At 38.4% G+C, this 144,179-nt stretch overlaps 3 protein-coding genes across 7 annotated transcripts in view; 2 read left to right on the top strand and 1 right to left on the bottom strand.

The window, feature by feature from the left end:
- Positions 1-14,014, top strand: part of LOC118822542 (cadherin-like protein 26) — a 22,429-nt gene extending 8,415 nt beyond the window's left edge. The window contains exons 6-14 of the mRNA XM_036591658.1: positions 4,699-4,886; positions 6,261-6,389; positions 7,106-7,291; positions 7,683-7,963; positions 8,157-8,299; positions 9,609-9,818; positions 11,447-11,659; positions 12,770-12,891; positions 13,782-14,014. Of these exons, the coding sequence (XP_036447551.1) occupies positions 4,699-4,886; positions 6,261-6,389; positions 7,106-7,291; positions 7,683-7,963; positions 8,157-8,299; positions 9,609-9,818; positions 11,447-11,659; positions 12,770-12,891; positions 13,782-13,871 (1,562 nt within the window). The 3' untranslated portion in view covers positions 13,872-14,014. The remainder of the gene's footprint in view (positions 1-4,698; positions 4,887-6,260; positions 6,390-7,105; positions 7,292-7,682; positions 7,964-8,156; positions 8,300-9,608; positions 9,819-11,446; positions 11,660-12,769; positions 12,892-13,781) is intronic.
- Positions 14,015-67,529: 53,515 nt separating this feature from the next.
- Positions 67,530-119,888, top strand: zmp:0000000926 (lysine-specific demethylase 6B). 2 transcript variants are annotated; one of them, XM_036591995.1, is made up of 3 exons: positions 67,530-68,211; positions 108,371-109,901; positions 118,105-119,888. In XM_036591995.1, exons 2-3 carry the CDS (start codon positions 108,522-108,524, stop codon positions 118,534-118,536), a joined length of 1,812 nt encoding a protein of 603 aa, XP_036447888.1. In that variant the 5' UTR covers positions 67,530-68,211; positions 108,371-108,521; the 3' UTR covers positions 118,537-119,888. The 2 variants fall into 2 exon arrangements, with proteins under 2 accessions (XP_036447888.1, XP_036447889.1); XM_036591996.1 differs by lacking the exon at positions 67,530-68,211 and adding an exon at positions 92,454-92,711.
- A 2,027-nt stretch (positions 119,889-121,915) lies between these two features.
- On the bottom strand, positions 121,916-137,818 carry irf10 (interferon regulatory factor 10). 4 transcript variants are annotated; one of them, XM_036590752.1, is made up of 9 exons: positions 136,026-137,818; positions 132,935-133,142; positions 131,613-131,802; positions 130,761-130,834; positions 130,227-130,284; positions 129,735-129,854; positions 128,341-128,727; positions 126,548-126,666; positions 121,916-123,785 (listed from the first exon to the last, which is right to left on the bottom strand). In XM_036590752.1, the coding sequence occupies exons 2-9, from the start codon at positions 133,109-133,111 to the stop codon at positions 123,633-123,635; spliced, it is 1,278 nt and encodes a 425-aa protein (XP_036446645.1). In that variant the 5' UTR covers positions 133,112-133,142; positions 136,026-137,818; the 3' UTR covers positions 121,916-123,632. The 4 variants fall into 4 exon arrangements, with proteins under 4 accessions (XP_036446645.1, XP_036446643.1, XP_036446642.1 ...); XM_036590750.1 differs by lacking the exon at positions 136,026-137,818 and adding an exon at positions 133,352-133,730; XM_036590749.1 differs by lacking the exon at positions 136,026-137,818 and adding an exon at positions 133,352-133,728 and having other exon boundaries at positions 121,917-123,785; positions 132,935-133,181.
- Between the last annotated feature and the right edge of the window lie 6,361 nt (positions 137,819-144,179).

Raw genomic sequence — 144,179 nt, 5'->3', positions numbered from 1 at the left:
AAAATACTCAAATACTCATATTTCCTAGGAACAGGAAATGAAGTATGAAGGTAAACATCATTATATAATTCTAGTAAATTGATCATTGACACAAATAATTTGAAAGAAATGTGACCTACATCTCATAGTGAATAAACTAAATGCCAAATATCAGTATTACACCAATCGTAAGTTTCTCCTTTAGAGTTTTTCTTAACCAAATCATTGCTCCTTTTTTGCCCATCCATAACTGTTATGCACCTTTTTCTTTCATTTGTTCCCTTCCCATCCCTCCATTCTTTCATAAACCGCTATTACTCTTCCATAAAATGATTTGACTCCAGTTGCCCTGATTATTTAATCATTTAACTATTTGTTTATGTTTATTTTTAGCTAAAAACATGTTGAAACATACACTAAACCAAGTAGTTTCAAACTGATTTTATTTCATTTATTTTTCTCTCTCTCTTTCTCTGCTTGTTCCTTTTGTATCTCTGTCCTCACTGATTACTGAAAAAACACACATTAAACATATATGTGATAAAGGGCTGTCTGTACCAAACCCAGCTAATGGGAAAGGCAGCTGAAACAAAATACAGCCTAACGTACCTGATGATTCCTTAATAACATGATGCTATTCTATCAACATGCTAGTTCACAGTAAACTTTGTCATGCTGGTTGCAGAATGTTATGAGTAGGCAACTTTAACATCTAATTTAATCACTAATATAGCAAACAGTAGGCTAAACTGAGCAGCTACTGGAGCTAGACTAAAGCATGATAATTTAGCCAGCAACATTACGAGCAGTCCAAACAAAAAATGAAAAATAGGGTTTGCATTTTACAATCTTAATTGGTTATTTGCGCACATAAACTCTTAGCTAGCTACAATCTTCCCCCAATACAGTCTGGCTGCAGACATGCACTCTCAGCCAGATGCACTCTCAGCCCCAGTGATGTCACGTGCGCATGCACTCTCTGCCACAATGGCAGAAGTGGCCCAATGGCATGGTAACTTTTGGCTGCTTCTGTTTAGCGACATCATCACCTAATCCATTTTTCATCCATAACACAGCTAGAGAATTACATTTAATGTACTTCCCTGTTGAAAAAAGTCATAGAACCCATTAAAATTGTCTGTTGGTTCCTGTTGGTTTTCAGTAGTCACTGTATTCTGTGTTTTCCTGATGGGTTGATATCAATGTGTAAAGGATTCTGATCATTTCATCAGATGTTTCCAGATACATTTGTTCGTTTCCTAATGGCCTCTAATGGCAACCACCATCAAGCCAATTCCCGTTAGGAAGCAAAACTATCAGGTTTTATTCCTAACGGCCCTGAAAACACAGTTGTGACGACGTACTGTTTTGGTGCCCACAACATTGTCTGCTTGGTGCTTTTCTACATTATCACAACTTTGAAATGTAATTCCTCACGTTGTCTGACAACTTTCGAGGAGGTTGTGACAATGTTGACGACACAGCCGTCAACAAATTAATCTGTACCACATTGACTGTATGTTGTCACAACCTCCTAGAATCCTTAATGAGTTCTATTTTAATCAATATTACAGTTTTTGATAACCGGCTCTAAGCGTCTTCAGCATGGCTTTCATGAGTTTCAGCAGAAGCCTTTTTGTTTTTTCTGCGACATTCATGTCTTATCATTGTAGTAAATCTTATTTTGAAAGTTTTCTTATTAAATCATCTTATTATCAGTATGCCATATGGCATATTCAGTGTAACTCTTGTTGCACAGCAGTACGTGGTTTGCTGTTTTTCCTCATAAATCTGACAAAAACACTGTTGTGTCCCAACGCCTGTCACGAACATGATGCTAACATACTGAAGCAATAGTGGATAGCCGCGGTTGCTTAGCAGTGATTGGAGAGTTGGAGAAAATAAGGCGGAAATTGACAGATTTTAATTGGTCATAATACAGTGACAGTGCTCACAGAACAAAAATCCATTTTCATTATCATAAAAATGATGCATAGTAAATATTCTGTCCTCACTCTGGTAGATCCGTGACACGGTGGCCCTGAGTAGACTATTGTATTATCATAACGGCGCTGTTTTTATGGTTAATTTCATGAATGGAGAGAAGTGAAAAAAAATCCTTCTGAAACGACTGAGGTTCGGACCTCAGTGTCCTCATAGCTGGTTATGGCCATGTAAGTAAGTAAGTTCAGGGGCAGCTTTATAACTGGAATGCAGCATATTAACCATTGAATGATGATTAGCTAAGAATGAACTAAAAGTGTGTGCATCATAAAATTGCAAGATAATAAATAACTGCTTAATGACTTTCAACAGGATACAGACAACTGCGTACACACTATTCATAGCTATTAACAAAATATTATTAATAATTAAATATTGATTAGTTTTCTGTTAACAAATAATCCAAAGCTTTTGGCTCATAAATGTAAATAACAGCCCCTTAATTTAACCCCAAGAAAAAGCTCTGAATATGGACAATTGCTGTGAAGTGAAGAAAACACTTAATTTGCTTCAGTTTAAAAGTGAAACAAGTCTTTAGACCTTACACAATCATCATTACTCATAGAGGTAGGTAGCTATTTATGTTGTCTTTCTATGAAATTTAAATGTGATTAGCGGGGCTGTCAACTAAATGAATTAATTCAGTGTGATTCATCACTTTATTCTGTGTAGTTAATGACACTAACATCATCAATCATATACAATTATATGTAAGCACTTTCTGTGAATTCTGTGAAAGCAATGCTTCCTGTGAATCCCATTTTCATTCAAAAACGCTTTCATAAAGCATTATATGGCATACAGTATTGCATAATGACTGTTGAAAGCTTGTGTAGTTGCTTTTAAGAAGCTGTCGTTACATGCATAATACGTTATAAAGCAAGAACAAATTACTCTATAAAGTCAGGTTCTATAATGCATTATAATATTTGTTCATAAGAACAAGAAGGACACTAATGTTGTAATGCAACACAACACTTTACAGAGCTTTATGCTTTATTACAGACTTTAAGTGAAGTGAGCGTGTTTCAAACATCTTTTAAATGTTAAGGACATTTTATTTCAGTACCTAAAATATTCAGTAGCACATAGTTCATTGTTAAAAAAGAAACTGCACAAGCAACATGTCACATTCTGTGTTTAACACTTTGAGACAAACTGTACCAGAATATACCACAACATCATTATACACTTTAAAAAAAGATGGTTTCTTCAAGGGTTCTTTAGCAAAGACAGTAGTTCTACACACAGAAATAAAGGTAGTAAACTGTCACTAGGGCGGTACCCCTCTTGTCACTGGGGTGGCACCCTCAAGGGTATATCTCAGTACCTTTAATCAGGGAACATTATTGTACCATAACCCATTTAAATCATATTTTTTGTTGTATTGACTCCACACACCCCGTCTCGTCTCCAGGCTTTCTATTGTATTGTTCTGTTTTAAAACATTAGGTTATGAAAAGGTACAAATACATACTTTTCACCTGGAAAAACTTATTTAAGGTTCACAGTTGGACCTTAAAATCACTGTTGTACTTTTGAGAAACATTTACATTGTTTGTACCTTGATGAATAAAAAATCTACCTCAAAAAACCTTTATTTGTTATGCATTTAATTATACAGTAGCTAATAATAAGCAATTAGGCAAGCTTATGACATGTAAGCTTATATAAGGTACTATGTATGTCATATAATGCCTTATGAATGCATTTATAAAGTAATGTAAAAATGTTTTCCTAGAATTCAACACATGATGCTGCATAAAACTGTAAAACACATTTTAAGTGTCATACTGGCTTTAACACAATAAAAAAAAAATCTTTACAGAAAGGCCATGCCTGAAGAACTTTATTCTACTTTGAGGTTATTTTGTAATGTTTTGCAAAACAAATCTTTCTTTGCTTGTTTGTTTGTTCCCTCTATATAGTGCCTTTCTCATGTCCAAGGTCACTTTACATAGAACAGTACTGAATGAGATTCAGAGACCATCATTTAATTTCATTCATTTAATTTCCAGTCAAAATGGCCATTAAGTAAAAAATATGCATATTTCAGGAGATATTTCTAAAGAGATTAAATATCTTTAAGAGAATACACTTGCATAATGAAGGAGAAAGTCAAAGTAAAAGAAGTGAAAACACAGGAGTTTCAAAAAAAGCTACAGAAAAAAACGGTACTCTTAACAACCATCTGAAAGATGTGGTAGACACCAAAACTGCCCCCATCATATAAACAGCACTTAAGGCTTTCATCTTTTCAAATCAAACAAAGAAGGCTGGTGTTCAGAGAGCAATGGAATGACCACCCCAGAGCCCAGACCTCAACATCCCTGAATGTGTTTGATTACTTCAGAAAATGATCAACCAGCTTTTAAGACTGAACTTTGGAGGAGTGTCTGCAGATTTCTTTGAGAAACTGAAAGTGTGTCTCCTGAAAAGAATGGAAGCTATAATAAAGGTAAAGAGTGACACACTGAACACTCAAACAGCTGAGATTAGATTTAGTTGTAGAAACTTCTGTTTAATTTTCTTCTAAATATGTTTTCTGGTTTTTTCCCCGACACTGAAAAATGAACCTAAAAACTGGAAATCAAATAAATGAAAGATGCTCTCTGATGTCTCTGACTTTCTATATGAATAAAATATATTACATTGAAATGTTGCTTTTTATCTGCATTCAGTCAAAGTAATATCATTCTGTTCCTGCTGTAATAGGAGTGCTCCCAGTTTCACTGCAGGCTAAAGACAAAGACGAGAAAGGCAATGAGAATTCTCGCATCACCATGAGGGTGGTGTCTCAGGAGCCGGCATCACCAGTTATCACCCTCAAGCCTCTTAGTGCACGCGCTTCAGACGACAACATCATCGCACAGCTCGCCTTCACTGGGTGCTTTGATTACGAAGTGAGAGTCATCATTAACGCATGAATAATACACAAAAACAGAGCGTCACTTTTGAGTCCTCTCCAGATAAGGCTGCAACCAAAAGCTACAGTTATAGGCCTTGATGTAACACTGGATGCTAAATCATTTTGCTAATATCAGTAATAAAGACAGTATTTTATTACTTGAGAAACATCCAAATAAAACACATGCTAGCCTGCCAAAAACTGAGAAATAAATTTATGCTTTCTTTCTGTATGCAGAATTTCGGGCTCTCCTGGTCAAATTACATTTTCTAAGTAGAAATTACATTAACATGTCATCTACAGAGAACACACTTTAATGCACCATTACTGTTTATTTGCTGAATGTAACTAATTAAGAAAGCAAAATAAAATAAAAATGTGTCAAACATCTACCAGATTTTACATTTTACAATCCCAGTTGTGATAAAAACAAAAAGTGGTGAGTAGTAAATTCTTTTTGACCTGTATTGTTCTTCTGTCATACAAGTGTAACTATATGGAGCCTTCATTGTCGTATTTTGAGTTTAATAAAGCAGGCCAGTCTCGCACTCACACTCACTGATTACACAGCCATGTTGTTGTAACATGTTGTTGAGTGTTTCTTGATGTCATGTTGAAATAATCATGGACATCCCTGAAAAAGACACTGTCTGAAAGGTAGTTTATCGGTGCTTTTGGAGCAAAACGTTGTATCTCTATTTGTGTTGTTTTGAAGTTTTTGGCATAATTTGAAAGTATCCAGTATTACATTGTATGTAAATTCCATGATGAATGGACCAAAAAAATTACCTAAAATTACTTGGAAAAAAGTCTGGTTCCATTGACTTATGTCAAAAGGAAAGTGTATTTTTTTCTTTCTCCTGTAAAGTTATCATTATGGAGATACAAGGTTTTGTTCTGTCAACAGCGATATGTTGCTCCAAAATGTGCTCAGTGTTAATGGTGCTTTCATAGATGTGCAGGTAACCCACTAATACACCCCCACCCCACCCCACACACACACACACACACAATGACAGATGCTGGATTTTGCACTTTAAGCTGGTAACAATCTGGATGGTCTGTTTTTTTCCTTGGCTCAGAGATCACGACGGCCATCATTTCCATAAACAATCGGAAAGATTGATTCATCAACTACAAAACACATTTGCACTGAGCTTAGACAAGGTTGAGCCCAGAGAAAGTGGCAGCGTTTCTGGATGTTGTTGATATGTGACTTCCAATGTGTATAGTACACATAACCTGCATTTATGGATTCTATTGCTTTGTATAACATATTGAGATTTTGTAAATAAAATGACATAAAGATAAATGTATCCATACACATATACACAAATTTGCTAACACCTACTTGTTTCATTTGCTTTAGAAAGCAAAGACTTATAAACTGCTTGTTGAAGCCCAAGATCATGGAAACCCAGCGCTCTCCTCTACTGCCACTGTTAATATAGCCATCATTGACTCCAACACACATCTACCTGTGTTCACTGCCACAAAGGTGAGTCTGTTTAAACTGCTCATGTATTCACTCTGATTAGAGGAATAGCTAACATGGCTAACAGTTAATGGAACCAGTGGCCACCAAAGAGTATGAAGTCCTGTGTGTAGTGCGTCCTGATGGCTTTTCTTTTTCATTTATTGTTAGCATTTTTTTTAATGAATGGTAGCATGATAGCTTTTAAGCTGCTTTATTAAGGTGCACATTTGTTTGTAACATAAGGCAATTAAACAAGAAAACAAATACATATGAAAAAAAAAACCTCAAAATTAATCCTTGAAAATAGAATATGAAGGATAATGAGTCATCAAAAAATCCTAAAGATTCACATTTTGCAGGTCCAACTTGGCCTGTTTAACGGTATGAATATTTTGTTATCACTACAAGCTGTGTATTATTTGCTAAAAATTAAATCATTATCTGCTATTATTAAATGTTTATATTATGATCTATCATTAATTGCACTAAAATGTATAAGCACTGCATCTCTGTATTGGAAACTAGTTCAGTGAACTTGCTCTTGCACTACTACTGCTCCTATAATTGTTTACAGCTAAGATATTTTTTTATACCCCCTTACATATTTTTCGGTATATATATATATATATATATATATATAAATACATGGATCAATCAATGCATTTTATCTATCTATCTACACAAGAATTTTCTATATTAGAATTTTTTAACAACTATTTTGACATCTCTTGGTGTAGTACAATACTCAGGTTATGGAGATGGAAACCAACAAAGAGATTTTAAGGCTGTCCGTAGAAGACAAGGATACCCCCAACACTACAGCATCTAAAGCCGTGTACAAGATCCTGAAGGGCAATGAGGAGGGCAACTACAAGATTGAGACAGACCTGAAAACAAACGAAGGAGTGTTAACAGTCATCAAGGTTTATTTATTCACTTTATTCATAATTCACATTAGATTATATTACTTCTTATAGAAATCTTGAATGTTCGGTAACACTTTATTAGAAGGCTACCTAAATAGGGGCTTCATAACACATGTACAAAATAAACCATTTTAAAAGTAATACTTGGGTATTTATGAACAGTGTGTGTCAATATTCATAAGATGTTTATGAAGTTAATGGCATTGTATTGACATGAAAAATCTTAACCTTTTAAAATCCCAGGCTTATTCCATATAAGATACATACAGGATAATAGAGATTTTAATGAACAGTTTTAATAGCATTAGGATGTCTTGGTTGATGAAGTTGCTCAGAGTTCATAGCATTTTACTAGTTTTTTGTGGAAATCAATGTCCATTCTTTACAGGGGAAGGATTATGAGAGGACAACTCTCACTCAGCTGGAAATATCAGTGGAGAATGAGGAGCCTTTGTTTTTATGCATCGACGGAAAGCCAGCATCTCCTGCCATGCGCGCTGCGAGAAAACCCAACACTACTACAGTTGAAGTCAAAGTCATTGATGTGAATGACCCGCCAGTGTTTCAGCAGAAGATTCAGACAGTGTACAAGAAAGAGGAAGGGAACCCGGGAGAGGTGCTGTACGAACCCATCGTCAAAGACGTGGATTCAGACGTTGATAAAATCAGGTACGTATAAAAAGTAGTTGGACTCCAGCCAGCAGTACAGCAGTGCTTGCAGTTGAATTCACCTCTGGGTGTGGCTCTGCAGTATCGTTTTTAGCCTCAGACTGTCTAGCCACAAGAATCTTAAAGAGCTTCAGAGCTTGCAGAGTTTAACGTTATGAGTCATCAAGATTATTTGTTTGTTTGTGGTTTCAAGGTATGAATTAGCAGACGATCCAGCCAAGTGGGTGAAGGTGGACCCCAAAACAGGCAAGGTCACCACAGTGATGAAGATGGACTGCGAGTCTCCATACGTAGTCAACAGCACCTACACGGTTCTGATCCGAGCAATAGACAATGGTACAACAAACACATTTCAGACATCATTCATTCTGTTGTAGTTATTTTGTGTGTGTTATGTGGTGCAAATATGTCATAAAGAATCCTTTCTGTAGTTCCTGCACTGAAGACCCATCTGCTAATTTGGCTGATCCCAAACTAAACAAAATATCAAAAGCAGATAAGATTCTGAATGAGTTTTGCTAGGCTAGTAACCATTGAAATGATTGTTAAAAAAAATATTTTTACAAAATCAAGAGATCAAGAGTCCTTAGTTACGAATGATGTTTTTGTAAGTTAATTTAATTCTCAAATTAACGTCTCCATTCATGGGTGCAGTGTTTGGTACATATCCAAATACATTGTAAACATGTAATTATCATGACTTCACATTTGTCTGCAAACTAATAATTTGGATAAAGATTTGGATAAAAATAAAAATACTGGATAAACTTGGGCTGCCAAGCGATTAAAAGAATGAATCTTGATGAAATGCTTTATTTTGTTAAATTAATTGTGATTAATTGCAACTGTAATCTGTAAATTTTGTTTCTATTTTAAGAGCAGTGCATTTTGTTATAACTACATGAGTGGACAAAATAAGCATTGTCAGAATGTTACTTTTAATAATTCAATAACCATATTTTGATCATGTGATCACAGAACCTGAACATGAAAATGTCTGATTTCCACAATTATCAAATTTTATGATCCAATTTTCATGACTGGCATCCAGTGTGAACAACAGTGTCTGCATGTTCCGACCATTGACTGTATATATCAAATATATCATACATACAGTTAATAAGTGTGTATATCATATATATCATATATACAGTCAATGAGTGTACATATCATACTGTAAATCATATATACAGTCAGAGAGTGTATATCATATATGTCACATATACAGTCAGTGGTTCAGCTCCACTATGATTGCATCGCTCACTCTCGTTCATACAGCTTGTGGGTTCCTGTTACAGTGGAGGATCTCGAGGGGAGCTCCACCAAGCCGCTGCTATTGTTACTTTGCTGCTTGTTGATTTATCCATAGTTCTCCTGCGAGTGTCTGTCCAGTGTATTCTGCTGAAGGTGCCAAAGGCTGCACTCTAAAAGACATTTAAAAGCTGTATTTGAACAGGAAGCTACATTCACAGATTCTATCAGAGCAACATAGCGTGCTATAGCTAGGCTGCTGCTTGCACTGCTATGAACGGGTCGAAGAGTCAAACTAGGAAAATGCATCATTTAAAAATATCACTTATACTTGGGCGTTCAGTCTTTGCATATAAAACTTCGGCCAATTACTTTCTCCATCTTCGTTCTGTAGGGGAGCCTCCTGCCACAGGCACAGGAACTTTGGTGATCCAACTAGGAGATCTAAATGATAATGCACCCTACTTGACCTCCAACATCTCGGTCATGTGTGGGAATAAGACTGACCGGGTGATGGTGAAGCCTGATGATGGACCCTTTTCCTTTTCTATCGCAAGTGAAGATAAGGAGCTGTTGAGCATGTGGAAGTTAAACCCAAGCACAGGTGAACAATGTTTTAGTAGTTTTTCAAACCGTCACTGTTTTTTCCCCAACAACCCCGTCCTAATTTGGCAGTTGGCATAAATGCCTTCATTAGAGATCATTACTCATCACAAGATGAGAGCTTTGTTGTTAACATCTTCTCTTTTCTGATCATAGTTAAGATTAAGGGTTTTAAAGTAGTCATGATGCATTGAAGAATATTAAAACCCCTGTCTACTCATCTGACTATAAACTATCTATTTTTATTTGTGGTGTTTTTACTCTGAACTGGCAGAGAATGTTTGTCTGTTCTTGGGAGAATTTTTTTTTTAATGACTTTTTCTACAGTTGGGTCAGACTAAATTTGGCACAGGTGATCTGCCAAGTTAGCAGTGTGTATATGTCAGCTACTTGTGTTCCTCCTCATACATTGACTGATCTCCCACTGCTCTGAGTCCCAGGCAAACTCTCAGACTCTCAGCAAGTGGCTTATTTAAGCTTTTCTAAATGTGTTAACAGTGCTTGTTGTGAAATTTTATTACAGTGGTGTTTGTAGTTTAGGTAGACACTGCTTCCTACTTGTGTTAGCCACCTGTAGCAGGACCTTGCTTTAAAAGAATGACTTAATTTGTAACAGCGGTCCATCTTAACCGTAAGAATGAAATTATAGTAGTTAGTTTAGTGCGACATTAGCTACCCCTTCAACATCAAGGCATCACATTGTTTCCCTGTAAAATTACTTTAGTTACAGCAGGATATACAGTTATAAGCAGGTGCAGCTTGGAATTTTTGGAGCATTCATCCACTATTAAATTGTATTCAGCTATATAAATGTATTGCACATAACATTGTCATATGCTTTTGAACATATTTGTTTACTATCAAAACAAGAACTTAAACATTTGAAACCAGGTTGATAGGGGCTTTAATGGCTGTGCTTAGAGTTGTAGAGAGGGGAATGATCCTCCTCTAACAAGGATCAGTATGATCAAATGGAGCCACTGAATGGATTTTACTGGAAGAAGTGCAGTTCAAATTCCTTCTTGCCCAACAATTTAAGAGAGACTCCTAAGAACCTAAGAAACTGAAAAACCTTTCAGAAATTCAGATGAAAAAAAGGCCTTACATTATTGTTTGCCCAAAGCAGAGCTCCCATATCCATTCACTCTAAAGCAAAAACAGTTATCGAGTCTGGCCTTTATCAGTTACAAGAGGAAGATAGTTTGTGTGCCTGGATTTATCCATTTCTAAAATTTGACAGAAGTGACATATCTCATCAGCTGAGATTAAATCACTGTAGATCTGGAAATATAGCAGTAATACAGCGGTCACCAGCTCTGGGCCTTATGATCTACCTTTCTATTGAGTACCACACCTTCTCTGGCTACTTAACTTCTTCAAAGGTCCTTGAATAGCTGGATCAGATTCTTTTGGTTAGGCAAGGTCGGTGAGGGCAGGGGGAGTCAGCATGTTAGACGTAGGTTGGAACTAAACTCTGCAGGGCAGTAGATCTCCAATAGCATGGTTGGTAACTACTGTCATGGTGCTTGCTGTTATGTGTAAAAATGCCAATATCAATACAGAAAGGTATGCACATACAGAAAGACCATAAAAGTTTAATGTGGTTTGTCTGCTGTGCTTCTGCTGCAGGGTCTGAATCTTCATTGATAAGTCTTAAGAGATTGCCATACGGGAACTACTTGGTTCCACTGCGGATCGAGGACCAGCAGGGGAAAGTAGGACTAGACACTCTGAATGTCGTGGTGTGTGACTGTGGGGATAAAGATGTGTGTCTGCCTCATTTTTCCAACCTGCATGGAGCATCTTTAGGAATCCTACTGGGATCGATGGTGTTATTGGCTTGTAAGGGTCTCTAGGAAAAAGTCAAGACAGATTCTATAGCTTTCTCATTTATACTAGTTGTAATATTTCACATGAACGTAGGCCTCTTCTTTGTATCTGCTGGGATAAAATCAAATCACTTTCTTTAAAATGACTCTCGTTAAAATTGTAGCTCCTAACTTTACTTAAACTATATGGACAAAAGTATTTGGACATCTACACATTGCACCTACAGGAGCTTTTATGAATCCCATTCTAAATTCATAGGCATTAATACAGAGTTGGTCCCCACAGCTTCCACTCAAAAGTGTTTGATGAAAACAACCCCATAGCATTATCCCTCCTCCACTAAACTTTACAGTTGGCACAACGCAGTCAGGCAGGTAACGTTCTCCTGGCATTCGCCAAACTCAGACTCCTCCATCAGACTGTCAGATAGAGAAGCATGATTTGTCACTCCACAAAATTCCATTCCATCTGACGCTTGGCATTGTGCATTTTGATCTTAGGCTTGTGTTCAGCTGCTCAGCCATGGAAACCCTTTTCGTGAAGCTCCTGATCCATAGGTCTTTTGATGATGTTGCTTCCAGAATTCCAATTTGGAACTCTTTAGTGAGTGATTCAACAGAGGATAGGCACTGTGTGCTTCAGTACTCGGCGGCCCCACTCTGTGAGTTTGCGTGGTTTACCGCTTCATGGCTGAGCTGTTGTCACTCCTAGATACTTCCATTTCACAATACTAGCACTTAGAGTTGACAGGGGCAGATCTAGCAGGCAACTTTCACAAACTGACTTGTGGCAGAGGTGGCATCCTATGACAGTGCCAAGTTTAAAGTCAATGAGCTCTTCAGTATGATCCATTCTACTGTCAGTGTTTGTCTATCAAGACTGCAAGGCTGTGAGCTTAACTTTATCCACCTGTCAGCAATGGGTGTGGCTGAAACACCTGAACTTAATAAGTAAGGGGTGTGTCCTGATACTTCTGTCAATATAGTGTATATTTGCAGTTGGTGTTTTGTCAGCCTGACAAATATAAAAGAAAACAAAGAGTAATACAGCCACATTCCAGGCCAGTGCTGCAGATAAAACACATCATTTTCTGAAATGTAACACTTGTCAATGTCTTTTCAGTGCTGCTCTGCTGTTGTTTCTATTGGGAACACAAAGCGAAGCAATTTACACAATACCTCCAAGACGAAGGAACCCAAACCCTCATCATCTATAATGAGGTCGGAGGGGGCTCACTCGCCAAGGTTTGTTTGGACTGACTGACATATTAAAACAATGTGAAATTGCATGTATGTGAACTGACCTATTTGTGCACTTCTCACAAAGGCTGTAATTTTGTTCTGTCCCATTTATGTAGATTATTTGTCCAGAAAATAAATTTCCATTCTCCGTTTTCCAGTATAAACACATACCATATTTTTTATATTAAATTGTGTTTATGCTTTCAACCAAAATGCTTACATTTGTTTTTATTTCCTACCTTACCTTAGTCTATTGTGCCTTACCCTACTCTATACTACCTTAACTTACACTATACTACTCTGTCTTACCATACCATTGCTTACCCTGTCCTGCCGTGTCTTTCTGTACCCTGCCTTATTTTACCCTATTCTTCCATGTCTACCCTGAACCTACTTTGTCCTAACTTACCATACACTGTCCTATTCTATCTTACAATACCTTACCCTACTTTACTATCCCATCATACCCTACACTACTGTGTCTTAACCCCACTCTAAAATATCTTGCCATATCCTTTTCTTACCTTATCTCACCCTATCCTTTCTTACCCTATGCTGTCATTTGACCCTACATTGCCTTACCCCACCCTACTATTTCTTATCTTACCCTATCCTACCATATCTTACCCTACCATGCCTTCTCTTACCTACTTTGTCTGATCTTATCTTACATTGTTGTACTCTAACCTACAGCACCTTGCCCTACTCTACATACCTTACCTTATCTTACCCTACCGTGACCTTTCTTGCCTTACCCAATCATACCCTACACTACTGTGTCTTAACCCTACTCTAAACTGTCACCTAACCCTACCTTTCTCAGCCCACCCCACTATTTCTTACCTTGCCCTGATGTGCTCTATCTTACCCTATATTACTCTCTTTCGCTCTAGAGCCTAGATGAATGTACAGACACTGTGACGTCATACATCAGTTTCTGTGAGGACAGCTGCATTTCCACTATGACCGGTGGAATACAGTAACACTGGTTTTCCGCTGAACTCAGACAGCTTCAGAGGGAAAAAGTGGCAGCAGTCAGGAGTGGGGACAGAATTCTCTATAAGGAGGCCAAACACAAGCTGGAGAAAAGGATTAAAGCAGACAGAATGTGAGAAAAGACCCAGGACCTGATCTAGTCACTCCATTCACCCTAAAGCACTGCTGTGCCAGTTTTTACCAACAATTTCAATAAATCACTGGAACTCTGTTCTGTTTCCACATGCCTTAAATCATCCACCACCATTCCAGTCCCCAACAAAAAGAACATCAATGGAGTAAATGACTATAGGCCAGTAGCGATGAGCTCTGTAGTTACAAAGATCTTCGAATGCCTGGTCCTACCCCATCTGAAGACCATTACCAACCCTCTGCTGGATCAGAGCTAATAGGTCTGTCCACAACATGGTAAAATTGGCCCTGCACTTCATTCTGCATTCTGCATCTCGACACTCATGGAACCTACACTAGAGTTTGTGGACCTCTGCTCGGCGTTCAACATCATAGTGCCAGAGCTGCTGCAGGTCAAATTGTCCCATCTGTCTATGCCAGATCCCACCTGCTGGTGAATCATAGATTTCCTGACAAACAGGAAACAGCAGGTGTGGCTTGAAAACCACATGTCAGTCCCCCGAGTACTGGAGTACTACAAGGTTTCATGCTCTCGCCCCTGCCCACAGAAAGGAAGTCAAGCAGCTGGTCTCCTGCTGCAGCAGCAACCACCTGTTGCTGAACATGGAAAAGACGATAGAGATGGTGGTGGACGTCAGGAGCAACACCCCCTCCCTACCCCCACACACCATCAGCGACTCTGTGGTTTCCACTGTCACTCAAGTTATGGGCTCCACCATATGCAGGAATCTGAAGTGGGAGAGGAAAATGGTGTCCATCACCAAGAAAGCACAGCAGAGAATCCTGAGTTCTTCCTGAGACAGCTGAAGAAATTCAACCTGCCACAGAGTCTGATGATCCAGCTCTACACAGCGATCATCAAGTCCATCCTTACATCATCTGGTTTGGTTCCTTCACCTCACAAGAACAAGCCAAACTCCACGTTTGGTTTGGTTGGTTTGGTTCCTTCATCTGGTTTGGTTCCTTCACCTCACAAGTACAAGCCAAACTCCAGGTTTGGTTTGGTTGGTTTGGTTCCTTCATCTGGTTTGGTTCCTCTACCTCACAAGAACAAGCCAAACTCCAATGCATAATCAGAACAGTGGAGAGGATCACACGATGTAGCCTGTCAATGCTTAGGACATCTAAAACAGCAGAGTGATAAAGTGCAACAGCAAAAACTACAGCTAACCGCTCTAATCCTGGACATTACCTCTTCCAGACACGCCCATCTGGTAAAAGATTCAGGATCATCAAAACCAGCACAGCCAGACATGCTAACAGCTCTTCCCAAGAACTGTAGCTCATTAACCACAGTGGACACCTCACACTTTAAAATTAAACCAAACCAAACCAGATAGACCTTCTTACAGTATTACAGTAACTCCTCTGTAACAGAATCCTTATTTACACAGCTGTACAGATATTTGCAGATTTTGCAGGTTTTCATGTCATTCTGTAATATTCTGTATGTAGTAGTTTTTATACTATGCTTTATAGTATATCTACTGGACCTGCATAAATACAGACATTCTTATTTGTACAGATATCCACAAATCTCACAAAAAAGTTGTACATCTCCTGAGCTCCTTTCACATTGGCTGTTTTTTTTATTATTATTCTTAATTCTGTAGTCTATTTATTGCATTTTATTTGATTTTTCCCTTGGTTTAATACTTATTACCAGCCTGTGTGCTTGTCTGGTCTGTTCAATATGTTACATGTCATGCATGTGTGCACTCACCAAGACAAATTCCTTGCATATGTAACATATTGCTGAAATAAAGTGATTTTGATTCTGATTCTGAAGAACACTCAGAGCATGCATGCTGAAATGGTTCTTTGCCTGGTGAAATGTTTCTTCAGATTGGTGGAGAATGTGTTGCATATGGTTCTATATAGCGCCAAAAACAATAGAAGAATCCTTTTTGGTGCTACATAGAACACTTTTCAAAAAGGTTCTAAACAAAATTATTGTCTTTACCAAAGAATCATTATATTGACGACTGTCTGCTTTTTCTTTAACTGTTTTTATTTTCTTTATTTTTCATGCTTATTTGGTTTAGTGACATTAAATGCCTAGTGTTGATTTTTTCTTTTCCTCAGTTACTGTCATGTTATTTTCAGTGTTGTAAATTGAGCTGTTTCAGTTCTAAGACACTTTTGTTTTATTATGTTTTTATTATTTTTCAGTGCACATATCCACATGTTATCTTTTGGTTTTGTACGGATTTGAATATGAACAAATTGTTTGTATCAAAAAGTTCAAAGTATAAACAAAGATAAGTTAAAAAAAAATATTTTAAAATATTAGACACCAGAAATATATAACATCAATGCTTTGTTGCAAAGCCGTTGTTGGCAATTACAGTTTTGACATGACTGCAGTAAGAACTACTTCATAAACTAGTTCAATTTCGTAATGTTGTGCTGGTGTGAGTAGATCAGACGCAGCAGTGTTGCTGGAGTTTTTAAACACCACAGTGTTTAAAGCTGGACTGAGAACCAAAAACTGTCCTGTGGGCAGCATCTTCTGACCACTGATGAAGGACTAGAGGATGACCAACACAAACTGTGCAGCAGCAGATGAGCTGTCGTCTCTGACTTTATATCTACAAGGTGGACCAACAAGGTAGGTGTGTCTAATAGAGTGGACAGTCAGTTTAAAAACTCCAGCAGCACTGCTGTGTCTGATATACTCTCACCAGCGCAACACACACTAACCACCTGGGTGTCCTGACCATTAAAGAACAGGGTAACAAAGATGGACTACAGTCTGTAGCTGTACAACTGCAAAGTGCTCCTTTATGGTCAGAGGAGCTGATAAAATGGACAACGATTGTAGATACAAAGAGGGGGACTTATTAAAGTGCTCAGTGAGTGTATATAGGAAACATACAGGCATAAAACACTGAAAATGTGAGACTTGCTAATTGACCTTTTCTATATTTACAAATCAAAAGAATTAAGCGGGATAATCATAATCATAACATGCATGACATCTTGCAGTTGCGCTCCTTCTGCTAATATCTCTTTGATCAGAAGCTTTCTGATATGGCATGAAGTGTTATCTTTAATCTGTGGGGTTAAAAGCAAACTAGACTTTTTTTTATCTAATCTAAGAGGAAATTGAAAGAAGATAAAAATACATGCAGTGTTTTTTGTTAGATTGGGTCACATTATTTCTGATGCATTGCAATAAAGTACACGTATTTAAAAAGGGTAAATCGTATTGACTGTTTATAAGTCTATGAGCATAAGAACTAAAGTGTGTACGGCTCTGTTTTTCTCTTTTTGGCCTGCAAAAAACACTAAACCTCCAAAGTGAGAGGTGAAATCAAGATTTAACCCTTTGGAGTCCATGAACTTGTCTGTGCATCAAATTCGATGTTTCTGTATGTGTTTCTGTATCTTTACAATAATACAGCACAGAAATACAGTCACCCTTTCCATTCCATCTTATCACAAGATCATACATGACTCACATTCAATGTTATGAGGCTATGAAGAGGGGCTTAGATACACGTCATCTGCCTGTGTGGAACTGGTGGATTCATGTGTCCATCTACATTCTGTGTGACACTGATCAATGGACACTCGGGTCACAAATCACTAAGGACTGACCCATCATGCCTGAAACCCTTCATTCTTTATTCAGTCCACATTGGAGACACATGTGAAATGGTGTGCAGAGAGTTGCACCACCTGTTAGAAAAGCGGGGATCATTTTTGCACTGCTCCTGCCGTAAATCTTGATCAAACAGCATTTTCCTTGCTAGGGTGAATAGAACAGACACACCAGTGCTGCTGGAGTTTTTAAACCCTGTGTCCAATCACTGTCCACGATATTAGACTCTCCTACCTTGTTGTTCCACCTTGTAGATGTAAAGTAAGAGACGACAGCTCATCTGCTGCTGCACAGTTTGTGTTGGTCATGCTCTTGTCCTTCATCAGTGTCACAGGATGCTACCCATGGGATGCTGTTGGCTGGATGTTTTTGGTTCTCAGTCCAGCAGCAACAGTGGTGTGTTTAAAAACTCCAGCAGCACTGCTGTGTCTGATCCACTCGCACCAGTGCAATGGTACAAAATTGAACAGGTTTATGAAGTTCTAACTGCAGTCATTTCAAAGCTGTAATTGCCAATAATAGCTTTGCAACAAAGTACTGATGTGATATATTTCTGGTGTTTGAATTTTTTTTAAATATTTTTGTTTTAACTTAACTTTGTTTATGCTTATGAATACATATAATCTGTCCATATTTATATAAGTACAAAACCAAAAGAAATTATGCGGATATGTGCTCTGGAAGTATCACTGTCTGTGCTAAAGAACTCTTGTATGATACTGACATTTAAATTAATATTTTAGATAGCATCTTTTAATGCCAGTGGCAAAACAGTGACCACCTACCTTTTTTGTCATGACTCTCCCATGAGTCTCTCTTTCTCTCTCGCTCTCTCTCTTTCTCTCGATCTCTCGCTCTCTCTCTCACACACACACACTCACACACACACACACACACACACACACACACACACACACACCTCTTACTGGGAAAATCAATCTAAACACACTCCGTGGCTTTGATTAGATTTAGCCTTAACAGTGTTTTTACTTCCAGACCCTGCTTTAGTTGTTTTGTTCAGTATTTTGAACATTGTGGAAAGGTGCCTCCCTCTGCTGGCCACTCACAGCTACTGCCCGCTCACTGCATCACTTTCTGCAGCAGGATATAACAGGCGGTTAGACAGCCAATTGGAAAACTCTTCATTATTGATAAGATTTCACAAAATTTATCACAGTAAAATACAGTATTCATCATCTTTTGTGAAATCAACTCATCTTAACATATTTTCTATAATTACATAGCAAATGACTGTTATTATATCAGTATTATGGGATATGATAGTAGCTGAGAGTTAAAAAGTTGTAAGTGATTTTGTTCTGACAATTCAAGTTTTAGTGTTGTGAACACCATTAATGTTTATTGATTTTTGGTTCTGATGTGAGAGTTTTTGCTTATGTTTGTGCAATTATAAGCAAAGTTAACACCTTTTTAACTCTCAGTTGCTGTCCCATAATGCTGTGTGGCACAGCTCAGTGTCAACCTCATAGCACTTTGCTGTGTTATTACAGAAAAAAAAACTTAATATTTGTTGATTTCACAATAAATTGATGTTTTGTTTTTTTTTTCTGCAATCCACCTCCTCCAGTAAGAGACCTCTGGTTTGATCATTCAAAAATTTAGTTGTTAAGTTTAGTAACATTCCCAGTGCTCAGCACAAATATAAAAGATGAATATAAAAGGTGAGTGTTACCTGTGGTGTCCCCAAGGGTTCAATTCTTGGCCCACTCTTATTTAATTCATATATGCTTATTTAATTCATATATATCCTACAACACTATGAAATATCTTACCACAGCTATGCAGATGATACTCAGATCTACTTGGCTCTCTCCCCAAACAACTATGGTCCCCTTGACTCACTTTGTAAGTCGTTTGAGTTCATCACTAACTGGATGGGACAAAACTTTCTGCAGCTGAATAAAGATTTTATTTATTTACTTTATTTATTATTTTATCTAGTAAAAGCCATGAGAGGCTCAGACTAGCTGCCTATCTGGCTTCAAGAGCCCTAAAATTTAAAGGACTAGCAAGTAACCTTGATGTACACTCCTATGCAGAAAAAAGTCCAAAATATAATGTTTTGTACTGATGGTTTTGGCTGGTCAGAGTCCAGACCTAAACCATGTACAGAACATTTAGTCTCTCATTAAATACAAACTATGCAAATTAAATACTACAGAATAGACTTTAAGGTGCTGTTACTGCTCTATAAATGTCTTAATGGTGCAGGGGCAGCGTATTTATCTGATCTGCTGCAGCGATATGAGCCGAGCAGAACCCCCAGATTGTTAGGAACTAGTCAGATAGTCTGGCTGAAGGATTTAGACCAAACATGTGAGAAGCAGCGTTTAGCTACTATGCTGCTCTTAAATGGACCCAGTTGACAGAGAGCATTAGAAGAGCCCCGACACTGGACACTTTTAAATCTGGCCTGAAAACGTTCCTGTTTGAGCAGCTTTCAACTCAGTTCAAACACTGTTAGCTCTACTGCACTTCTCTCCTCTAAAACCACTCTATTATCCTCATTTCCTTTTTAAATTTGATTTTTAATTTAATGTTTAATTTTTTCTCTTTTAAAATCTCTGACATCTGAATTATCTTTGTATTTTCTCATTTGTAAAGCACTTTGAATGACCGCAGTGTATGAAAAGTGCTAAATAAATAAACTTGCCTTGCATTTAGTAGTAGAGGCTGGGCTACATTAGTAGTGCCCAATCCTGGTCCTGGAGATTTTCCACCCAAGAGAGTTCAGATCCAACACACTTGGCTCTAATGTTCAGACGTCCATGAAGGCCCTCATTACCTGGCTCAGGTGTGTTAGATTAGGGCTGCAGCTAAACGCTGCAAGGTGGTAGATCTCCAGAACCAGGATTGGGCTACAGCCTCTCACTGTACACCACCAAGGTGAAGCTACAAGAGAGAAGCCTCTGATAAAGTTGCTAGTAAGATTAGCAGATATAGCAGTGTAATGTCAATTTAAATTCATTTTTATAATATTAGCAGGTCCAAACTAAGGTGTGTGCAACAGCCGCTCTTTACACAGTCTATTTGAGGCACGTTAGTGAGCATAAGTGAGCAGAATAAATCAAGACTGGAGCATATTCTAAAACTGTAGGGGGTTTTACACTGATCTTAATTAAGACAGTTGGTGACAGAGTGATATCAGCACTGAAGCTCCAGCCAATCTGTTTCCTCTCACTGTTAAAGATCCTAGCCGTGCTCTGAGCCAGGGGACTATATTTATCTCGCTTAACTCTGTACTTCACAACCCAGATGTTTAGAAGGACATTAATGCTAAAGAAAAGAAAGCACTGCCTTCAGGTAACGTACATTATATATGTTATATTTATATGTGTGTACATGTTATACTAACAGAAATGCTAGCAGCTTCGGGATTTAACTGGTTTGGACTGCTCTATCAAGCCTGTCTGTATTTTACATTACAGTGACTAATTTACAAAACCCAATGGCTGTGGCTCAATTCGCTCATCGTTTCATATGTAGTGCATCAGTACGCATTCGGGCACTTGCTTGGTCCCTGGACGTGGAACATTGGGACACTGATGACACAAACATGTGTGACATGGGCGCAAAAAGTGTACACAATGACAAAGTATCAACAGCATTGACTGGGAAGCTCATCTACTGCGCTGTGATTAGCCATACTGTCATTTTTAGGATGGAATATTTATGTAATTTCTAAAACATTCTCATTTTCTTCACATTGAGAAACACATATAGCCACATGTCAGTGACTCACAGCTGTTTTTAATAAAATTAAGCCTTTTCTCAGGCGATAAACACCACTGGCATTAATGCTAATTCCATTTGCATAGCTAGTGCTAAGCTAACTGTGGATCACATAAGCAGTTCATGGCTGCTGTAGCTAAAACACAGATATTCACTTAACATTTTAGTAACGTTACATCTGATCTCTTCAGTAAAGATATAAAATTGTAACTGAATATTTCCAAAGGGGCCTAGTTAGCCTGTTAGCTGTAGCCTGTTAGCAGGTCTGGCTACTTGAATGTCATGCTTTGTTCATAAAATGAAGAAAAAACTTGTAAAATACAGCATGTTCGATTGTATTATTATTCTAAACATACCATGTGATATTACGTTTGTAGCATTAACAAGCATTAACATCAGTAATGTATAAGTAAAGTTAAATCAGGAACAAATGCAACTGGTTAGCTAAGAGGCTAGGTTGCTATGAATGTTTCGGTTAACATTTAGTAGAAAAGTGATAATGAATGATAAACTGTGTTAAAGTCTCTTGCTAGACGAAAACTCTCATTGTTTGTAGGCTTTTTCATTCAAAGTGTGAAAAATACACATGTGATACTTTGTTCCAGGTGAAGAGGTGGGTGAGATTTCATACACTGCTCATCCTCCATTTTAAAACCTTCTGAACGTCGAGCTTGAGGCGTGACGCTATTTCCGGTCAGGGAGCAGTGAACAGTCGATGCTCACTGGTTTTTATGGTTCACTGTGGGACCTTTTAGGAAATGAAAGATCCAGAGCACTAAGATGATTCTTACAATGAGACACCCTAGAAAATGTACGATTCCCTGAGCAGTTCACTGACTAGGGGAACTGGCGAGCTCTTTGAGACACACCCAAATATTTTGTCACTGTCAGAACAAAACCTTGTCTGTCCAAAATGATACCTTTACAGAGGAAGAAAAAACATTAACTTGTAATGGAGGTTTATTGTTTCCAAGTAATTTTGGTCCATTCCTAATGGTCCATTTGTCAAATTTTGACGCAGTGCTAAAAGTAACTGGAGTTTTCAGATCATGCAGAAAAGTAAAAATCAACAAAAATAGAGTTTTGCATCAGAATTAATAACAAATCAATGCCAATACAATGTTGATTTGTCAATATTGAATTTTAAAAGATAATATTGAATAATATTGAATTTTAAAAGACATTCCTTTTATCGTAACACATGCTCTTAAGCATTGATATACAGATATACATATATAGATATGTAATTGATAGTTGATAAAATGGTTGTAAATTTCTTTTCATTGGTTTAAAACTTATGAATTGCACAATTTCCAGCTTACTAGCTGTTGTTGTCTGAACATTAAGTCATGTCTATAAATTTGAAGTTTGGAATATTTCTATTATTACTTTCAAATTTATGTCAAAGCACATGTACAGATGTGTAGAATATGTTAATCTTTCAAAGAAGATTTAAAAAAATGTAAAATAAAATTACACCTGTCATTTTTAACTAATTTTTATTTTCATGTTTGTCGTGTTTTAAAACTGTAAGAATTGTAGTAGGTGGTTAGGACTTTAGGGCCTCAAACTAAAAACATAATTAGGAACTAACAGGGGAATCAACTGTCGTGTTTTGATTTACAATGGGACCAAATTTCACGAGAAAAATTGCTCCTCTAGGCCTTCTGAAAGTTCTAGATACATCACTAGCTGTGAATACAAGCCGTAATCTAACCAGGTTCCAGGTAGTTGTTAGGAATGGAAAACAGCGGCAGCTCTATGCCAGGACTCTTTACTGACAGAGTCACTGTAAGCTTTTACAAACTTCAAGTGTTCATGTTTAATGTAGAACAGGCTAATTTGTTCACGTGAATTGCCATAAGCTTAGTGCTAACATACCACTACTATCCGAATTGGGGCACTAGCTGAAATTAGCATTATTTTAGAGGTTTATTTGATCAAGTTTTGATATTTTTTGCACAAACTGAAGGCCTTGCTCTAATAGTCACTGTTCAACAGTGCTGCTATGTTATTCTAAACTCACAGGGCTGATGTTGTGAGCTGTGGAATCATGACTGTTATATTTATTCTAACATTATTATGTAGCTTCTTAATTATATACGTCATAAATATAATCTGTTTGATCTCACTTTTAAAGATCCTAGCTGTGTGCCAACCCAGTGAACTGTATTTAGAACTGGCCTAGCTTAGCTGTACACTTTAGCATGCAGATATTTATGAAGGACATAAATACACTCTTAAAAATAAAACTTTCTAAATGGTTCCTGGCTTGGACGAACAGTTCTAGGAAAAACCTGCAACTAATATAGAACTTTTACATTTTATTTCATTTTATCTTAATCATTGTTAATGTAAGATTATTAAATAACAACAATCTATTATACTGTGCATTATTATGAAAGTATAAAATAAAAGCATTTTTTGTGCTTATAACCTCAAAAGGGTGAAGTGTGGACTTGAAACAGAGTCTTGAAACTTGAAGCTTATTACTTTTCATGAATTGAATAATACTGGGCCTCATTCACCAACCGTTCTTAAGATGAAATTTCTTCTTAAAGCCCACTTACGCAGTTTTGACGAAGATTCTAACATTCACCAATGTTTGTTGTCAGGTAAGAACAGAATCTACACACACTCAAGAGCACAAAGTTGTGAACAGTTCTGCGCTTTAAGAATATGAATCTGATGTAGACTTTTTCTTAGGATCTTTATCAAGAACATACTTAGGAACAAACTTAGGAAAACAATGATGAATGAGGTGCAATGAACACTATTCATCTGTTTAGCACCTTTGGTATATAAAAATCTGATGTATCACAGTAGAAGAGAAATATCGCCATCTAGTGTCTAGTACACACTGTCAACAAAAAAGTGCTGTGCAGGTACATTTTACGCTGCAATTGTGCACCCTATGTTTTTCCCAGAGCAAAGGAACATATTTGTACTCTATCATAACCTAATGTTTAAACACAACAATGAAATAAAGAGGCTAGAGTCAAAACAGGGTGTGTGGAGTTAATACAACTTAAAAAAATACCATTTCATTGGAATATAGTACAATTATTTTCCCTAACTTAAAGTACTGAAGTTGTATCCTTGAGGGTTTCACCCCAGTGACAGTTTAGTACCTTTTTTCCGAGAGTGTAGGTGTTAATTGCCAAAAGGGTCTGGGAAGACGAGGCGTTGCACAACTTAGAGTTTTCCTGCTGCAGCACACACATGAATAACCTGAGAACTGGCAGGTTGGTTGAAACAGTCATGAGTGTGAAAAACACTGAATACACTTGCAACAAAATCTGCTTTATAATTGATCACAGATCCGAATAAGTTCCATAGTGACTATTAAAAGATAATAAAGATGTATTGAGTCTTAACTACAAGCTACTATGCACTACTACTCACTACAATCATTTACTAAGCACAGCAACTCTCTACCACACACTACAACACATCAGAGGTATGAACAAGTCACTAAGTTGCAAGTAACAAGTAAGTCTCAAGTCTTGACACTCAAGTCTCGAGTCAAGTCTCAAGTCAAGATAGTCGAGTCTTGATTCAAGTCCCAAGTCAGTACAGGTGAGTCTCAAGTCGAGTCCCAAGTCAATAGTCTGTAGTCTTCGAGTCCTAAAGAAGTCAGTATGCAGAACCAAAGAGTTCTTCTTTTGTTACGATCTCAAGCTAGTAAAATAGGAGATCCCTTTTGGGTGCTCTATAGAGCCCTTTCAAAAACGTTCTATAAAGAACCATCTACAGAACATTCTCCATTAATCTGAAGAACGATTTCATAATGCAAAGAACACTTTAATAATACAAAGTGTTCTTTGAATGTTCATGGTTCATGATTCTTTTTAGATGTTCTTTACTAAAGAACCATTTAGGAACCATCCTTTTTAAGAGTGAGTGACACACATACTGGTATACACAAAGAGTAGTGCAATAAAAAGAATTTTCTAAATACTGTAGAACTGAATTAAAAAAAACAACTTTATATTTGAAGATAATTTTTGATTTTGAGAACACTGGACACATAGAATTAAAATAAAAACTAGCTCAGCACTAAAACTACCTCGGCCAACTAAAAACAACGCCGTTTGAATTGAATTTAAACAACAACAGAAACCAAAATGACAGAGCTGAACAAAGTTGACAGAAAAGACTGAAAAATTATAGTAAATGTACAAAGCTGGAATTGACTTTTTTTGCCAGCAGCTTCTTAGTCAAATTTTTGGTTCCACCTTAAATGGTGAAGCAGTTACATCCCGGTGGCATCTGCACCATTTAAGGTGAAACAACAAATTCCAACACAAAGCTGGCGAAGAAGAAGTCAGCTTCAGCCTCATGGTGAATGTTAGGCTTGTTTTACCTGCAGAAGCTGTTAAAATCATTAAAATAGAGAGAGTTGTGTTTCTCTTGTTCTTTTGTTTTGCCACCATGAGGAAAATGGTCAGTTCGTCTGGTGAGTTCCTCCAGTAAGAGTTTAAGTGCTAAGTGAGGGTGCATTGATGCTGTGGATGCTTCTCTTGTTTCCAGCTCATGGAGGTGAACTTGAACTCTAAACACTTCGCTGGTCTTCCGAAATAAAATAAACCGAGCATAAGCACAGCAACAGACATCTGAGGATGCTACTGTTTATTCAGCTTATGGTAGGAAGTGAATCCATTCACAAGAAAAATGATCTACTGTGTAGCCGTCTGCAGTCAGACTCTCTCCACGTTATTTCTACTTTCTCGAGTCTTACCGAGTCCTAACACTGACTAAGTCTGAGTCAAAGTCCGAGTCTTTGATGTTGAAGTCGAAGTCGAGTTGCAAGTCTTTCTTGATTTTCTTGAGTCAAGTCTAAAGTCATGAAATTTGTGACTCGGGTCAGATTCAACACCTCTGCAACTCACAAGTACACAATTTTACTTGAACACATGATACTGAGCAAATTACACTAGTTACTGCGCTTCTGTGAATACTACTCTGCACACACTGCAACACTATTATGCACTATTAATACACACTTTAACTCACCACTACACATTATTGTGCACTACTAGTGTACATGCTACTAAACCCCCAGGTCCTTACTACACACTATAACACACTACTACTCACTACTATAAAATACATCTCACTTTACACACTACAACTTACAACCTCACTCTACACCTCACATTTCCACACACTACAACACATTACTACACATGTCTCACTGCTGCTCACTACTACACATCACCACACACTTTAACACATCATTACTCAGTACTATACAATGCAATTCACACTACAACTTACTACCTCACACTACAATTATACACACTACAACACATTACTACACACTTGTGCTCACTACTACACATCACTACACACTTTGACTCATCACTACACACTCCTATTCACTACAATAGTCTACTACACTACTACTCTCTAGTACACCCTACAATCACTATTAAATACTTCATAAAACTACTTCATATTATTACTACACTTTAACTCACTACTACACACTGCTATACACTACTACTCTACATGCTACTACACCCTAAACTCATTACTACACACTATAACACCACTACTCACTACTATACAATACAACTCACATTACAACTTACTGCCTCACACTACACTACACAATTCTACATTCTACAATTCTACAAACTACACACATCTCACTATTACATGCCACTACACACTTTGGCTCACTACTACACACTACAACACTACTATTCTCTGGTGCACACTGCAACACTATTACACACTCCATCTCACTACTACACACTACAACTCACTACTACACACTCCTAAACACCACAACCCACTCCTACACAGTACTAAACACAACTCACTACTACACAGTAAAATGCACTACTATATTCTTTTACACTATCATCTTAATACTACACACTATAACACACCACTACTTACTACTATACAAGACAACTTAAAATGACATACTAAAATGTTCCCCTACATTATACTACACACTACTACTCACTACTGCACATATTTACACACAACACATTACTAAACACTACTCCTAACTACTACACACTGCTGGCAACTAAAACACATTACTACAACACACTACAACTCATTACTATGCATTATGCACTTTCACTTATTACAAAACAATACTTCTCACTGTAATCATTACAAAAAACACAAAACACTACAATGCGGTGCAACACATCATACCTCTACACACTCAACTCATTTCTACACACTATAGCACACCACAACTCACTACTATACAAATCTCACTATTGCACCTTACAACTTAATACTACACTATACTACATGTAATTACACACTACAACTCACTGTTATGCACTGTAACACATTAGTGCTAACTATTACTGACTGCGACAACACACTACTACACACTTCAACTCATTAGAGCACTCTACAACTCACTACTACATACTCCTAAACACCACAACTCACTACTACACACTACTTAACCCCTATAGTAACTAATACTCACTGCCACAACACACTACAACTCACTACTATGCATTAAATACATGCTGTTACGCACTTCAACTCAAAACACAATACTAATCACTCTAATCACTACTAAAAATCACAAAACACAACTAAATGATGTAACACATCATACTTCTACATACTCAACTCATTACTACACACTATAGAGCATCACAAATCTTATTGTTGCACACTACAACTTACTACTACACAATATTACATGCAATTACACATCACTACTCACTATTACACACTACTTTTATCTACTACTGACTTCAACACACTACTACACACCACTATTCACTATTGCAAACAACAACTCACTACTACACACTACTTCACACTTACAGAAACTAATACTCATTGCTACAACACACTACAACTCACTACCATGCATTTAATACCTGCTGCTATGCACTTCAACTCACTAAAACACAATACTAATCACTGTAATCACAACTAAAAACCACAAAGCACAACAAAATGGCCTAACACATCACTTCTAAACACTCAACTCATTACTGCACTCTATAGCACACCACAAATCTCACTATTGCACACTACAACTTATTACTACACCACACTACATGCAATTACACACCACTACTACACACTACTGCTATCTACTACTGACTACTACAACACACTGCTACACACTTCAACTCACTATTGCACACAACAACTCACTACTACACACTCCTAAACACCACAACCCACTACTACACACTACTTCACACTTATAGTAACTAATACCCATCGCTACAACACACTACAACTCACTACTATGCATTAAATACCTGCTGCTATGCACTTCAACTCAATAAAACACAATGCTAATCACTGTAATCACTACTAAAACCACAACAAAATGGTGTAACAAATCACACTTTTACACACTCAACTCAACACACTATAGCACACCACAAATCTCACTATTGCACACTACCTTTTACTACTACACAATACTACATGCAATTACACATCGCTACTCACTATAGCACACAACACACTACTGCTATCTATCACTGACTACTACATCACACTACTGCACACTTCTGCTCACTACTACACACCACCTACATATTACTACACACTATAAACACCATAACACTATATTGATCACTATTACAAACCACAAAACACTTTTACCCAGTGCTATAGATATCACTGCTGATCACTATTACTCAGTTGTACACACAACTTAGACATGTTACACAGTAGTAAATGATAGTATAGTGATATAGTGATAAAGTAGACTACAGTAGTGTCTTAGATGCAGTACTTTGCTCTGGTTTTCCTCATTACAAAATCATTTCACCATGTTTCCTGCTCTTACATGACTGTTTTAATGGAAATTCCCTCTGCTGGATAAGTGTGTGTGTCTATGCACGTGTGTGTGTGTATATGTGCCTGTGTGCGTGCGTGTGTGTAAAGTTCTTATCATACTGACTTCCTGACTGAAACTCTCAAATTTTTGTAGAGTGGTCTAATGACTCATTCCTGTAGTAAACACACACACACTCACAAACAAGTGCATGTGGTTGTGTTTTCAGCAGTGTTTCACCATCATCGTAACTGAAAGGCGTATGTGTATGTGTTCTAAACGCTTTAAGCCCAAACCGACTCTCTCTTTTTCTTTTAAAGTTCATCACGATTTATCTCTCACTAGATCAGTGGGTTCCTCTCTTCTTACAGACCATAATTTCACTTCAAAAGATCAGTATGATTATGTGTAACAGGAAATCATTTGTGTTAGGTTTAGTTAAAGCAAAATGTAACAAATAAGTGAATATTTTTATCAATTGTTGCTATTTGACAATTTGATTTTTTTTTTAAATATTTAAAAAAAAAACTAAATTTTGAGATTTTAGTGAGTTTATGCTTTCTCTTCATTTCATATCTGTAGCTAATAAGAACTATAGAACAAGAAGAAACATAGTACCAAGACATATAGGGGACACAGGTGCACAAACTTTTTGTCTTCGGGGGCCAAACTGCAGTGTTTGTGGTGCCAAAAAGACAAAACAGTATACAAATAAAAATGGTAAGTGGGGTTGTAAGTTTTAAAGATTGTGTTTATCATTACAGTATATTTAAATACTTAAATACTTTATGAACACATTTCAAAATGAAAAACAAGAATATAATAAATAAATATATGTTTTTGCTCACTGGGTGACAGTATCTTTCTGGTAGGACAAAGCAAACGTCCTCACAGAGTCAACTTTGGCCCTTAGGCCTCATGTTGGGCATCACTGATATCAGAGCATAAGATGATCTTATGTGGTCATATTTTTCTCGCTGTAAAACTGATACATGCAAGCTCAAATATATGCTAATGTCACGAGGCTCACTGTTAGCTTAGTGCTAACATAATATTAGAGTCGCATGGGGTGCTAGCTGAAATAAGCATTATTGTAGAGGTGTTTTTTTTGTCCTTGTTTTTGACACATCAGGATCAAATTGGTTTAGTGCTAATAGCCCTGATGCTGTTGCTGTCAGAGCAAGACCTTGAGAAGTAAAACAGCATTTTCAGTGTAAATAAATGTAGCAAGATTTAAAACTTTTAAGAGCTCACTTACAATTGGGGCAACAAAATTTAAGTAGCTAACTTTATTGAGGTAACAACTTAAGTAGCTTATTTTAGCTATAAATGTTAGCTTACTATTGGAGCAACAAAAATTGAGTAGCTATCTTCAGCTACAGGAGCTAGCTTTTTGCTGGGGAAACAAAATTTAAGTAAAAGAAAAGTAAGTTTTAGTGTCGAAACAGATAATGCTAATGCTAACACCTGAAAACATTAGCTTTGGCTGTCTTCCTTTTCACTATTTATCTGGAAATGCGTAGATAGAAACGCCTTGCATCAAAATGTATTTTATATGTTTGTTAATATATTCATGTGTTATATATATGTTGTGCACAGCCTTTAGCCCATCTGAGTAAATGATCTGTAAGCCTATTAGAGTTATCGTAACATTGGAATAAATATAAGTAAACAAATAAACATTGTGATCCATTATAATTGCTCTGTGAGTAAGTGTATTAGCTTAACCATGTCCAAATATCTCTGCAAGGAAGTCCTGTATTTACAGTCACCATGTGATACCAAGTTTATGTAATCAATATTTTATTAAATTAAATCTGCTGATGGAACTGAACAAATTCTGGAGTGTGGCAAGAAGTCAGAAACCAAACATGCTTTCGTCTAACCAACACAGTCATATCTGTACTGTATACAATGGCTTTTCCCGTTTTATTGTTTTAATATTCATGTGAATATTATGTAGTGTTTTTACTGGCAAACACACTCTACACACTCTCTTACCACCAAGATAAGTGTTCCTCAGCAGTTTTCTTTGCTGCCTAAGGCATTTAAACATAGATGTATGTCTATATAGAGCCACGCAAGACTGTATCATCAACATGCAAAAGTGGCTTTTGGCATTTGGATCGCTGACTGTGAAGTTTCGATCCTTTCATTAATGGAACAAATTTCATCACCATTTTCCACTCCGTCCGTGCCAGATCGGTGAGTTGTGACCCTTGGGTTTGTGCACATGCATATGTGTGCGTTGTTTTTCTCCGTAGTGTAGGCTATGATTCAGACAGAGAGATCGAAGATAGGCAGAGTGAAGTATCGGTTTGACTGGATACTGACCTTGATATTCTCAGTCTGTTGATGCATGCATGTGTGTGTGTGCGTGAGACTACAACTCAAAGCCTTTTTTTCTTTCCCGCCCTCTCTGTTCTTCCCCCGTTCTCTTTTCTTTCTGTCTGTCTCGTGTGCCCCTTCCTCCTCCTTTTCTTTCAGCCTTTCTTTCTAGCTCTCCCATTGTTCGCCAAATAAAAGAACTGGATTAAAACAAAGAAAAAACAAAACAAAAAGGAACAAACAGCCTGAGACTGCAGCTTTTATTTAGCCAAGGACTCGCGTGCTGCTTGTTTGTCTACACTGAAAGGAGAGAAAAGAAGTGGAGAGAAGTAAGAGAAAGAGGAACCGAACCGTTGTCTGATCACAAAAACACAAACAGCCACTCCGACGCTGAAGTGAAGATTACATTACACTCTGAGTCACTCTGAGCAAAACAGGAGGAATATTGGGCCGGCTGAGAGAAAACTAGAAAAAACTAGTCCTGTTCTGATGCTGCAAATTCTGTAATATCAGGTTATGAGTGTGTTTGGGGCCTTTCATCAATAGAGGCTTCTGTTCTGCTTTATTCTCCCAACTTCCACATGTAAAGGATGTAGTTTTGGTTTCAGAGGATGGGGGGACATTACTGAAAATCCATTGACTTGACTTCTTTCAAATGTGTACATCATTTCCACATTTTGGTACTGTGGGGGGAACTAAATTTGAGTATCTAACTTTATTGAGGCAATGAAATTATGTGGCTAACTTCAGCTACAGAGGTAACTGTTGCGGTAAAAACATTTAGCTACTTTTATCTAGAAGAGCTCACTTATTTAGGGCAACAAAGTTAAAGTAGAAACTTTAGCTACAGGTGTTATCTTACTATTGAGGTAACTAAATTTAAATAGTTCACTGTAGCTATAAGAGCTAGCTTACTATTGGAGCAACAAAAATCGAGTAGCTAACCTTAGCTACAGGAGCTAGCTTAGTAATGGGGCAACAACATCTAAGATGCTACTTTGAACTATAAAAGCTACCTACTACTGGGGTGTCACACTTCCCGGTTCTCTGTCGGACTCTCATTCCATTGCAGACTCCGCTTCCCAGAATCCTTCAGTTTGTCATGTGACTAAACTAACCAATATGCCAACTAGCTGATGTCAGTCACCTGAGTATTCATTATCAACACCTGTGTTCCTGTGTATATAAACCTGTCTGTTTGCATCCACATACGATCCGGACACAAAACACATGTTAATGCAATGAGTAAACAGGCTCTGTGGCCTTGTTCAGACTTCCAGCCCAAATCTGATTTCTGGCATATCCTGACTGTATCCAGATTGATTTTTGATAGTCTGGACATCAAAAAACATGAAATCTGATTTTTGCAAAGCAGATACAAACCACATTTGGAGGTGGTTTGAAATGCAACTCTAATTGGATTTTTACAGATGCATCTCAGTCTGGATGCTCTGGACACTCAAATCAGATATCAAAGTGTCTTTTGCATCACTTGCAATGCAACAAACAACGACGATGTCAAATCTAGAGTGATGAAGTGCTGGAGTTCAAGAAGAGCCAAAGATTCATAATTATGAAGAGAATTCTGAAGAGTTTGGAGGGCGAGACGATGCATCTCCATCTCACCTGCATCCGCATTTGAAATCCGAGCTACATAGTTACTGATGCCTACGTCATTACCAACCCATGCAGATAGTATGGTGATGTCTGGACAAACAAATCCGATCTGATCCCTTGCAGATAACAATGCCGACAGTCGCATCAAAAGATCTGATTTGAGAAACAAATCTGATTTGCCTGCAGTCTTAACACAAAATGAGCACCCACTTCGGCTCTGTATGCCACAGGAGCCGGTTTATGTCTTTCGGATTCGGCCACCAGAGGTAATGTTGCTAGTCAGCTAGGTTTGCTAATGCTAACGTTAGCAGTGTGCCATTAGTTGTTTATGTTGGAGTGGGAATTTAATGGCTGAAGATAGATTACAACACTGCCATGTAGCAGTCAGGAGTTTAAACACAGCACAAAATGAACCACTGTCTGCCACAAATCTTTGCATGTAAAATATTAATTAAAATCGATACTCTATTACAAAACATAATATTGTGATACTAAATTGTGTGGATATTATCTTACACCCCTAATTCAGGATGTCCCGTCCTGTACACTGTCATCATTTAATCTGCTAAAACACCCTGAGAAATGAACGATGAGCATCTCTCACCACTGTAACTTGGTGAGTTTTACTTTAACATATGTGTCTCTTTGCTGGTTGTGGTGTTCAGGCCCTTGCTAACATTTGATAATGTTATGTGGGCTGATTAGAAAGATCTGGTGGAAGCGCATTAAGTGTTACTTTCTTTAGTCAGTCCATACAGTGTGGTGTGGTGTTGAACTTCCCATCCACAACATCGCCCATTAAGATCTGCTGCCGTCTGCGCTCTGAGGAGGGCCTGGCCATTTCCTATTTCCCCCATTACATCAAAACATAACTGCCAAAAGGCACCTGCAAAAAAGATCTAAACAGTTAATCACAAAGAAATAAACATGTTTCTAGACATTTTTCCTTTAATTTAGTAGGAAAGTAGTAGGATGGATTACATTAAAAAAGTCAAACAGAACATCAGTATATTTCCATTTTTTTCCATCCTTTACTGCTGCTGAGTGCTGATTGGTTAGCATTACTGCTACTAAGTGCTGGTTGGTTAGCATTACTGCTACTGAGTGCTAAATGGATGGCATTACTGCTACTAAGTACTGATTGGTTAGCATTACTGCTACTGAATGTTGACTGCTTGGCAGTACTGCTACTGAGTGCTGATTGGTTAGCATTACTGCTATTGAGCACTGATTGGTTAGCATTACTGCTACTGAGTGCTGATTAGTTAGCATTAACTGCTACTGAGAGCTGATTGCTTAGCATTACTGCTACTGAATGTTGACTGCTTGGCAGTACTGCTACTGAGTGCTGATTGGTTAGCATTACTGCTATTGAGCACTGATTGGTTAGCATTGCTGCTACTGAGTGCTGATTGTTTAGCATTACTGCTACTGAGCACTGATTGGTTAGCAGTACTTCAACTGAGTGCTGATTGGTTAGCATTATTGCTACTGAATGTTGTCTGGTTGGCAGTACTGCTACTGAGTGCTGATTGGTTAGCATTACTGCCACAAAGTGTTGATGGGTTGGCATTACTGCTACTGAGGCCTGATTGGTTGGCATTACTGCTGCTGAGTGCTGATTGGTTAGCATTACCGCTACTGAGGCCTGATTAGTTGGCATTAACTGCTACTGAGTGCTGATAGGTTGGCCTTACTGCTACTGAGAGCTGATTGCTTAGCATTACTACTACTGAGTGCTGATTGGTTGACATTATTGCTACTGAGTGCTGATTGGTTGATATTCCTGCTACTGAATGCTAAGTGTTAGCACTGCTGCTACTTAGCCCTGAATAATTAACAATACTGCTACTGAGCACTGGTTGGTTGACATTACTGTTTCTGAGGGCTGATACTTAGTGCTGATTGGTTAGCATTGCTGACGGCTAATCGGTTGATGAGCTAATCAGCTCATTGAGCAAAGCAGTTTGCTATCACTGACATCATGGACGTAGAGGCACTGTCAGAAAGTCCCATAACTGGAATTCAAAGTCTTCAAAAATATAGATTATAATATTATATTTATAATGTGCAATTGTGAAATTGTCCGTAAAATACAAATGTGCACATTTGCAAACTATAGTTTTTTACAAAAGCTCTATTTTGGATGCACTTGGGAGCACCCTCTAGTGTCCAACAAGCTCAGAAGACATTATTAAGGAATTGTGGGTAGTGTAGTTTAAAACAGAGCTGTATAAATGGGAGGATGATGTGTGTATGTATTTTCAGCTGTATTATTTCAGGTTGGCAAAGTGAACTCAGTGAACTCTTGGATCTCCCCTGGCACGCCTGACTCCCCTTCCTCTAACCCCCCACTCCCACCCCATGGTAATTTTCAGACTTATTGTGAGTGCTGTGAGTCTGCCGCTGGCACTCAGAGGTTTATTAGTCTGTCTGTCTGTGAACTGAAGTAGATGCCCTTGAGACTCAGACTACCGTTATTGTCAAAATAAAGTGTGACACCAGTGAATTGTTTTATAGTGTATTTGTTTGTATCTGTATGTGCTCAAATGACGAACATGGAGCAACAAAATAATTAACAACATCGCAGTTTCACAAAAATTTATTATGTACATACATCATCTAAACCGCTTATCCTTCTGGGTCGCTGGAGCCTGTCATTGGGCGAAAGGCAGGATACACCCTGGACAGGTTGCCAGTCCATTGCAGGGCAGACAAACAGACATACATACACATTCACCCCTAGGGGCAATTTTAGCACATCCAATCGGCCTGACTGCATGTCTTTGGACTGTGGGAGGAAACCGGAGTACCCGGAGGAAACCCACACAGACACGGGGAGAACATGCAAACTCCACACAGAAATGACCCTGGTTGCCCGGCCGGGAATTAAACCCAGGCCATTCTTGCTGTGAGGCGACAGCGCTACCCACTCCACCACCGTGCCACCCTTTATTATGTACAATTTTTAAAAAATTATTTTAAAAAAACTCCAGTTACTCTTTACAATGTCCTTAAATTTCGTGATGAAAATAATCTAAAATCGCTTAGAAAAAAAATCTTGCTACATTGACTTCCATTACAAGTTGAGTAAGTTTTGACCTTTGACCTATACTCTTAACAAAGATTTTTTAAGGGTTCTTTATCACAGACAATGGTTTATGTAGAACCATGAACACTCTAAGAACCTTTTGCATGCTTAAATGGTTCTTTGCATGGTGAAATAGTTCTTGAGTTTTATGGAGAATGTGTTGTAAATGGTTCTATATACAGCCTTTTTGAAAAGTGTTCTATATAGCACCAAAAAGGGTTCTGCTATTGTGATGACGTCAAACTTGTAACACTAGAAAAATCCTTTTTGGTGCTATATAAAACCATTTTTTAAAAGGTTCTATATAGAACCATAAAGAACCAATCTCTTAAATTTGTTATTGAATTTCTGAACTAGGGGGCGCTGTTTTTCAAAATCTCACAGCACCTTCAAAGAAGAGAGGAAGAGAAAAAAGAAAGGAGGAGAAAGGGTAAGAAAGCATGCGCCAGACAAAAAAAGAGAGAGAAAGAAAGAAAGAAAGAAAATAAATAGAATGAAAGAAAGAGGGGGAAGTGAAAGAAAGACGAGAAAGAGAGAGGAGATTGTGTAAGGAAAGAATGAGGGGAAAAAGACAAAGAAAGAAATAAGGGAGTGAAAAAGGAATAATAATGTAAAAGTGAGAAAGCAGGAAAAGGATGAAGGAAGACAAAGGGAGAGAGAGAGATAAGAAAAAAAGAATGACGGGGAAGAAAAAAGAGAAGGAAAGAGACAGTAGAGAAAGAGAAAGGAGAACACAGAAAGAAAGAGTGGGGGAAAGATAGCAAGAAAGAATAAAAGAAACAGAAAAATGGGAAAGAAAAAGAGAAACAGATAAAGAGAGAAAGAGAAGCAAAGAAGGAAACAGAGTCACAGATAATCATGTAATTGTGAAATGAGTTGTGCAGATGTTCTACTGTGAACTATCAAGCACATAAATCACTCAGAGCTGATGATGATGGTCCAGCAGGTCTGAAGGGTCAGTGATCAGCGTGGGAGTGAAGTTTCTATCTGAATTAATCTCTCCATAAAGCTCTCTCTCTCTCTCTCTCTCTCTCTCTCTCTCTCTCTGTGCTTTCACTCTGCTTCTTCTTGGTATTAACGGGTGGTTTCTGGAGTTAAAGGGTGAATTCCTGGTATTAAAGGGTAAATTCCTGCTCCTGCTTTGCGTAACTTTACCCGCTTTACAGTAACGTCATCTTTACCCCCCCCCACCAACAACCTCCAAACTGCTGCGCTAGCACTTCTCAGCAGCACGGTGGAACTGAAACAGGCTATTTAAAGCGGCCAGTGTGTGTGTGTGTGTATGTGTCTCGCACAGCTTGAAAGCCCATCGAGGACCAGCGTGGTAAAACAAGGAACATGCATCACATGGTAGATCACTGCTGCATGCTGGGAGACAGAGCTGGATGTGCATGTATGAGTGTATATTACGCTCCACAGCTTGAAGTCACAGTGCATAGAAATATATGTATGTGTCTTTGTTCTGCACGTCCTGTGTGTTATATATGTATATAATATGTATATAAGTGCCTATATGAAATAATAATTTTATACTGTATGTATTTATGTAGGTACCTATGTGTAAAATAAGCACATAATTATGTGCTTTATATATTTATGGGACATGTTAAGGGATGTATATATATGTATATGTGTGTGTGTGTTGTGTGTGTGTGTGTGTGTGTGTATATATGGATTGATGGCAAAGGTATTGTCTATGGTTCTATACAGCACCAAAACGCGTTCTGCTATTGTTACCTAATAAAGTATACATATGCATGTAAACACCTATATGTATCATATGTTCCATATTTATTGTAGAGCACTCTACAATGTTGTGAGGATTTTGTTGGTTCCTGTATTACCCAGTGGTTTTCCTTGTTTTTTAGAAAATTTTTGTCCTGGAAATATATGAACATTTCACTACACTATCACCAATCACACCATCCAGCCAGAGAGCCCTCTAAACCTGAGTGTGTGTGTGTGTGTGTGTGTCCAGTCCAGCGTGAGAACACTCGTCACGGAACGCACGCTTAAACGGATAACAGTCCATCCTACCAGCACAGAGGAACAGCACAGAGTGTGTGTGTGAATGTGTGTGTGTGTGTTCTGTGTCTCATTCATTATTCAGAGAGTCAAATGAAGTCTGTACAGAAAGAGCTCTCAATTATAGATGAGCTCAAACAAAGAGAGAGAGCGAGTAAAAAAGAGCGAGAGAGAGACAGCACGAAGGAGTACATGGACAGCGAGAGAAAAGATAACACGAAAGAGTACAGAGAGAGAACGAAAGAGTACCGAGAGACAGAGTATAGAAAGAGACAACAGAGAGAAGGAAAAGATTTAGAGAGAGAAACAATGCAGAGAGTAAGCAGAGAGAGAATAAAGAGAGAGAATGATAGTGAGAGAGAAGTAAGAAAGAGAAGAAGACAAATAGACAGAGGACAAAAGATGAAGAGAGCGTGAGTGAAAGAGAAAGGGACAAAAAGAAAAAGAGAAAAGAAAGACAGAGAGAAAGAGGGACAGAGGAGGGGAATGAAAAGAGAAAGAAAAGATTGAAAAGAGAAAGAGAAAAAGTGCGAGAGAGAGAGACAGAGACACGGAGAGAGAGAAAGAGAGAGAGAGAGAGAGAGAGAGAGAGAGAGAGAGAGACAGACAGAGTCCAGTTTATCTGCTATGCACTGCATCCTTCTGTAATGCACACACACACCCACACACACGGGCCCAGAGATTCAGCAACATATGACTGCACACAAACACACACACACACACACACACGATATATATACACACTATGTACTCAGTCACCCCACAAACACACACTCTCTCTCTTCCATACCCACACTCACTCTCTCTCACATATTCACACATTACTCACTTTCCTATAAACTCTCTCTCTCTCTCTCTCTCTCTCTCTCTCTCTCTCCCTCCCTCCCATAAACACACACTCTTTCTCTCTCCCATAAACACACTCTCTCTCATACAGACACAGTTGGTGTGAGCAGTGCAATATTAGCACAGTCATAACTTTACACTGCATCATAGTCATTACACTGTTTAACCTGCAGGAATATTATTCACTTATTAATCTAAAGACGTATTATTTAGCTGGAATACCAAACTCTCAACCCAGCATATCATCAGCTCACCAGTTCGCTTTTAAAAAACTAAATTATTCAGAAAAAATTCAGAACATTCAGAACATTTAAATATAAAATATACTATTAAATATTCAGTCTACTTTGATTTTTTTATATATCTACTATTTACGATTCACCATCTACTATGAATTATTTAGTATTGTCTATAAATTTTTCAGTTTACTATGAATTTTACTAAGTAGATACAACACAGAGATATGTATCTCATATGGATATAATGGATATAATATTGGATAATATATATACGAATACTATATATATAATTCTGAGATTGAGATATATATTTGATTGGGCTTCATTTGCTTTAATATGATATTAAAGACATTTTTGTCATATGTATGGACAGAGTAAGCTTCAGTAAAATATTTATTATTGTAAATAATTCAATAACATCATGTTTACTGTAAAAACGCAAAACTTGAACATGAAAATCACATGGTTTCCACAGGTTACAATTTTCATCATTATTTTCAAGTAAGTTCAAGTTCAAGACCTACAGTGTGTCAACAGTGACTCAGATTAGCATGGCGATAAAACAGCCGCAGACCAGACCACCTTAACCATTTAAACATCCAGAAGGGGTTGGGGTCGGGGTTACCAGGTTGCATGCATACATACAAACCTCCCTCGTGTGTGTTTGCCTGCATTCTTCTCTGTTTGTGTGTAACTGAGCTGCTTCATAAAACGCTGATAAATATCTCATCAACCTAATGAGAAACTGTGGAACAGACTTAGTTTATATCACAATACCTACATTTAGAGCCAGTTATTCATTCAACCATTTCTAATAATATTTATTTTGTTTCAAAAAGTCCCACTGTTATGATAGATCAGGTGTTGTTTTGTTTTCTTTGCCTGATAATCTAGTATTTCCCATTTTGAGATGGTTGTAGGAATATTATTAGAATATTTGAAGGAGCAATATATAAGGTGATGCAACCTGTTGAATTCATATTCCACACAGCCACTCCTCTTCCCTCTCCACTCCTCCCCCTGTTTACTTACCAGTCTAGAAGAAATGTTGCGAGTTCAGCATCAAACTTCATCCCTTTACTCACCAAGAGCTCCAGCAGTGGAAAGCAGTGCCAATGCTAACTCTCCTTTTGCTTCTTTTTGTGTGACTTCTATTTGTTGTGGCTTCTTCCCGGAAATGGTCAGCGCCACATCTTCATCCTCTCATGTTGGACTGATGACAGACTTGACACTACGGTGACTCACTATTGCCTTGTGAGTACAAAGTAGTATTATGAGACAGGACAGCTAACTTCAGTAGATACACTATATGAACAAAAGTATTGGGACACCTACACATTACACCTACAGAAGCTTTTATGAATCCTACTCTAAATCCATAGGCATTAATATAGAGTTATTTGCAGCTACAACAGCTTCCACTCTTCTGGGAAGCTTCAAGATTTTGGAGTGTGTCTGTGGGAAATGTTTGCCCATTCATCCAGAAGAGCATTTGTGAGGTCAGACACTGATGTTGGACGAGAGGGCCTGGCTTGCAATCTCCATTCTAGTTCATCCCAAAGGTGTTTGACAGGATTGAGGTCAGGGCTCTGTGAGGGCCAGTCCAAGTTATTCCACACCAAACTCACCCAGTCATGACTTCATGGATCTTGCTTTATGCACTGGGGCTCAATCATGCTGGGACAGTTAAGGTTCTTCCCCAAACTGTCCCACGAAGTTGGAAGCATACAATTGTCCAAAATGTTTTGGTCTACTGAAACATTAAGATTTCCCTTCACTGAAACTAAGGGGCCTAGGCCAACCTCTCCCTCCTCCACCACAACTTGCCACAATGTGGTCAGCCATATAATGTTCTCCTGACATTCACCAAACCCAGACTTGTCCATCAGTCTGCCAGATAGAGAAGCGTGATTCGTCACTCCACAGAATGTATTTCCACTGCTCCAGAGTCCAGTGGCGTATATCAGCAGATAATTTTGCTTGATTTAAAAATATGCTTGAAACAAGCTAAATATCCTGCCAGTAGAGTCAAATAATTTCACATAATTAAATTACTTAAAAACTAGACAATTAAGTACAATAAGTACAATATTATTAACCATATCAAAATGAGAAATATCAGATATTTAGGCTACTTTTAATATGATTTCACTTGCTAAGATCTCATTTGTTGCAGGCAAGGTCCCATTTACAGTTCCTAATTAGGTTGAGTGTGATATTTACCAGCGTTTTGTGAAGCTTGTCCCACATTTGCTATGAAACAACACATTTGTGGGCGGAGCCTGGATGGGTCAATAGTCTTATCAGGTTTAAAATCGTTTCATGGTTTAAGAAGAGTTCCTCTAAAATCCCCAGCAGTCTGGCACTGTCTGGTGCCCCTTCAACAAACCTCCTCCTCTTCATCACCTCAAAAAAGATCACAGTTGAGTAAGATCAGAAGCTGAAAAAGCCAAAACAGTTAACCAAATCAGCTTTAAAGGGTTTAAAGGGACAGCCCCCGCTGGAGGAGCTCCCTCTTATTGTTCAGAGGCTGTTAAAACACTAGAGGCCAAAATTAACACCGACTTTGTAGAAACAAACATGAGTTTTTTTACTCTGTTCACAGATATCAAACAGTATTGTGTTTGTAAAGTGTTTAGATAAAAATCTTGTTCTTTTAACTTACATTCTTAGTTTTTACATGTTTTTTATCCGCCTGTTTTGGAGCTCATTCAGTTGAACTGTGCTTGATAGAATATATTTTAGAATATTAGAATCAAAATATATATTTTGATTGAAATATAAATTGTATAGACGATTCTATCGAATTAGTTTAAACTGCACTCCCATAGTAAAAATACTATTAAAAAAACAATGAAATATTCAGAGCTTACATATTTACAAGGATTATATTCAGATTTTTTTCTGCTGACTGCATTAATGCAGACAGTATTAAACTAAATAAAAACAAAATTATAATTCATAGGGTACTTTCTATTGGGAAGTGTCTGTCCCAAACCCAAACCTCTAAATTTACACTTGAGAAAATAATATTTTTTGTTTTTTGTTTTATTTTTTAAATTGTTTTTAAATGTATTTTAAAATGAGGCTGAAATATTTAGATTTAATAAGGATCATTTTTATTTAATAAAATAATTTAAAAAAAAACTCAAAAAATGTTCATTTCACTACTGAAATGCAAAGAGTTTTAATCTGTAGGTGGAGCCTTATTTTAGCCACGCCCCAGAATTTTAGAGCAGGAAATGAGGCTGCATCCCTGTCCCTCATGTCCACATGGTGAGCAGTTAGATCCCATTGTTTTGAAGTAAATGTGTCCCAAAGTCTGAAAATCAGTGTGGAACATTAATTGTCACTGCTGAAACATACATTCAGTGTTTTAATGAAAAATATGATGATTTTATGTGTGTACAGGTGTTCACAACTGTATTTACTGGTCATGTACTGGCTGTGTTTTTGAGTTCTGCTCAAAATAAGCTAAAATTGTCACTACCGAAACAATCAATACTGAAACATCTGGTAAAGTTTCAGTAGTGTTATGATTGTATTGGTGGGGCAAAATGGAATGTTCAATCATTTGTGCTAATAAAATAAACAATCTGAAACAAACTAGAATAAACTAGATGGACTTGAAAATAATGTGCTGTGTTTGTCTGAAAATGATTTAATTGCAGAAGATTTTTAAAGTTTTGTCAAATTTGCCTGCTTCTATGTGTTTAGTAAGGTAGGGTAATGTATTAACAGACGTGGTGACCTCTTGACCTCTCATCTGAGGCCTAGTTTTCTAACCACAGTTCTACCACCTACTGTGATCCATCTAGTTAAAATATCACAAAACATCAATTCAGTTTCAATTTCTTTGTTGCGAACGCTTATTTGAAGAAAAGGAGCTAAAAACCCCAATTAGAAGTGTTAAAGCGTGTAGTTCTGAAACCTGCCGCACTTTACTCTCTCTCTCTTACACACACACACACACACACACACACGCGCACACACACACACACACACACACACACACACACACTACATTAAGAGCCGACTTTTGACCTCCCTTCAATGAACATGTTTACTGACAAATATTTTTGTAAAAAATATTTTTGTATTCATGTGTACATATTTTTTATTTATTATATTTTTGAATAATGCATTTATTCATAGATATATTTAAATTATTAAAATTAATTCTGAAAAGTATTTAAACATACACAGTAAAAATATTCATTTATTCATGAATATTTGCTCAAATTCAAGATTTTTATTAACAATTTAAAAATTCAAGATAAGTATTAAAAATAATTTGATTATTTGTTTTATATATAAGCAGATTTTTGTTATATTGCAATTGATTAATTATTTATACCAATTCAATTTATTAAAATATTTTAGAAACAATTCTACTAAAAGTAATAAATCAGTCATATTTTATTTATTTAGTTAGTTAGTCAGTTAGTTAGTTAGTTATTAATCTTTTGAGATTTGCTGCAAAAGTTTTTTACAATATTTCCTTGAAAATAATTTGATGGTAGAACAGAAATAAACAAATAAATAACAATGATAAACCCAAATTCATCTGCCTCATTGTAAACGCTCATTTGAAGAAAAACAGCTAGAAACCCGAACAGAAGTGTTAAAATGTTCTGAAACCTGCGGCACTTTGTTCTGACATGAATATTACACACACACACACACACACACACACACACACACACACACACACACAAACAAGCCAAATGTAAAAGATGAAAGAAGAGGGTGAATGAATCATAGGAGGAGAAGAAAATGTTGTGGTGAGGAAGGAAATCTCTCGCTTCAGAGTGAGCGGGGATTTCACAAGTTCATGTGCGCGCCCCACACACACACATACACACACACACACACACACACACACACACATACACCACCACTTTCCTTTGAAGAGTAAAAAAAAAAGCAACAGCACTGCCAGATTCCCATCTGTCTTTCTGAATGGAGATATTTTGTTATTGTTTTTATTTATCTATTTAATTTATCTATTTAATTATATATTTCTGTGATGTTCTGTCTTGAATCTCATCAGTCTGTGAAATATTTCCTAGTCCTGTTTTTGTGTGAGCAGAGCGAGTGTGTGCCAGCGTGTGGGTGAATTAAACTGTGTTTCGGTTTTGAAATGTTTGGTCGTGGGGGCAGTCCCGCTTCACTCAGCATCCACTGACCTTTTATTACACTCAGAAACACAACCGCACTGATAATAAAATAATTTATATCTTTCTTGAGCTAAATTCCTTTCATTTTTTACATTTATGTTTGTGTTGTTATGAAAAAGCACCTTGAGATGATGTTATAACAAGTGTGCTGTATAAAAATATATAATATAAAAATATATAATATTAATTTATATTATTATTATTAAAATATTATTATGATTGTCTGAAGTTTGCTTCTTTAGTCTTGCATTAAAGCTACAATACTAATCTAGATAACAAGCTACTTAACTAAAACTTCATGATAAATGTTCACAACTCATGTTCACTTCTTGGATGTCCAAGTCAAGACTCTGGTGCTCAAGTCTGAGTCGAATTTCTGGTGTTCAAGCCCGAGTCGGGTTTCTACAGTGCAATTCTAAGATGAATCTCAAGTCTCTAAAGTGTGAGTCCGAGTTGATTCACATTTCTCTAAAGTGCGAGTCCAGGTTGAGTCATAAGTTTTAGGTGTTTGAGTCCAAGTTGAGTCTCTTAGGTGTTAGTCTGAGTTGAGTCTCAAGTATCTTGTGTTAAAGTCTGAGTCGAGTCTGTGTTGTTCAATTCTGAATCAATTTCTTGAGTCTCTCGGTGTGAATCTTAGTCGAGGCTCAAAGCTGTGGTGTTCAAATCCAAGTCGATCCCCAAATCTTTGTGGTTTGACTCAGTGCTGCATCTTATGTCTTTGATCTCTAAGTCTGAGTCAAGTCTTAAGTCTCTGGTGTGTGAGTCTGAGTTGAGTCTTGGGTCTCTAGTGTTCAAGTCAGAGTACAGAGTCCGAGTCCAAGTCGAGCCTTGAGTCTCTAAAGTGCAAGTCCAAGTCGAGTCACAAGTCTCTGGTGCTTTAGTTTGAGTCTTATCTCAAGTCTCTGGTGCTTTAATCTGAGTGTCATCTCAAAATTCTGTTGGTCCAAGTTGAGTCTTGAGTCTCTGCTGTTTGAGTCCTAGTTGAGTTAAATCTTGAGTCACCAGTATTCAAGTCTGAGTTAAGTCTTGAGAAAGATACTTGAGACTCAGACTCAAATAGAGGAGACTTGAGAACACCAAAGACTTGAGACTGGGTGTAAATCTGAGTCATTGTCTTTAGTGTTTGAGTCTGAGTCAAGTCTGGAGTCCTTTGGATGTGTGTCAAATTCAAGTCTGCGGCCTTTGTTATTTGTTTCCAAGTCGACTCTCAAGTCTCTGGCATTCTAGTCTGAGCCATGTCTCAAGTCTCTGGTGTTGTGAGTCATGTCTCAAGTCAGTTAAGAGCGAGCACAAGTTGTGTCATGAGTCAGTTAAGGGTGAATCCAAGTCAAGTCAGCTAAGGGTGAGTCTCTGTTGATCTGTTCACAAATAAGCTGAAGGCAAGTCTCAGTTGACTCAGTTATAGGCAAGTTGGAGTCGAGTAACAAGTCAGTTAGGGGTGAGATCAAGACAAGTCATGAGTCAGTTAATAGCAAATCGAAGTCTACTCTTGAGTCTCTAGAGTGAAAGTCAATCAATTTAAATGGAGTATTTGAGTAAAGTTTCAAGTCTGGATGCAAGTCTGAGTTGACTCTTCAGCCTCTGAGATACAAGTCGGTCAATCAATTTGAGAAGAGCCTCGAGTCTCTGGGGTGCAAGTCCAAATGGAGTATTGAGCCTTGAGTCCCTGAGGTATGAGACTGAGTTGAGACACCTCAGAAACTCTGAGTTGATTCTTGAGTTTCTGGAGTTCAAGTCCAAGTTGCGTCTCCAGTCTCTGGTTCTGAGTCCAAATTCAGTCTCTGGTACTCAAGTCTGAGTCAATTCTCAAGTTTCCAGTATTCTGGAGTCTTGAGTTTCTTTCTCAAGACTCAACTCAGACTTGAACTATAAAGACTTGAGACTGGGTGTGAGTCCGTGTCCAGTCTCAAGTCTTTGGTGTTCAAGTCTGAGTGAAGTCTGGGGTCTTTTGAGTGTCTCAGGTTGAGTCTCAGGACTCTAGGATTTGAGTCCAAGTCAATTTTCAAGACTCTGGTGTTCAAGTCATAGTTGTGTCTCAAGTCTCTGGTGTTGCAAGTCGAGTCTCAAGTCAGTTGAGGGAGAGTCACAAGTAAGTTAGGGGCAAGTGCAAGTTGTGTTATAAGCTGGTGAAGGTTGAATCCTAGTTGAGTCAGTTAAGGATGAGTCTAGATTCACAAGTAAGTTGAAGGCAAGGCCAAGATTGGTCTGAAGTCAGTTAAGGGCAAGTCCGAGTTGAGTCACAAGTCAGTTAAGGGTGAGACTGAGTCAAGTCATGAGTCAATCAATCAATTTCAGGTGAGTATTTAAGTGGAGTAGAGTCTTGAGTCTCTGGGATGCAGATCTGAGTTGACTCTTGATTCTGAGGTGTGAGTCAATCAATTTGAGAAGAGTTCTCAAGTCTCTAGGGTTTGGGTCAATCAGTGAATTTGTGAAGAGTCTCAAATCTCTGGGGTGCAAGTTTAAATTTGAGTCTTGAGTCTCTGAGGTGCAATTCTGAATTGAATCTCTGAGGTACAAAGCCAAATCAAGTCTCAAATCTCTGAGATGTAAGTCTGAGTCAAGTCTCAAGTCTCTTAGGTGCAAGTCCAAGTTAAGTCTCTAAAGTGTGATTTCGAGTCGAAACTCTGGTGTGCGAGTCTGAGTCAAGTCTCTGGGGTATGAATCCAAATCAAGTCTCTGGTGTGTAAGTCTGGGTCGAGTCTTGTGTATAAGCCTGAGTCAAGTCTCTGAGGTGTGAATCCAAATCGAGTCTCTTGGGTGTGAGTCCGAGTACAGTCTCTGATGTGTGAGCCTGAGTCCAGTCTCGAGTGTGTAAGTCTGAGTCAAATTCCTTGGGCATGAGTCCGAGTCTCTGACTGTGTAAGTGCGGTTTCAGTCTCTGCTGTGTATGTCTGAATCGAGTCTCTTGGATCTAGAGTCTCAGGGTTGTAAATCCAAGTCAAGTCTCTGGTGTGTAAGTCTTAGTTGAGTCTCTTGGGTGTGAGTCCGAGTCGAGTCTCTAAGGTGTGAGTCCGAGTTGAGTCTCTGGTGTTTAATTCTCAGTCGAGTCTCTGGTGTGTAATTCTAAATCAAGGCTCTGGGGTTTAAATCTCTCTTTCTTTGAGGCGCAAGTCCGAAAATGGAGTCTGCGAGGTGTAAGTCCAAGTCATCTCTTGAGTCTCTGGGGTGCGATTCTAAGTCTAAGTCTCATCTCAAGACTCGAATTTAGATTTTTTTTAAGTCAGATAAGGAGTCAGAGTTGAGTCTAGTCCACTTGCAACTTAAGTCTTGCTCAAGTCCTCATCTCTGCTACATTACATTCTTATCTGTTTTAACTATGTTGATGCACTTCTCCCATGTTTATAGATAACAGTGGGTCATACAGTGTCAGAAACCAAGTCTATTCATGTCTATTAGAGACTACTGAACATATCCACATGGTATTTCGATATGCACTGCGCTAATTAGCTTACATAAGCTTCCATTCCTTTTTGGCTACATTAGCCTCATAGGTCCAGTGCTAAATCTATAGAAGTAAACTTCAGATGCCAAATATATCTTGTCTACATTTGGGGTAAGTGGAAAATCTGCATAGATTTTTGGTCAAACTATCGCTTTAATGATGGCAAAGCTGTTCTCAGATGGATGGTACAGCGTGATGTGTCTTTCCCCAAATGCAGAGTGGTGTGAACATGTGTGTGTGTGTGTGTGTGTGTCTGTCAGACTGTCACGGTGTCTCAGCACTACATGATCTGTGATGCATTATGGACCATCTGTCTGTTAAATCATCACCAGCTCGAAGACGCATGCAGATGCTTACCTCTTTTCTCTGTGCACTCCCAGGCCACTTTATCAGAAACCCCTCCCTTTTAGCTCCACCCTGCTGGTGTACAGTGAGAGACTGTAGCCCATCTGTGAATGCACAGTTCCATGTTCTCTAACTCAGAGTTCTAAGAACTTTTGATTACCAGCGAGTGGAACCATGAGGTAGGTGTTTCTAATAAAATGGCCAGTGAGACCGCACGAGCACAAGGTAGGTGTTTCTAATAAAGTGGCCAGTGAGTAGCAGCCTAATGCAGGTGTTTATAAGAAACTGGTCAGGAAGTGGAAGCATTAGGGGAGGTTTCTAATAAAGTGGCCAGTTGGTGGAAGCCCAAGGTAGGTGTTTCTAATTAAGTGGCCATAATACTACTACTACTACTACTACTACTACTACTAATCATAATAATAATAATAATAATAATAATAAACATTATTATTGCTGTCATAATCATACATATTATTATTATTATTATTATTATTATTGTTATTATTATTATTATTATTATTATTATTATTATTTCTTTTGCTGTCTGTCTGAGCTACAATGGGCCTGTCAGTTAGAAGTCGAAAGATTACTGCTGATGGTGAACATTCTCACACACACAGACACACACACGCACACACACACACACACACACACACACTCGTTAAATGTCAGATATTAGCTGTTTCTGAAAGACACAGGGGCTGAAATATTTGCAGTATATGTGAGTGTGTGGGCAGAGTGTGTGTGTGTGTGTGTGTGTGTGTGTGTGTGTGTGAGTCAGAAGTGAAGCTTTGCTCAGTTCTCGTGTGTGTGGGCAGCCTCCAGATGGCTCCTCCTGCAGCACACAAATGTCACTCTGATAACAAGCTGGGAGACACACACACACACACATACACACACACACACGTACACACACACACACGTACAAACACACACCCGTACACCAGTGAATAAACTGAAACAGCAGTCAGATGTACAACCTGCAGTATACACACGCGCTACCCACACAACATCCACACTCTCATTAAGCAGTGCAGACAGTCAGTCAGTGCACATAATCACAATCACACTAGAGCAGCACTGAGAGCTCGGCTGGATGCATGCAAAGATATGGATCTGCATATTCAGACAGAATACACTGTCTTCTGCAAAATGTTGAACACCCTCAGTGAAACTATATGATCTGTTCATTTTCCCTCTACTATAAACACCTCACTACAGAGAATACACTTAAAAATGACACTTTACACACATTTGTATTGAGTTAATGGGTTTAGAGCCAGTCCTGACCTCTCTAGGGCCTACAAAGGGGTCCTTCTATCTGACCCATGAGCCACGCAAACCATTTGCAACTGCGACACACACACACCTGACATCTCAGTGCTCCCACTACAATCCTCCCTTCTTTGAACCAGTCTGCTCCATCTGTCACTCTAAGAATAAGTAGACCTATAATAAAGTTAATAATTTTATCAGCTACATCAGGCCCATTGAAACTGGCTTGCTTTTATACATTTTCAAAGATAAAGCACTGTTTGTACTCTGGCTTGGCTGAATACTTGATGGTTATTATTTACTGAGAGATGTGCACCTATATTGCCCAGTATGTCCAGCTAATCAACATTTTAAATTCAATGTTTAATCAATATCAATGTCAATCCATTGTTTTCCATTCTGCATTAGTCAGAGCTATAACTAAAGCTTGACGGAGAGTCTAGATTTCATGTGTCAAGCACAAGGTGAAGTCAGGCCCGTAACTGTCCTATTCGGCCCGCAAAATGATTTTAATGTTCTATTCTTATTAGCCTATTTCACCCTGAGATGCACTAGGGTCCCCAGCATGCACTGCAACATAGTGCATGTTCTGACTCCCAACAACAATCTATGGGCTAGCGGTTTAACAAAAAAGAAAATATTTTTTTAATTTAGAATTATTTTAGAATAAGTATTCAATGCCTATTTTGTCATTGTAGTTTTAGCATATTTTAAATTAATACTGTCCAGACTGGACTGGACTCCACAGTGGCTGCTGCTGCAAAGTGTGAGCTTCATTTTGTGCACAAGCATATGAACATGTTTATGCATGACATGGTCATCTTTTCCCAGTTGCAGTTTGTAAACACAGTGTAAATTGTCTTAAGGCTCAACTGCCTACAGGTCCACAACAAAAAAGTTTTTCAAAAATGACTATTTTAAAAATCTTATTAAAAAAGACATGATGTGCATTTTTATATCTTCATACATATTTGCATTTATATCTATGTGCATTTTATACCTTATATATAGTTAGTTTTGTAGTTAGTGTAGTAACTCTGCTGGTCTGGTTGCTCCCTCTGACTGACTGGTTGCGCCGCCTGACTTTTCAGATTAATTCAGTTTAGACAGGCATCTACTTAGACACCCGTAGAGTTTATACTCACATTTTATCAAACAAATAAATGTCACTGCACAGTGGCGCAGTGAGTAGCACTGTCGCCTCACAGCAGAAGGGCCTGGGTTCGATTCCTGGCTGGGCGACCAGGGTCCTTTCTGTGTGGAGTTTGCATGTTCTCCGTGGGAACTCCAGTTTCTCTCCCCAGTCCAAAGACATGCAGTTAGGTCAGTTTGCCCCTAGGTGTGATTGTGTGTGTGTATATGTCTGTCTGCCCTGCAATGGACTGGTGACCTGTCCAGCATGTGTCCTGCCTTCAACCCAATGACAGCTGGGATAGGCTTCAGTGAACCCCTCGCCCCGCAACCCAGAAGGATAAGCGGTTTAGATGATGTGCGTGTGTGTGGTTGGACAGTTGCAACACCTGACATTTTTGGAGGCAAAAAGAAACTAAAATGAATTTTTTATGGGTGCACTTAAAGTTGATTCACATGAAAAAAGAACTGTTGAATAATAATTTGATATACATCATGTATTTATAAAATAATTTGGGAGGAAAATAGTGGATTGGTCACAAATATATATATATATATATATATATATATATATATATATACCTGAATGTATGTGTGCATGCATCTGTGGATCACTGTGTTGAGCTCGGACTATGTACACACACAGTGCAGAGAAGTTTATGACAGAACAAAAGTATCTGATGTCACTAATACCCCTCTCCATCTCCACCTCCATCTGCTACCATACATACAAACACAGACACAGGGAGTGCTTTGGCACCATCTCGCTCTCAATATCTGCTTTCTATCTTGTTCTGTCCCTCTACTTTCTCCCTCTCTCTTTCCTTTCTCTCTCTGCTTTCTATCTCTCTTTCTCTACATTTTCTTTCTCTCTCTACTTTCTCTCTCCTTCTGTCTCCCTCTCTCTTTCTCTTTCTCTCTCTCTCTTTCACTATCTGTACTTTTGTTCTCTCTCGACTTTCTGTCTCTTGCTCTCTCTTTCTCTATTTTCTTTCTCTGGTTTCTGTCTTGCTCTTTCTCTCCCTCTGTGTTGTTTTCAGGTGAAGATGTGTGTGTCCGGTTTCCCAGGTTGATGACTGAACACTTGCACACCTGTGTGTGTTTGTGTGTGTGTGCGTGTGCGTGTGTGTGTGTGTGTGTGTTTGTGCACACTGACGTGGCAAAACACCTGCTACAGTGACAACATAGCCTGAGAGAGAGAGAGAGAGAGAGAGAGAGAGAGAGAGAGACAGATGGGAACAGAGAGAGAGAGTGGAAAGAAAGACAGAGGGTAAGAGGAGAAACAGAAACATAGACAGAGAGAAGAGAGACAGAGAGACAAAGAGAGTAGAGATAGACAGAGAGGTAGAGATGAGAGACAGAGAGATAGAGGAGAAACAGAGAGTGAAAGAGAGTGGAGACAGACAGAGAGAGAGAGATGGAGTGAGACAGTAGAGACAGAGAGAGAGAGAGAAAGACAGGGAGTGAGAGAGGACAGAGACAGAACAAGAAAGAGGAGAGAGAGAGAGAGAGAGAGAGAGAGAGAGAGAGACAGAGAGAGAGAGAGACAGACAGACAGACAGAGAAAGAGAGCTAACTCCTATGTAGCTAACAAGCAATATAAGTTTATATGCCACTAATCAGAAAGTTGCTAACTGCCTAAATCTCTAACAGACTTGATTTTGTGGTTTCTGGCACTGTACACCCTTAAAAATGAGAGAGAGAGGTTTACAAGGGTTCTTTAGTAAAGGCAATGGTCCTATACAGAAAAATGGGCTCTGTATAGAACCATTTCCATGCTTAAATGGTTCTTTACATGGTGAAATAATTCTTCAGATTGATGAAGAATGTCTTGTACGTGGTTCTATGTAGCACCACAATAGGTTCTGCTACTGTTACAAGCTTGACATTGTTATAAGAACAGAACCCTTTTTGGTGCTATATGGAACCATTTTCAAAAACATTTTATATAGAACCATATCCAACACATTCTCCATCAGTCTGAAGAACCATTTCACCATGCAAAGCACCATTTAATCATGCAAATGATCTATAGAACCACCTTTCTTACTGACTGCTAACATACAATAGTGTTTTCTAATTCAAACACATGACCATAAGTGACCCACACTGAACATCAGATATGACTCACAAGCTTTTATGCACCATTATCTAAATAATTTGCGCTTATATATTTACATGCCTGATTTCATAAATGACCCATAAGCATAAGTTCAGTCCATCAGTGTGTTTATTGTGCGATAATGGGGAACACTTTACTGTGTATTCTCTCAGAATAATCACAATATTAGAGAATTTATTAAAGTGAAGGACAGTTGTGAGAGTGTACAGTACCTGCTGTGACTATAAACCCTCTCACCTCCTCTCAGAAGTAGAACTTTGAATGTTTTTAAGGATAATGATGTACTGACTGTAAGAAACCCAGAGGCTAACCTAAACTAATATACATGTAACTAAAGATCCATGTTGAATTAGTTTAAAACTGAAGGAGCAAATTTATATTTCTGTTGGTTTCTGAAGATGAAATTGTAGGTTTAGGATTAAAATAGGTGCACAAAAAATAAATGGGACATATTATTACAAGCAGATACTTAAATAAATTTTATATATATATGGGACATAATATTACCTCACGTAAATGCTAACACGTTGTCACTGTCATGAAATTTTGAAACAAACTTTTTTAACTTATGTCAAAAAGTATAAAAAGACAAAAATAAAGGTTTTGATTACCTACAGTTACGTAATACATGTGGGACATTTTATTACATATAGGTACTTAATCATCATGATTTCAAATTACTTAAAAATAAATATTCCTTTATTTGCTTCCATTAAAAGTTTTTAGAACATTTTCCTTGTCCTGTAAAGTTACCTTTTTGAAGATACGTGCTTTTGTTCCAACAGCAGCAGTAAATATACCTACACATGTGTGTATATGGGGCTTATTATTATCACACATTGGTACTGACATGTATGGGACATTATTATTGCATATAAGTACTTACATATATGTAATACATATAGGACACACTATTATCACATATATTGATACATAGTCCTAAGAAGTTATTTAAAAAGCTCTAAGTTTGCAGCATTTCTATGCAGTGTCAAAAAGTTTGCTTGGCCTGTTTCATTTTGTGGCTGTTAGATTTTGTGCTTTTGCACCTGAATCTCATCTCTTCATCACAACAGAGTTGTAAAATCCAACACAGACACTCACACTCACTCACACACGGGGAGCCTGCAGTGACGGTGAAAGTGTTAAACTTAACACATCTTGTCATACCTTTACTGTGCAAAATGCAGAGATCACCCTTAATTTGTTTTATTTCTAGTTAAAATCACCATTAAGTACAAATGTATTGAAGTTTACTGTCAGGAAAACACAGAAAATACATATTTAACAGAAAATAACGCAGAAGCCCCAACAACTAACTCTAGCATTAGCTGTTTGAGGCAGTTTGAGACTCACTTTCAGTTTCTCAAAGAAATCTGCAGACACACCTCAAAGGTTTAGTCTTAAGGTCGTCACACACTGAACGAGACTTTTTCGTGTGTCTTATTCAGAAGTAAATTAATTGCCAGATGGCAAATAATGCCACATTGTTTTATTTGCCCTCTGCTTTTTTGCAAAGTTTTGTGGGTAACATAAACTCACTGACCACTAAATCACTGTCAGCTCTGCTATTGGCATGACCACAACCAGGATGGTGGAGCAGCTGTGTTTTAGCAAATGAAACTTTTCCACAAATGCTAAAGGGATCAGAATCTCCAAAAGCAGCTCAAACAGGACTCAAACTGAGCTACAAGCATCAAGTTAAGTGTGGAAGAACTCATTCAGCTCCTGAATGAAGTGAGAAAACTCTTCACTCTTCTTTCACTTTTCCAGAACGGACAGCAGCTCAGAGTCACTGTTTGTCTGTTCTACTGGGAGCAAAGAATCAGATCCTATTTGCACTTAATGACATTTGTTTGGTGCTTTGTCTGGTGTGAAGCTGCATCTCCAAAATCAGCTCAAACTTAACCAAGATTCCAGCTGTAAGAGAAGCTCTCGTACAGTTTCAGCTCCTGAATGAGGTGGAGAAATTTTCTGTTCTCCTCTCACTCAAGTTTTTAAATGTTGTGTCCACTTTCTGTCCACTCTATTAGACATTCCTACCTTGTTGTTCCATGGTGGACTATTCTTAGTCCAGCAGCGACACTGAGGTGTTTAAAACCTCCAGCAGCACTGCTGTGTCTGATCTACTTGCACCAGCACAACACACACTAACACACCACCACCAAGTCAGTGTCACTGCAGTGCTGAGAATGACAGCAACAGTGCTCCCTTGGCCACTCTGTACTTTCTCTGCTGCCCACTGTGCTGTAGACACCAGTGAGGCTGCTACTTTGTACGATGGACCTCTAATGCTTGGGACTGACCCACCACGGCACCACCAGCCTCCAGTCACGCCATACCAGCCCCATCTCTGGGCCTCCCCTTGCCAGCTCAGGCCTCCAGCCTCGCCATCCAGTCATCGTCACCAGCAGGTTCCTGCAGCTGGCCACAGTCTTCCAGCTGGGCTCTGCTGTCAAGCTTCCTCACACCATCTCAACCGCTGGCCTCCACTGCCCGTCTTCACCATGCTGCTCCTCTCTCGCAGTCCTCGCCGAGCTTTGTAATTTACACCATTTTTTGCTGCTGAGTTTGCCACACCAGGCTAATCCACTAGGGGTGACCCCCCCCTTCTGACACCAGTGTGGCATCAGTATAGAGGAAGAAGGCGTGGGAAACACAGCGCTTAAAACAAATGTTCTTTCATTACCCTGTCGCACAGGAAACCTGCCACTAGCAGGCAGGTCACCTACAGCCACACAACTCTGCCTGATGGTGGACAGTAACATTACACCAACTACCTCACAGCGCCGCACAGAACAGCACAAAGTACACATATACACATTCCCAAACCCACAACAACAAGATAAAAGTCTCTCTCACTGCTGCCACAGAGGTACCCATGGTGCTCAGCATCTGCCGTTTCGCATGGCCACACCTCCCATGCATCCACAGCCGAATGAGCCGGTAGCAGGACACTGCGATAAAATGATATATAGCCCTAAGAAGGTATTTAAAAAGCTCTAATTTGCAGCATTTCTATGCAGTGCAGAAAAGTTTGCTTGTTTCGTTTTGTGGCTGTTAGATTTTGTGCTTTTGCACCTGAATCTCATCTCTTCATCACAACAGAGTTGTAAAATCCAACACAGACACTCACACTCACTCACACACGGGGAGCCTGCAGTGACGGTGAAAGTGTTAAACTTAACACATTGTGTCATATTCTTTATTTTCGGCAGAGATGCTTGTTCATGCAGTCTATGTATAAACTGAAAAAGTCCAGCATGGACGGATTTCAGAGCTGACCAACTGACTTTTATTATGTCCAAAAAAATATGTGGTGAAAAAAGTGGTGCAGTAAGCGTCCGAGTGCAGATGGCCCTGCATGTGGTGCTGTCCAGCTGGTCGTACCTGCTCTTGCCTCTCTCTCTCTCTCTCTCTCTCTCTCTCTCTCTCTCTCTCTTTCTCTCTCCCTCTCTCTCTACACCTCCAGCTAAAAATAAAGTACCACTGTCACTGTAATACATCACTCTGAGAGAGAGAGAAACAGAAAAAGAGAAAAAAGAGCGGAAAAGGAGAGACAGAGAAAGAAAAAGCAGAAAAAATAAGAGATAGAGAAAGAGAGAAATAGAAAAAAGAGGAAAGAAAGAAAGACAGAAAAAGCAGATAAAGGGAGGGAAAGAGAGAGAGATAGAACAAGAGAAAAGTGGGAAAGAGAGAAACTACAGTACTGAGAGAGGGACAGAAAAAAGATAGAGAGAAAAGAGAGGAGGAGAGAAGAAAAGAGATAAAGCAAGAAAAAGAGACAGAAACAGAGAAACGAGAGAGAAGAAGATAATGGGGAGGAAAGATAGATACAGAAAGAGAGAGAAAAGAGGGGAAAAGGAGAGCCAGAGAAAGAAAAAAAAGATAAAGGGAGGGAAAGAGAGAGACAGATACATAGACAGAACAGTGAGAAAGAGCAAAACTAGAGAATGGAGACAGAAAGAAAGAAAAATGAGAAAACAGAAGAGAGTATAGAGACAAAAGAGAGAGGAGGAAAGAAGAAAGAGATAAATAGGTGAGATGGAGAAATAAAGAAAAAAGAAGAAAGAGAGAAAAGGGCAGAGAGATAGAGAGAGAAGTAAGACAGGGAAGAAGAAGAAGAAGAAGAAGAAGAAGAAGATGGTTAAAGAGAAGAAAGAAAATAGGCGAGATGGAGAAATGAAAAGAAAAAAGGAGAAAAAGAAAAGGGCAGAGAGAGAGAGAGGAAGAGAGAGGAGAGAGAGGAGAAGGACAAGAGAAAGAGGAGAAGTATTAGTATTAGATGTGTAAATGAATGTGTGAGTGTGATTGTATTAAAGTGTAAAGTCTCAGCTGACTGTGCTTGAGGTTAAACAACTCCTCTCTCTCTCTCTCTCTCTCTCTTTCTCTCTCTCTCTCTCTCTCTCTCTCTCTCTCTCTCTGAGTCAGCGCTTTCACCCTGACAGGATGTATGTGTATGTGTGTGTGTGTGTGTGTGTGTGTGTGTGTGTGTGTGTGACTGAAAGCTACAGTTGCAGTTCACTTTAAACGTGGTCAGGTCATTCTAACATCCAATGCAATACGATATATTTTACTTTCGCTGCAAGCCAGGATATTTCAGTCAAGCGCCCTGAATCAGAGCCTCACCGAGAGCTCAGTTAAAGACACAGTGTTCATATATACACATATACACTACTGCACAAAGGTCAGAGACCACCTTCCATTTGCATTAACATTAAGAACTAAGTCAAATCTCAGCTGTTTGAGTGTTCAGTGTGTCACTTTGTTACAGGAGACTCACTTTCAGGAGACTCACTTTCAGTTTCTTAAAGAAATCTGCAGACACACCTCCAAAGTACTTACTTTATATTCACACTAGCGGCTGACAAGTCGCTAACAATGCCCCAGGTTTGTCTCCAATGGGTGCATCAAGGCAGCTCGTGTTGTCGGGGGTGGGAGTGTACGAGGTCCTGTAATACTGTTACACTCACTGAGCACCTTATTAAGTCCACCTCCTTGTATCTCCACTCACTGTCCATTTTATCAGCTCCACTGACCACATAGTTTTACTTTGTAGTCCTACAGTTACAGACTGTAGTCCATCTGTTTCTCTGCATAATTTGATCACCCTGTTCTTCAGTGGCCTGGACCCCCACAGGACCCCCACAGAGCAGTTATTATTTGGGTGGTGGATCATTCTCACTAGTGCTGCTGGAGGTTTTAAAACACCTCAGAGTCGCTGTTGGACTGAGAACCAAAAACATCCGGTCAACAGCATCCTGTGGGCAGCGTCCTGTGACCACTGATAAAGGACTAGAGGATGACCAACACAAACTGTGCAGCAGCAGATGAGCTATCATCTCTGACTTTACATCTACACGGTGGAGCAACAAGGTAGGAGAGTCTAATAGAGTGGACAGTGATTTAAAAACTCCAGCAGCACTGCTGTGTCTGATCCACTCGCACCAGCGCAACACACACTAACCACCTGGGTGTCCTGACCATTAAAAAACAGGGTAACAAAGGATGCAGAGAAACAGATGGACTATAGTATGTAACTGTAGAACTATAAAATGCTCCTATATGGTCAGTGGAGCTGATAACATGGATAGTGTAGATAAAAGGAGGTGGACTGAATAAAGAATGAAGCACCTTTAAAGAACCATCTTTTTAAATAGTGCTTATATGTAGTAATAAAGCCTCATACCTTTGTTTAAAAGATTATCTCTCACTGGAAGTGTGTCATTGTGAGGTGAGTATATAACTAATGAAGTGATCATGTATGCTTAGTGCATGCACTTGTGTAGGCCTATTACATATCAAATAAATCAATGTGGATCTCTCCATAGTACATGATTGCCTGTCTATGGCTGAATGAAATATTACTCCAAAAGTTATTCAGCATCCAAGCCATGCTTGGTGTCCGAAGGTTTTTTGTTTTAAGGCTAATATAGCTAACACCTAATGGAAGGTTATACCCCAGAAATTGCAAGGTGCGAACTGCATCCCTAAATCAAGTGGTGAGCCGTGCCTATTAGAGCTAGGCCTTCAGTGGAGGCCACTAAATGTCAAAATTAGAATAAAAAACATGGTAACACTTCATTCGAAGTGGTCCTTTGTAGATGAAAAATAATCTCTTAACACATTATCAGTAAGACAGTAGCAGTAGTGAAGCATCTAAATACATTGTGGTAAATATCTTGAAGATGTTCTGTTGATTATTTACATTAAGTATATGTATTGTTAACATGTTACGCAAAATCTAACCTTACCCAACCTTACCAAAACCTAACCTTACCCAACCTTAGCCAAAACCTAACCTTACTCGACCTTAGCCAAAACCTAACCTTACTCGACCTTACCCAAAACCTAACCTTACCCAACCTTACCAAAACCTAACCTTACCCAACCTTATCAAAACCTAATCTTACCCAACCTTAACCAAAACCTAAACTTACTTAACCTTCCCCAAAACCTAACCTTGCCCAACCTTACCAAAACCTAACCTTACCCAACCTTATCAAAACCCAACCTTACCCAACCTTACCAAAACCTAACCTTACTCGACCTTACCAAAACCTAACCTTACTCAACCTTATCAAAACCTAACCTTACCCAACCTTACCAAAACCTAACCTTACCCAACTTTACCTAATATCTAACATTACCCAACCTTACTCAAAATCCTATGCCTCACCCTGGCCCTAATCCTAATCCTAACCCTAACCTTAACCTCAACCCAAAACCTAATCCTAACCCTCATATGTTGACATATTACTGAGAGTCCATTAAATGTTTGTTTAATTAAAAAGGACCACTCAAAATAAAGTGTCACCAAAAACACTTTTAAAATAATCCTAATTTCTGCCTCTATGGTATTTCTAGTAGTATGTTAGCGCTAAATTAGCTGCGATGTTCACGTGAACATTTTAAGACTGTTCTAAATTAAACACAGAGCTTGTAAAAGACATCCCATCCAGTTTTATTCAAAGATTGTAACAAAGTTTAAGCTTCTATGTATCGGTTTTACAGTAACTCTTTCAGTCCAGATGCTGCTGTTTTCCATTCCTAACAACTAACCGAAACCTGACTATGGCCCATATTCACAGTCAGTAACACATCCAGAACTTCCAGAAAGCTTAGACTGATGTTTATTCTCCTGAAATTGGTCCCACCAAAAGCATGATGTGGTTGATTCACCTGTCACATCCTATTGTTGGTGCTTTAAGGCCTTCAGTCCAGCTACAGAAGTCATAATAAATGGGAGAGCTTACAAAGCTGTGCCTACCTTAAAACCAGGGAGAAAGCAATCTTGATTGGATAGTTTTACATTGGGCATTTCAAAATTTTAACCCTTTTGTTTTTAACCAAAACTTACAGAATTGAAATACAGCAAGCATGATGATTCTATTGAAATTATCTAAAAATTACAGATTATATTTTTGGTTCCCAAAAATGACTAAGCCTTCTCTGAAGGCCTAGAATGCCTCAAGGGTTTACCAATACCTAATCATAGATAAAAATAGACAAAAGTATGAGGTACAGACAGATTTCAGACTTTTAAATTGTTCTTTTGGCTAAACAGTGTCCATTTTTATAGACCATTGTGTAATATACAGTGTCAGAAACCACATAATCATTATTCATTATCATTATTAAATGATAATTATTATCAAAATAATGATTATTTAGGCATACAGTTTACATAGTTTCTCTTGAAATTTTATACTCATGCACTTATTCTCTTCCTCTTCAGCATCTATTAACTTTGGAGTACCTCAAGGTTCTATTTTAGGCCCGATTTAATTCTCTCTTTAAGTGCTCTCCATTGGCTTAATTGTTCAAAAATATAACATACAATTTTTATGCTGATGCAGTGTACACGCTTACAGTTTCTCTTGACATTTTATGCTCACACACATTTTTTATTCATGAACTACATATTACAAATTAATTACACTAAACTGCAGATGTGGGGTATGGAGATAACAGTATCCCTTTTTAAAAGTTAACTCCTAGCACACATCTGAATTGTCAAGAGTTTCTGTCTAGAACCACTTAAATGGTTTTCATAAGTCATTTGTTGCTTTGAATACATCTTGACCAATGACTGTCTAGAAGCAGAAATGTCTCATTTACAGTACCTCACTGTATCTATAATCTGAAGCCACAAAGACCTAATGAATATTGCTTTAATTTATGTTTTGGCTGATGAGCACACTTACAAAGCACCTTTAAGGCAGCTACAGTAAATTACATCCCTCTCTAGTAACACTTAATAAGTTTACATGAAAAATCACAGGAACAAAATGCAAAATGCAGAACAGAAAGCATCAGGCCTTGCCCCAAATTGGGGCTCTCATATTTAGGTTTCAGTGTTCTTCTTGTGCCATTAGTGAAGCTTTTGATGAAGCTCATATTAGTGCACACTTAACAACCATCTCTTCTAATACAACATATCTTTTAATACATGCTAGAAACACACACAAATCCAAAGTGATTCCCTGCTGTTCAATAGATTTAACTTTTTCAGTTATAATTGGGAATTTCTTTTCCTCTACAGCATGTATGACCTCTGGGGTACCTCAAGGTTCTGTTTTAGGCCAGATTTTATTCTGTGTTTTACTCTTTTTATGCTGATGATACACGTCTACCTCAGATGGAAATTTAGCACATCAGGTTGTTTACAGCTGTCTGACAAAACATGGATTGGGCTTTTGATCCATACGTAGATTAGCAAATTAGTTTTACCAGTAATATAATCTTACCAGGCATGATTAATGCATAGCCTAAACATTAAGTACCTCAAGGTTCTACTTTAGGCCCAATTTAATTCTATCTTTAAATGCTCCCTATTGGCTTAATTTTTCAAAAATATGATGTACAATTTTTATGCTGACGCTGATACACAGCAATACTTCCAGAGAATCATATTGCATTTGAATTGTATGACCAGCACAGTGAAAAAGAAGATATTCAAGTGTGAGTTAAATGCATTTCTTTATTAATTTAGCTTGTCATTGACCTGCATTATCTTCTGTGTCTCTATACTGAGCCACTGTAGATTGTAAAATTACATAGTAATATAATTTCACCAGTTTTCATAGCTATGAGTCATGCAAAAGCTATATGTCATATTGCTCCATCATGCAAGTCTCAAGGACTCTTGACCTGTAGGCCTGCATTTTGTTATGTCAGATATTACCATTAATGCCTTTCAGCATCTAAGATCAGAAAAAGTGTTTCATTAACACATTCTGGTTTGTCCTTCTCATTGACAATGGACATTTATAGAATTCTATCTACAGTTAGATTAAAACAGAAGAAGAGACTAAACGTGTTCATATCTTCTTAAATTCTCCTTTAAAGGCTCTTCATATAACATGATGCTCATATGTTCCATATCAAAATACTCTGTTATCTTCATCACTACTTTCCAAAACCGCTGCAGCAACTTCAGCGGCTGTAAACTCTCTGCATGCCACTTCAAATGTGTGATTCTGGTGTGATGGGTCAGTCCTTAGTGAGTTCCTAGATGTCCATTGGTCAGTTTCACACAGAATGTAGACGGACACACGAATCCACAAATTCCACACGGTGATTTTAATTAAACATTTTTATCTTATCTTTCAGCATCTTATCTACAGTTAGGAAATCTTAACCTACTCAATCAAAGCCAAAAATCAACTGTCAGGTCTGTTACCTAGCAACCGACACTACGCACTAAGCTGAAACATAAACACATAATCGAAATAATGTTACAGTTGCCGTTGCTAGGAGATTTAGTCTAATCAGGATGTTTGTGTAATACCGTTTTCTTATCTGGAGTTAATGATAAGATTATGAAGCTAGGAACTGTTATTCTGTAATAGCTACTGTCCTAAACTCAGTCTGTACTGAGGTCGTCATGGAGACTAAACAGATCAGATTTCAGAGTTTCTGTAATATTTTCCCAGGTCTGTTCAGACAGAAAAAAGCCTCTCATACTTTAGCTAACTCCGTTAATACAGTGTAGAGCAACATGCTGTAAGTATATGGTACTACTGCCACCATCAGGTGAAAGGAAAAATTGCAATGTGTTGGCTGGTGGGCTACGTGTAATGTGAAGACATGGGTCACTTAAAATCTGTCCAAGGGCCATATTTGTCAAGAGGGCTGGACTTTGGACTCCCCTCAAAAATGCTCTCTGTCATTACTTTGTATGTATTGCTAGTCTATTGCTTCTGTGCATTCAAGTCTGCAAGGCTCTGCATGGCACTTATTTAAAAAAAAAAAACTGTCCAAGACTTTCAGTTACGACTGGGAATCTCTTTTCTCTATGGTACTTGTGACCTCCGAGGTACCTCAGGGTTCTGTTTTAGGTCCAATTTGATTCTCTGTCTATAACTGCTCTGCTTCATTTTTCAAAAACATAACATCCACTTGTTATTCTGATGATACACAGCTATACTGCTGATGGAAACTTGGTGATTCTCAGTGGATTTGGACTGTATTACTAACACGGTGGAGAAAAAGACATTGCTGCCAAACAGAAGTGTTGAACTTACAGCGCCTTGTTTGTCCCTGTCGTGTTTCTGCGTCTTAATCAAGTCTGAAAGCAAGTCCTTGTGAGGATGGCATTGATTTCTGTTTGGCAGAGACTGCCATCATGGGAATAGTGGAGATGAGAAAACAGTGACTGTGCTGTCTCAAGGTTTACTGTCTGCTTGGAAAACGTTACTTTTACTTTGTGTTGTTTTGTTGTGTTTTGAAAGAGAGAACGGGGGGAGTCTGTGTCGGTCTCAGTCCTGCTCACACTGACAGGCTGAAGATTGGAGCCCTTCGAGTGTATGTGTGTGTGTGTGAGACACAGAAGTGAGAGTGACAGAGACGGAGAGGAAACGAGACTACACACACACACACACACACACACACACACACACACACACACACACTTCAGCATGTGACTGTATGACCATGTGCTAGTCACACACTTCTCACCCTGCACGTGCTGCTCTCACTGTTTGTTCAGATTTTCATAAAGTAAGTGAACTGGACTCAACACAGCTACTGTACTATTAATAACATAACTATGAATTAAATTATCATATATTACCGTAAAAAATGTATTGGGACACCTACACATTACACCTACAGGAGCTTTTATGAATCCTATTCTAAATCCATAGGCATTAATATAGAATTGGTCCCCCTTTGCAGCTATAACAGCTTCCACTCTTCTGGGAAGCGTTCTACAAGATTTTGGAGTGTGTCTGTGGGAAGTTTTGTCCATTCATCCAGAAGAGCATTTGTGAGGTCAGACACTGATGTTGGATGAGAGGGCCTGTCTCACAATCTCTGTTTTAGGCTCTGTGAGGGCCAGTCAAGTTCTTCCACTCCAAACTCACCCAGCCATGCCTTTATGGACCTTGCTTTGTGCACTGGGGCTCAGTCATGCTGGAACAGAAAAGGTTCTTCCCCAAACTGTTCCCTACAAAGTTGGAAGTATACAATTGTCCAAAATGTCTTGGTCTGCTGAAGCATTAAGATTTCCCTTCACTGGAACTAAGGGGCCTAGACCAACCCCTGAAAAATAACCCCATAGCATTATCCCTCCTCCACCAAAATTTACAGTTGGCACAATGCAGTCAGGCAGGTAACATTCTCCTGGCATTCGCCAAACCCATTTACATTTACAGCATTTAGCAGACGCTCTTATCCAGAGCAACTTACAAAAAGTGCTTTGTCTATCTAGAGAAAGTATCTTAGCTAGTTAAAATAGGTTAGAGAGAAAGCTCGTCCTGAGCTCAGATACTGCTAGAAACAAAGGTCCATGTTGATACCTAGAGAGAAGAAACAGAGTTAAACACAGTGCAGTGCAATACAATACATTTCAGTAAGTGCAGTACAATGTGTTGCAATAAATACTTAACTCAGTGCTCACTAGTGCTGTATAAAGAGATGTGTCTTGAGTCTGTGTTTGAAGACCACAAGAGACTTGGCTGTTCGGACAGCCAGTGGGAGTTTGTTCCACCATGTGGGTGCCAGTACAGAGAAAAGTCTTGATGCTTGTCTTCCACGCATCTTGAAGGATGGCGGGTCAAGTCGAGCTGTACTTGAAGCTCGAAGGGCTCAAGGTACAGTTCGAGTTTTGACCATTGCCATCAGGTAGGAAGGGGCTGGTCCATATTTGACTTTAAATCAGATGCGTGCAGCTACAGGAAGCCAGTGAAGGGAGTGCAGCAGTGGAGTGACATGAGTGAACTGAGGAAAAAAAGGGCAGTAGATCCATGGAGATTGACTGGAGCAACGTGGAAGGGATGGGATCCAGTGGGCAGGTGGTTGGATTACTGGATTTGGTCAGTTGTAGGACATCATCTGTGGAAAGAGAAGAAAAACAGTTTAATGGGTTGAGAACAAGAGGACGAGGTCTAGTGGAAGAAGTGGAGACAGAGGGAAAAGACTGGCAGATTCTATCAACCTTCTCCTCAAAGAAGGTAACAAAATCCTCAGGGGTGAGAGAAGAGGGTGGAAGGGGAGGAGGAGGGTTGAGGAAAGAGGAGAAACCCAGACTCGTCCATCAGAGTGCCAGATAAAGAAGCATGATTCGTCACTCCACAGAATATGTTTCCACTGCTCCAGAGTCCAGTTGCGGCAATTAGAACTCTTTAGTGAGTGATCCAACAGAGGATAGACACTATGCGTTTCAGCACTCGGCAGTCCCACTCTGTTTGCATGGTCTACCGCTTTGTGGCTGAGCTGTCGTTGCTTCTAGATGCTTCCATTTTACAATAATAGCACCACCAGTTGTCTGGGGCAGGTCTAGCAGGACAGAAATTTCACAAACTGACTGCAGAGGTGGCATCCTATGACAGTGCTATGTTTAAAGTCACTGAGCTCTTTAGTACGACCCATAATACTACCAGTGTTTGTCTATCGAGACTGCAAGGTTATAAGCTTCTGTTAGCAATGGGCATGGCTGAAACACCTGACTTCAATAATTAGGAGGGATGTCCCAATGCTTTTGCCCAGTGTAGATGGATAGTTTGTGGTGATGCTAATTGATGCGACTGGGTTTAATACTGGGGTCTGCAGTCGATATGAAATGATAATTAAGTGTCAAAGTCCGTCTGAGTTAGTTCAGCTTAGCTATTCTGTTTGGTAGCTGTTGTTTAGTCTTTTCCTGTGACAGACAGACAGACAGACAGACAGACAGATAGATAGATAGATAGATAGATAGATAGATAGATAGATAGATAGATAGATAGATAGATAGATAGACTGAAAGGTACATATACATTTAAACTCTACAACTCTTTGGTGTTTAAGTCTGTAAAGCACTTTGGTCTGCTATTAGTATGAAACATTCTTTATAAATAAAGATGCACAGTGAACATATTTCCCGGATTAATGGGCACCACAGGTGGCAATAAATCTGAGTAGACCCAGCACCCTTATTGTGGTCGTTGAGATGATGAATATGAGGAATTAAAATCTGAGTTCCCGTCATTCTCGGCCCTGATATCTCAACTTACATCACAGTGGACAAGAAGAATGTATAAGAACATTAGAATAGATTATCTCCAACTTTACTTACACTTAACATATAAAAAACACACCCAACAGAATACAGATTATGTCACTAACAGACTAATTATAACATTATATCATATAATCACTACAATGTAAAATATCCTCTTAATAATTTTCACCTTTGACCTCTAGAGAATCGTGTTACACCCTGGCTGCTGTTTGTAAGGCTAATTGCCTAAAGCTCATGTTCTGTTACCTAACAGTCTGTAAAGCTGTGCTCAGGAGCTAAACCAGTAAAGCGCTTTGACACAAATAGTGTGTAAAACATAATCTAATGCGTGTCCCATTCATACAGAGTGCTGCGGCCTGCTGTTCACTGTTCACCAACAACACAGCACAGCATACACACATTCTCACCGCAAACACACAATGTTGTTTTAGCAGGGTACAAATATGTATATGAGTCCTGAAAATTACACCAAAACCCATATGACCAGTAATCCATGCAGTATTTTGTCATGGGTTTTATATAGGTCAAAAAAATATAATGTTATTAGAATCGTTAAAAATACTTATTATACAATTCTATGTACACAATGATAATAATAAATAACAAGAATTATTAAGATTACTTTAACTACTACTACTACTACTATTACTGCTACTACTACTACTACTACTACTATTACTGCTACTACTACTACTACTACTACTACTAATAATAATAATAATAATAATAACTACTTCTAAACATGTTTTTGACTTGATGCCACATCTCAGAAATACAAAAGCAATAAATAATCCATGAGATATTTTATCATTTAGTGTTTCTTCATCTTTCTTCTATTGTCATATCTATTTTTTTCTGTTATTGCTATTGTTTATTTCTTTATTTTTTATTCCCACATACAGGATTAGGGTCTCTAGGACCCCAAAATAACGAGGAAATGAAGGTAACAGAACATGAGGGTTAAGCAGGGCATCAGTAACACTGAGCCAATGATAAAACATGTGTCTAAATGCACGGGGTCCTTTCATCCAATGGGATGAGCCCATGGCTGGTGCATGTACAGCAGCAGCCAATAGGAAGGAAGCATGGCCGGGACATGGGGCAGCTAGACCAATCAGGTGCAGGCATTCCTCGGCTGCTGAGAGGTTAATGAGCAAAGCTGCTGGCTTCCTGCCAACTACGGCTTCTCTTCTTCCACAATGAGACTGAGCTGTATCACGACAGGTCTAATTATATACTGTACCCAGAGAGAGAGAGAGAGAGAGAGAGAGAGAGAGAGAGAGAAAGAGAGAGAGACAGAGGAAGGAGACAGAGAGGGGGAAAAAAAGATAGAGATATAGGAGGGGTCACAGAGGGCGAGAAAAGCTGAAGAGAGAGAGAAAAAGAGAGAAAGTGGGAGTGAGAGAGAGAGAGTCTGAAAGAAAGAAAGTGTCTATGATTAACAGCAGAGGGTGACCGAGCTTTCAGGCTAGAGAGGTGAGAGAGAGAGAGACAGAGATAGAGAGGGAGAGAGTAGAACAGAGAGAGAAATGCTGTCAGTGAGTAGGACAGGGGAAAAAGAGTAGGTAGAACGAGAGAGAGTGAGAGAGAGAGAGAGAGAGAGAGAGAAGTGTCTATGATCAACAGCAGAGGGTGACCAAGCTTTCATGCTTGAGAGAGAGAGAGAGAGAGAGAGAGAGAGAGAGAGAGAGCGTAAAACAGAGAGAGAGAAATGCTGTCAGTGAATAAGCAGGGGAAGGAGAGTAGGTAGAGCGAGAGATAGAGAAAGAGAGAGAGCGAGAGAGAGAGAGAATGTAACTGCACACATTCTGACTTGGATGTTTCTATCAGCTTTATCACTGCTGGACGCTCCAATGGTCACTCAGAGTGTTTCTGACCACAACCACGCACAGAGAGAGGTAGGACACCAAGTGTGTGTGTGTGTGTGTCCGAAACTATAAAAGCCCCGTAGACAGTGTGTGTGTGTGTGTGTGTGTGTGTGTGTGTGTGTGTGTGTGTTTGTGTGCGATGGTGCATGTGGGTTACTGGGAGAGTGTGTGTGTGTGTATGTGTGTGTGTGTGTTTGTGTGTGTGTTAAGCATAAAGGTGACATGCACACACACACACACACTAAGTGTGTACAGGAGGGATCAGAATTAAAAGACAAGGCTGAAATAGAAAAGTGAGAGAGAGACATAGCATAGAGAGACACAGAGAAAGAGAGTGTGAGAGAGGCCTTGACCCTTGTGTATCATAACATCGGTTGCCAGCTTTTGCTTTATTATGACTGCGAACATTATAATTTGTTATTATGAACTAATGAAATCTCAGTCTAATACCGTCTGATTAGAACGGTGTTGTATTGCTGTCACCTACGTTTTAGTTTTCAGTGCTTCAAATTTTGCTTTGTAGGGACGATAAACTTCATACTGTGACATTCTGATCTACAAAATCTCAGTGTCTCTATAAATAAAAACACACTTACTAATAAGGACGTATTAGGTTGTATTGCTTTTGAAATGTTATATAATAACTGTTATAATTTTATGTATGTGTGTGTGTATGTGTGTGTGTTTATTACCCCAATATATAAAACTCAGCAAATAAAATAGCAAGGCAAAGTAAGGTCATATATTTGGCACCTTTCATACACTGCGGTCATTAAAAAAAGTACTTTACAATTGAGAAAATATAAAGATAATTCATATTGAAATTTAAAATGATGTGGGAAAATAGAAATACCCTTAAAAAAACATGATTAAAACAATAGACTCAAAAGAGAAGAAATTAAACATTAAAAATCTAATTAAAAATGTAATGAGGATAATAGAGTGTCTTTAGAAGAGAGAAGTGTAGTAGAGCTAACAGTGTTTAAACTGAGCTGAAAGCTACTCAAACAGGAACATTTTCAGGCTGATTTTAAGGTGTCCAGTGTCGGGGCTCTTCTAATGCTCTCTGTCCACTGGTTCCATTTAAGAGCAGCATAGTAGCTAAACGCTTCTTCTCCATGTTTAGTCTTCACCTTCGGCAGGACTAACTGACTAGTTCCTAATGATCTGAGAGTTCTGCTTGGCTCATTTTGCTGCAGCAGATCAGATAAATATTCTGCTCCTGCACCATTAAGACATTTATAGAGCAGTAACAGCACCTTAAAGTCTATTCTGGAACAGACTGGTGTCCAGTGTAAGGATTTAAGAATGGGGGGTGATGTGTTCCTGCTTTTACTCCAAGTGAGACTCTGGCAGCTGCATTCTGAATCAGCTGAAGCTGTTTGATTGTCCAGTTAGGAGACCAGTACAGTAATCAATCCTTCTAGAAATGAACGCATGAGTTAGATAGAGATAGAGGTAGATATGTTACCATATGTGTACGTATCCTTAGGGGTGCCTAAGGATACATACACACACACACACACACACACATATATATATATATATATATACACATATATATCATTGATTTCTGTTTATAAATCTCTGGCAAGCTTTGGCAATACAAATGTATCATATTTGTCATGCCAATAAAGCACCTTGAATTGAAAAAATGATACATATTACTTTAAAAAAAAATATATATATATATATATACATTTTATTGCTTTAAGATTTCACTTTAAATAGCACAAAACATGTTTTCTGAATTGTCAGATTATTGTCAGAGTTTTATTGCTATTACACCCTTCTGTGAGCATGGTTAATCATGACTGCTTTAGTATATTTTTGGTTTAGATGTGCTTTATAAGGACTATAAACATATTATATACCATTACTCATCTTCTCAAATCTTTGAAATCTCATACATTATAAATAAAACTCATATTGCTACACAACCTGTCTATGAACAAGTAAGCTTTTATTTGTTTATTTATATATTTATTTATTTATTTTGCTTGAGTACCATAAACAGTATAATTTTACAGAATAAGATTCTCTCCAGTCCAGTTAGACCTAAGTTGTACTGCTATTACACTTTCTATGAGTAAGCACGCTTATAAGCATGTAAGTACGTTTATGGTTCAGGTTGTGCTTGATAAGAATGATATGCATCATATGTTGACATTATCATCTTTTCCAATCTCATGTAGTCCAATGTAAACTGGGTTATATTGCTCATAAACCTCTATATGAGTAAACATGCTGATTCATTTTGAGGTTTTATTGCTTTTAAATAGTGTTCCATAGATATTGTGGTGTTTTTAAATAGCCTCTGGAGTTATGTTCCTATTGCACCTCTCTACAAATAAACATATACATACATTTAAGTTTTTTTGTGGTTGATAAGGATGATATGCATTATATTTTGATATAATCTACTCTAATTTCTAAAATCTCACATGGTCCAGTTTAAAGCATGTTAAATTGCTAATACGCCTGTCTATGAATAAACACCCTGATTCATAAGTGCATTTTTAGGTTTTACTGCTTTAAAACAGAGCATGATCAATGTTTTAATTTTTGAAATTATTAGATTCTTTCTGCTTGTTAAAATTGTCTAATATTGCTGATACATTTTTCTACGAGTGAACATGTCTTAAAGTAATTGTTTTGCATTCAAATTTGCTTTATAAGGTCTATATATATTATAATTTGCAATTATCAGCTATTGTAATCTCCATAGGTTCATTTAGTCCAGTTGAAACTAGTTTATATTAATGTTACACCTGTCTGTAGTCACAGATGCTGATTCATTAGTACATATGAAGTTTTATTCCTTTAAAATGTCCTTTTATGAGAAGGTCTGAGATTAGCTTTAGTCTAATTAAAGGTAAAAAATATTTCTCCTGCACCTTTCTATGAACAAACATGCTTATCCGTATGTATCCGTAAGTAGTTTTACTTTAAATGTTGCTTTATCAGGACTGAAGTCTTTATTATTTGCCATTTTAAGTTACTTTAATATCTGGGATCTCATATAAACCAATATATACCATGTTATTTTGCTGTCTATAATTAAACATGCTGATTTATAAGTATGTTTTAGGGTTTTTGCTTTGCATTTTGCTTTATAAAGACTATTAATAGTATAGAGAATCTCTTTATTGGATTATTTTGTGCCATGGGCTACTGTACATTGTTGTCATCAGTTTTTCATAGTTTTGCATGTGAGCTGCGTATTTGTGCATAATGACCAGACTGCTTTAAACCATATCACACAGCTGCGCTGCATTTCATTTCAGTTAAAGGGGAAGTCCACCAATTTTCAAAATTTATGCATAATAAAATAGCTAATATGTAAATGGATTCATTCAGAGTGGTTTGGTGTGAAATGCTCTGTTCTAGAGCAACTTACCAAGTCAGAATTGTTCACAGTGGTGGTGATAGGAACCAGACGTCCACTTCTAAAAGCTCCCTCCCAGAAAGTTATTACATTAAATGGTTATGAATACATTGCTTGATGTCTAAGACATTGTTTTACGATAGTTTTGAAAAGAATTTGGCCTTAAAATCCATTCATGGTGGAGGGATACATAATATACAGGGTGTTTTGAGGCAAAATAGTCCCCAAAGAAAACTTATTATTTCAGATTTTCCACTATTTTCCCATCATCAACATTCCATATAAAACTCAGAAGACACGTGTAGGCTCACTGGTTTTGAATAGTAAATAAAATGTCTATATTTGTGTTGTAGTCATGGCAACCCCTGGTTCCTATCACCACCACTGTATAGAAATCTGAACCATTTCACACCAAACCTGTCTGAATCACTCTGTTTACATCTCACACACTTAATTAAGCAGAAATTTTGAACATTTCGTGGAATTCCTTTAAGTTTAACTTTGCAGTGATATATAGTTTTGATATTATCATGAGTTTTACCGAGTCTGGATGATATTTCTGTTGTAAATGATGTGCTACCCTGGTGATTGTAGTAGATCCATGATAATGAGCATCTGTAATTATGCTTTAGTTTGTGTTGTCAGAAAGACATGTTTGTTGTCTTTCCGGAGCTACATTGCCAATGTAGCTAACAAGTATTGTTAGCTTATACCCTACTAATTAGCCTGGTGCTAACTGCATACTGAATCATCTTAAACTGCGTGGAGTTGTTCAGTATCTCTAACAGACTTGATTTTGTGGTTTCTGACACTGTTTGATACACTGTTATCTATAAAGATGGACTAAAGTACATTAGCGTACACTGTAAAAAAAACTGGCTCGTCAGATCAACCCAAAAAACTTACTTCATGTAGTAACAAACAACAGTTTTATTTAACGCATTGAAACTCATTGAAATTTTATTCAACTGGTTGAAATAATTGTTCATTCAAAGTATTTATTAAGGTTAAATAAAAGTTAATTTACTTGTTACCACATGAAGTATTTTTTTCGGTTGAATTGATGAGCCATTTTCTACAGTGTAAAGCTGAAAACAGTAGCAAAAGCATGTTAAAGCCAGAATTTTGTCCATTAGTTAGTGTAATGCTAATTAGTAGCATTACTATCACTTAAAAGTATTTCGTACTTTAGGCATTTCACATTATGCCAGATAGCAAGCATATATCGGTGTCAGCTGGCTTGATAAGGCGGCATCCCGCTGATCCAGCTCACTCTCCTGCATTTAAGCTCTAAGATTTTTAATCTCAAACAGATTTTAAAAACATGAATAGCCTTTTATTTTGAAAATAAACTATGACAAATATTACACAGGAAAATACATAATGATTAGGCCAAATATAAAATTATATTGTTGAAAATGTTGTTGCTGACACTGTGCTAAATTAAAATGATTTACTAAATTAATTTACATAATGAAGGATAATGAAAGAAAGAAAGTAAATTGAAGTAAATTGAACTGTTAGTGGAAAATGAGCGATGCTGTCACACTCTGCTTTACCACCAGTGGGCTGCCTGGAAAATGCTGAGCAAAAGCCAGTGGGTCGCCTGCTTAGCTGTCAGTGGGCTGCTATCCTCGCAGATAGGATGAGATTATTATTATTATTATTATTATTATTATTGTTATTTTTATTATTATTATTATTACTTTCTCCTTATTGGTATAATGCAAAATGAATAAAGTCCATATTGACTGTATCACACTCGCACATGACATTGGTGGCCCTTAGTGACATCCTGCTTGGGGGTCCTAACCCACCCCAGTGATAGTTTGTATGTTGTATATCTGTATGTTGTTTAGGTAGTGACGATTTTAGCTCATTTTGAGCAGAAGTCATAGATGCAGCCAGTACATGACTACATGACTAGCACACACAGCTGTACACACATAAAATAAAATATTTTTTATTAAAACACTAAAAAGTACTGAACTGCAGAAAATATGTTTCAGTAGTGACAATGGATGTTCCATACTGATTTTCAGACTGTACTTCAAATCAATGGGATCTAACTGCTTACCATGTGGCCATGAGGAACAGGCATGCAGCCTCACTTCCTGCTCTAAAATGCAGGGACATGCCACCACTGACAAAAACTCTTTGTGTTTCGGTGTTAATTTTTTATTTAAAAAAAATAAACTCATGATAAATCTAAATCTTTTAGCTTAACTTTAAAAGTAAGAGTAAGTATTATTTTCAGAAGTGTAAATTTAGAGGTTAGGATTTGGAACAGACACCTCCCAATAGAAAGTGCCCTATAAAAGATAATTATGTATGTATTTAGCTTATTACTATCACTATTAATGCCTCGGGTTTAAATAGATCAGAACAGAATCATTGTATATATCAGAGCTCTGAATAGGTCTGAACACCACCACCACAGTAGTTCAGTGATAATTCAGTACAACAGTCTATAAACTCTGCTGGTTTTATGATGGTCCGTTTGTGGTCGTGGCAGATCCATCTTTACTCCATTAAAGCATGCGCATCAATGAAAGAGTGAAATCATTGAATGACTTTTAGTTTATTTTTGCAATAAATATCATTTTGTGTGTGTGAGGTCTTTAGAGCAGTGTGTGTGTGTGTGTGTGTGTGTGTGTGTGTGTGTGTGTTTGCAGGTGCACATTTATAAATATTCATAGTGTCTCTCTCTCACTCTTTCTCTCTCTATCTCTCTCTCACTCTCTCTCACTCTGTCACGCACACAGAAACAGCATTACTGAAGTGAGGATTCACTGTCTCAGAGCTACTGCTGCACTCCCCCCAGAGAGAGAGAGAGAGAGAGAGAGGGAGTGGAAAAAGAGGAAGAAGGACAAAAAGAGAAAAAAAGATAAAGAGTGAAAAAGAAAGATGAGTGAGAAATGAGGAAGATGAGAAAGAAGAAAGAGACAAAGTCAAAGATGAAGAAGAGGGAAGGGGATAAAAGAGAGGGAGAAAAGATTAGAAAGAGGGAGAGCAGAGAATGAGGAAAAGAGACAAAAGGGAAAAAGGAAGAGCATGAGAGAGCGAGGTGGAGGGGGAGTAGAGGGAGAGAGGGAAGGAGAGAAGAAAGAGAAAAATGGAGATAGAGGAAAGGTAAAAAGAGAAAGGAAGACTGAGAGAGTCTGTGAGAGAATGAGAGAGAAAGAAGAGGGATAGACATACAGAGAGAGAAACAGAGAGGGAGGTTTTCTCTCAGTAAGCTGTCTCTGATTCCCTGGCGGCTCCTGCCTCTTTAAGAGGTCTATTTTTACAGAGCAGAACCCGCTCACGCGCGCGTGCGCTCCGTCAGGGTGTTATGTGTGGAGGAGAGGCTGTGGGTGTGCAGCTTGAGTAGATGCTGCTGGAATGATGGTGGAAGCCGAGAGGAGAGAAACTGATGCTTCTGGGAGAAACGCACACACGTTAATCACACCGTTAGTGAGCGATCGGTCACACAGATGAACACGGTCAATTCACATTTCAGTGATTCAATACTGTGCACAGTTTCAGAATCAGGATCACGAATCAGAATCAGTGAGCCAATCAGATTCAGTATCAGACTCAGAGCAAAAATCTGGACCAGTATCAGACTCAAAGCAAAAATCTGAATGAGTTTCAGTGTCAGAATACGAGTGAAATCTGAATCAATAACAGAGCAAAAATCTGAATCAGTATTACATTTGGAGTAACAATCCTAAACAGTATTAGACTCAGAGTAAAGTCTGAATCAGTATAAGATTCAGTAAAAAATTTAATCAGTATCAGAATAAGAGTGAAATGTGAATCAATATCAGAGTAAAAATCTGAATCAGTACCAGACTCAGAATAAAAATCTATATCGGTATCAGAGGCTGAGTAAAAATCTGAATCAGTATCAGACTCAGTAAATATCTGAATCAGTATCAGAGTCACAATAAAAACCTGAATCAATATCAGACACAGTATAAGATTCAGTAAAAAAATTGAATCAGTATCAGAATAAGAGTGAAATTTGAATCAATATCAGTGTAAAAATCTTAATCAGTACTAGACTCAATCAGAATCAATATCAGACACAGAATAAAAACCTCATCAATTTTAGCCTCAGTAAAAATCTGAATCAGTATCAGAATCACAATAAAAACCTGAATCAGTATCGAACTCCGAGCAAAATCTGAATCAGTATCGGAGTAAAATAGAAACAGCATTAGACTCAGAGTGAAATCTGAATCAGTATCAGAATAAAATCAGAATCAGTGTCAGACTCAGAGTAAAAATCTGAATTAGTATCAGAGTCAGAGTAAGAATCAGAATCAGTCAGAAATCACAACAAGTATCAGAGTAACAGTCAGTATCAAAATCTGAATCAGTGTCAGTATCAGATTTAGAATTAGTGTCTGTATCGGAATGAGTATTATTTTCAGAATCAATCAGAAATCAGAATCAGTGTCAGATTTAGAATCAGTCAGAAATCAGTATCAGATTCAGACTCAGTTAGGAATCAGAATTAGTATCAGACTCAAAATCAGTCAGAAATCAAGAGCAGTATCAGTATCAGAGTTCGTACCAGAATCAGTTTCAGTAGCAGTTCCAGAATGTGAATCCGAATATGAATCAGTATCAGTGTCGGTGTCAGTATCAGTGTCAGGAAATCAGAAGCATTATCAGTACTAAAACCCATTTCAGCATCAGTATCAGAATCAGTTTCGGAATCCGTATGTGTCTTAATCAGAATCAGTATTAGTGTCAGTATTATCATCAATATCAGTATCGACATCAATATTAGATTCGGTATCAGTATCAGAATCAGAAACAGTATCAATGTCATTATCAATATCAAGATCAACCTGTGTCAGGAATGATGAACAAGCAATTTGATGGTGCTTAATAATAATAATAATAATAATAACTAAAGCAAAATGAAATTCTGCTTTATTATTCCTAAAGAATTCAGATTTACACAGATGTGATGTTTCTCTCTTCCCCCTCAAACAAGTACGTCAGTGTCTCTGTGGTCTATACATGCTCTCTGTATGTTCAGCGTTCATGGTTAAAATATGAGTTACGCAATTCTCCTTATTGCATAATGCATAGACTGTAATTACCTCTCTCTCTCTCTTTCACACGCATCTCCACCTCCCACCATCACTCTTTGCGTTTCCATCCATCACTTTCTCCATCACTCTCTCCCTCCATCATCTTCTCCTCCCCTCTTTCTCTCTCCCTCTCTCTCCACCTCTTTCTACTCCTCTCTCACTCACTCACCCACTGAGCAATGATACAGTGATTAGAAAAGGATTGGATTAATAGAACATGGAGGAGAGGGAAAAACAAGAAGAAGAGAGAGAGAGAAAACAGAGGAAGAAGGAAGATAAAGAGGAATGAGAGAGACAGGGAGAGAATAAGAGAAACAGCGAAAGAGAGGAAAAGAAAGAAGGAAAAAGTCAGAAAGCGAGAGAGAAGAGAGAAAGCACAGAAGATGAATGGAGCGAGATGACAGAGAGAGATGCAAAGAAAAGAAGAGCTACAAAAAGAGAGAAAGAGGAAAAGAAAGAAAGAGAAAGTCACAAAGAGAGAGAGAGAGAGAAAGCGAGAAAGAGAGTGAGAGAGAAGAGAGAGAATGAGCAGAGAAAGAGAGGAATGAGAGAGACCTAAAGAAAAGGAGAGCTGGAGAGAGAGAGAAAGAGGAAAAGACAGAAAGAGAGTCAGAAAGAAAGAAAGAAAGAAAGAAAGAAAGAAAGAAAAAGTCAGAAAGAGAGAGAAAGAACAGAGGATGAACAGAGAAGGAGGAATGAGAGAGACCCATAGAGAGAAGGAAAGCTACAGAGAGAGAAAGAGGAAGGAAACGAAAGAAAGAGAGAAAGTGAGAGAGGAGAAGTAGGGAAAAAAGCTAGAGAGAGAAAAATGAAAGTGCAACAGAAAGAGAAAGAGTGAGAAAAAAGAACTACAAAGAAGAAAAGGGGGGAAAGTAAGTAAGAGAGAGAGACAAAGAGGGAGAAGAGGGGGAGAGAGAGATGAAGGGATGAAAAAGGATGAGTGGTAGACGAAGCAGAATAATAATAAATGTTTAAAGACCTCCACACTCAAAACTGCTGTTTTTAAGTAATTACCTCCTCTTGGATGGCGTTATACAGTTATATAGATTATTATAAGTGTGTTATTATAGATGTTATATCTGTCAAATGGAGCAGTTACGAATGAGCTTAAACCTATTAGAGCCCAATATTCTAACCCTTCTGGAACAGTGAGTACGTCACCTGTGTAACTACACAGTTATTAGAGGTTATGTAGCGACCGATTGTGACCGATTTTTGCAAAAGCTGAGGCTGAGATGTCATTTTTATTAGTTTCTTTGGCATAACAATGACACAAAAAGACATTTTATATTCATTATTCATCACAGATTATTTTTAATGGTTCTAATTATGACTGTGTGTGCTTGTGTATGTTTTATTGATCCCCAAGAGCTACAGGGCCTTTAACTTGACCTCTGGTTGAAAGATGTTATGAGCTATACACATTTAGAGAACACCAGATACACAATGAATGGAAACACATCAGACATGGGACCGACTTTTCACCTTTTTCTCTGATTAACGAGGTTTTATTTTCCTCCTCATCCTCATTAAGTCCATAAAACTCTGCTAGACTGTATTTAATGATATCCCTGGAGGTCTATTATAGTTATTTGCTCATTTATTTATCCTATATCAAGAGTTCATGTATTGTGCATTCCAGCTAATATCAATCAAACTGCAGCTGAGTTGTTTTGATTAAATAAAAAGTTAAAATTAAATTACATTTAATTAAAAAAATTATAAATTAAACTTTATTAAAAAAATTTATTTACATTTTGTTTTTTGGCAGTCGCAAATCAACATTTAATGGATAAAACTTACTCTAAAGTTTTTAAACATAAGAAATTAGTTTTATATGAATGAAGTAGTGAACCCACTTTTTGAGAGGTAGTGTGTGTATTTATTTTATTTATTTTATTTATTTATTTTATTGTCTATTTAGTTTAAGAATATTTATGCATTTTACTTATTAATCGGTTAGCTATCACACTGGATGCGTGCTATGCCCGAGTCCGTCTTAACCGTGCCCAAGCCCACCCCACTTCAAGTGGGCCCGGGCATAATATGGAACGATCACACTAGTCAAACGAACTGGACTTTGGGGGTCAAACATGCTTGGCCATGGTATGGATTGCCTAGTGTAAATACACCCCTAGATGCTGAGTAGGACTGAGTATCTTTTACATGAGCTCTTTCAGCAAACTTTAATGAAACAAGACAGATTAATGGCATTAATATTTACCTTTTCATAAAATGTTTTATTCACCTTTTTTAAGTCATTTAACCCCTTAAATTCCAGGCTTATTACAGGCTTATTATTCAGTAATTACAGGGACTTCAATGCAAACTGGTTGAGCTAGACTTAGACAATAGAAGCGTATAAAAAACATGACTGATTTATCTACATAACGGTCAGCAGCTAAATTTAGCAAAGCTAACTAGATAACTGACATGACACTAACATGGTCCTGTAGCGTTATTTATCATTAGACGTCATGTCGTTAGACATCATATTAAAGTTTATCTTACCTTGCTGGTATAATTCTGTCTGTTAATCGTTTTGTCAAGAGTTTGGTCTTCCAAAATGTTTTCAGCTTCAGCAATAAAATAAAAGCAGGTCCAGACGATCAAATGATCAGAGTTAGACATCTTACACTCCTCCCTCACACCTTTCACCATTTCTTACTTAGGTCAATTTACTTATTTTTAAAATCCATTCATGGTGGACAGATACATAATATGCAGGGTGCTGTGAAGCAAAATAGTCCCCAAAGAAAAGTTTTTTTTCAGATTTTCCACTATTTTCCCATCGTCAACATTCCCTATGAAACTCAAAAGACACATATAGGTTCACTGGTGGTTTTGGGTAGTAAATAAAATGTCTATATTTGTGTTGTAGTCATGGTAACCCCTGGTTCCTGTCACCACCACTGTAAAGACATCTGAACCATTTCACACCAAACCACTCTGAATGATTCTGTTTACGTCTCACACACTTATTTAAGCAGAAATTTTGAAAAATCAGTGGAATTCCCCTTTAATCCAATCTTATACTCACCTGTGTATGTGTGTGTGGAGGTAACCTGACTGTGTGAACAGAGCTATTAATATACAGGGTGACAGTACTGTGTGTGTGTGAGGAGTCAGCAGTTCTTCCAGATGAGCATGACACATACACACACACACACTTGTACTGCTACACACCTGCTGTGTACCAGTGCCTCCTTCTCAAAGACACAGCTGTGCAGATTCAGCATCTAACTCAGTGTGACTGTTCCTCTTATTAAAGCGATACTTTTGCCAAAAATCAAATGTACACCTACATTTAGAGCCAATTATTCATTCAACCTAATGTGAAACTGTAGAACAGACTCCGTTTATATCACAACACCTACATTTAGGGCAAGCTACTCCTTTCTAATGATATTTATTTTGTATGTGTGTAAAAGGTCACACTGTTAAAGGGCAATTTTTCCGAATTCATGCATAATACAAGCCACCAAATCCAGTGTCCTCAACAACAGAGAAGGGTTGATCATCAAAGACAAAGAATTCCATTACTGTTAATTATTCTTTTCTTTTTTGTCTGTATTTGTGACTATTTATATGATTTCATGAACTGAGTGTATCGATGGCGTTGGTGTGCTCGTGGGGACTTTCCTTTCTGCTTCCATTACTTTTGTGTATTCTGCATACTGAGTGGGACGTTGTGTTTTCAGGTGCTATCAAGCCTGTAGTGGGGAAGATCTTGAGTGTTTAATCTCCCCCTGATTCTCCACTTGAACAGTGATAGTAAACTACTTGTTTTATGTCCCTCACAGAGACTGTGAAATAGTTCCATGCAGCTGATGTTTTTAATGTTGATCTGCTGCTCAAGCTGTTTGCATGTGTCTGTGTCAAGTGGAAGAGGATAGCAAACAAATAGTTCTTTTAATCACTGTTTCTCATTTACAGTTAAAAACATTGGTAAAACCATATATTTTTATACTTTGTCAAAGGTATAATCAGTCTTTCAGTTTTTCAGCAATTTTCTCTTTTGGCTGAAAAGTCACTGAGTGGGTGAGTACTTGGGAATAGGACTACAGTGTTGGGTAATTCTGGTACGGGGTTGGGTAAGGCAGGTATGGGGTTGGTACAGTGTTGGGAAAAGCAGGTATGAGATACCTACAATGTTTGGTTATGCAGGTATGGGGTACAGTGTTGGACAACACAGGTATGGGGTACAGTGTGGGACAATGGAGGTGTGGGTTACAGTGTTGAATAATGCAGATAAAGGGAATGGTATTGGGTAATGCAATTATGCAGTGGGTACAATGTTGGGTAATGCAGGTATGGGGTAGGTACAGTGTTGGGTAATGCAGGTATGGGGGTACAATGTTGGCTAATGCAAGTAGGGTCTGGGTACTATGTTGGGTAATGGAGATATGGGGTAGGTACAGTGTTGGGTAATGCTAGTAGGTGGTGGGTACGGTGTTGGCTAATGCAGGTATGGAGTGGGTATGTGTTGGACAGTGCAGATATGGGGTGGGTAGTGTTGGGTAATGCAGGTATGGGATATGTACAAAATCGGGCAATGCAGGTATGGGGTGGGTACAGAGTTGGTAATGCAGATATGGGCTGGGCACAGTGTGGGGTAATGCACGTAGGTGGTGGGTACAGTGTTAGGTATTGCAGTTTTGAGGTATGATGTTGATTAATGTAGGCATGGGGTGGGTACAGACTTTGTAATGTAAGTATGGGGTGGGTACAGTGTAGAGTGATGCAGATATGGGGTCAGTACAGTGTTGGGTAATGCAGGTATGGGGTATGATGTTGGGTAATGCAGGTATGGAGTGGGTACAGTGTGGGAAAATCCAGGTGTGGGGTAGGTAGAGAGTTGAAATTGTAAGCATGGGGTGGGTACAGAGTTGGGTAATGCAGGTATGGAGTGGGTACAGTGTTGGGTAATGCAGGTATGGGGTACGGTATGGGGTAATGCAGGTATGGAGTGGGTACAGTGTTGGGTAATGCAGGTATGAAGTGGGTACAGTGTGGGATAACGCAAGTATAATGGATGATGTTGATTAATGCAGGTATGGGGTGGGTACAGTGTTGAGTAATGCAGGTATGAGGTGGGCACAGTGTTGGGTAATGCAGGTATGGAGTGTGTACAGTGTTGCGTAATGCAGATATGGGGGTACGGTGTTGGGTAATGCAGGTATTGGGTGGGTACAGTGTGGGATAATGCAGGTATGGGGTAGGTACAGAGTTGGTAATGTAAGTATGGGGTGGGTACAGATTTGGGTAATGCAGGTATGGAGTGGATACAGTGTTGGGTAATGCAGATATGGGGGTACAGTGTTGGGTAATGCAGATATGGAGTACAATGTGGAATAGCAGGCATGTAGGTACAGGGTTCAAGTATGTACAGATTTGTAATGCATAGGGTAATGTGTACAGATATGGGGGTACAGTGTTGGGCAATGCAGATATGGGGTACAGTGTTGGGTAATGCAGGTATGGAGTGGGTACAATGTGGGATAATGCAGGCATGGGGTTGGTACAGAGTTGGTAATGCAAGTATGGGGGTGGGTACAGAGTTGGTAATGCAGGTATGGGGTACAGTGTTGGGTAATGCAGGTATAGAGTGGGTACAGAGTTGGTAATGCAGGTATGGGGTACGGTGTTGGGTAATGCAGGTATGGGGTATGGTGTTAGGTAATGCAGGTTTGGGGTACAGTGTTGGGTAATGCAGGTATGGAGTAGGTGCAGAGTTAGTAATGCAGGTATGGAGTAGGTGCAGAGTTGGTAATGCAGGTATGGGGGTACGGTGTTGGGTAATGCAGGTATGGGTACGATGTTGAGTGGGGATGGCATTGGGCACACAAGAAAAAGTGCAAGTGGATGTGTCGTGTTAAGCTGTATTGCAGGAAGAGTGTGTGTGTGTGTGTGTGTGTGTGTGTGTTGGCAGGCTGTGTCTGTAATGATGTTGCATTGGAGAGAGCTGGCAGGATTTTGGTGGCCAAAAGCAGGTCACTGATCTCACACACACACACACACACACACACACACACACACACACACTGCTTAAAGCAAAAGTTTACAGAAAAAAGTCACATTAACACTTTCCTCTATGTTTAGAGTCATTCAGAGTCAGAAACTATTACAGATACTGAACAGACCCTTATAGCTTCAGTGCTGAAGCTAAAGGAGTAAAGATCAGGCATCTTGCCTAATTGGCTGTATTTGGGTTGAAGGTGATACTGTGTAAATTTGATTATTATCCAAAGTATCATTTTAAAGTGAAACCCAAGAGAAGCCGCTGTACTGTAGAGGGGGCTGTGGATGAGGAGGCCTTGCTAGAGTTAGACTGAGTCTGAACATCTGAAACTTCCCACAAACTGCAAATCACTAACTCACAGGGGAAAACACTGGGAGAAACATAAATGTATTCAGCTCTAGATAAATGTGTTAAAATGTTTCAAAAATATTTATTCATTTATGAATTTTTAATTATTTTATTTATTCGCATTTTAAAATGTTATTTTACAATTACATCATGACGTATAACACTACTATAACCAACATAAATGTTAATTGTATTTTAAGAGCTGTAGGTATAATACCATTATATATTTATTAGTAAATAGTTCAAAAATAAAACATATTAACTTCAAAAAATGTACTTTGAAGATTTAATGAAAACAAATGCATTTATTTATTCATTATTTATTTATTTATTTATTGACGAGGTATTCATAATTCAGAATTATTCATTATAATGTTATAATGTTCATTTTTATTGACAATGTTTGATATTTTATTACCATTTTCAACTTTTTATTAGAAGATCTGATTCTTCTGCAGTCTTCCTCTCTGCACTCGCTCTCTCTCTCTCTCTCTCTCTCTCCCTCTCTCTCTCTCTCTCTCTCTCTGTATCAGAATCCGCCCACTGTGCTGAATGCTAATCGTGGGCTCTGAAACTCATTACACTTTAAATGAAACTTAAGCCTCAAAATGTCACTAAAACAATACAAACCCACAGAGTGTTTATAAGGAGTCTGAAAATGTCACCGTTCATCTGTGACTGATTGCACTGTAAAAAGTGGCTCGTCAGATCGCCCTAAAAAATTACTTCATGTGGTAGCAAGTAAATGAACTAGTTTTATTCTATCTAAATAAAAACTTTGAGTGAACGATTCTTTCAATCAAAGTAATTTTTGAAGTTAAATAAAACTAGTTCAATTGCTTGTTACCACATTAAGTCATTTTTTTAAGTTGATCTAATGAGCCACTTTTTACAGTGCAGTATAATTTATTCAATGTCTGCTATGAATTACTCAGTAACTGTGATGAATTATTCATTAACTAGTATAATTTAATTATTATTTAATTATTAAAAATGAGAATGAGAAAAAAAAATGTGTAAAAATGATTCCATACCTGCTTTGAATTATTATGTAACAGAGCTAATATGTAAGTTGTGTAATTATGATAGTGAGGAGCTGAAGTGTGGACCCAGTGTACGCTGGGTGCAGGAGGGTCCGGGATGCAATTAGCCGAGTCATATTTTTAACTGATACTGCAGAAAGAAGCTTAGGCAGCATTGCAGCCCTATTTATACCTGCAGGCTTTTCTGCCATAACTGTACTAAGCCTGCTTTAGCCCGCAGCAGCGGGGATTCGCTACAGATTAGCAATGCAATACCCTCCAGCACTCTCCCTCTCTCTAACTACTACTACTCTCTCGCTCTCGGCCTCTCTCTCTTTCTTGCTGAGTTGTCAACATGCGAACCCGTGAAGCTTTAGGGTTTTCCTGAATGGAAGCATGAAGTTCTGCCTTTTTCCTGTGCACTGGATTGAATGTGATGCTCTACACTAAAGATACCCCAAACACCCGGTCGATACCGGCCACAACAATGTGGGTAAACCACTGAAATCTTCTTATTATTCATTAATTACAGGTGTGATAATAAGGGGAGGCCCTGGGGGACATGTTTTCCTGACTTCTTGGAATTACATGAGGTGTTTGAAGTGATGGCTTCTCAGAAACAGTCTGCCAAAGTTCAGTTATCACGTATGAGAACATATTTCTTCCTGTTATGTAGACAAATCATTTTAATCAGTGTGACTGAGTCACTGAAGAGCCGCCATGTTAGTTACCATAAATTTTGCATTATAATCACAGTCAAGACATTATAATTTTATCGGTTCATCTACACTCTAAAAAAGATGTTTTTTTAGTAAAGACAATTGTTCTATTTCAAACCATAAACACTCAAAGAGCCATTTGCATGCTTAAATGGTTCTCCACATGGTGAAGTGTCCTTCAGCTTGATGGAGAATGTGTTTTATATGGTTTTATATAGCACCAAAAAGGGTTCTATTATGGTTCTGATGTTAATTCTGCATCAATCTGAAGAAGCATTTCATCATGCATTTCATTAAGCATACAAATGGCTCTTTGAGTGCTCAAGGTCAGTTTTCTCAAGAACCCATAAAAAAGCATTATTTGCAAGTGTAAATAAAACCATTTCATGCTTAATTGGTTCTTTGCATGCTGAAATGGTTCTTCACCATAGACAAATGTTCTATACAGAACCATGAACACTTAAGCCATTTGCATGCTTAAATGGGTTCTTTGCATGATGAAATGTTCTTCAGATTGATAGCGAATTGACATTGTAACAAGAGTAGAACCCTTTTGGTGCTATATAGAACCATATACAACACATTCCCCATCAACCTGAAGAACTATTTCACCATGCAAAGTACGATTTAAGCATGAAACGGTTCTTTATGGAACTCATGGTTCTTAATATAACCACACCCTTTACTAAAGAACCCTCGAAGAACCATCTTTTTTAAGTGTGTAGGTGTACTTTGTTTACCAACACTATAAAAAATGCTCAAGCCAGCATGAACTTTAAATGTTTTATAGTTTTATACAGCATCTCATGTTAAATTGTACTGTACTGTTATTCTAATAATACATCAAAATATACAGTTTTATCAGCTTTAGTGTAAAAGTAAGCGCCAAAAGATTTTTTTTTCTAAAGCAGCAAACCACCATCGTTTTCACTGCTATTTAATTTAGCTTTTTTATTTAAACCTCATTTAAAAGTTAAAGAGCTGCTGAGCTGCATTCACATCTATAAACCAGATCAAACATAACCCATTTATACTTAACTAGTGGTTAATTCAGTTATCTTTATCTTCCTATTGCTAGCTGCCTAATAGCAAGCTAGAACACATAGCCCAACCTGTAAAATAAAGCAAGATATTCAAGTAAGTCCACTAACTTTTTTGTCATATATGTATATTTAATGCCATGGGTGCTTCGATACCGGCCCGCAACAATGTGGCTTAACCACTGAAATCTTATTATTAATCATTAATTACAGGTGTGATAATAAGGGAGCGGGGGCCTGGGGGACATGTCCCTCTCACTTCTTAGAATTACTGGAGATGTTTGACGTGAGGGCTTCTCAGAAACAGTCTGCCAAAGTTCAGTTACCCGTATGAGAACATATTTCTTCCTGTTATTGTTACAGACACATCACTTCAATCAGTGTGACTGAGTCACTGAAGAGCTGCCATGTTTGTTATTATAAGTGATATCATTATAATCACAATCGAGACATTATAATTTAATATAATCGAGACATATAATCAGAACCATATATAACACATTTTATACTAATCTGAAGAACCATTTCACCATGCAAAGAACCTTTTAAGCACAAAATGGTTCTATATAGAAGTGCTGGCTCTAAACAGAACCATTGCCTTTTCTAAAGAACACTTGAAGAATATCTTGTATGTAGCTGTCTGACTTTTTTCATACACTTAATTCCTTTGTTAGGATTTTTGAATCTTAAAAAAGTATATCCGATGTGATTAAACGGCAATGTGTAAATCATTGTAACATTCATGTAATTACAGGCTGCTTTCAGTTGATGGCTAGCATGAGTCAAAAATAAAAAATTGACAGTATTAACAAAGTTATTATTGGGAAGACAAAGCCAGAAAAAAGTCACTTAAGACAAGGACGAAAATGGTACAAGATATCAGGCTACAAGAATAGCACTTTCAGTTGTCTAGGGCAGACCTAGCAGGACACAAATTTCATAGTAATAGTAGCCAGGATTTTTTTAATTAAGTATAATCTTCCATTATTTGCTAGTAAACTTCAGATTCATATTAACATAGTTTGGAGTAAGGAAATGAAACTGGGTAAATTTGCTGTTTTATATTGCTCCATAAAAGGCATAACATGCTACTTTGTAAATAATACAGTGCAGGATGTTGACTGTTTGACTTTGGATCAGATATAACATGCTTAGCATCTTTATCTCTCTATTCTCTTCCATTATGTCACTCACTACACAGACTGGACATAGCAGACATAAGCTCCTCTACAACTGAGATCACTACAGACACACAGAGAGAGAGAGAGAGAGAGAGAGAGAGAGAGAGAGAGAGAGAGAGGATAAAAACAAGAGAAATGTAGGATATGCCCCTTTTAAAAAGAAATGGAGAACATTTACTTTAGCAGACTTTAATGCAACATCTGTTGCATGAAAAATCGATTGCGTCAGAGGTTTCTACAAAACAATCAGCTTTAAACTTCTCCTTCTCTCGTATTCTCCACTTCCTCCTGTCCTGTCCTGCCTCTGTGTCTGTGTGTGTGTCTGTGTCTGTGTGTGAAGCTGCTGATTTGTGCAGAGTCAGGCGGATCTCGTGGCTCCTGAGGGAAATGTGATCAGCTTTGAGGAAAAAAAAAAGCTGAACACAAAAAAAACACAAAGCATCATTAAATACACAGAGAGAAGAGAAGAAGGGACGTGGGACATTTCTGAAATGATCAAATACACCATCACGCAAAATTATCACATACATTATAGTAGATACTGAATAATTCATGGGAGTTACTAAATAGTCATAGTAAATATTCATTCATAGTAGACGATGAATAATTCATAGTAGACACTAAATAATTCATAATAGATTTTTAAAGAGTTCATAGTACAAATCAACTAAATCATAGTAGACAATAAATAATTCATAGTAGATACTGAATAATTCATAGTAGATACTGAATGATTTATAGTAGATACGCAATAATTTATAGTTGATACTGAATAATTCATAGTAATTATTGAGTAACTTACACTAGATTTTTAATAATTCATAGTAGATCCCAAACAATTGATAGTAGATACTGCATAATTCATAGTAGACACTGAATAATTCATAGTAGACACTGAATAATTCATAGTAGATACTGAATAATTCATAATAGCCACTAAATATTTTATTGTAGATACTATGTAATTCATAGTAAATGTTTAGTAATTTATACTAATTTTAATAATTCATAGTTAATATTAAATAATTTGTACTAGATTTTTAAATAGCTCATAGTAGATACTGACTGAGTCATTGTTATTGCTAAAATAAACTCGATTTTAAAAAATTCATACTAGATTTTGAATAATTCATAGTAGATACTAGACAATTCATAGTAGACACTAAAACAGTTTTAATTTTAATTCAAATAAAATTACTCCATGACTTCATTATCACTAAAGATAAATGACTATTAAGATGTTTTAAAGGAGAATTCCAGCTATTTTTCATAATTCTTCTCCATAGTTGAGTGTGTGAGATGTAAACAGAGTGATTCAGAGTGGTTTGGTGTTCAGATTTCTTTACAGTGGTGGTGATAGGAACCAGGGGTCACCATGACTACAACACAAATATAGCCATTTTATTTACTATCCAAAACCACCAGAACTAAACCAAAAACTTGTTTTCTTCATCAGTCTGTGATGCTTGTAAGACATTCACTGTGTGTGTGTGTGTGTGTGTGTGTGTGTGTGCGTGTGCCTCTGTGTTATTCATAAAAGGATTTCTAACTTTCAGTTTGAACAATAGCAGGCTAATATGTTCGGCATAGCTCTTTATTACAGTCACTGTAGGATTATACCGTCTTGAAATAAATGATTCATCGTTTTGTGGAGTAAAGCTGTTTGATCACAGACACCGTGTTTAACAGAAAACCCCAACCTTGATAAAATACATATCAATATAGATTTTATTGGCTTACTGTAAGAATATCCAACATTTGAAATGTTTACTATAAGCTTTTGTACTTTTTGAAAATTCACTAAATTTACCATCAGAGTGGAGCAAATGCAAAATACGTTGATGATGAATCACATATTTTCACTTTCAGCCCAGTTGATTCATTTACTGCTGATGAACATCTTACAGTCCTGAGGTCTGAATATGACTTACACACAGTTTTCTCTTTAACCCCTTACACTCCAGACAGATTATTTTATTAAGAATTATTTAATAACTGTTTTCAAGTTTTCAGTAACTACTATGAATTATTCTGTGTTTACTATGAATTATTCAGTAACTGCTATGAATTATTCAGTAAGTACTATTAATTATTCAGTGTCTACTATGAATTATTCAGTATCTACTATGAATTTTTCAGTATCTACTATGACTATTCAGTAACTACTATGAATTATTCAGTATCTACCATGATTGTTCAGTGTCTACTATGAATTATTCAGTATCTACTATGAATTATTCAGTATCTACTATGACTTCAGTATCTACTATGAATTATTTAGTGTCTACTGTGAATAATTCATTGTCTACTTGGGAATTATTCAATAACTACTATGATTATACAGTATCTACTATGGATTATTCAGTAGCTGCTATAAATTATTCAGTGTCTACTTTGATTGTTTAGTATATACTATGAATTCTTCAGTATCTACTATGAATTATTCAGTAACTACTATAAATTATTCAGTAACTACTATGACTATTCAGTAACTACTATGAATTATTCAGTATCTACTATGAATTATTCAGTGTCTACTATGAATTTTTCAGTAACTACTATGAATTATTCAGTATCTACTATGAACTAATCAGTAACTTCTATGATTATTCAATGTCTACTATGAATTATTCAGTATCTACTTTAATTATTCACAAACTACTTTGAATTATTCAGTAACTACTATGAATTCTTCAGTATCTAATATGAATTATTCAGTATCTAATATGATTATTCAGTTACTACTATGAAGTACTCAGTATCTACTATGAATTTTTCAGTATCTACTATGATTATTGAGTATCTGCTGTGAATTATACATGAATCACTTTGAATTATTTAGCTTCTACTTGAGTTATTGATGATCTGCTGTAAGTAGTGTCTACTTTAAAACTAATATATAATTTCTTACACTTTTTTGTTATGAGAAAGAGGAACTGAAGTATGGACCCACATACAGTCCCTTACAGTTAATATTATTTATACTGGAGTTTACATTTGTCATGATACATTCGTTGGTTTACTTTTTATATTAGGTGTATTGTGTTGGTTATTCTACAGGTTTCATTGTAGTTCTGTTATATGTGATTTTATATTATAGTTCATATTAATTCTATTAGATTAGTTAAGCTAATGTGTAAGTTGTGTAGTTATGAAAATGAGGAACTGAAAACTGAACCCGTATATAGACCTTTAGCATTTAACAGGTTACAAATGTTCTTTCAAGTGTAATTTAGCTACTGGATGAAATGACAGCACAATATAATAAATGACTCATGTTTTGTGAAGTCATGGATTGAGAAACATTACTGGATAAAAGAAAGAAACTCAAAGACCTGCAGATTCTGGTCAATTTAGTCATGAACCATGACAGCATCACCAAGCTACATGCACTCTAGATCAACACAGATCAGATTTAGTTTAACCACTCAAATGTTCGGAGCCCACTGGCAGGCCCAACGTTTATTACACACTTCTATAAGCTAAGAATAGCTCAACCAGTTTGCACTGAAGTCCCTGTAGTTATTGAATAATAAGCCTTAGTATGTAAGAAGCCTGAGATTTTAAGGGGTAAAAGAGAGATTTTGAAAGAGAAACAGCATTAGTGTTCTCAAAACAGCGCTGACATCACCCTCAAATAGACGAATATCAGTGAGAGGGAAATGATGAGAAGTGTGTGAGTGTGAGTGTGAGAGAGAGAGAGAGCGAGAGAGAGAGAGAGAGAAGGAGATGCAGGGTTAAGTTTTGGTTTGACTCAGATGTATTTTGGGGACTACCTCCTTTTCTTCTATTCACACAACCTCTTTCTTTCTTTTGCGCCCCTGCTCTCTCTTTCTCTCTCTCTCTCCCGCTCCCTTTCTCATATATATATATATATATATATATATATATATATATATATATATATATATATACATACAATGGTTCTTTGCATGGTGAAATGGTTCTTCAGATTGATGGAGAATATGCTGTGTATGTATCTATTTAGAACCCTTTTGAAAATGGTTCTATGTAGCACCAAAACGGGTTCTTCTGATGATGTCAAGCTTGTAGCTTTTTGGTGCTATATAGAAGGTATGTTGGGTTCTAAAAAGAACCATATACAACACAATCTCCATCAGTCTGAAGAACTACTTCACCATGCACACAACCATTTAAGTAGTAACCATTAAGAATATTTATGGTTCTATATAGAAGCATTCCCTTTACTAATGAACATTTGAAGAACCATCTTTTTAACCCCTTAAAATCTCAGTCTTATTACACTCTAAGGCTTATTATTCAGTAACTACAAAGACTTCAATGCAAACTGTTATTCTTAGATTATAGAAGTGTGTTATAAACTTTGGGCCTGCTGGTGGGCTCTGAACATTTAAGGGGTTAACAATGAATAATACATGTGTTTAATGTAGGTACATGTGTTTAATGTAGGTATATATATATATATCGCTGTTGTCGGAAGAAAACCAGTTTTTGACATAATTTGAAAATACCTGTTACCCTTTACTTTGTATGTAAATTTCATGATGAATGGACAAAAAGAAATGACAGAATGATAGAAATTGACGTGGAAAATCTCTGGTTCCATTGACTTACACTAAAAGTATGTTTTTTCCTTCTCCTGTAAAGTCATTTTGGAGATATGAGGTTTTCTTCCAACAAAAGCAATGTGTGTGTGTGTGTGTGTGTGTGTGTGTGTGTGTTTTACCTCTGTTATTATTGCATATTTGTACTTACACATATAATATATGGGGTCATATTATTACATATAAATACTTATCAGAAAGTACTTTAATTTTGAAGTGTAAGTGATATTAATAAGGAATGACAACATAAGTAATGTCAGTTTATTCACTACATTTGTCATTTTTTTTACACAATTTGAAAATGTCAGCTGCCCTTTTAATGTGTCAGAATTTCTTGATGAATGGACCGATAGATATGGTCAAATATGACTTCAAACAACATGTAGTTAACTTGAAAACTGTTTTTCCTTCTGCTGTAAAGTTGCTATTTTGAAGATTTTTTTCCTAATAAATTTATCCTATATATTACATCATCGCTGTTGGACACCACACAACACACAGCGTATGTATATATATATATATATATATATATATATATATATATGTGTGTATATATTCATATACACATATAATATGACAAATTATTATTACATTATTATTACATATAGATGCTTACTTACTTACATATATGTAATATATTTGGGACATATCATATGTTGGCACTGATATACACATGTGTGTATGAGTTTGGCCTAATGTCCTGTGAAGGTATAAAAACGTGTGTGTGTGTGTGTGTGAGTAAGGCGAGTGGGCGAAAGCAGCAACTGGTCTGCGTGTGTGTGCTGTTGCATAGCAGACATGCCTCACACTGCACGATATTACTCACTTCCTCACACACACACACACACACACAAACACACACACACACACACTCACTCACTCACTCACAGTCGTTGCGCCCTCTCGTCGTGCTGTGACTCCTCGCGCTGTTTCTATGTGTCTGTGATCCGAAGTTTTCTCACTGGAGCTTTATATATGTGTGCGTGTGTGTGTGTGTGTGTGTGTAGGGAAGCAGGAGATCCATACGTGTGTGTGTGTGTATGTGAGTGTGTGAGTGTGTGAGAGAGTGTGTGTGTTGAAGTCTCGGAGAATGGCGGTCATCAGATGGATAGCGACTCTGCCCACTCACAGGTCAGTCACATCTCATCGGGCTGAGAGAAAAACTCTCAGCCTCTGCAGCGTTTATCAGCTTTATTCAGCTCACTCGCAGTTCAGAGCGTTCACACTGTCTGAAAACAAGCTTCTTACATGATGATGATGTGCATGAGCTGTTGGAGCTGGAGGTAAAGTGCAGCGTTCAGATTGTGTGCATTAGGACAGAATAAGTTGTCAGATGTTGCAGTGCGAGCTGTTCTGAGCTGAAGAGGGATGTTTGTGATTTATGTTCAGTTTTGAGTGAGATGTGATGATGTTGATAAGTAACCATGATATTTCTATCTGTAAAAAGAGATGATGCGATTTTACAGTTTACTATAGTCGGGAAGTAAGTACAGAGTTCAAATTGCATAAAAAGTTCATATCAAAAGCCATGTTAAACATGCTTATTGTTGGTGCTGTGTACTGCATGTGTGTTAGTCTTGTGTTTATTCCTATTTAGTAGTCATTATTGCATTGCTGTGGCAGTCAACAAACATGCACGTAAGAATTTCATTGCACTTTGTGCAGAAGACAATAAAGAACTTTCTCTATATTAAGATATTGTCTACGATGTGTCTATATGAATTGAGAGTGCTGTGAGTGCTAAAAAATGACAATAATAGTATTCCTGAAAAAGTTCTGAACATTTTAAGCATAGTAAAATCCATGTGGGCTTGTTTTAGAGTGGAGTTTATGTTTTTATGTTAGATTTATATGTTTTAAATACCCGCAGCAACTGTGCATTCAGTTTAATGCTGCATTTCCATCACAGCGAGCCGAATCACTTTCCTCCACAGCTCTTCTGAGGTGTAAAGAGGGAAAGTGTGTGAGTGTGTGAGTCGCAGATCAGTTTTGAAGCCCATTGCAGTCCATTATTATATTGACCATATTGGCTTTACGTTTAAAAAATAATGTGAAGTGTGATATTTCCCGCTCAGTGCACCTTCCGGTGCCGTTTGACGTGATCACGTGACGCTATTGGTGTTTTGGTTGGCTGTTTCATGAAACTTGTTTCAGAAAGTTGAGCCGCTTGCAACTGTCGCGGCTGAGTTTCGAGTGTGTTGCAGGACGTTTTACGTTATGCAACTCATGTGCAATTAGGTTTCATGTGGGTTTCAGGCAACTAAAGTTGCATGAAAGTTTCACCATGTAAAAAGCCAAGCCTAGTCCTATATGGAACTTTTTTGAAGTGCGGGGTATTTTTCTAATATTTTTTGAAAAACTGCCTCACAAAATCAGATATCAAATTTGATTGTCTGTCTATCTGTTTTGTCACAACACTCAGAATGTGTACTCTGCATAAAAACGTAAAGTGTTTAGTTTTCGGTGTAGTAACTGCATACAGGCTGTTGAAAAATAGAAATGGTTCAAAATGACTTGAAATGAAATCTTGTTATATTATTATATTATGTGCACATGATGTAGTAATTCCGGTGTTAAATCTCACTGTGTGACTGGGGGCGGTTTGCATGCCACTTATGAACAATCTGGTTAAGCACCTCTCAGTTAATTTGCATAAAGTTTGTCACAGTCTGTGTCAGATGCATATATTGTTGTCTCTCACCTATGACATGTTCTGTCATAGCAAAAAGCAAAAAATGAACGAAGCCAAGTCCATTAGCATGTCTACAGCGCACCAGAGGGCAGTGTAGAGCCCATGTCTTAAGTACCGGTCATAGTTTGTTATCTATGTCGTCCAATGAAGAAAGACCACCACAGCCGACTCAAGGCTACCAAAAACAGGACAAGAAGCTCCATGCAGCAGATGGTATAGAGCTCAGCTATAGCATTAATAAACATCTGATTTGATGGAACAAATGGTTATCATTCAGTTAATTTATCAGGTTTGCTATCGGCTAACCAACTCTTCACTAACTCTGTTTTATTTTGATCTGATAAAATCTGTGGCTTGAATATATGTTGGTTCATGTGACACGCTATTGACTATTGGCTGTTTTTGAAACTTGTTTCACAAGGCTGAGCAGCTTGCAACTGTTGCAAGTGAGTTGCAGGATGATTTACATTATGCAGTTCAAGTGCAGATTAGTTTCATGTGGGCTTTGGGCAACTTTAGTTGCATGAAATTTCACCATGTAAAGCCAGCCTTACAGTTCTATCTGGAACTTTTTTGAGGAGGGGGGGGGGGTATTTTTCAAATATTTTTCAAAAAGTACCGTATTTATCTATCTATCTGTATTGCATTTTCAGACATGAATCACAACATTCAGAATGCGTACTCTGCATAAAAAAGTAAAGTGCTTCGATCTTGGTGTAGTAACTGCATAGGGGCTGTTGAAGAGTATAAATGGTTCAAAATTCCTTGATATTACTTGTTATATTACATTCACATGATATAATAATGTAACAAAATGTTATTTTAAGTTTGAATCATCTGTATTGTCCAGCAACCTGTATGCAGTTCCTACACTTTACTGACTGATGTTAGGAACAGTCACAATAACAGAGACATACATACATACACGTTGCAGTGTAAAAGTTTTAGGCTGTCAATAAAATTTTACACTATTTTTCTGGGCAGTTGTTTTGCTTTCGTCAATAAAACACTATAAAACATTAGAATAAACACAAATAAACACAAATGCAGCAAAATGTGAGAAGAATGTGCTGTGTTCAGTAAATTTAAACAAAAGCAATGTTAAAAAAGTCCTCCTTTAAAGTCTCTTCATATAACACGATACTCATATGTTTCATATCAAAATGCTCTGTTATCTTCATTACTACTTTCCAAAACCACTGCAGCAACTTCAGCAGCTGTAAACTCTCTGCACGCCATTGCACATGTGTCTGTGATGTGGTCTGAATGAAGAATGAAGGGTTTCCAGCGTGATGGGTAAATCCTTCGTGATTTCCTGAGAGTCCATTGGTCAGTTTCACACAAAATGTAGACAGACACACAAATCCACCAGTTCCACACTGTGAGAGGCAGATGACGTGTACCTCAGCCCCTCTTCATAGCCTCATAACTCCAGATGTGAGTCGATCTCGTGATAAGATGGAATGGAAAGGGCGACTCTACAGATTCAGGAAATGTTTGAACCGTATTTAAAAGAAAGGAAAAATTCAGTGAAAGACCAACAGTTAAAAGCTTTTCTGCCCATTTGGTTGTTTTTTATCATGACTTGAAAATGCCAGCAACTCTTTACACTGTTTACAAATTTCACGAAGACTGGAGCAATAAAATGGTTCTGAATTCTTGTTAACGTATGATATGTATGAAATACAGCATGTATGGTAGTGTACGATGTTATGAACACTCTGTGACAAGTAGCTCAGCAGATCAACCTAAAAATGACTTCATGTAGTAATAAGCAATTGAACTAGTTTTGTTTGACTACTTTGAGTGAAAGAATCATTCATTCAAAGTATTTATTTAGTTTGAATGAAACTAGTTAATTTACTTGTTACCACATGAATTAATTTTTTTAGGTTTATTTGATGAGCCACTTTTTACAGTGTAGTTTGGACAGTAACACCTGTTGCTTGCGCTGTTTTTGGCATTATATCTGAGCTCTGATTCTGCATTAAGGTGAGTCAGTGTGTAGAGTGTAGGAGGGACAGCAGGCCTTTTTATCTCTGTAACTACACTGTAACTCACACACTTCATCAATAAAAGAGCAGGTCCACAGAGCTGCTGTCTGTACCTGTTTAATAGACGTATTGATTTACTGCACAGGCACTGTAGAGCTCAGTCTTTGTCTCAGTGCTGAGTCGGGAATGAATGAGGAGTTAAAGGCATTTAAATGTCATTAAAACCACTTTACTCTGTTGGCAAACTTACTTAACTGAGGACAAAAAATCTATCTATCCATCTATCTATCTATCTGTCTATCATGAAATTAACTTTTATGAATATAAACCTTTGCACAAAACATGCAATCTGACTGACTTTATCTACACTATATGGCCAAAAGTATGTGGACACCTGACCATCACACCTATATGAGATTGTTGGATATCCTATTCCAAATCCATAGGCATTAATAAAGTAATGTACATATATTTTTGGAGTGCCCATTCACTCAAAAGAGCATTTGTGAGGTCAGACACTGATGTTGGACAAGATGGCCTGGCTCACAATGGATGTTCCAGTTCATCCCAAAGGTGGTCAGTGGAGTTGAGGTTAGGGCTCTGTGCAGGACACAGAGATCCTCCACACCAAACCTGTCACACCATGTCTTTATGGAGCTCACTTTGTGCACAGGGGTTCAGTCATGCTGGAACAGGAAAGGCTCTTCCCCAAACTGCTGACACAAAGCTGGAAGCATATAATTGTAGTTTAGAAACAGTAAAGCTTTGAGGTCAGAGGTTATACACCTCCTTACCTTCTCTGTCTATCTGCTATATTTCTATCAACATTTTGTAAAAAATTTGAATCAGACATTTTGTTACTACTGAAAGAGTTTAACAATTATAAGATAAACAAAATGTATAATAACTATGGCATCCATGCTTGCTGAGCGGGAGCAGAGCTATCATTAACTCTTGGCTGACATCAATTACTTGGTTTGTGAGACGAGAGATATTCTATTCTAATATTCTATTTATCTTGTTCAACAGATATGGATTTAGGACATATCGGATCTATCTATCTATCTATCTATCTATCTATCTATCTATCTGTCTAGCTATCTAACTGTCTGTCTGTGTTTTTATCTGTATTAACTCTGTTGTGTAGGTACATCTTTATATTACCTTTTTATGATTATTATAAAATCCTGTACTCTGTTTCTATCTCTAATAACTCATGTTACATGTATACATGTATATTTTCCTAAGCATGAACTCAAATTTTGCGAAAATGAAATGTAAATGTAACATGATTGTTCATTGTGCTGATGCAGTGATGGACAGCAGGTGGTTTAATAACCAACACTTAAGTGAAATCAAACAGCGCAGTCATGTTTATTACTGTGTGACTGATACGTCATTTAGTTACTGTGTGAACGGTCCAAATGAATTTTAACTTTAAATGACAACATGTAAACTACATTTTTCTTACATTTAATTTTCTCCCCATTATAAGTTTGTCTTGACTCATAAAAACACCCATTATGATGTTTGTGTCTTATGTACCAAAAATAATCATAATTAATTTTTCCAATCTGTCTGTATCCCATAACACTAAACAGGCTGGTTTTGTGACCATGCCTTTAAGACTGATATATATAAATAAGCTCTGTTCTGATTGGCCGCCCTTTATTGTGCCAATAAGGTACCTTATGAATATACAAGAAAATGCTCTCACTTTAACAGGACTGGGTGGAGCCAAGCTACTGTAGGCTGAACTAGCAGTTATATGTAAATGCGACTGTGGCTGTGACATCACAACTACAACAAAATTGTCTGTGTTCCCTGCGTGGGCAGGGAAGTGGTGGTCACTCTCTCAGTGTTCAGCTCTGGGCAGAGCTGCTGGATCAGTGCTGGACGTATGAGGGAGTATAAGAATGTGTCAGTGGGGTCAGTGGGGTCAGAGTGAGATTTAAACTGAGCAGAAACCTGTGACCCCAGCAAAGACCAGTCCACTGCACACAGCTCACATTATACTCATGTTCTACATTCATTTAAAATCAAAGGTTTAACTTTGAGGGCTGATCAAAGACAGGAAATATCATTTTGTAAAATATATGAATGTTTATTTATACACACACACACACACACACACACACTTATAATTGGAAAAGATGGTGCTTCAAGGGTTCTTTAGTGAAGAAAATTGTTCTATATAGAACCACGAACACTCAATGAACTCTTTGCATGATTAAAGGGTTCTTTACATCATGAAAGCATTCTTCAGATTGATGGAAAATGAATGTGCTATAGATCGTTCTATACAGAACCTTTTTGAAAAGAGTTCTATATAGAACAGCACATTCTGTGCATCACATTAATCATCCAAAGGGTTCTTTGTGTTCGTGGTTCTATATGGATCCATTTTTTTTATTAAAGAACCCTTGGAGAACCTCTTTTCCAAAAGTTTATATTTTTTATTGTTTATCAGTTTTTCATGGCAACAGACAGTCATATAAGGATCTCACTGCACATTATAGTGTGTGTGTGTGTGACCAATGAAGCATGTTTTGATTTAATTTGAATGATATTTTTCAAAATTACACTGAATGAAAAGTTATTAATGTACATTAGTAAATTGCATAGTTTTATTTGTCCTTCTTGTGCTACCATTCAGAAGATGTACATTAAAAATGATGTATTCACACATTCAGTCATTAAGTAATATGTAGCTGTATGCAACTTTGTATGCTATATATGTATACTAGTATGATTTTCTAAGTTCTGCTGGAATTTTTAAACACTGTGTCCACTCACTGTCCACTCTATTAGACACTCATACCTTGATGCTTCACCTTGTAGATGTAAAGTTAGAGACGATAGCTCATCTGCTGCTGCACAGTTTGTGTTGGTCATCCTATTGTCCTTCATCAGTGGTCACAGGACGCTGCCCGCAGGATGCTGTCAGCTGGATGTTTTTGGGGTGTTTAAAAACTCCAGCAGCACTGCTGTACACCAGCGTAACACACATTAACACACCACCACCACGTCAGTGTCACTGCAGTGCTGAGAATGATCCACCACCCAAATAATACCTGCTCTTTGGGGGTCCTGTGGGAGTACTGACCACTGAGAACAGGGCAACAAAGTATGCAGAGAAACAAAGGGACTACAGCTGACTACAGCTGACAACATGGACAGTGTAGTTACAAGGAGGTGGACTTAATGAAATGGTTAGTCTGTATATATATATATATATATATATATATATACATGGTTTGACCTGTTAACCGCTGTCTATATATGGCTCCTGTGTGTGTGTGTGCTGATGCAGCGTCTGTGTGTAGGAGAGAAGCAGAGTCATAAGCAGGGGAATATTGCAAGACCATAAATAGCAGACCCAGAGCGGAATCATGGGTAGTTTAGATCAGGGTTATCACCCAAACTCATTACGAGAAAAGGCCGAGGTTTTTCACTACTGTAATGACCTCAGAGCTTCAGGGCCGGACCTGCACTCAACTTCTGTACTTACTCATTTTATTTTTACCCTGCTCGTGTGCACATTAGCTTTCCATTAAATGCTCACTGTTACAATAAAAAAAAATCCATTTTTGAACCAATTTTCACAAGTTTCAAAAAAAGTACTCTATAACATTTAAAAACAGCCAATCTCTCTCTACGTATAAACAAATATGTATCGCTTTTTTACATAATTTGAAAATGGCTGTTTCACAGTAAATGGACCAACAGGCCAAAATCAGAAAAAAATTAAAGTAATTATGGCATGTGCAAAAGTTTGGAAAGTTTGGAAAGTTTTAGAAATTGTCTTGTTAGGCCTGATTCAGCATAGCAAGAACTGTCATTAGGAATTGTCAGCTGATGAGAATTTCAGAGCATATTTAATTGTCTGGCTCTTCAAACTGTGTGCTAACACTCAACAACCATGAGCTCCTCTAAGCAGCTGGCTGAGGATCTGATAATTAAGCTAATTGGTGTCTACAAAGCAGCAGAAGACTACAAAAAGTATTAAAGTGCTTCCAGCTCACAATTTTCCACTGTCTGAAACATCATTAAGAAATGGCAGTTAAAGCAGCATTATGTGAGAATTGGTATTTTTTGCTGTTGCAGAGTGTATTTCACTTTTACACCACTGTCGTAGATACACATCATGCTTTGAGCCACCCTAACAGACAGATGCATTTGTTGATGAGCTGAAGCAGTGTTCCTCCACCCTGGAGGCCCACTGCCCTGTACTTTTAAGTGTTTTCCCTGCTCCTAATACACCTGATCAAACAAAATCAGCCCATTACTGAATTAAAGGGACTGTGTTTAAGCAGGAAAAGCTCTAAAATGTGTAGGGCAGCCTCCAAGACCAGGGCTAAGAAACATTGTGTCAATTGACATGTAAGCCAGCTAATAAGTTACTTACTGGTCCAACAAGAACACCAGCTCAGCATCTGTCTTATACTCTTTTATCTCTTTTAGCTCTGAGCGAGTAAAAACCAGTCTGAGATTTTTCTTGTCCAGTTTCTCACTCATTCACTGTCTCTTTTTCTCTTCCTCGCATCCTCTGGAAAGGCCTTTTTTTGGTCTTTTCGCAGCCTCTGCCATGATGTCTATGCTGGAAATACTGAGCTACTTCTTCTTATAGCTAGCTGAGTTGATGGTGTGTGACATGGTGCCATAAAGTGTTACACAGTTCCCGTGAGAGGTCTTGTGCTGCTCCTCCAAAGTTACATAGCGCTATGGCAAGCATTCCAGGCCCAGAGTCCAGGCCCAATCACCCTAATATAAGTCAGTTTTCCTTTAAAATTATTTTAAAGCTTTTATAAAGCTAATGTAAAGTAAAATTGTTGCATAATGTTACTTTAAGATGAGCTGTCAATGCAAGATGAGGAAGACTGAGAAAATTAGATGGAAAATTAGATAGAACTGCTCATGTGCTGCCAGAAATGCAAAGCTAAACCCCCATATGCCTGCAAAGGATCAGCAGAAAGGTTTAGCTGACACAGGAGTGCTGGTGCACCATTCTACTGTGCAGTGTTGCTTGCACACACGTGATTTGCATGAACGAGTCATAAGAAGGAAACCTTACCTGCAACCTCATCATAAAAGTCTTTGTCTGGAGTGTGCAACACAACATTGAGAAGAGCCAGAGGTATTTTGAAAGCAAGTGATGAAGTAAAAAAGACAGAGTAGAGTAAACAAAGAGCAGCATCTGATGAAAGGAACACCTTGTCAACTGTTAAGCATGGGATGGATCTACTATGCTTTAGGGTTCTGTGGCAGTCAGTGGCTTAGAAAGCACTGCAAGGGTAGCTGGCAGAAAGGATCCAACTGAACATCAGCAAATTCTGAAAGCCAATGTGACCTAGTCAGTCACGAAACTGATGCTGAAAAAAGGCTGGACCTCAAAATCCCCTAACCACTTCAAGAAATGCAAGCTGAAGGTTTTGGAATGGCCCTTACAGTCCTCTGACTTTAACATTGTGGAAAATCTGTGGGTAGATCTTAAACATGCTGTGCATGCAAAATGGCCCAAGAAGATCACAGAACTTTAACCCTTTAAATGGCCAGCTTTTTACAGGTTTCATTACATGCTTCTATAACCCAAGAATAGCTCACTTAGTTTGCATTAAAGTCCCTGTAGTTACTGAATAATAAGCCTTAGTGTGTAATAAGCCTGGGATTTTAAGGGGTTTTACAATCTGTAAGAAAAAGAAATTCCTAAAACAAGAATAGAATGACTTCCAGCCGGTTACAAAAGGCATTACAAAAAATGTATGTTCACAGGAGAAGGGAAAAACATGCCTGGCTTTTAATGTAAGTTAATAGAAGAAGATTTTGGCCCATTCCTATTTCACCCCTCGCTCCTACCACTTAGCCCTTTTGCCCTCCGCTTTGCACATTCATGTCTAGGGGTAGGGTGGCCCAATTCTTGTTGAGATAGAGGGGCGAAGTGTTAGGGCTACAAGGCCCTCCAAACGGAGGTTTTTCAGACTTTACAATTTCTTTTCTCTTTAACAATGACCATTGTGTTATCTTAGTTTAATGCCGTTTCAGTGTATTATGGTCCTTTTCTTCATAACAAGCATAAAAAATCTCTAATAGTATGCTAATGTCTTGGTAGAAAGCTAGCTAAATTACTCATTCCACCTTAAAAAGTCCAGCTATTGTGAGACCTGAAGCGCCAGAATGTAACTGTTGCTCCATTCAAGGTGGAACTAGAAAACTTGAATAAGAAGCTGGCAAATAGCTGGCTTCAGCTTCTTCTTCACTAAAGAATTAGGGGTGGGTGATAATAAATAATTGCCTCCCCCCTGAAGGCATATGATTCCCTAAATGTAACTAAATCCCAGCAGCGAGGTTGCTGAACTTTACCCTCCTCTGCTATCACTGCAGACTAGCAGGGTCGCCTACAGAGCACCGCTAGTAGCCTGTTAATGAAGAAATGTTCTTTTTTATTTGAGGGTCCCATTTCAGAGGGGAGGATTTCAATCATGGTGACACTCAAAACAAGTGGTAGTGGAAAAAATAAGAAATGGTATTGGGCCTTTCTTGAAGTCATTTTGGAGCATTTCTATTGGTCCATTCATTGTGAAATGTTAATATGGCATGAACGGCAGCTGGTAATTTCAAAATGTATTAAAAAGTTAAAAAAGATGGAGATAAAAGGTTCCAACAGGGATGATATACACATTGATCATTTGGATAATCTCTATAATAGCATGTTTTGTAACTTCATACTGCACACTGTATTATAAATCGCATTGAACGGCGCTGTAGACAGTCAGGCTATGAGACTATGGTGAGTATTTAGTAAAATTCAGGATGTGATATTCAAACAAATGCTGGTTTATGTGTTCAGAAAACCGGTTTTGACATTTCTTACTCAAAACGAAACTGAGCAGACTGATTTGTGAAAATGTCAGAGCTAGATCTGATCAAAGACAGAATGTGTGTGTGTTGCTTTGCTGTGGGTGATGGATGCTGTAAGCTGTAAGCTGTGTGAAAGCTGAAGGGAATCATGCCTCAGCTGGGATTCAAGAGTTTTGATGCAATTTACTTACTTGCTTAATAGCTTCCAGGAAAGTGCCATCATTTGCAAGTGGAGTTCCAGCCTGTCAAACACCTGCAGGTGTTCGTTACGTAAATGGGGTATTTTTTCTTTTGATATTTTTAATATGGAAACCCCTATCTCGGCATCTTTTGGGAACTATGCTATGATAGTGTCATGCAAAAGGTTGTGCAAAAGGGTAACACTTTAGTGTTGGGTACTGATCATAAGGCTCTATGACACCTACATAAACTTGAAAACTGGCATAACCCTACATAAACTTTTATAAATGCTTTTTCCAATAGGTGTCATCTGTCATAAAGACAACTTTAGCTAACTTTGATGAAAACTGGCAAATGTAACCTTTATAGCGAATTGTGCCTGTTGGAATAAGCATTAAGAAACATTTATGCAAGGTTATGTCAGTTGTCATAAGCTTATGTGTGTGATTAAGCCTTAAGACGATTATCCTACAGTAAAGTGTTACTGCACTATTTCTATTAATAAATAAAGCATAACACATTAAATGTGCCATAACTTTTGCAACTTTTGCAGTTTTTTGTAATTAGCATTAAAATGTGCAGTTAATGTGAAGTCTCTACAGAGGATGTGCACAGCAAAACATGTAATATGACCAACCTTTGCATACAACTGTAGATAACAGTGTCAGAAACCACATAAGCAAGTCTATTAGAGATTACTTAACAGAACAGTTTGAAGCGAGCATGTGATGATTGCAGTTAGCTCCATGCTAATTAGCATATATACAGCATGCTTCTATTGCATGTTGGCTCACAGCTGCAGTGAAAACACCCTAAATCTTGTTGATGTTTCACCCTCCTGTTATGTTCAGCTGTAAGAAACCGCAATAATGTTCCCAGGTCAAATTGCATGTTTAACCACCCGAAAGTAGTTTAAAAAATAACTTATCCATAAACATCATCCTTAGCTCAGTTAGTATGAATTTAATCATGTTTTTGTGTAATCAAGTTGTTTTTTAACCCATTACAGATCATCAATTACTTAATAATTGATGATCTTAATAATTACTTAATAATAATACACTCGTTTCTCATTAAAAAGCAAATTGCAGAATGTTGTTTTTGTTGTTGTTTGTTTATTTATTTATTTTTCCTGTATCTTTAAACTTTATAACAGGTCAATTTTACCTGTAACATAGCAGGAGTGTTAATATTTCTCAGTTTGAGACTGTCCTAAGAATGTTGCAAGATTTTTTAAGAGATTTTAAATGGGCGGTTAAGCATTATGTCTTAAAACAAGCACAATGATCCACCAATAGAATAGGACAAACTGAAATAAGCTGTATAACCTTATAATATTCTTACACCAATGTATAATAATTGGGTGCATTAGATTATATGGACTTGATTTAAAGGGAATTCCACTGAGTTTCTCCATAATTCAGTGTTTGAGTCATTCAGAGTGGTTTGGTGTGAAATGGTCCAGATTTCTTTACAGTGGTGGTGATAGGAACCGGGGGTCGCCATGACTAGAACACAAATATAGACATTTTATTTACTATCCAAAACCACCAGCAAACCTACAGGTGTCTTCTGCGTTTTATATGGAATGTTGATGATGGGAAAATAGTGGAAAATCTAAAGTAATCAGTTTTTTGTCTCAGTCATCAGGCAGTGTATTCATAACCATTTCATGTAATGTGAGGGAGCTCTGTGAGGGAGCTTTTAGAGGTGGACGTCTGGTTCCTATCACCACCACTGTGAACAATTGTGTGGTAAGTTTCTCTAGAATGGAGCATTTCACACCAAACCACTCAGAAGGACTCTGTTTACAACTTAGCGGTTGAATCATAATGAAATTTTGGTGAACTATCGCTTCAATGCTGATGCTGTGGATGTTAGAAGAGAGTGGCGTTAGAGATTACAGAGCTGCTTCTGAGAACTTTTTGCAGTTTGTTCAGTAGAGTTTGTGTGTGTTTTGCATCTCGTATCCCTGCATAACCCCCCCACACACACTCACACACATCCTCCGCGTGGATGTATGGACTCAGTTTCCATGGCGACGGCAGCGGGTGGCGGTGCAGTCTGGGCAGACTGTAGACGGAGGAGTGAAAGGAGAGCAGATGTGCCGGCAGCGCTGCACACAAACATCAAAGTGTCTAATTTAGAGACATTACAGAAACGCCCCCACACATACATATGTGAATGAAAGAAGAACACTTACATCCCCCTCCATCCCTCCATCCCTCCCTCATTCACGCTCTCACTCACTCCCTTTCTGTCCAGCTATCTTTCTATCCACCCCCGTTTCTCTCTCTCTTCTCTCATTTCTTTATCCTTCCAGATCCCTTCATCCATCCTTCTCCTGTTTCTCACTTTATACTTTTTTAATCTCCCCATCTTTCTCTCACTCCCTCTCACCCTCCTTTTCTGTCCATATCTCCATCTATCCTTCTATCCACCCTGTTTCTCTCTTTTCTTTTCTCTCATTTCTCTTTTTTCCTCTCTCTCTTTTCTCTCACGTCCATCACTCTCTTCTTTTCTCTCATTTCTATTTCTTCCCCTCTCTCTTCTTTTCCCTCTGTCATCCATCTTTTTCTCTCCTCTTTTCTCTCATTTCTTTATTTCCCTCTCTTCTTTCCTTTCTCGTCCATCTCTCTCTCTTGTTTTCTCTCATTTCTATTTCTTTCCCTCTCTCTTTTCCCGCTGTCATCCATCTCTGTCTCTTCTATTCTCTCATTTCTCTTTCTTTCCCTCATTCTTTTCCCTCTCTCATCCATCTCTTATTTCTTTTCTCTCATTTCTCTTCCTTTCCCTCTTTCTCTTCCCTCTCCTGCCTATCTCTCTTTCCTTTTTTTCTCTCATTTCTCTTTCTTTCTCTCTCTCATCTCTCTCTGCTTTTCTCTCATTTTTCTTTCTTTCCCTCCTCATCTTTTCCCTCTCTCATCCATTTCTCTTCTTTTCTCTCATTTCTTTCTTTCTCTCTCTCTTCTTCTCCCATTCTTTATCCATCTCTTTCCTGTTTCTCACTTTCTACTCTTTTAATCTCCCCATCTTTCTCTCACCCTCCTTTTCTGTCCATCTCTCCATCTATTCTTCTATCCACCCTGTTTTTCTTTTTATTTTCTCTCATTTTTCTATCCTTCTGTCTCCTTTTGTTCTTCTCATTCTATCCATCTTTGCATCCACCTCTCCCTCCCCTGATTCCTACTTTCTACTTATTCTCTCTCAATCCTTCTCTCACTCACTCTCACCCTTCTTTTCTGTCCATCTCTCCGTCTCCCTTTCTATCCACCCTGTTTCTCTCTCCTTTATCTATCCTTAACCTCAGTAATTCTATCATCGTTCCCTCCATCCCTCTCTCTATCCTATTTCTCACTTTCTAATTTAGCCTCCATCTCTCTTCCCTCTCTTTTTTCTATCTTTCCCTCTCTGTCCTGTTTATCTCTTTTCTCCTCCCTCTATGTCTCCATCCCCTTCTTGCTATCCATCTCTCCTTTTTCCCCCTTTCCTTCCTCTCTGTCATTTCTTATTTTCTCTCCGTTTCTCTCTTCACTCTCCATCCTTACATCCCTTATTCTTTCTTTCTCATCCATTTATCTCTCGCTTTCTTTTTTCCTTCTCTCCTCGTCTCTTCTTTCTCTCATCCCTCTCTTTTTTCCTTACATACTTTTCTCCCTCTCCCTTTCTCTCACTCCCAAGTTTATCTCTCACTTTCTCTTTTTCCTTCTATCCTTACCCTTCTTTCTGTACTTTTATCTCTCCTCCTTTTTTCATTTTCTCTGTCTTTCCCTTCCTCTCCACATATCTCCATCCTCACCTCGATCCCTTCTTTTCTCACTCGCTCTCCCTTCTAATTTCGTCTTCCTCTTCTCATTCTTTTTTCTCTCATTTTCTCATTCCGCTCTCATTTTCTTTCCTTTTTTCTCTGTTTTCAACTTCATCTCCTTTTCTCTCTCCTTCCATCATTCCCTTTCATCTCTTCCTCTTTCTCCCTCTCTATGCTTCCCTCTTTCTTTCATGCCTCTCATTCATTCTGTCTTTTCCTTTCTTTCTTTCTCTCTTTATCTTCACCTCCATCCCTCTTTTTCTGTCTCCCTTCATTCTTTTTCACCTCTCTCTCTCTCTCTCTCTCTCTCTCTCTCTCTCTCTCTCTCTCTCTCTCTCATTCTTTTCACACAGTCGCCCCCGCACACCCTGTGGTGAGCTTATGGCAATCAGGGGTGGGCGGCGACTGGCTCGTTCGATCGCTACGGTAACGGTGGCTGACGGTGTGGTGTGAGTGAGTGAAGCGTGTGACGACTCAGTGGATTTCCACTACAGTTCAGTCAGCAGAACAAACTTATCATTGCTTGTCCTCCTCTGAGTGCAGCCGTATCTCTCCCACGGCGTCCTTCCATCTCACCATATGCATCAGTCTGTGTTAGCACGTTCATATTGTGTTGTAGCGTGGTGGCAATCACATATGAGTTATATTTAGATCGGTTCAGTCTCTAGTGTCTCGGCCAGGCAGGCCGCTGTGTGTGTGTGCCCACAGATTGTTGAGGTTTTCTGTAACAGCCACAATCGCACACTGGATTTTACTAAAACCCTCACAGACCAGAACACTCTTACTGTCAGTGACTGGTAAAAGTGACCACAGAGTCATCCGCATGGAGAAGTTTCAAAAATGCACTGAACAGATTATGGATTTAAGATGCAAATAATAACTACATTGACTGTAACTATAACATTACCTAGAATCCATTAACTGTGACTACTCCATTAACTCAATTCATTATCTGTAACTACAACATTAAATACAATCCCTGAACTGTAACTACAATCCATTAACTGTAACTACAACTTTAACTACAATCCATTAACTGTACCTGCAACATTAAATACAATCCCTGAACTGCAAATACTATATTAACTAAAATCTATTAACTGTAACAACATTAACTACAATCTATGAACTGTAACTACAACTTTAACTTCAATCCATTAACTGTAACTATATAAGATCAAAGAACTACATTGAAGCTCAATTAATAGTAATTACAACATTACCCTACTTACCTTCTCTCTTATTCTTTCTTTCTCAGGTGAGACGTTCTGAGTGCAGGGCCGTGTGAGGTGTGGGTTTTGCGTGATGCTGTTCAGCAGGGATGCTGTTCGTCTCTCTCCACACCCCTCTTTCTCCCCAGCAGCCCATGTGACCTAGTGCGGCCCCTCAGGCCTGGGGTTTAGTACCCCATGAATCCCAGCCCGGACCGCGGCAAAGAGTGCCTCCCCCCGAAAAAGCGGGAGTCCCGACAGGGTTCGTCTGAACAGCGGCCCCTGGAGGACGACTTTAAACACCCGGCGCCACTCCGAAGCCGGCGACAACAAGTGTCCGAGGGCAGGGAAAGTGGTGGAGATTCGCGGTTTGATAAAGATCTTCTCCCACCCCCTCCACCTCCACCACCCCCACTGCCGCCACTTTCCTTGGGACTGCCATGGCAGGTTCCCTATCAATCCTCCATCCACCACCCATTCCTGCCCAGTCAGGCAGGGGAAAGACGTGGGTCAGGATCACCATCTTGGAGAGACAGTGGAACCGAACCTCCACCAATCCCACATCACTCCCGCTGGCTACGGGGCGACATCTCTCCTTTGGGTTTGCAGCCACCAATCTCCGTGCCTACCTTCAAGAGCGCTTATGCAGTCGAGTCCAGGGATATGTGGCCCTATTTTGGACCCACGAGGCGAGAATACAGCTCCTCTCTCTTCTCCTCCCATCATCTCTTTCCTCAGCCCTCAATGTACCCCCCTGATCTTCTCTCAGACAGCAGGCTCAGGTACCCAAGCAGGAGGCCCAATGGTCTGGACGGCCCAGGAAGTAGGTCCGAATCAAGCTCAAGGCTAGCTTCCAGTTCAGACTGTGGAAATGATGCCCGATCCAGACTGGGTGGTGGCTCCCATTCCAATGGTAGGAAGAGGCATCAAGAAGATCTGGCAGGCCGCAGTACAGGAAGAGGTACCCTGTCCCAGGAGGGTCCTAATGCACATTCCTTCCTACAAGAGCCTGACAGGGACCCTAGGACTCTGGGAATGCCCAAACCTCCCAATCCCCATGTATACACCTCCGATTCACGGACAGGTAAGGCAACAGCTCCTCATGAACCTTCCAGTGGAAGTGCCTCCCAGACTGGAGCTCAGATCTACTACTCCCTGGGGTCACTGTACTCCTCTGTTCACCAGAACCCTCAGGCGCTCGCCAATCTTAGCCCCTCAGGTCCCCCTCCTTCTCCTTTGAGGAACTCCCAACACTCTCCACACTCTCAGCACAACAGCCATGGGACCGATCAGGAGCGGGAGCTTTCTCCAGGATCCTACCGTCCTTCGGTTTCAATCCTCAGTGGCCCCGACCCACCCCCAAGTGCAGTCCTACCTCATTTCGCCAAGGGTTCCCTTATTGAGTTGGCCAGCGGCCGTCTGAAGAGGGTGGAAGAGCTGCGGACAGAGGATTTTCTGCACAGCGCTGACACCTCACCTGAGTTCCACCTGAGTACCTGCACCATCCTACTCATCTCGCCTGGCCCCGCTGACGGCTTCAACCATCTGCAGGTTCTGCTTGCTGACCGCAACACTCAGGTAGGTCCAGCAGGTAGAGAGAGTACCTTAGCCTAATCCTAGAGCAGTGGTCACCAACCCTGGTCTTGGAGATCTACCTTCCTGCAAACACAATCTGCCACAGCTAATTAACTTCGTCAGAACTTTTTGATTGGTTGGATCAGATGCATCAGTGTTGGGTTAGGTTGGGGCAGTTTATTAGATGCAGGCTGGAAATAAACTCTGCAGGATGTAGATCTCCAGGGGAGGGTTGTTCTAGAGAATAATCAAGTTACAAAATATTCACAAGAAAAGGTCTTGGAAATGATGGCCCATAGCTGTAACATTTTAAGCTGTTGTCACCTTCAAAAAGGTTGACGTGGATGAAGAATGTGGATGTCCTGTAGTTGTGATAATATCATGTGGTGAACTTTTTATGCAGCATGACTTCAGTCAGACTTTTGTTATTTGCTTGCTGGTTTCCTGTGCCATTATCCAGAAGCAGTGGTGAACAGCAGTGGTTGTAAATTCTGTTGAATTCAATTGGAAGTATAAGCTGATAAATCCAATATTCTTAGTAATGATCGATGTAAGACCTGAAAATAACCCTGGTTTTACAATGTAATATTGCTGTGAACATGGTATTTGTTATGTTCTGTGATTTTTCTGCTCACCACCTTGGCATTTCCCTTTGGTGATGTTTTAGCTTTGCTAAGCAGAAGTAAACAGCTGGTTTGCACAGATTTTCACACCATTTTTCTTCATGACGCTACAACCCAGGCCTGTATAGCAAGCAAACTTTAGGTACCACTGCTTCATTTGATGTTGGCTGGTTTTGCAACATCTTCACACTATGCAATCTCTGAACTTGTGGCATTTTTGAAATATTATATAACTAGCAAGACTGGTACTGATATAAATCATCAAATTGTGAGTCATTTCATCACTTAGATAGAAAAAGGAATTGAAGACTCATTTGGTTAATTTACAGTGTTTCATTTGTAAGCATTATATTTTACCTCGAATTGTCTTCTACATTCCTAAAGTGTAGAAAACTGCACATATATTCTCTAGCATTCAAAAGTTCACAGTTTTCAATAAAAATATTGCGTGTACATGTATAAAATGATTCCATTAAGATGCTGGTACTTCACACCTTTACAAGGTTTGGGTAATTAGTAGGGAGAGACAAAAATCTAAGATATTTTTGATGTAGTCTACACAAGATGAATAGAGCTGTAGATGATTCATTGATGACTAAGAAAGCAGTAGAACACTGAAAATAAAGTTAAAATAAAATTACTTTAATATAATATACAGTTGTATACAAGGTTTAGAAAATAAATAGAAAAGTATGCACTAAAATATGTTTTTTTAACTTTGTGTTTTATTAGACTGATTCAAAGTCAGAGCTGAAACACATTTGGGACTTTTAACAAACTTGGACTTCAGCCTAAAATCCTTTTGCTTTGAGTGACCCTCTACCTTAATCATGTTTATGTTATTAAAACTAATGAATGAAAATGCCATGTTCTACTACCAAAACAACTTTAGCAAATGTTTCAGTAATGACTGTTCCGGTAGTGACAACTGTAGCTCATTTTGAGTTACAAAACGCAGCCAGTACATGACTAGCAAACACAGCTTTGAACAGCTGTACACACATTAAAGCATCATATTTTCCATTAAAACATAAACAAGTTGACAATCTTTGTTTCGCTGTGGACATTTTTTAACGTTCCACACTCATTTTCAGAATTTGGGACGCATTTACTTCCAAAAATGGGATCTAACTGCTCACCATGAGGCCATGAAGGACAGGGATGCAGCCTCACTTCCTGCTCTAAAATGTAGGGACGTGGCTAAAGTAAGGCTCTGCCTACAAACCAAAATTCTGTGTTATGGTAGTGATGAGCATTTTTTGAATAAAGTTTTTTTTTTGTTTTAAAAAAGTCTAAATTTAGGGGTTATGGTTTGGGACAGACACCTCCCAGTAGAAGTACCCTCTAAATGATGATGGTTTATATGTTTAGCTTATTACTATCTCTATTAATGCCTTTGGTTTAAATACATCACAACAAAATAGTTGTAATTGTCTAAGGTCTGAATACTTTATTGTTTTTATAAATAGTTTTTTTTACTGTGGGAGCACGGTTTGAACTATTTAGAGTGGTTCATAAATAAAGTTAACCTAATATTATCACTTATTGTCATGTGAAACTTTATTTTACTTAGATATTGACTGTTTTAAATAGGCGTTAATTTGGTTTAAGGAAATCCAGTAGAGAAATATCTGTATGTGTTTCCACTGTATATTATTTGAATTCTAAATCAGTGAGATGCACAACTTGCTGAATTTAAATTGTTCTTCTGTTCTGGTGACACTAATTTATTCATGTGATACATACTAATTTATCCTCTGTGCCTCTGGCTATATTAAGAAAACTTTCTCGCTTGCACTCAACAAGAGGGGGTTCTTTTAAGACCACAGCAGGAGTTTATAAGGAGAATCTCTTATACATGATAGAATATTTGAGGGTGAGGTCAGCAGAACTGAGAACACAGCTTTCAAACTGTGCTCTAATATACATCACCGGTTCTCCGTTTACAACAGCAAGCAGAGTTTAAATAAACCTCGCAGTGATTCACATGCTTTTAAACTATTTACGTATTAAGAATGAAGATGTTGTAATGTTTTGTGTAGAATATCAGGAATCACGGAATATGCACACTTAAAAATGGTTCTTCAAAGGTTCTTTAGTAAAGGAAATGGTTTATATAGAACCAGGAACACCTAAAGGACCCTTAAATGCTTAGTGAAATCGTTCACCAGATTAATGGAGAATGTGTTGTGTATGGTTCTATTTAGCACTAAAAAGGGTTCTGCTATTGTCAAACTTGTAAAAATAGCAGAACCCTTTTTGGTGCTATATAGAATGCTTTTCAAAAAGGCTCTATATAAACCATATACAGCACACTTTATCAATATCACAATAGTAGAACCCTTTTTGGTGCTATACAGAGCCTTTTTTATATAGCACCATCTACAGCACTTTCGCCACCATTCTGAAGAACCATTTCACCATGCAAAGAATCCTTTAAGCATGCCAAGGGTTCTTTGAGTGTTCACGGTTCTAGATAGAACCACTGTCTTTACTAAAGAACATCACATCCTTTTTAAAAATGCTCTACTGTTGCACGCTTGACATCGTCATAATCGCAGAACACTTTCTGGTACTACCTAGAACCCAGTACAACACTCCATTATCTGAAGAATGATTTCACCATGCAAAGAATCCTTTAAGCATGCAAATGGTTCTTTGAGTGTTCATGGTTTTAGATATAACCATTGTCTTTACTAAAAAACATCATATCTCTTTTGAAAATGTTCTACTGTTACACAACTGACATTGTCGCAATAGCAGACCCTTTTTGGTGCTATATAGAACAATATACAACACATTCTCCATCAATCTGAAGAGCCATTTCACCACACAAAAACACATTGTAAGCATGCAAATGTTTTTTTTTTTTGTGTGTTCATGGTTCTATACAGAACCATTGCCTTTACCAAAGAACGCTTCTTGTTGTTATTTCAGTTCTAGGCTCATCTTTAGGCAGTGGGGATTTCCCACTGAAAATCCTTTTCATTGTAAAACCGCTTATCTTATTAAGTATGTCTTTCAGAATATCTGCAAATCTTGATATTTTTTAGGCAAATTTCCCATTTTAATATGCTATTTAGATTATTTAGATGATTTCCTGGGAATAAAAATGACATTCAGATTCAAACAGCACAATCTGGCTCCAGCTTTCATCTGTTTATCACATGTTTAAGCTCTGCCAAAACGTGTGACGAGCAGAATACCAGCCTTCCTTTCCATCCTAATCTACTGTGTCATTTGAGTGTGAGTGATGGTCTAATAGGTTAGTGGGTATTTCACTTCTCCTTAAAGCCTCGGCCTCATATCGACGGTTCCCCATTCGCACTGGGTCCCGTAATCGTTGCTTACCGCTATATTTAGAGTGGCTGTTTTCTCAGTTTTAGTGTGTCAGCTCAGGACCAGCCAAACGTCAGCACCAGTGCTTCTGTGAACCATACGGTTATGAATTTAACAAAATGATATTTCAGCTTGTTCAAAGTGAAACTTCACACGCGGATCCTCCACGATCACAAATGCTGATAACAGACCTTTCTCACAGAAAGCCGTGTGTCTTTCCGGTTAAGTGTTAGCAGAAGTGGCAGAGCTGTGCTCCACAGCTGAGAGTTTTGAGAGTTTTTTTTTAATATAACACAAACTTAATGAGACAGGAATGCCGTGATGATGCCGGCAGACCTCCTCACTTTGGTCTCTCTCTTTCAGTGTTTGGACTGGTTGAAAAAATGTGTTCATGTTAACAGGAGTGAGGAAGTACAGATATCTGGCAGTATATGGGCTGTTTTCTAAAGTTTTCTGAGGCTGAGAGGCTAAAAGGGAGTTAGCTGGTGAAGAAGTGACATGCACCAACACACACACAGTCCATCTCTCGCTCAAACATTAGGTGATTACACTTGTAGATGGAATTATTTAACCTGACTACTTTTGTCTGAAGTCCTTTTCTCTTGCTTTTGCAGTGAAAGTGCTAGAAAAATTAGAGCAGAGTGGACACTAAAGGGCTAGACTACTAACTGGCGCGGCGCCTCCTCTACATATTAAAAAAAACAACATAATAAATTCAAGCTTTCAACAGTTAATGATTGTGTTGCAGAAACTACAGAAAATATATATCAAAATATTGTACTGCCTAATTTTTTGACAAAATCTGGTTGTTTTTATTTATTTTTTCCTTTGGCTTTTCTGCTGATTATCACAGTCTAACTTTACTCTGAGGTGTTCGCTCTGGAAAGCCCATATTTCATGATCCAGTCAAATCCTAAAGAATAAAATCATGTCCTACTTACAATTATATCCCACCTGAGTAGCCAGTTTCACTTGGAAATACGTCAGTTTAGGGAAGAATAAGGAAGAGGAACGATTTACCTTGAGTTTAAGGAAGGTAGAGTTTTCGGGTGGTTGTTAGGATGTGGCTAGGCGGTTGCCATGTTATCCCAGGTGGTTGCTAAGTGACGCTAGGTGGTTGATATCTTATTTTAAGGTGCTTGTAGATAAGCAGTTCATATGTTATTCCATGTGGTTGCTAAGGTGTTGATAGGTGGTTGCTATCTTATTTAAGGTTCTTGTTGATAAATAGTTCATTTGTTATTCCAGGTGGTTGCTAAAATGTTGTTATGTGGTTGCTATGTTATTTAAGGTGATTGCTTATAAGCAGTTCATATGTTATTCCAGGTGGTTATTTCAGGTGGTTGCTAAGGTGTTGCTAGGTGGTTGCTATCTTAAGGTGCTTGTTGACAAGCAGTTCACATGTTATCCTAGGTGGTTGCTAAGTGTCGCTATGTGGTTGCTATCTTATTTTAAGGTGTTTATTGATAAGCAGTTCATGTGTTATTCCAGGGGTTTAATCCAGGTAGTTGCTAAGTGACGCTAGGTGGGTGCTACCTTATTTCAAGGTATTTGTTGATAAGCAGTTTGTATGTTATTCCAGATGGTTGCTAAGTGTGGCTAGGTGGTTGCTATTTATTTTAAGATGCTTGTTTATAAGCAATTAATATGTTATTCCAGGTGGTTGCTAAGGTGTTGCTGCGTGTTGTGCTATAGGAGGTGGTTGTTAGTTTGTTGTTTTGTGGTTGCTAGGCAGTTGCTAGGGTGTTGCTATGGCATTCCAGGTGGCTGTTATGGTCTTATTTAGTGGTTAATATGGTATTGCAAGTGGTTGCTGGGGTGCTATGTGGTTACTATGTTATCGTTGATGCTTGCTAGGATATTGCTGGGTGGTTACTATGGTGTCTTCCCTGGTTGCTATGGTGTTCCAGGTGGTGGCTAGGGTATCGCTGGGTGGTTGTGTTTTTCTGAGTGCACTGCCCTCTAAGATACCTGATATGAACACATATTAACTGGTCATTTTTTATCTCTCTCATCTTTACGTTTCATCCTACTGCTTCTCATTTAGTTTTTTGTTTCCGTAGCACTGTCGTTTTCCTTACTCTCACATATTTCACTTTTATTTAGTCATTTTCTCATCTGCCCAATTCAATCTCCACCTTGTCATGATGGTCACTTTCCTTTGGATCAGGTTCCAGTGACTTTAAGTCTGCTAATAAGTATACCATACCACATCATGAAAAAACTTATTTTCTTCACATTTTTGAAATAAAGTTTGATCTAGTATGTGAACACTGACAGGTTTTCAAAATGGCAGTGAGAAGCACCGCAATGTTTTGCTCTAGCTTTAATTTATTAGCTAAAAATGCTCTATGGAGAAAAGAATGGTGATTCAATACGTTTTGATTGCAACCAGCAGAGGGCGTAGGTCTGCACATTCACTCCCCATATCTCACACTCACTGAGAGAGCAACTGCTGTGTCACATTCTCCATTAAAATCAGTACTTTGATTTGATTATATCCACTTTTCCATTTTCCATTTGTCATTCAGGTATGACAAAATTTAAAATATGTCATAGCTTAGTGTTTGAGTGCTGTGATATGCTACAATAACATCACTACTGCTGCAGTCATGTGGAGCGGAAGTGATTAAATGCTACTAACACTCCATCATAAAGAAGCCACTCACAGTGAAAAAGGTCTAAAGTTGGGAACACAGTGAGATTAAGTATTATGCAATTCAATGGAGACTCAATAGCTCACAGAAAAAGAATATATTTTAAGATTTTGTTATTAACTTCAACCAAGATGGAAAAAGTGGATTATTAAAAGGGAATTTCATTTTTAAATGTATCGAAAATTTCTTCAGAATTCTGTGGTTGAGAAAGTCATTCAGAGTGGTTTGGTGTGAATGGCTCAGATTTCTTTACAGTGGTGGTGATAGGACCCAGGGGGTCACCACGACTACAACACAAATATAGGCATTTTATTCTAAACCACCGGTGAACCTTCCTGTGTCTTTTTATATGGAATGTTGATGATGGTAAAATAAGGGAAGATCTGAAATAACAAGTTTTCTTTGGGGACTATTTCTGCATAATATGTATCCCTCCACCATGAATGGATTAAAAAAAAAAGCCAAAATTCTCTCAAAATTATCCTAAAATGTCTCAGACATCAGGCAGTGTATTCACAACCATTTCATGCAACTTTCTATGAGGGCTTCTGTGAGCTGTTAGAAGTAGACGTCTGGTTCCTATCACCTCCACTGTGAACAATTCTGATTCCGTAAGTTTCCTTAGAAATTTGTTCACATCATATTCATTAAATTATGTTTGAGTGTTGAAAAATTGGTGGAGTTGCCCTTTACCTTTAATGGAGGCCTACAGAACAATATTTTACTCCACATATGCTGAAGATTTGGTCCTTTTCTACTGGACCTTTCATCATGGAATGCGGGAGGGATTTTCAAAACGGTCAAATGGTGCAAAAAAAAAAAGCACTGAAAGAGTTTCATAGGTCAAAGGGGAATTTTCAAAATTTTTACATAATGAAAAGGGTAAGATGTAAACAGAGTCATTCAGAGTGGTTTGGTGTGAAATGCTCTGTTCTAAAGTGACTTACCAAGTCAGTGCTGGTGATAAGAACCAGATGTCCACCTCTCAGCTCCCTCACAGAAAGTTATTACATGAAATGGGTATGAATACACTGTCTGATGTCTGAGACATTGGTTTATGGTAGTTTTAGTTTTTTAGTCTAATATTGTCTAAAACCTATATTTTAAATGCATGCATGGATGCAAACAGGATGTTATTAGGCCAAATAGTCCAGATTTATGACTATTTCCCCAGCACCATATAAAACTCAGAAGACATGTTCAGGTTCTTTGTTGGTTTTGGATAGTAAATAAAATGCCTATATTTCTGTTGTAGTCTTGGTGACCCCTGGCCTATCACCAACACTGTAAAGAAAGAGTCCAGGAGGAGTATATGATAGAAATCACAAGTTTAAACTTCTTTAAGGAACAAAAGCACCCTCTTTGAAAACACCCCAGCTGTCTTAAGTTTTATATAGTTGTTTAATTAGTTTTTGGCCTGTTACTTTTTGCTTTAGAGGGGAATCTGTTTTTGGACTGTTTTTCTTGGCGAGTGACAGTCCGTGTTACTCTGTGTCTAGACTGGACCATTTAGTTGTAGCTGGCATTGCTGACAGTCAAGACTGTTGCATTAACAAGTTTGTTGTTTGTTGATTTTACTTTTGGCAGGAATTACTGACCGTTTTAGAGGAGTATCCATTCTTCGTGAGGGACCGTGGGTGGTCTTCTTGCAGCCCCCAGCGGAGCGCCCAGCTATACGGCCTTCCCTGCCGCCAGTTAAGCACGGGCGACATTTGCCTGGCACTGACCCCGACGCCCACCTCAGCCAGCGCCACCTCAAACCGCGCCCACTCCCGGGCACAACGCGGGCACGACCGCACCACCACAAGGTCGGAGGTCACACAGGTCAGCACACATGGGGCAGAACGGATGCCCCCACCCCCCGCACCTCCACCCTCCACCCAGATCCCTCCTTCTGATTCGCAGAGCCAGGAGAAGCCACGCCCCCGAAAGAGACGCTGGTCCGCCCCAGAGCTGCAGGCTGGAGACAGGACCTGCCTGGATTTACCTCAAGGCTGTAAGCGAGTGAGACAGCAGTAAGGCTACGTTCACATTGCAAGGTTTTAGAGTGGCACAAATCCGATTTTTCGCCTAAAAATGTGAAAGATCTCAATTTTTCACACAGAAATCTGTTCTTGTGAAATCAGGTATAAGCCACTTTGTCTGCGTTCACATTACATGGTGGCACAAATCTAATTTTTGGCCTAAAAATGTGACGGATCTGATTTTTTATGCAACAATCTGATCTATTGAAAGCAGATATGAGTCACTTTGTGTAGGATCACCTTACAGAGTCTGAAGTGGCACAAATCTGATTTTTTGCCTCAGTGTTTTACATGCTAATTGCATCACAGGGTAGATCACAGAGTCAGTGGTCAGTAAGCAGCCTTCAGGAAAACAATTGTGTTCCAAAGTCTTAAAAAGCATCAAAAAAATGAGCAGATTATGATATAGGTGAGACTCATTTAAAACACTAGGTAAGTGAGAGTATCTAGCTAGCATTGTAGCTTATGCTGTTCACAGTTCTGTCAGATAAGAACATAAGTGCCGTGGCTTGCAATGTTGACATTAAAATGAACTCTTTGTCCAAAAGAGAACAGATCGGCTGGTTTTTGTTTAATATGCCATGTTAGTAATATGACAGAGCTAAAATGAGTAAAAGCCAAATTAGAAATCTAGCAGAGTCATCCCTCTGTTTCCAGGGCACTTTATTTACTTGTTCAAATTCTAGGAAACTGCTCCATGTTTGCTAATTTGCTAGCCTAGCCAAGGCCGAGTGCATTCCTATTAAAATATCTGGACCCTAACCAAAACCTTAGTAACCATTTCATAAATCTCCTGATGTTTAATAGAAAGCGCTGTGTTGTACAGCCCTGAGAACAGAGGTGTGCTACCAAACGAGTTAGCTAGCACACTGAGCTGGATTAGCATGTTTGGCTAAATCTTTAGCGGTAAATTTAACATTTTTTAGTTCAACAGCACCTCTACTGCATTCTAAAATGACTAAAAAAATAAATGTGTAACATCAAGAATGAAGTTATAAAATTAATATCTTTAATACCCAGAGTACCTCATATTTTAAAAGTGATCAGATAACGACAGCAAAATATATAGATATAATATTTATCTTTTAATAACCCATCATTGGTCCCAAACATATAAAAATACATGTTTAATAACATCAATCAATGTTCTTTCAAAGTACAGATTATTCCTCAACAGTCTCAGTTATTGATTATTTGTACAAGTCATCAATCAACAGCATGAGTTATTGATCAAGAGCAGTGATTGTCAGTAGTATATATTACAGGTCAATAGTTTCTGTTATTGATTAATTGTACAATTTATTAATTAACAGCATACATTATCGATTAAGAGCATTGATTATTGGTCAGAAGCACAGATTATTGGTTAATACTGTCTGTTATTGGTTTATTGTACAAGTCATCAATCAACAGCATGAGTTGTTTAAGAGCTTTGATTGTCAGTAGTATAGATTATTGGTCAATAGTTTCTGTTATTGATTAATTGTACAAGTCATCAATCAACAGCATGTAATAATGAGCATTGATTATTGGTCAGTAGTATAGGTTTTTGTTCAAAAGCGCCTGTTATTGGTTAATTGTACAAGCCATCAATTAACAGCTAGAGATACCAATCAAGAGCATTGATTATTGGTCAGTAGCATAGGTTATTGGTCAATAGTGTTTGTTACTGGGTAATTGCACAAATCATCAATCAACAGTTATTGATCAAGAGCAATAATTGTCAGTAGTATAGATTACTGGTCAATAGTTTCTGTTATTGATTAATTGTACAATTAATTAATTAACAGCATACATTATTGATTAGGAGCCCTGATTATTGGTCAGAAGCATAGGATATTGGTTAATACTGTCTGTTGTTGGTTTATTGTACAAGTCATCAATCAATAGCATAAGTTATCGATCAAGAGCATTGATTACCGATCAGTATCATAGGTTATTGGTCAACTGTACAAATCATCAATCAACAGCATGAGATACCAATCAAGAGCACTGAATACTGGTCAGTAGCATAGGTTATATGTCAATAGAGTCTGTTAGTGATTAATTCTACCAGTTATCAATCAACAGCATGAGTTATTGATCACGAGAACTGATTATTGATATTGTATGTAAAATAAAAGTGACTAATAAAACAAATAATTCCAAACTTTCAGAAAAATAACGGCCGAACAGAAAAGATCGGATCTGAGCAAAAAATCGGAATCGAGTCACCAGGCCTGTAATGTGAACATAGCCATATTTTCCCTGTGTCTCCACAAATCCTCGACACAACCACGACCACAACCGCTCACCTCCACTCGGACGGGAGTTGACAGCACACATGAGGATTTTCATATGAACTTGATTTTGTCGGTGACCTCATGGTTACTCTGGAATAGCCATGGCCTCAAGAACTGTCGTTTTATCGGCTAACACGGGTGGACAGAGGAAATATATAAACGTAATGCTAGTGAAGCCCAAAATGCACAGCGCGACTGTCGAGTCTTTTACGTGAGACAATCAGAAATCACCTGTCTTTGACGCCACGCGGTTAACTGTCTGTTTTAGTAATGGTCGTTCCATGCCTACTGACAGTGTTTTCTTTCTTCAGGGTAAATCTTTTCAATCAGTATTATAAAGTAAATAATATTGGATGGAAAAAAGAACAAATATATATATATATATATATATATATATATATATATATATATATATATACATATGAATATATCTTATTACAGGTGTTATATGAATATGCTATATTGAAAAAAAATACTATAAAGTATATGGTTACTTTTGTACATGCAGTTTTATTTCACGCTTCTGAACTGAGCTCGGCCTTCAGTCTGGCAGGCGAGGTGAATGTATCAGCAACCTTTAGCCAAGCTTCTCAATGTGGGGTCAACATGCTAATTCACCTCAGCATTACGCTCCAATGTGTTCTTACAAAAGGGAAAAGACACTAACGAGAGAAAAGCGAGAAGCAGACAATCCTATGGTGTTTTTCCGTAAAAAAAACAAAAAAATCAGTCCACAAGAAGCGTTTTAACGGTGCTAATAACATATTGGACAGTGATGCTTCGTGAGAGCACTTGACCTCGCAATGTGCTTCGTTTATCTTTTGTTCCCCTTTTTATGTTTCTGTACGATCGAGAGCAGAGAAGAAAAAAAAAGAAAAACAAAACTATGGAAAGTATTTTGAACTCAGATACGGGTATCAATTCTTGATCAAGCACACACTTTCACTTTAGAGGTTTCTTTTTCAGTTTATTTTTTTTTGTTGTTGTTTTTTTCCACAAAACAGAATGTTATTTTTTTTCTTTATAAATGTATAGCTATAAAATTGTATATTTTTAAAATTGTGAGACTGTAATACAGTGTTCGCTAGAAATAAAAGAACGCTTTATAGATTTATATAGTATGAGAAATTTATTGCAGATTGAAGTCAAGGCACATGTTGATTATTGGTTAAATAAATACATGATTGATGTCATAGCTTGTATATGTACAAAAATATAAGCCTGCTACAGATGTGACAAGAGTAAGCAGAATAAGTTCTGCTACAGTGGTATAGATTTTCAGGTGGTAAAATAAGATGGAAATCGTGATATGTTTATTTTTTTCAGCTCTGCTAAAACAGACTCTAAATCACACTTTAAAGAACAAATATGAAAACGTACTGGCACTTTCCAAAGAAGAAGCTTGACCAAACATGCTACCATGGCTAAAATAACTATACTCTTGAAAAAGATGGTCTTTAAGGGTTCTTTAGTAAAGAAAATGGTTCTGTATAGAACCATGAACACTCAAAAAACATTTACGTGATGTTCTTTGCATGGTGAAATGGTTCTTCAGATTAATGGAGAATGGTTCTATATGGCACCAAAAAGAATTTGTCTGCTGTTGTGATGTCAAGCTTGTAACAATGGAAAAACCCTTTTTGATGCTACATAGAACCATTTTCAAAAAAAGTTCTCTACTGAACCATACACCTTTAAAAAGATGATTCTTCACAGGTTTCTCACTAAGGAAATTGGTTCTATATATAATATTTATCTATATGCATATATTTTCAAAGAAGTTCTCTATAAAACAACACATCCAAGGGTTCTTTAGTAAAGAAATGGTTCTATATAGAACCATGACCCAGATTGATGGAGAATCCAATGTTTTTACTAAAGTACTCTCTAAGAACCATCTTTTTAAGAGTGTATGGTTCTATAGAGAACTTTTTTGAAAATGCTTCTATATAGCACTGAAAGGGTTCTTCTATTTTTACAAGCTTGACATCATAACAATAGAAGAATGCTTTTTGGTGCTATACAGAACCATATTCAAAAAAGTTCTCTATAGAACCATACACTATGAAAAAGATGGTTCCTCGAGAGTTCTTTAGTAAAAACACTGGTTCCGTACAGAACCATTCGAATGCTTAAATGTGTTTTTGTGTGGTGAAATCGTTCTTCAGGTTGATGGAGAATGTGTTGTATATTGTTCTATATAGCACCAAAAAGGGTCTGCTATTGCGACAATGTCAGTTGTGCAACAGTAGTTTTTTTTTTGCCTGGTGAAATGGTTCTTCAAATGGAGAATGTGCTGTGGATGGTTCTATATAGAACCTGTTTGAAAATGGTTCTATATAGCACCAAAACGATTCCTCTATTGTTGTGATGTCAAGCTTGTCACAATAAGAGAACTTTTTTAGGTTGCCATACAGAACCATTTTTAAAAAGATTATATATAGAACCATATAAATTATGTTCACTACTGGAAGAACCATTTCACCATGCAAAGAACCTTTTAATCATGCAAAGGGTACTTTCTGAAAGAACCCTTGAAGAGCCATCTTTTTTAAGAGTGTAGAAACCTGCAGTCAGTAGTTAGCATAACGTGTTATTCACTATGCTAACCGCTGGCTATTTGCTTTCATTCATTTTTAGCAACGTTAGCATTTCTGACTGAAGCGTTCCTCTAAAATGATCACAGTTAGTTCTGCAGCTGTATAGCTTTTTTCAGGATGCTTTAGAGTACAAAAGCAAACAGAAGTACAGTTTTTGATCTGTTTCTTGAAGCTGGTGTGTTTATTGTAGCCGCTCTGGAGAACAGAACTCACTTCTGCAGCTCCGACGGTCTCCTGGCCTCCATCACAGATGGATTTATGTTCTGGACGTTTTGGGTTTCTGCGTCTGTTCTTCTGTCCACAGACTGATGCTGAGTGGCCGAATGACGGAGAAGAAACTCTTTAGCAAATAAGGGCACCACCTACACACAGATGGAGAGAAAGAGAGAGAGAAAGAGAGAGAGAGAGAGAGAGAGAGAGAGAGAGAGAGAGAGAGAGAGAGAGAAAGGAGAAGGAGAAAGAGAGTGAGAGAGAAGAAAAAGAGGAAGAGACAGAGACAGGAAAGAAAGAGAAGGAGAGATGTGAGAGAGGAGAGAGAGAAAGAGAGAAGAAGAGAGAGGAAAGAGAGAGAAGGAGAGAGAAGGAGAGAGGGAGGGTGAAAGAGAAAGAGAGAGTCAGAGAAGAAAAAGAGGGAGCGAGAGAGATGGAGAAAGAGAGAGGGAAGAAAGAGAGACAGAGAAGAAAGAGGGGGAGAGAGAGAGAGACGAGAGAAAGAGAAGGAGAGGAGAGAGAGGAGAGAGGGAGGGAAAAAGAGAGGGAGCGAGAGAGAGGGAGAGAGCGAGGGAAGAGAGAAACAAGGGATAAAGAGTGAGAGAAATTGAAAGGGAGACAGAGATAGGGAGAGAAAAAGAAAGGGCAAAAAGTAAGAGAAAGAAAAAGAAAGAGGTGATGGAAAAAGAAAAAAGAGGAAAAAAGAAAGGAAAAGAAGGAGAGAAAGGAGGCCAAAAAGTGGACAGAAAGAAACAGAGAGAGAGAGAGAGAGAAAAAGAAAGAGAAAAATAAAATGTCAGTTCATCTAGATATTTCTGTGTTATGGCGCCCTCTACTGGCTGAAGAAGAACCTGCACTTCATAGACATCCATTTAATCTCTCACAGAGCAACACCACCAACAAAACATTTACTGCGTTTGCTTTTATTCCTCAAGTATGTAAGTATCTCATGCACTTTGATCAGTGTTGTTTGTGTATTTCTTTCATTCACTCATTCTTGTGTTAATATTTGTGGCTGCCGTCCAGCACCGAGATTTGGCCCAGTCTTGGGTTAAACTGCAATACCGAAACTCTTCAGTCGCGAGTTATGATCAATCTCAGTATGAGAAACCAGCTTGAAGTGTTTCCTAATAATTACTGAATTAATTACTGAAACATTAAATGACGTCATGCTTCACATTCTGCATTAAAATAAATTATTGAACAAAACCCAGTAATAAACATTAATCGCTTGTTAGTGAGACAAAACCAATCATGAAATTTTCCAATCCAATTCTTTTTCACTTATAATTAGATACATTTCTTATTGATATATGTTAGTGTATTATTCTTAGATGTATATGTAAATGTGTTCTGATTGGCTGCCCTGTATTGCATCTCATTTAAGCGCTTGAAATCTTCTACAGGGATGTCCATGCCGCTGACAGGCTCATGGCCTGTTAAGGGGTTAAAAAAAAGCAGCATGGCCTGAAACACATACCTTAAGCCTGAATGGGCGGTGCTAAATTGGTTTATTAAGTAAACGCATGAGTTTTGTGACATGGCGTGGATTGCAAAGCGTGGATTGCAAACAGGATGTGTCTGCAGCTTAGTTTCCACACATGGACTGTATGGGCTTGGGATTGTTACTACAGCACATTCTTTTATTTATTATTTCTCTAAAAAAGTGAGGAAATTCCATGATATGGGTCCTTTAATACAGGTATGCAGGGCTGAGCTGAACACTAGAGCAGATAATGTTACTCGTGCTGTGAAAGCAGTCATATAATCTTCTCCTGCTTTGATGACACAGCTGAAGCTTGATCACAGGACTGCAATGTGAACTCCCCCGAAATTCACACTTCTGTGTTTTCGCTAGCGTGCCTGACTCAGCTCAGCGAGGGCTTAATTAGCCAAGCGCAATCAGGTGTGTTAGTGAAGGGAAAACACTGAAAGGTGCAAAGAATGGAGCCTCCGGGGCCGAGCTTCAGAACCGCAGCCCAAACTTTTACAGAGCCTCATTAGCTTAAAGGAACAAGGAAGGAAGTTTGCTTCTTTATTAGCTACAAGGCTAATGTACATTCTCAAAAAGATGATTCTTTAAGGGTTCTTTAGTAACGACAATGGTTTGTATAGAACCGTGAACATGCAAAGAACCCTTTGCGTTCTTTGCATGGTGAAATGGTTCTTCAGACTGATAGAGAATGTGTTAGATATGGTTCTATATAGCACCAAAAAGGGTTCTTCTATTGGGACGATGTCAGGGTTGTAACAGTAGAAGAACATTTTTGATTGCTATACAGAACCCTTTTCAAAAAGGTTCTATATAGAAACACCTACACCAAAAAGGGTGTACCCTTGACCTCGTCACAACAGAAGAACCTTTTTCAAAAAGATTCTATATAGAACCATATACAACTAATTCTCCATCAATCTGAAGAACCATTTCATGATGCGAAGAACCCTTTAATCATGCAAAAGGTTCTTTGAGTGTTCATGGTTCTATATAGAACCCCTGTCTTTACTAAAGAATCCTTGAAGAACCATCAAGTGTGTAGACTTAAAGAAAAAAGGGACTAAATGAAATCAAGGCATTCAAAGGAAGAGAAGTTCAAAGGACCATATCATGAAAAAAATTATTTTCTTCACATTTTCGAAATAAAAAAGTTTGATCTAGTTTATGCACACTGATAAATTTTTAAAATAGCAGTGAGAAGCATCACAATATTTTGCTCTAGCTTTAATTTATTATCTAAAAATGCTCTATGAAGAAATGGATGGTGATTCCAAGTGTTTTGATTGCAACCAGCAGAGGGCGTAGGTCTGCACATTAACTCCCCATATCTCACGAACACTGTTCAGTCTCGACTTTTATTTCTGGAACAGGGTTCCAATAATATTGTTGTGGATGATTTTTGGGGCTCTGAGCACCCACCTGTGCTGTTATGAGTTTTCTGCTCTTTGGCTGACTGGCGTCAGGAAACTCCTCTCCGAAGCACAGATCGATTTTGTAGCGTGGCCTCGGTCCTCCACCGTGCACATACCGATATAACTCTGCAAAAGACAAAGGAAAGAGGAAGTGGAAAGTGTTACAAATGATTACTTGACAGTAAAAGACAAAAATGCTATTTTTATGAGCATTTCCCCAAACCACCGATAGAAAAACTGCAGTATCTCATTGTCTTTGTGCTTTAGAATATTTTGGAAAAAAAAAACTGAATTAAAGCTTTCATTGCATTTGGTGTAATTTCAGAAGAAACAAACAGTCAAACAAGCTGTGTCAAGTTTGTAAGATTTTCTTTTAAGAGAATGCAGTGGACAGTATGGGGTCATTAACTTTAGTTAGCCATGCTTAAGTATCACCTGAAACATAGATACCTACATATATACATCATCTAAACCGCTTATCCTTCTGGGTCACGGTGGGGTGCTGGAGCCTATCCCAGCTGTCATTGGGCGGAAGGCAGGATACACCCTGGACAGGTCGCCAGTCCATCGCAGGGCAGACAGACAGACATACACAGTCACACCTAGGGGCAATTTTAGCACGTCCAATTGGCCTGACTGCATGTCTTTGGAGTGTGGGAGGAAACCGGAGTACCCGGAGGAAACCCACGCAGAGAACATACAAACTCCACACAGACATGACCCTGGTCGCCCGGCCGGGAATCGAACCCAGGCCATTCTTGCTGTGAGGCGACAGCGCTACCCACTGCCCCACCATGCCGCCTCAGCTGAAACAATATTTTAAAAATATAATGATACTGAATTAAGTGTTTTAGCACCTGGCTGGCTAGTTGTCAAGTATTTTAGCTTTTGAACTATTGGCTAGCTGTCAAAAGTTTCAGCATCAACGCCACAGGCTAGTTGTTAAGAGTTTTAACATCTGAGCCACAGTCAGGTTGTCAAGTGTTCTAGTATCTGACACACTGACAGTTGCCAAGTGTTCTCTGAGCCATTGGTTAGTTGTTAAGAGTTTTCACACCTGAGCTGTTGGCTATGCGGCTAAAACAGTTTGGACCAGGTCTAAGCAGGTCTAAGCTTGTTTATGGTGGTCTGGTGCTGGTTTAGCTGGTCAACCAGCATACCCGTAACCAAAACACAATATATGCTGGTTTTGCTAGTGACTAGCTATGCTACTCTATGCTGCTTATGCTAGCAGGGTAGTTGTTAAATGTTTTAGCTTCCGAGCCATTTGCTAGTTATCTCATACTTTAGCAACTGAGCCACTGGCTAGCTGCCAAGTGTTTTGCTTCATTGACTAGTTGCTGAGTATTTAGTTGTCAAAGGTTTTAGATCTGACCCTGCTGAAAAATGAATGAATTCAGTGCAGGTTTAAGGTGTTTGATACTGGTTTATGCTGGTCACCCAGTATGGTCATGCTAGTTGACCAGCATACCAGCTTCCTTAAAACAAAATATACCAGCTTTGGTTTTCTAGCCGGAGAGCCATTGGCTAGTTGTTGAGTGTTTTAGCTTCTGAGCCAACTCGCTAGCTTTTGAGAGTTTCAGCCTTTTAGTGCCTACTTGTCATGAGCTTTAGCACCTGAGCTGTTTCTAGTTGTTGAGAGTTTTAGCCTCTGAGCTGTTGACTATAGCTGTTGAATGTTTTAGCATCAGAACCTTTGGCTAGTACCATGAACATAATTATTTTCAAAATAGGAGGTTTGCAGCATGGGAGAGAGGACAACTCTCGCCCACTCGCTCCCCCCGCTTCCCTCTTTCTCACCTTGCAGGAAGATCTGCATGTCCATTAACTTGCAAGTTCGCTCTCTCTCCAGCTTGTTGGGTTTTTCTCTGTGTTCAGCCAAAGGCCCGTCCCAGTACACCCTGCCCTGGCAGAAACGCTTGATAAAAACCCCATCTGGAGCCACCCACACCAGCACACCTTTCTCCAGGTGAGGTAGGAGGCGGCTCATGGCCTCTCCGATGCCCGGGGCAAAGGATATGACGTCCAGCTGTGGGAAGAAAACCTTCTGAGCCGCACAAGGCCCATAAATCCTCTCGCTGCCCACCGGGGCAGACCCCTGCAGGATAAAACAGCCTTCAGGAGAAGTGCTGATGAGTTCCTGCACCAGTCGGCCATGGTAAAACAAGCACACCTGTAGTCTGAAGTCTGTAGACACAAAAGCAAAAAACACAAAAAACATCTTAAATAGACGGGCTCATGTGATTTCTGTCATTGTATGACAAACTGTCATTTACAAAATGCACAGTGCTAAATGGTGAGGTATAACCTTTCATAGCCTCGTAACTCCAGCGCAAAACTAAAGAAGCAAATTTCAGACACCAAGCATGTCTTGGCTGGTTCACTACATAAGGGCAGTCTTGTGTCATTTCAGCAGTGAGAGTGTCATTAGAACAGTCAGAGTGACATTAGAGCAATTAGACTGAGCATGGCATGGGGGGAAAGTAGCATTAAAGTGGTTGAAGGTTATGAGTTCATATGAGCAGTCAAAGAGGCATTATGACAGCCAGACAAGCATTAGAGCATAATTCTGACATTAGGACAGTTGGAGTAACAGTCATAGTGGTATTAAGGCAGACTGGCATCAGTGCAATCAGAGTGGGATTAGAGCAATAAGAATGACAGTCAGTGTGGCAGCAAAGCAGTAGAGTGGCATTAGGATAGGTATAGTGGCATTATATATTATATAATGCCCCTATATATTATGCAGAGTGACATGAGGGCAAACACTCTGGCATTTCAGCAGTGAGAGTGGCATTAGAGCATTAACTGTAGCATTAGAGTAGTGAGAGTGGCATTATAGCATTGGAGCAGTGAGAGCGGCATTAGAGCAGTGATAGTGGCATTAGGGTAGGTATAGTGGCATTATATATTATATAATGTTCCTATATATTATATAGAATGGCATTAGGGCAAACACTGTGGCATTTCAGCAGTGAGAGTGACATTCAAGCTGACTGTAGCTTTAGAGCAGTGAGAATATAAGTATAAAATGTTGAGTGACAGTAGCAGAATTAGAGTTAGAGTCAGAGTGGCATCAGTGCAGCATTACGGTTGATAGGTTTGCATCTTACACATTATTCGAACTTTTCTTTATTTTAGGCTTACACTTCTCACTAGGACTCTGTTATTGGCCCACTAAAGACGTTTCTTACCTGAGATGGAGCCCTGGGGTGGCAACAAAGAGAAATAGACGGCAGCAGAGTTTTCACAGGCAGCAGCGCTGTTACTGCAGTGCAGATCCAATCTCCCTTCTACACATCTCTCTGCACAAACTACACAATCACCTGTATTACTGTGCTTGCAATAAATGTTCATTTGCATAGGTCACAAAAAAGTAAGCATTATATATATAACATACAAATCTTAAATGCTTTAGATCATTTATGTTTTATACATACAGAAAAGTGGATGTGGTTTACATTTAGAAAAATGACATCACCAGTCAAGTTATGGGAACACGCATATACACGTACACGAGGGAGAAACAGTGATCAATATAAAGCACTTAAAATGTAGAAACGATAAACTTTATCAGGCAAAGCTGTGGAGTTTTAAAGTCGTCTAAGCTGTAACAAAGGTAAAAATACTTGTTTTAAATGAAGATCATTTTGCTGTTTTAAATGGAGACTAAGAAAGTCACTGACCCTCCATTGACACTCCATTGTTTCCTGATTCAGTTTTTATACCATCCTGCAATGAGAACTAAAAAATATCAAAATGTAACAAGACACATATGACAAAGTTGAGTCTTTCAGATTATGCACAGCTTTAAAATCACATTTACCAACAAACATGAAGATGTAAAATAATGTGAGTATAAATATACAAATCAGGCCATACAGCAGGGGTGTCCAATTTTATCCGCTAAGGGCCGGTGTAGCTGCAGGTCTTCACTCAAAACACCTGATTCCACTTGTTTAATCTGGTTTCAGTCTTCACACTGCTGATCATGTGAGCTGCTGCTTTGCTGGAATGAAAACCTGCAGCCACACCGGCCCTTTGTGGATAAGATTGAACACCTCTGCTATACAGCACATGCACAGACTAGATTATATTCTGTCCACTAGATGGCAGAAACACATTCTGAATCACACGTTTAGTTTCACATTCGTTGGAGTTCACACCCTGAGCTTGAGGGGATTTCCAGTCATCAGAGCTGCTGCAGTGACCAGCATTACCTGAACTGAGTTAGGCTCCCTCAGCGCTCTGCACATCTGGCTCATCTGCACCTTCACTGAACCCGCAAGGAGGTCTACATTTAGAGACACGGAGAAAAGCAGAAAACAGGATTATTACATTTCGCTGATCCACTGTCAGCATGTTAAAGTGAGAGAAAAAGAACAAACGAAAGAAAGAAAGAAAGAAAGAAAGAAAGAAAGAAAGAAAGTGAAAGAGACGAGAAGAAATAAATCAAGAACGCAAGAAAGAAAGAAAGAAAGAGATAAAAAAGAAATAAAGCATGCAAGAAAGAAAGATAAAGGGATAAAAGGCAAGAAAGAAAAAGATAAAAAAAAGAATTAAAAATTCAAGTAAGAAAAAGAAAGATAAAAAGAAGAAAGAAAGAAGCAATAAAGAAAAAGAAAGAAAAAAAGATATTTAAAAAGAAAGAAGGAAAGTGAAAAGATGAAAAGAAATAAAGCAAGAATGCAAGAAAGAAAGAAAGAAAGAAAGAAAAAGAAAGAAAGACAGAAGAGATAAAAAAAGCATGCAAGAAAGAGAGAGAAAGGGATAAAAGGAAACAAAGAAAGACAAAAGGATAGAAGGGAAGAAAGAAAGACAAAAAATAAAAAATGCAAGAAAGATAAAGAAAGAAAGAAAAAAATACAGAAAAGAAACAAAGAAACAAAGAGAAAAGGAAAAAAGAAAGAAAGAAATATAGAATAGAAAGAAAGTAATAAAGAGGAAGACATAAAAAGCAGTAAAGCAATAAAGAAAGAAAGGAAAAAGGAGTAAAGAAAGAAAGAAAGAAAGAAAGAAAAAAAGAAAGAGCAAGACACAGCAGTAGAGGCCAAGAGGTGAGCTGTGGGTACCTGTGGGTTTCTCTGAATCCTCCAGGATGCGGTAAACTTTATACGGCTCTGAGATGTCCAGCTGGCTGCGTTCTGGAACCTCCTGGAAGTCTGTGCTCTTGTTGAGGGCGCAGCGCAGGCGCGTTTTCCACGCAGAGGGGTCCGCTTTGTCCCGGCCCTCCCGATACTTTCCCTTATACACAGCCCAGGCCTGCAGTGGATCGCACACAGACACACACACAGAAAAGAACACAACTCTGATTACAGTGTTTACTGTAAAACAGCAGACCTGAAAACAGAGCGAGCTAATGAGCAACATCAGGTCAGTCAGAGGGGCAGTAAGGTTTTAAAAGGTGTATTAAAACAGAGTGGCATTAGGATAGTCAGAGTGGCATTAAGACAGAGGGAATGGCATCAGAGCAGTCAAGAGTGCAGTTACAGTAGCATTGAGTGGCATTAGAGCAGTGAATATATTATAAGTAGGTATGTATAGTATTGGCACTGTGATTATAGTATTAGCACAGTATGTATGACATTAGTACCGTGAGTACAGCATTAGTACAGTGAAAATTGTATTAATAAAGTGAATATGGCATTAGTACAATGAGTAATTATTATGGTAAATAGTGAAGAGTAGTAGTACAGTGAATATAGCTTTAGTACAGTGTGAATGGCATTACTGCAGTGAAAATGGCATTAGTACACTGAATGTGGCCTTAGTGCATTAAATATGGCATTGGTACAGTAAATATGGCATTAGAACAGTGAAAATGGCATCAGTATAGTAAATACGGCATTAGTGAAACGGGCATTGGTACAGCAAATATGGCATTAGTGCAGAAAAAAGGACACTGGTACAGTAAATATGGCAGTGCAGTGAAAGTGGCATTAATACAGCGAATGTGGCATTAGCACAGTGAATGTGGCATTAGTGCAGTGAAAATGGCATTAGTACAGTGAATATGTGGTTACTACAGTGAAAGTGGTATTAGTGCAGTCCATGTGGCATTAGTGCAGTGAATATGGCATTAGAGGAGTGAAAGTGGCACGAGTACAGTGAATGTGGCACGAGTACAGTGAATGTGGCATTACTGCAGTGGAAATGGCATTAGTACAGTGAATGTGGCATTACTGCAGTGAATATGGCATTTGTGCAGTGAGTACGTCATTAGTACAGTCAGCGTGGCATTACTGCAGTGAATTTGGGATTAGTACAGTGAAAACGGGGTTAGTGCCATGAAATTCGCATTAGTACAGTGAAATTGGCATTAATCCAGTGAAAATGGCACTTATACAGTGAAAATGGAAATCAGTTTTTGAGCTCTTTTTCTACGTTCTCTCACCCTGAACAGCGCTGCGTCCTCGTTCTGCCTGTAGTCCTGTTTCGCTGCGTGCTTCCACGGGATTTTGAACATGGTTTTCTCCTGGTTCTCCCAGCTGAGACCAGCGTACTGGCCGCTGTCAATCTGCGCTATGAGCCATTCCCTCAGGCGCATGTGTCTGCCTGCCTGCTCCTCCATCGATTAATATAAACGTACACCGGCCAGAACACTAGAACACCACATACAGGTAAGAATAAAGCGGTGGAACCTGAAAGAATCACAGCGACAGTTAAGCTAAGCGTGAGCAACACATTTCTAGAGTTTAGCGCGTTTACAGTGAAGATGGAGAGTTGTCCCGGGTTCCAGGCTAGTCTACAACTCCACAAAGACAGAGCAGATACAGCAAATCGACTGGAAAAGATTTTAATTAAAACTCACAAGCTCTTTGGACTGAGACAGTGTGTGCTCACATGTGCGATGCAAAAGAGTCTTAATAAGCAGTGACTCAAACCGAAAGTAAAACTATGAAGAGAAACACTTTCGCTTTCCTGCGAGAAGACAGACCGGCCTTCCTCCCAACGCACTTCTCTAAAGCTGATCTGGGCCCAGAGCGCCTTAAACCGGCCTGCGAGTCAAGAACAAACCAAGCTAGTGGGTTAAAGCTCAGGTGTTAATCCACAGTGAGGAGCGCTGCAGGTGTGATTAAGCTAAAACGAAACCTACACACTGAACAACAGATGGTTATTCAAGGGTTCTTTAGTAAAAGGAATGCTTCCGTTTAAAACCATTAGTTTTAAGTCCATAAGTCCATTTCGTGCATAACTGGTTCTTTGCATGGTGAAATGGTTCTTCAGATTGGTGGAGAATGTGTTGTATATGATTTTATTTAGCACAAAAAGGGGTTCTGTTATTGTTATTATGTTAAGCTTGTATACCATAGAAGAACCCTTTTTGGCGCTATATAGAACCACATACAGCACATTCTCCATCTGAAGAACCATTTCACCATGCAAAGAACCATTTAAACATGAAGATGGTTGTTTGAGTGTTCATGGTTCTAAACAGAACTATCCCCTTTACTAAAGAACCTTTGAAGAGCTATCTTGTTTAAGTGTGAAAATACCTCTAGGTTGGTTTTGCCATTTGTAGGCTGTTAGAGACATTTAAAAAGGCCAGAAATTACTAAATATCCGGCTAAATAAATTAAACAAAAAGTGAATTATTAAGTTATGAGGTCATCAAATGTGGGGAAAAAACTCTGATCAGTTTCCTTTTCTTCGCGTTATTGTTTCCCCGCCTACATTCCTACAAGCCCCGTCTTCCTGCGCTATGATTGGCTGTAGCGCCCCTAGTACTGTGCTAGGATTAGCAAGTAGTTCACGTTCAGACGCAGGCCGAGAATCAGGTGGGTTTTGTCGGAATACAGGTGGAGAAAACACAAGCGAGTTGAGTTCTGTTTCTGGTGGATGACGTAACATAAACTACCTACATTTGGGTCTGAGTTTAGGGGATTTAGGTGGTGATAAGCTATATTATTCAGTAGATCAACTTCATACAGCTTCTTTCTTTTTGTCATTGGAAAACAAAGAATGTGTGCACATTTTCACTGTCAAATCTCTGTAACGTAATGCTTTAATGTTAAAAGAAGTGAACAAGTAAAAGGAAAAACCTCAGCACTGCAGGGTGTGTTTGCAGCAATGAGATAAAACTACAAAATACTATATTTTATAAAAATGTTTGTTTTAATAATTAATCCAGCAGTATAAAAATAATGAAAAGAAATGTTCGGTGAAAACAAAAAACAATGTTTACAGATTTATCTTCAAATATTACTATGTTGCAGTATTGAGAATTTAGTCACTTGGATAGCATTACTAAAATGCAACTTTGAATTATTCAACCAAACATTGTGTGTGTAAAAATAAATGAAATCTTTTAAATTTCAATTTTTTAAAGAAGGGTCCCAGTGTCTGTCAGGCCCTAAGCCCTTGGCCCTCACTGTAATATCATTTCCCAGAAAGCAACATCCTGGTGAAGCAACATCCTACTTAAGCAACATCCCACTTAAGCGACATCCTACTTGGAAGTCCCTCACACCGCTTAAGTGAAATGCTATTCGGGGGGCCCCCACCTGCCCTACATGACATCCCACTTAAGTGACATCCTACGTAGAGGCCCCTACCTGCCCTGAGCGACGTCCCACTTAAGCAACATCCTACTTGGTGGCCCTCCCTGCCCTAAGCGGCATCCTACTTAAACGACATCCTACTTGGAAGCCCCTACCTGCCCTAAGCGACATTCCACTTAAGTTACATCCTACTTAGAGGCCTCCACCTGCCTTAAGCGTCATCCTACCTAAGCGACATCCTACTTGGGGCCCCCACCTGCCCTGAGTGATGTCACACTTAAGCAACATGCTATTTGGAGGCCCCTACCTGCCCTAAGCAACATCCCACTTAAGTGGCATCCTACTTAGGCCCCCACCTGCACTGAGTGATGTCACACTTAAGCAACATGCTACTTCCAGGTTCCCTCATGCCTTAAGCAACATCACACTTAAGCGAAATCCTACTTGGAGGCCCCCACCTGTCGCCAAGCAAAATCCTACTCAAGTAATATCTTACATCCCCACCTGCCCTCCCTAATCATAATATTTTGCATGAAAGAAAATGAACGAAGGCTTAATTATTTATTAAGCATTAAAAGTTTAATAAATGCTAAGAAATTAAAAAGTCTATACAAGTGACCCACCTAGCCTAGCCCCACAAAAAATATTGTGTGATGTTTTAAAAATAAAAATGTAAAAACCTTAAAAACATCTATGTATATTTTATCGGTTTGGCTCTCGGCCCACCACAAACATTGCACTGTGATGCCCCAAAACAAAACATTTTGGCACCCCAGGTCTGTACAAATAAGTTCATAGTAAACAAATTACACACACACACACACACAATTTCTAAGGCGCTTATCCTCCTGGGTCGCGGGGGTTGCTGGAGCCTATCCCAGCGGTCATTGAGCGGAAGGCAGGAAAAGTAAATAAAATAAATACAAATAAAATAAAAACTAAAGTAAAATCAATATCATGATTTAGCCTGAAAAAACTACGTACCCGTGGGGCCCTTGGTGGCTCAAGGGGCCCTGAGCAGCGGCACAGAATGCAGTCTTGATTTCTGCTTCACTGACTCAGATTTAGATCATGAAGACTTGACCGTGAGGGAGCTTCTGAGGGCATTTCAGTGAAAACCATGTTAGAATGACTCAAATTCTTGGAATAAGTGACCTTATTCATAAGACAAACGTAGGGGAACCTTATATTATTCACAGCAGAGCAACATGCGCTTTCAGTCATACGACTCAGGGAGGCTAGAATGAGCCGGAGGGGAAAAAGGAGAAATGAAACTAGTCTGTCTTCTTTTTTTTACTCGGGTATCGGTCTTTGTTTCTTTTTATGACACAAGGTGATGTTAAAGGGGAAGTGCACCAAAACAGGATAATGCACTTAAATTCATTTTCAATATCGTTTGACCTCCGCCATTTATGCTGCCTTTCATAAATAGGCTTTTATGTAATAATGCCGAGCAGTCATGGCAGTATGCAGGTATATCTTCTATGCTTGCACAGCCCACGAACTGTGTGTTTTGGGTATTTGTGTAATCCTACTGCTAGTGTGAAGTTAAAAATGTTTTATACTAATGGAACACATTGCTGCGTATAACTGTATTGATGAACTGTGGAAATCTCACCCAAAGCAGGTGGAATGTACCGACTCTACTGAAGAGGAGGGAAGTTTCAGTTTTACTGTTTTTTCTCCACTTCTTCACACTTGAGATAGGCGTACAAAAGTGAAACTGGCTTGGCTTTGTTAGGGTAGTTAGGTGAAAGGTAAAGGTAACTAATGTTAAGGGTTTTCTAATTGATATATACATAGCCTTCCAGAAGGTCTTTAACCTATAGCTAACTTTACAAGTGTGCAATTAGACAAAATGTGACAATAAAATTTTTAGAGCATTTCTCCAGAATAAAAACTCATCCAAGTACAGCCACTAGGGGGCAGCACTGCACCAGAATTTTATACCTGTGGGAGGAGTTGAAGTAAAAACATCTTTAGATCAGTACCATATTTTCTTTAGTAGATGATGGATAGTATAGGACTTTATGCAGAACATAAACTTTCCAACTCAGCCAACAAACACTGGAGTGGAGGGAATGTAACATGACTTTAGAGACACCAAAAGACAGACAGGTGTTTCGTATGAAGTTGCTGTTAAAGGTGAGAGAGTTTTGGCCTGTAACATTTTTGTTTATAAAAGGAAATAAAAATAAATAAATGAAAACAATAATCGAATTAAAATAAAATGAGATGAAATGAAACAAAATAAAAGAAAAATAAACTTATTGGGAAGAAAATAGAAATAATAAAAAATAATGAATTAATAATAAATTAAATAAAAAGGAGAAAGTCCTTTTACTTGTTTTGAATTTTAATTTGCCTATTTATCCTTTTATGTTGAAATCTTAATTGATTAATTGGTGTATTGTGTTGGTTCTATTTTACATTTCTCCTTCTTAGTCAAATCTTAATTGTTCTCTTAATTCTTTTGGCATTTATCTTGTCTGGTTTTTCTGTTAATTTGTTTTAGTTTTGTTCATTTTACTATAATCTAATTAAATTTCGTTTTAATTTCTTTTTCAATCCCTTTAATGCTGTAAATGCTTGGCTGCATTGAAAATGAGAGTCACTCTAAAGGTATTTCTGAGTGAAAATAAAGGTTGATTGATTGAACGTTTTAGTATGTGCTGCGTTCTGTTCGGGAGGCAGCTGTCCCATTCTGAGGGCAGCATAAGTCAGCTGTCTTCTAATGTGCCTTATTTCCACCAAATATAAAGGCAACATCACATGAATGCATACTTATATATACACACACACATATTTTCTGAGCCTCTTATCATACTGGGTCGCGGAGGGTGCTGGAGCCGGCAGGAAGCTCCCTGGTCAGCTTGCCAGTCCATCGCAGGGCATTACTTTTATGTAAGTCAAGTCATTTTGGGCCATTTCTTTTGGTCCAGTCATCAATAAACATTTAAATACAGTGGCAACAGGCATTTTCATATTAATTTAAAAAATTGAAAAACAACAAAAATGGAGGTTCTGAGAAATGGGAGATTCCTACAGCAATGATATATCAGCTACAAAGCCTTGTATTTCCAAAAAGGTACGTTTACAGGAGAATGAAAAATCTTAATCTTCTTATTTTTAATGGATTTTTAATTTTGGTCCATTTCTGTTTGTCTATTCATCTTCTAATCCTGATACAATGTACGGAAGTATATATATATTCTGTTTTATTAGCTGAAAACCTTATAAGCAGTCTCTTATTAATAAAACAAATTCTGATTAAAGATACCATTGCAAGCATGTGTGAGCATGTATACATGCTGAGTGTGTTACTGCACTACAAAGAGTGTGTGAGTGTGTGCGGTCGAGAGGTGGTGAATGACAATAGGCCGGTTGATGGGACGGGATTTAACTACAACAGCGTACAGCTCAGAGGGAGGGATGCAGGGCCGGGATACACAGGGTAATTACAGGGTTTGGAAAGGGGGTGAAGTGTGGGTGGGTGTGTGTGTGTGAGGCGCAGCTGTCCCACCACATCACCTCCATTATTAAACACACCAGGACATTTACAGCTCACAGTCATTTACTAATAACATTGTGGTTCACTAATGTACACATTTAGCAGTGTCCAAATGTGATTTTTGTACACAGTTTAGTAGAGTTCACCACCAAATGAGGAGAATGTTGACACAATAGTTTGGCAGAAACAAATGTAAGCCTTAAAACAGTTTTGCTTAGTAATGGGAATTGGCTTAATGGGTTCCAAGAAAGACCACTAGTTTCCTTAAGAACACCATTTTTTTCTTAAAAACTACTGAGCATCAAAATGAGTTGTTTTCAGCTGAAGCTCTTCACTTAAGATGTTGATCTAAAGGTAGAGTATGATGCTAAAACCTGGCTCACATTCCTTCTTTTTTATTACCTCCTGTATCCCATCAGCCATTTTCTGATCATATCAGCTCCATACCCATAACTGATTATGTGGTTTCTGACACTTTATGGTGCACTGTTATCTATAAACATGGACTAAAGTATGTAATGTAGCTAAAAAGCCTGAATTCTGTCTCTATGTTTGTCCACTGTACAGATAATATTATAAAGCAGGACACCAAACAGCTGATTAACTATATTTTGGGGTAAAGGGCAAAGCCTTCATCTCTGAAGCGCCAGATGTTTCTGTACTGCTGATTTAGACTGTAAGAAATTGTGGCCACCACCATACAGGCTGTGTTTCAAAAAATTGTTTGGTGGGGGCGTGTGCCGTGCAAAACAAATGAAACATTTGTGGCTGTTATTGTTGCTGTTGTTGTTGTTTATTGACATAAGGTGTGTTTATTTGTTGTTTGCGCTATTTCATGTTGAGCTGTGGGTGAGATGGGTGTTAGTGTATCTACCGTGTGGATAAACTGATGGCTAGAAGTGACCATCTGCGGTGTTTGCATGTGCCTTTTCTGCTGGTGTGAATAAAAGAGGACTTCTTGTGTCAGAAACAACGACCTCTCCTGCATCTTCTTCTACACTGAAGCCACACTGGTGTCAGAGGAGGGACAGTGCTGACAAGTGGCAAGCGGATGGCACTTTAATGAACTTACAGGCGGATGGCGATATGGGATGTGTACATACTCAGCACTCAGCTGGGGCCTGCTCGACCTCTGGAAGAAGACGCTGGCCTTGGAGGCAGGACAAGCGAAGCCAGTCACAGCATCTAGCAGAGAAGTTGAGGCAGAGAGTCAGGACACAGCACATACGCAGCAAGGGGAAGGAGGAAGCGAGCACCCAACACACCAAAAAATCTCTCTTTTTCATTTTTCAGTGTCAGAAAAAATCATAAAACATATATTTAAACACAAAAGTATACAGAAGCCACAACACCTAAATATAACAACAATAAACAAATAAATAATGGCTAAATATAATAATATAATTTTCAGTATTTAGTATGTCTGTTGCAGCTTCCAAGCAGGTCAACATTTATAAAAGTTTTCAATTTTATTTAAATGCTGTGTGTTTATTGTGTCCGTTGTGGAGGATTGTTTGATATGAAGAAAGCTGCAAGTGTCCATTTAGCTAGGCACGGCTGTTTTGTGGAGAGATGTAAATTGTTTTTCACAGCAGAGGGGTTTTCACTACTCCCATTCCGCTCCTAATTGCTCACTAGCAGCTCAACACAGTGTCACATCATTTCACACACAGAGAAACAACTTCTAGTTCATCTTCTAGTAGATCTTCTAGTCCTAGTTCATCTGATAACAGAATTATGGGATACAAATATTTTATTTGATCACATTAATTCAAAATATCTGAGTGAATTTCCATTTGACAGCAGAATGTTCTTTACAGTGGCTGCAGAAAGAGGTGAAAGGAAAGAATCGGAAAAGGTTTTGTTCAAGAAATTGGTAGTCAAGTCATTCTGGGATTAATTCTGTCTTTCTCTGTCCTTTTTCTTTCTTCCTCTTTATCTTTTTTATTTTCCTTTCCATGTTCTCTCCACCTTCTTCTCTGTCTCTCTCTGCCCTGCCTCTCCCGTTCTCCTTTTCTCTCTTTCACAGCAGAAGGGCGTGGACCGGAGATCCAGAGAAGATCCATTCTCTTCAAACACACTCTAGACGCAGTGCAGTGGTGTGTGTCTGTATAAGTGCATGTGAGTGATGAACACAGGGTGGATGTTTGATGGGACACTGAACAATGCCTCCAGCACAATGTCAACTGGCAGCACTAGAGGGCAACTCAGAGCCCCCAGCCTTCAGCGGCTGTTCTCTGTTTTTCTGCTACTCCTTCTGGGACAAACCCAAGGAGGCATCCACATACCCAAAGACTGTGAGTTTTAAGGCAATAACTTAGCAAAATAAAATTGACACATTCTCTGGAGATATTTCGTTGTCTGAAGTAGAACAAAACTAATTCCATCTCCCTACCTTTTTCCGAGTAAACGACTGCCCACCTGCCGGACGGACACTGATGGATGATTGTCTGTGGAGCTCTCCTGCTATCCGCTTCAGACCAGTTGCCCACGCCCCAGTCGCCGCCACTTGCCCAGCTACCGCCACTTGACTTGGACTAGCTGCACACTCCCACTCTACACTGTTTTCATGGACTCCTAACTACTACTACTATTACTACTATTACTACTACTACTATTAATATTAGTAGTATAATAATTTTGTAGGTAGTTTGACCAGAGGAGGATGGGTCCCCCCATGTGAGCCTTGGTTCCTCCCAAGCTCTCAGCTCTGAGGGAGTTTTTCCTTGCCACTGTCGCCCCTGGCTTGCTCACTTGGAGGATTTACATTTCATGTTAAAACTTTGTCTTTAATGGATTTCTGTGAAGCTGCTTTGTGACAACATCAGTTGTAAAAAGCGCTATACAATTAAATTTGACTTGACTTGACTTGAAGTTTGCTTCTTTAGGTTTGCACTAGAGCTTCAAGGCTAATGTAGCTAACAATTTATGGAAGCTTGTACCCCACATATAAGCATGGTGCTATACTGTTTCTGACACTGTATGACATATTTTACCTATAAACATGGGCTCTGTTTTAATCCTTTTTTTCACTTGCTCTCACTCACTGTTACACAACTGTCCACTCATGCATAGTTAAAAACGCTAACTGCCATCTAGAAATCTGTCTGTGCTTTTGTCCATTTTATAGATAGCAGTGTGTCATGGAGTGCATGAAAACAGCAAATAGTTTGCAAGATGCTAATCAGTGAGGTATCAACTTCCATTATTTGTTAGCAGGAGCGTTGGATCATGGGTAATGATGTACCTGACTTACCAAAAAGAGGTTTGATCCTCCAGCGCACTCGTCTATTTTTAGTGGCTGCATGAGTGGTTCTGTAGGGGTGGCCGCAGTGGCCAAAAATCTGACTGGCCACCCCAGATGGCACCCAAAGTTGAGTTCTTCTTTAAAGTAAATCTTTACACTCTGTGTGCTCATTTTAAAATAGTTGCTTAACAAGCACTGATGGTGTTTCTTTTAAAGATGGTATATACTTTAAAATTTAGTGGGTAATTATTATAAAAGTATTCTCCTAAAAATGTAAAAGTAGCCATATTCTGAATACTGCCTTTACAAATGTAAGGTGGACTGAATACAGATAATTTCTGTATTCTGATCATGCGTTCCCAATAATTGTGTTTCGATACATCCCAACTCTGCTCATCCATTCATCTGGACTGATCGTACATTGAGTTAGCTTCGCTCATTATTGCTAGGAATGCTATGATCAACCTAATACCATAAGAAGAATTTCTGATAAACTGCCTACTGCTGCTCACAGAGTCTGTATGTGGATCCACACTTCAGTTCTTCATTCATTCAATAGTTACTGAATAATTCATAGCAGGTGTTGGGTAATAATCTTGAGATTAATAACGGATAACAGCTCTAGAGTTTAGCGTGATAGAAGCATGTACTGTTTGTTAAATGCAGTCTTTAATTTTTGTTTGTCTCTTCTTTCTCCTTCTGCTTTCCTGTGGCCGGACAGATGTAATTAACAACCGTAAGTACTTTATAAAGTAATAAAATGTTTTATTTGGATTTGTTGAAGACTGTTTATCTGTTTTTCATTATGGCTTTACTTTCTGTACACTCTAACCATGTGTAGTCAAACAGCCTCCAGTAATCACATCTCAGCCTGAGTCTTACACAGCCTTCTACCTGGAAGATGTTTTTCTGAAGTGTGAGGCCAAGGGTAACCCAGTCCCCAGGTAAGTTACCCTCTGTCATCTTTATACTCTCACTTCTCCCTCACTCCCTCTTTCAACCCTGTTTTCTGCCCATTCTTGATATTTTGCCCCATATTAGCCTTCACTGTTATTCTAAAATGTGGAAAATATTATTAAAAAAGAAAACTCTATGAGTAGGTGTGGCCATTCTTTTGACTGGTACTGTACATTTATTCATTTATACTTCCATGAGAAGTTAATTACAACATTTGTGCAAACAGTGGAAGCCAAACTTATTTCACTTGCAAAGATACCAGTTCTTTTTCCTTTGTTTTAGTTGTTATTCATTGTTAAGCAGTATTAATGCTGAAGGGTTCTTATAACAAGTCAACTACATTCTGTTATCATGGTTTGAACAATAACAGAAAATTGCCTTTACAACCCCCCCAAGGAGGATTTGGCCTTCCCAGGACAGAACACTCAGTTTGCAACACTACGGTATTCAGAATAGGATCTTAGTCCCTGAGAAAGCCAACCCTGTACATTTACGAAGGATCCAATTCTGCCAGACCGCTGATTTTGGTCTATTATGACGGTACCAAGGATCCTGTGGGGGGAAGTTGATGACAAGGTCTAAGAGTGTCTGAACTTCTGTTTATACTGGGTGATGGTGGCAGAGATGGATAGAGCACTCTTTTGAATAAAATCATCATTTCTGCGAACCCCAGTCTCCTGAGTCTCTTCCATGGCAAAATCAAAGATTGACATCACCCATCAACTCTTTAACTGTTTAACTAGCAAATGATTATTTCACTTTGCATAGAGGAATTCATTTCAACTGGAAATCTGCAATGCAGATAAATGCAGCTGAAAGCTTGGACTCTATTAAACGAATGTCGAAAAACCAGCGTCAGCTCTGTGGTTGTAAATGGCATCTGTAAAGCTTTTTAGGGGGGCGACAGCTGCTTTATTTACTGTTGACGTCTCCCAGATTGCTCAATCTGAATTCCCATATTAGACACTGAGCCAAACAAATAAAAAAAGCCTGCTGACAGAGAGCCTGCCTAGAATCAGACGGTTCATTAAATGAAACCTCCTGCTATTTAAGTGAATTACACTTGTACACCTTGTATCCTATGTGCTCTTGATAAGTAGGTTAGGTCAAGTCAGTGTAACACAGGGACAGAAAATGGCATTATATGAAATCTTCTGTGAACTGCAGTTCATGTCCTTCTGTTCAGTTTCATACTCATAATTGAAAACAGACACTCCAGAAACATGGAGGAAGAAACAGGAAACTTTCTCATCTTTACACCAAACTCTTGGGAAACTGGGCGAGTTTTCAGATTTACAGATATGTTGCAGTACATTGGAAAGTTTTTCAGAGGAATCCGAGCAGAGTTACAGGTTCTAGACTATGATGGACCGACTGGGTGAACCAGTCTGCTACAGCGCCACCCTGAGGCAGAGCAGTGCTG

The sequence above is a fragment of the Colossoma macropomum genome, unplaced genomic scaffold (assembly GCF_904425465.1).
Source record: "Colossoma macropomum unplaced genomic scaffold, Colossoma_macropomum, whole genome shotgun sequence".
NCBI lineage: Eukaryota > Metazoa > Chordata > Actinopteri > Characiformes > Serrasalmidae > Colossoma > Colossoma macropomum.
The sequence above is the reverse complement of the archived record's forward strand: the minus strand, read 5'-3'. Positions and strand labels throughout refer to the sequence as shown.

Excerpts from the sequence above, each read along its gene's own strand:
- zmp:0000000926 (XM_036591995.1), top strand. The coding sequence starts at position 108,522 with ATGAATCCCAGCCCGGACCGCGGCAAAGAGTGCCTCCCCCCGAAAAAG. Across the intron at positions 109,902-118,104 it reads TTGCTGACCGCAACACTCAG|GAATTACTGACCGTTTTAGA; the intron begins GTAGGTCCAGCA and ends TACTTTTGGCAG.
- irf10 (XM_036590752.1), bottom strand. The coding sequence starts at position 133,111 with ATGGAGGAGCAGGCAGGCAGACACATGCGCCTGAGGGAATGGCTCATA. Across the intron at positions 130,285-130,760 it reads GGGAGCCTAACTCAGTTCAG|TTCTCATTGCAGGATGGTAT; the intron begins GTAATGCTGGTC and ends GATATTTTTTAG. Across the intron at positions 129,855-130,226 it reads CAATGGAGTGTCAATGGAGG|TTTGTGCAGAGAGATGTGTA; the intron begins GTCAGTGACTTT and ends GTGATTGTGTAG.